Source organism: Labrus bergylta, chromosome 8 (genome assembly GCF_963930695.1).
Source record: "Labrus bergylta chromosome 8, fLabBer1.1, whole genome shotgun sequence".
NCBI lineage: Eukaryota > Metazoa > Chordata > Actinopteri > Labriformes > Labridae > Labrus > Labrus bergylta.
The window spans coordinates 14,852,395-14,996,573 of NC_089202.1; the positions used below are offsets into that span (position 1 = coordinate 14,852,395).

At 41.9% G+C, this 144,179-nt stretch overlaps 5 protein-coding genes and 1 long non-coding RNA gene across 9 annotated transcripts in view; 4 read left to right on the top strand and 2 right to left on the bottom strand.

Moving 5' to 3' along the window:
- Positions 1–223: 223 nt before the first annotated feature.
- Positions 224–4,759, bottom strand: LOC136179778 (uncharacterized). Its single transcript, XR_010666744.1, has 2 exons — positions 4,611–4,759; positions 224–1,454 (listed from the first exon to the last, which is right to left on the bottom strand). It is a non-coding gene; the product is annotated as an uncharacterized lncRNA (long non-coding RNA).
- A 191-nt stretch (positions 4,760–4,950) lies between these two features.
- On the top strand, positions 4,951–23,965 carry atp1a3b (ATPase Na+/K+ transporting subunit alpha 3b). Of its 2 annotated transcripts, none has more exons than XM_020649077.3 (23): positions 4,951–5,104; positions 5,242–5,335; positions 15,230–15,352; positions 15,979–16,038; positions 16,278–16,481; positions 16,608–16,721; positions 16,973–17,107; positions 17,248–17,365; positions 17,580–17,848; positions 18,477–18,675; positions 18,786–19,030; positions 19,137–19,329; positions 19,960–20,135; positions 20,256–20,392; positions 20,487–20,637; positions 21,164–21,332; positions 21,891–22,045; positions 22,169–22,292; positions 22,536–22,681; positions 22,776–22,906; positions 23,083–23,184; positions 23,297–23,388; positions 23,717–23,965. In XM_020649077.3, the coding sequence occupies exons 2-23, from the start codon at positions 5,330–5,332 to the stop codon at positions 23,743–23,745; spliced, it is 3,078 nt and encodes a 1,025-aa protein (XP_020504733.1). In that variant the 5' UTR covers positions 4,951–5,104; positions 5,242–5,329; the 3' UTR covers positions 23,746–23,965. The 2 variants fall into 2 exon arrangements, with proteins under 2 accessions (XP_020504733.1, XP_020504734.1); XM_020649078.3 differs by having other exon boundaries at positions 4,952–5,104; positions 15,269–15,352.
- Positions 23,966–25,140: 1,175 nt separating this feature from the next.
- Positions 25,141–31,460, bottom strand: rabac1 (Rab acceptor 1 (prenylated)). The gene is made up of 6 exons (XM_020649109.3): positions 31,310–31,460; positions 30,053–30,188; positions 29,376–29,588; positions 29,033–29,130; positions 28,402–28,503; positions 25,141–28,170 (listed from the first exon to the last, which is right to left on the bottom strand). Exons 2-6 carry the CDS (start codon positions 30,172–30,174, stop codon positions 28,082–28,084), a joined length of 624 nt encoding a protein of 207 aa, XP_020504765.1. The 5' UTR covers positions 30,175–30,188; positions 31,310–31,460; the 3' UTR covers positions 25,141–28,081.
- A 642-nt stretch (positions 31,461–32,102) lies between these two features.
- dedd1 (death effector domain-containing 1) lies at positions 32,103–42,698 on the top strand. Of its 2 annotated transcripts, XM_020649083.3 has the most exons (6): positions 32,103–32,215; positions 32,357–32,503; positions 32,889–33,388; positions 33,494–33,622; positions 33,897–34,046; positions 40,372–42,698. In XM_020649083.3, the coding sequence occupies exons 3-6, from the start codon at positions 32,923–32,925 to the stop codon at positions 40,776–40,778; spliced, it is 1,152 nt and encodes a 383-aa protein (XP_020504739.1). In that variant the 5' UTR covers positions 32,103–32,215; positions 32,357–32,503; positions 32,889–32,922; the 3' UTR covers positions 40,779–42,698. The 2 variants fall into 2 exon arrangements, with proteins under 2 accessions (XP_020504739.1, XP_020504738.1); XM_020649082.3 differs by lacking the exon at positions 32,103–32,215 and having other exon boundaries at positions 32,233–32,503.
- A 22,492-nt stretch (positions 42,699–65,190) lies between these two features.
- On the top strand, positions 65,191–114,024 carry pou2f2b (POU class 2 homeobox 2b). 2 transcript variants are annotated; one of them, XM_065957913.1, is made up of 16 exons: positions 65,191–69,321; positions 97,142–97,207; positions 97,536–97,570; positions 98,069–98,119; positions 99,014–99,133; positions 99,334–99,654; positions 99,997–100,102; positions 100,197–100,288; positions 100,404–100,553; positions 100,667–100,808; positions 100,926–101,074; positions 101,654–101,851; positions 102,014–102,207; positions 103,567–103,635; positions 103,959–104,032; positions 106,349–114,024. In XM_065957913.1, the coding sequence occupies exons 1-16, from the start codon at positions 69,222–69,224 to the stop codon at positions 106,672–106,674; spliced, it is 2,193 nt and encodes a 730-aa protein (XP_065813985.1). In that variant the 5' UTR covers positions 65,191–69,221; the 3' UTR covers positions 106,675–114,024. The 2 variants fall into 2 exon arrangements, with proteins under 2 accessions (XP_065813985.1, XP_020496279.1); XM_020640623.3 differs by lacking the exons at positions 65,191–69,321; positions 99,334–99,654 and adding an exon at positions 91,302–92,134.
- Positions 114,025–132,823: 18,799 nt separating this feature from the next.
- erfl3 (Ets2 repressor factor like 3) overlaps positions 132,824–144,179 on the top strand; it is a 47,271-nt gene continuing 35,915 nt past the window's right edge. Inside the window, exon 1 of the mRNA XM_065957782.1 lies at positions 132,824–133,082. Coding sequence (XP_065813854.1) covers positions 133,061–133,082 — 22 coding nt within the window. The 5' untranslated portion in view covers positions 132,824–133,060. The remainder of the gene's footprint in view (positions 133,083–144,179) is intronic.

A 144,179-nucleotide genomic window follows, 5' to 3' on the forward strand; every position in this document is an offset into this window, starting at 1 on the left:
CAAACTAACGTATCCACTTAGTCTAGTAAACAGTCTTTTATTAGTGATGAGTAAGCAAGCAAACTAATTTAGCGATGTTGCATAGATTCAGCATAGCTAGCTGTAGCTATATTTCTTGCTAGAAATGTGTTTGTGTTTGTGTGCAAGCTAACATTAGCTACAGTTTATTTGTTAATGATTAGTGTTGTATACTGTTGAAGGGGAATGGAAGAGAGGCAAGGCATTTGTCATGAAATCTTTTAATTTTACACGTAAACAAATCTGAACTTTAAAAGCATACATAACATGTTCCATGTCTGTAGGCTATGTTTAAATGTCTAATATTAACTACCCACAGGTGTTACAAAACCTGACCAAAGTGTCTCAGTGTACTTTTCAACACTGTAAAGTTTAATGAGGAAAACATATGGTGACATATAGCACATGAGATTAATGGCAGAGGTGTGCCAATTGCAAAATCTTCATAACTGCACCAGGTTATATGACCATCTCTCATTCTCATGCAGGCTAAAGTAAAATAAGCTTCACTCTCTTGGCTACATTTTCCCTAACTCATAGCTACAATTGTTGACTATTTCATTAGTCTATTGCATGCCAGCGTCTGTCTGCCTCTCTCTTTCTTGCTGCCTCTGGGAACAGTACTTGCAGCTGCAAAGGGATTTCATTCTAGTTTTATATCCATTCACTTTTTAATCACACACGCAACGCTGAGATTGTATCATTTATGTGTCCCAACATAACCAGCAAATATTACAGGCATATTAACCAAATCATTTTTCAACATCCTGCGCTTCCCCCATATGTATGGGAAGTGCTGATGTGAAACAAAAACTGATAGAGGTGCTTTTTAGGCAGGAGGAGCAAGTGTTAGGAAACAGTCTTTGTCCCCCAGCAGGTCAGTCATTCTTTGGAGTTATCTCTCAAAGAAAGAAATGAGTTAGGCTACTTTTCACTGTTTCTTTATTTCTTGTCAACGACCGTCTGCCTGTATTTTGACGACCTTTGCAAAGATTTTTTAGACAAACCTACTGACAGATTACTGTTTTACCTTTTGCTTTTGTTGCATTCCTTATCAATTCCTGATAACTCGCTCTGTCTTGCCCTCTGTCCCTCCTCTCTTTTCTCCTGTTTTTTTTTTATTTTTTTTATCACATGTCTGTCATTCCATGATAAATCAAACTTCATTGATTGTCCTGGGTCACTCCTTTCACACCAAATCCCAGAGGAATTTTCCTGCACCCATCCGGTTCTTTTCTCTTTTATCGCTGTCTCTTTTTCATTTGAGTTTTCTGTCTCTAAAACTCAATTCCATCCTCTTCTTTTACCCCATCTGCTTGTCCATCATCTGTCCTCGTGATCCCAGCTCTCTCCTCTTTTCAGTCTCTTCTCCACCTCTCTCTCTCTCTCTCTCCTCCCAACTGTCACTTCTTCTTTCCCTCTTTCTGCTCTGGACACTGTGAGTGGAACACGGATTATGTCAGACATTTTTAAATACCAAATTAGCTAGGATCACCTTCTCACACACACACACACACTTTAACATGCATGCAAGCCTACAAATACAAACGATACACCAACTCTGAGCTTAATTTGGACTGTTTATGCTAATATGGCCTGTTTACATACTCATATGTAAACACGTATTAGCATTATGTGATCCCAGTTTTGCAAATGATCAGTCGGGCTAATCTCCTTTTATTTTTGAACAAATTTTGCTATGCACAAAGCAAGGTCCACAAAGCAATGATTTCTTTGAAATTTGGAGTGGAATAGTTAGACTTTATACCACAGAGTCATGACTAACCCATTTGAAAACCTTTGCGATAAACAGGCATGGTGACAACAAGCCAGGCAGTATCACAAAACATCAATGCAAGGGCTTTTTGTTCCTGGATTGGACTGAATCCTGATAGCCTGGTTCCAAAGTCTTGTCAAAAGGCCTTTCTGGGTGAGAGGAGACTGTCCCAGCAGCATATTAATGCCCACAATTTTGGAACAAAATTGGAACACATACTTTTGATCATATCATGTTTGTTTATGTATAGATGCAATAAAAACACTGCACACACTTGCACTATAGTCTTGTTAACACATATTTTCACACATTTTTCCTACCTGTTCAAGCAGTGACACTAAACCTCATTATGTGCAATATTTGTCTACAGCTCTGGCACATACATTAAACCTATAAGTCATATTTTTCAAAATGACTGACTATGCAAATAAGCACACACCTTAACAAGGCACTGTATGGATGGCTACACATTCAGACAAACAATCAGCTTCATGTAAATGAGTATGACACAGCACTGAGCAAAACTCAAAGCTAGAATCAGTTAGAATAACAATAAGTACCACCTTTTTTTTCTGTCATCCCTCTCTCTTTCTCTTTCTCTCATTCTCCCTCTTGTTCTTTCCTCATCACATCCCCCTCACCCATCCCTCCATTTCTGACTCAGCAGAACAAGTCGGAGACAAGGTCATCTGACTGCTGTTGCTGTGGAGACCAGGAATTGGGGGGGGGGGGATATTTCTCTCCTTTCTTGTACTGCAAGGCAGTGAGGTGTGTGTGGTGGAGTAGGGGGGGATGGGGATGTAGGAAGGAGTAAAAAACATGAAGGTATGATAGAGGTTAAGAAAGGATAGTACTGGCAGCCATTTTGGTTGAAATGAGATTGAAAATAACTTTATTAGCAGCATCACGTTGACAAAGTCACCCTCGTGTGCAGCTCTATGGGCTTTAGGATCAGATTGCATCTAAAAATCCTTACTGTACTTTTTCTACGTGTCTTTGTACCTCAGGTATTCAAGGATTTTGTGAGGATACAGTATTCCTCATGTATCCAAGAAATGAGTAAATTTGTTTATAATGAGATAGAAAGAGTCATCTGAAGAAATCACATGGGATAAATATTGCAGATGTTTGTCCCTGCAATAAATCTCAAGAAAAAAGAAATGAAATGGAATTCTTGTGATTTGGCAGCCTTAAACTGACTATTGATTTGAACATGCACTTCTAAAGCCTCTCGAACTTTTTCTTTACAAATCAAAGGTTATTAAAAGTAAATGTGTTTCTGTTATTTTGTACAGAGCTAAAGCTTCATCTTATTCTTACGTTTGCATTTGGTTTACTATACTGAAGATAAAATCACTATGTTGTATCAGTAATTCTTTTAATTAATTTGGAAATAACATTTTTAAGAACCGATTATTAATAATAATAACAAAGGCTTTCAGTTTGATGACACATTCGTATTGTTTCAACACTATACTTAACATATTGTTTTATGTTACCACAGAGATTAACGCTGGTTGTTTACTATGCACTTAGAAATGTCCCTGCTTATACTATAAAAAATACATAAAAATGCACAATATACTGACTAATTATTTTGTTTTTTAGTCATTCATATCATCAAAGTTTTCAGACTGAATATTTGTTTTTCATAAGAATATAATGATAATTATAAAAACCAACTGCACTGGCTGCATGTTTGCATGAAGTTGTATCTGACTGTCTATTAGCCCAAAGCTAACCCCATCTGATGCCCAGGGGTCTCACAGTGTTGCGTGGTCACTGTTGGAGACCAGAGCAAGTAAGGCAGTGAGGCATGGCAGCAATCTGCTGCAGGGGCACCAGCTTTCCCTTGCAAATAAGGCACAGCTTTGCATGTATATATGTGTGCAAATGCAATTCAGTGACTGTACGTATATGTGTGCAAATGCAATTCAGTGACTGGACGTGTATGCTTTCCCTGCTGCACCATCCCTTTAGTGAACAGAGGCACAAAGGGAAAAAAGTGAGCAAAAAGGCCTTCGTAGGCAGCTCACTGCTCCAGATGGGCAAAGAATCCTCTCACTTCTGCGTGTCCTCTGCCTGTTACTTTTTCACATTTAGTGTCTTTGAATATTTTCGAATACACACTCTGTCCATTTTTAAGATTAACTCTTTAAGGATAGTCCCTGGTATAACTTCTTATCTCTCTTTTTGAGACATTTTCTGTCTCTTTTGTCAGACAGTCCAGTGTTTAAAGAATGCAGTCTGATTTGTTAGACTAGTTAAACTGTCTCAGTGTGTGGAGACATGCTGCAGCAGCCAATCCCACATGCCATCAGTAGAAAGGTTGTATTCTTTACCGCCACTGAGGTACACCCAGGTCAGTGTTTGACCTCTGCTACTGAATGCCACTCTACACATCTGCTGAAACAGCTGACTCTGCATTGTCAAAAAAAGTTCACCTGCTTATGCACTGGCAGTCAGGTTGCAATCTGCAGCTGACCAAAGTGCAAGAATGCACAACACCTGCACTGTAAAAGAAAAGCCCACTTTATGTTATTTAAGTGATTTTTTTTAACTCTCTCATTCACACACACACTCACACACACACATTCTACAGGCTATGGCTGTGTGGCTGTTTCCTGTCTGTCTGCAGCGCCCAGGCCCTCTACTAATCTGACATGAGGAGGTGCACAACATGCTCATGACAGACCGAGACGTTCAATGAGATATCCAGGGTGCTTATTACATGCAATAATGCACACAAATCCACTTTTGTACGTTACATACATCACATGATGAACAAACACAATCACGACATCTAGAATCCAACCTTGTGCGTCCATTTATATAAAATTTCAGCCTAGAAACGCGTTGCTGCTGGCTGCAAGCCTCGGAAATCTGCAGTAAAGCAGGAGGGGCAGAATAGGCCTGCTATTGGCCGTTTCGAAGACTAAGATAAATCCAATTGGTCAGCGATCTCAGCGACGATGAGACGCTCCGAGGTGTTATTGGCCAGTTTCGTGAGCGGTGGGCGGGTGTAGTCTTCCCCTCGGTTCGCTCATTTGCTTGAGGCGGCGCTTGTTCAACCGGCGGAGTGGTGCAGCTTCAGGAGTGGAGTACTGCGGCAGCTGGCAGAGCCGCGGAGGGAGATCAAGTGGTGAGAAGGTAGCAGTGTGGCTCGTTAGTATCACCGGTCTTTCACCGCAAGTATCAGAGAGCAAAGGACGGAAGCGCATCCCCGCGTGATGCTCCGCTTGAGACCGCAACATTTCATTTGAAAAGACGTCTCACGGAGAGGAAGATTGTAGCCTAATCTTTTTAAAGGTTTGAGAGACAGTTTATTCAATTCTTAGAAAAATCTTCTATCAAACGAAATGAGAACGTCCCTGACGTCTTTTTTCCCTTATTTTTCATTTAAAGAAACCTTGAAAAACTGAGTATATTCTCTTTCATTCTTAAAGGCAAAGGCATTTTGATATTACTCATCGTGAGGGGCTGACACCTCTCAAGCCGTGCATCACCTGAGAGGAGAAGAGTGACTGCGCCAACATGGGGGTAAGACTGACGATTCCAACTTTTTTTATTTTTTTTTATTTTTTTTAAACTGCGTTGTAGCCCACCTGAAGTGGCCTGAGGAGTAAAGCGGTAGCCTTTAGTGTTCCTCTTCTGGTGAGGAACGCTTGCAAAATGATCCATGATGTCATTTTTTTCCCCCTTGATGGAAATCCCGCTTGTCTGTGTGACATTGACTCTAATGCGGAACCGTGTTTTTATCCTGCTCCCCTAGACTGCGACAAATTGATGTAGCCACTAGCTCCTGTCTAATGCACCTATTGAAAACAGCGGCATTGCACGGCTCACTTTGATTTGACTTTAGTCCCGTTTTGACGTGAACAGAATATCATTGGCTCGTGTCCTTACAGCTCTGACTCACTCGGTCAATTTAATTGAATGTCGAGTTTGAATATGAATGGAAAGTGATGCTAAAATGTCAAGTAGAGGCGGTCTGTGTATTTTAGAGGTTGTCAGTGTGTCATATTCATTGCAGCTCTATGATAGGCCTTACTTTGACTATAACCTTGCCATCCATGGTATAGGCCTAATCGGGTTATTCTTACCGCGAGCTGTGGTGTGACGAGAGGAAGAGAGAGGGAGGGAGGGAGGGGGGGGAGAGAGGGGGGGGGCACATGTGTTAGAAATCTATTGTGACACCCCGTAATTTACCTGTCATTAAAAAAAAATTAAAAAAAAGATTTGTAATACATTTTAAGGCTTAATATTAGATGGTGATACTCTATGACTTTCCCAGTGGTAGATGAACATTGTGTGCTATGACCTCCTCTATGCCCTCGCTGCCCCCCTTCTCCCCCCCCCCCCCCCCCCCCCTGCTGTCCTCTCGTGCGTTAAACCCCGCTGGCACTGCCCTCTCTGCGGTCTGCCACCGCACAGGGGGGGAAAAAAAATCATCTGGCGTTGAACCGGAGAGATGCTGAACCCCTCCGCGTCCTTCAGTGGACGCTACAGCAGAGGAGAAGTCTCATTCTCAACACCCTCGACGACCCATGCGTCATAATGCGGTTACCGGGAATAAGCGCCTCACCAGCTTATTTCCCCTTTAATTTGTGACATAACAGGGACTCGATAATCGCTAACAGTGAACACATTTACACACAGTGCGGATTAAAGGAGCGATGCGTGCAGTGCATCGAGAGCACGACGACGTGTTTAAAATCTGTCAGTATGACTTCAGAGCGTCTCCATGTGCTGTCGCAGCATTAAAAGCATCAGATATGCTGTTTATTTGCTAAACACGTTAGTCATGCAAATGGATCAGAACGGAACCAGAACAGTCTAGTGGAAAAATACAGTGCCCCCCACACCCCCCCTCCCCCCACCCCCAGTGCAGATGTGATGTGTGAGCTATTGCGCAATTTCTTCCCCATCATCATCCTGCGGAATAGGGTTGTAATTTTGCATCTCCATCCGCGGACTCTGTGCTGAATTATGCGGTGGCGTGACGCTGCAGACAGGGCAGCATGCGGCGGTGCAGGCCGGTGTCATCGCAGTTACACCAGCTGATGTGGCCCACGCAGCATCCGACATTTCTCTCTGCCGGGACAGAGGACGAAAATGAAGGACGAAAATGAAGGATGAAAATGAAGGATTCAGAGGGGGTGAAGGAGCCCTGCGGTCCGTCACAGCTTTAGTGGGCACTGCGTCAAAAGTGATGGCAGTGCAAAGAATGCTTACGACGTACCGCTGCTGTGAGGAAGTTTGGGAATGCGGTGTGAGGGAGAGAGAGAGAGAGAGAGAGAGAGAGAGTAGAAGTGTTTTCGTCGTTTCGGAAAATGCCATATCTATTATGGGGTTGGATGTTATACAAGATGATATGATCGTCCCTGGCTAGCTGTGAAGGGTGTTTCCTATGACGATTCATCCGGTGAGCGCTAAGGGGTCACCCTGAAAGGAAAGAAGGACGATAGCTAGATGAAAGGGATGGGGTGATGGCTCTATCAGTGTACAGAGCCCTTTTTTTTTTTTTTTTTTTTTTTATATCACGCTTCGCCGGTCGACAACCCTTCTTCCTTTCCTGAGCTGTCGTTCTTCTGCGAATTTTGCACTGGCGCACTGTGCGATGGCACAACCAGCTGTCCTTTCCCAAGGCCGCAGGGTGCATCGCTAGCGACGTGCTTTCTGCGTCAAACTGGGGGCGGGGCCTGTGATGTGGAAATTCCCTGTAAAGTGCTGTGATAGGCCGGTACGATGATCTACGCAGAAAGAACTGAATTAGCAGGTAGCAGTGATGCACAAGAGCAACGATTGTGCAAGGGCCAGGGAAACTAAAAGAACATCTGGCACATGGAGTCTGGCACAGAGATAGTTAATTTGACAAAACACCTCTGATGAGATGTCTGAGATGTCTCACACACCTTCATGTTGTTCATTGTTCTTCTATCTTTATTTTCTGATGCTGATGAGGCTGTAGGAGGAACGTAAAGTGAGATGCTGATGAAGGGCTGCACATGGATCCACTGCTGGTTTTCACCTTCAGACACGTGACACAGATGGGGGAGGGGGCCACTGCTGAGAGAGCAAGCGGGACAGTGATAGAGAGGAGAAGGGCAGATAAGTAGTGACTGGTCTGCAGGTGTAGAGAGAGAAAGAGAGAGGGATTTAAAGAGAATGATGAGGCGTACGCTGGGGGAGGGCTGCGTGGTAGTATATCCTGTTACAGGATAATGACCTGAGGCTCATATTACCATGGGTCCTGTTTCCTCTCGCTGTGCCTAGTGGGATTGGTTATCAAGGGGAGAGGAGGCAGATGGGATAGGGAGAGGACAGGTGTGGTCGTGTGGGTGATATTTGAGGAATATTGACTGAATGGTGAGCCTGCTGGTGGGGCAAGGTGTGGTGTAGGTGGGTGGCTGTCCCAGGGAAGATGTGGGATAAAAGAGAATTGAAGGTGTAGTAGTAGCTCTGAGGGGTTTTCGGAAGGTGCTGCAGGCAGGGGGCAGGGGTGTGGTTCAGCTTCCTTGAATGCAGCATGACTAAGGAAAAGACCAGACCAGCTGTGTCATAGTATAAAGGATTTAAGAACAGTGTGTGCTTTAATTTTTGGCGAGCGTGTGCAGTGACAGTGAGGAAGTTAGAAGGTGTTTGTAAACGGTATTTCAGGAGTTTGGATGTGTGTGGCCTCTGCAGAGGCCCAGCCCTCACTTTGGTGCAGAGTGCTGCACATCCCTCCCCACTGCACCTGCTGCCTGATGCTGATAGGCTGCACTGAACCACAACTCATCGGTCCCACACTCTGCAGGAACCAATAGAAAAGCACGTTCTTTCAGGAACAGATCAACCACATGATCTTTCGGACCGCATAGCCTGCTGGGATGTGTTGGTCTTTAGGGCCTTTAGGGGTCATTTAAGGTCAATATGGTGACCCTTCGAAATTCTTCTCCATTGTTCCCGTTCAGGCCTCTTCAGGGTCTTGGATCAATAAATATCCACTGTAATGAAGAAAACGTCCTTAGTGCGAGCATTGATGAAGGAAAGAGTCCAGATGTCTCTAGAGTTAGCCTCCATGCTAATGTGAGGCTAAAGGAAAAGGTGGTTAGCTTAGTAGCAGCTTGTGTAATGCTAATAAAATGTAAAGGTCAGTGCTGTCTCCTTCATGAATTGATTGAATTGGATTACAGTAGACACAGTGATGGATTCTGAACAGTTTTCCAACATTCACATTTCAGTCTCCCATAATGAGAGTTTCAGAGGGGTTAGGTTGCCTGACTACAATGACATGACTAATTCAGGGTGTTGTCCTGGAGATGTGTGTATGTTTGTGAAGTGTGTGTTACTTTGTGTAGTGTGAGTGGGCCTGTGTGAATACACCAAAGAACAAATATAACAATGGGCAGCTACAATGGACAAGGACTTGTGAAAAGTAAAAACCCAGGCGTTGCTATAATTGAAGTGAAAGTAAAAACCGTTATACAAATTTTCAAACAGGTTTTACAAGCAAGAGTTACAGCAGATATATTTCTAACGGTAATAGTTGGCGATTTCCAATTTATTCCAACAATCTGAACAGAACAGATTCTTTTTGGGGTTCACAAAACAACACTAGTGCTTGAAAACCTGACATGTAAATGAATATTTGGTCTGGTTGAGTGTAAGCAGCTGTGTGAATAGATGTATGTGCTTGCCTGCGTGCACATCTGCACATCTCTGTGTGTCCAGCTGCCAGTGGAGGAGTCATAAGGTGCCCTCTCTCACGCCATGGCATGAAGCCATGTTGGCTACAAGTGCCAAAGAAGCCAAGATTTACAATGCTAATCTAGACCAGTACCACTCATGCAGACACACAGACACACACACATAGAAGGACACACAAAAGCTCACAGGGGTGGACATTGTAAAACAAATAACAAGCAGATGAACAGATTCACTCTTGTCTCTGTAGTGAACAGATGAAGTTGATGACAGGATGGACAGACTGGAGCAGAGTGGGTGTGTGGGGAGGGGGCGGGGGGGGGATGGGGGGGGGGGGGGGGGTGTTACTATTTGAGATTTCCTGTTTGGACCGTGTTTCTTGCTTTGATTTATTTATTTATTTTGGGAAGTGAACAAAACAGATTGAGAGCTGAAGAGAGTTAATCTCTCTCTGTCTCTTTGTGTTTGTGTGGTTAACAGATTAGTGCTCTTAAGCAGACAATCTTTTTACAGTACCGTGATCTATTTACGCACACACAATTCCAGCAGATCAAGCAGACAAAAAAAAAGTGAAGTTGGCATTAGTGCATTTGATTCTCCAGAGAGAGAACGGCATTAATAGAAGAGCAGAGAGACAAAGAGAGAAAGACACACAGTGGGCTAATCCAGTGAAGTAATCAGACTAGCTAATCCTAAAAGCTATGTCCCTTGGACCCCCAGGCCTGCCATCCTGCTGCAAGAAGCAGCAGATGGCCCAATGACCTTGCAAGGTCACACACACACACACACACACACACACACACACACACACACACACACACATACAGCTGTTTTAGTGTATGACAGTTACCAATAAATACACCATATTGCATAGTAATATATTTAAAAATAATTATATTATTCACAAATAAAAATGCCTAAAATGTTATATTACTGTTAAGTTTTGCAGTTTTCTTTGATTTCCTTGATGGAAAATGGAAAAGAAAAGACCATTTGTGTTCAATAGGCATTTTTCATAAACTGAACCAGTGAAATGATCTTCTGTACAGTAAGATACATAAAAGATGTATTTGTAATATGTTACAATTCACTGAGCAGACTAGCAGAGAATATGTCAGTCCAAAATGCAGCTCTTACATGGTCAGTGCAGAGGAGTCAATGGGATCCTTTCATCCAGTACAAAGAGGAAGTGTAGTCTCGTGTGTGGAAAAATACCATGGAAAATACTGTGGTGAGGGCAGAAGACAAAATAAGACCAGATTATTGTGTTGTAAGGAGGCATTTCTCCCATCGACAGACCACTTCCTGTTACAGTTCCTACACTAAGAGAGCACTAACAACAGCATTCTTGCTCTTTTCTGCTTCTGCCTGCCAGTTCCCCATGCGTGCCATGAAAGAGGAAGAAACCCCACCCACACACACACACATTTTTTTTCAAGTTTGATAGTACATAATTTACTCAACACTGAACATTTCAGGAAGATTTTAAAAAGCTCTTTCCTTCTAAGGGAACTATCCCTTCCCTCTTTCCTCTAACGGCCCCTTTTAAATTGTGTCTTTCATATTATTTCACAATCATAGGTCTCTCTCTGCCGCAATGGGTGTAGCCGCTGCACATACGGACTGTAGCCAACACAATGACTCACTGCTGTTCACATAGATACACACACACAGACACAAGCACACAAAAACACACACTCATTCCTTGAGTCAGGTGCCTGTCTGTGTTATACAGCAGTGAATACAGTGTTTAGTTACAGATGCATCAATTATTGCTTGCACTGACCACATCAGGGGATCCTCAAAGCACCAGAACACTGCTGTGCTTCGGCGGAAAGCCAATGGCCCTGCCGGTCACCATGGTTACTTGCCCTCGAAACACACTCACTCATCAGGAGAACAAAATGGGAGGTTAATTTCCGTTAGCAATAGTAAGCCTGCAGAGTAATTAATGAGCAAATCAAACGCACAACCAGACACATGAAGCATTTTTTCACTGAATCATTGATAAGGTAATGAGATTTTAATAAGCCAATATGGAGCTGGAGCCGATTAATTAAACTATGTAATCCATAGAGGAGAATCCGATGTTTCCATTTCCTGATGATGTCAGAGATGTGTCTCTCCATCAGTCTGTTGGTCCATCTGTGTGCTTGTGGGAGAGCGAGCGTCTGTAATTCCAGCCACAAGTCTCTGTTTCCTTCCTCAGAGCAGAGGGGGTTCATCACATTACCCTGAGCTGTGTGAGACAGCTGGACACACACACACACACACACACACACACACACACACACACACACACACACACACAAAGGCAGACAGGCGATTATTGATGCGTTCTGCAAATTAAAAGTAACTAAGATTGTATATTTTCACAAATACACTTGAATAATTAACGATCAAAATGGAGGTAACAGAGGCCCAAATACTTTTTAAAAAAGTACCAAAGCAACAGATTTAAATATACATTTTCAGCTAATATAATTGAACTTAGGTGCATTGAAAACATGTGTTATCTGGAAGCAGGGTATGTGTATGGGATGAGAAGGAGAGAATTAATGATTGAGTATCAAACACAGTCACACCATGCGACAGACACTTACTTGCACGCTTGACATACTGTAAACACAAACAAACCATCAAATCATCAACCTTTCTGTTTAGTCATGCTGATTACTACTACTACATCCTCAAACCTACACACACTTCAGGTCACACACACAGACAACCCAAAGTGAGACTATAATCTAGTAGCACATGACAACACATACTCAAGGTGACACACACCCCCACACCATAAGTGTGGTTGTGTAATGTAATAGAGTGGGGTCACTGTGGGTCAAACACTGACACAGAGCCAGCAGACAAAAACCGCTGGTCAATATCTAATTAGAAGTGTGGGAGAGAGGGTGACAACAGCTCTTTCTCTCTCTCCCACACTCTCTATTTCTATCTGTCCCTTTCTGCACCTAGCCCTCTCACTTTTTTATCTGTCCCTGCTTCTCACCTCCCACTGCTGTCTCTCTTTCCATGTGCCCAATCCTGTCTGTCATCCGCCCCCTTAACGTCCATCTCTGTGTGACTCCACTTTTCACCACATAGCCTATTATCGCTTTGTTTGGCACTGTTCTCTCTCTCCCTGCCAACAGCTACTATTGTCTGGGCATATGTGCGTGTCTGTGTTTGTTTGTGTGTGTGTGTGTGTGTGTGTGTTTGTTTTAAGATGAGATGGACCTGTGTGTGTCTAGATTTTCATTATTAAGTGAGCATATGCTCACAAGGACAGCTTTCCTCATTGTGGGAGAAAGAGAAACTAGCCATAACAACAACATTATACCAAATAATGCAGACCCACACACCTGCCTGTCTGTCATCTGTGAGATTGTGGCACCTTTTCGACACCTGATTAGGAGCTAAATCTGTAACTTTCCATCTCATTCAACACCTTTGATCTCTACAAGGAGCTATTGAGCCATCATTCACTTATTGAATCCCCCCTTAATAGTAAACAGAGACAATAAATACATGTATAAAAACGCCCTGTTCTAAATCTCTTTCTCTCTCTCTCACACAAACACACACACACACACACACACACACACACACACACACACACACACACACACACACACACACACACACACACACACACACACACACACACACACACACACACACACACACACACACACACACACATATATCCTGGGCCAGTCTCATAAGGGGATAAGCAGCAGTACTTTTCCACTGCATCAGTCTGCTTCATGCAGCCTCTGCCCCACCAGGCCTGCCTGGTCTTGCTGCGGCAGAAGATTTGCTCACCTGCTCTTTTGCTGCAGAACTCTCTCTGTGTGTATGTAGGCATGTGTGTTTGCAGTCCCTCCCTCTTAAACATGCTTGAGCGAAGGCTTTCATTGTTCAAATTCAGAAGTGGTCCTTGAGCCGCCCATACTCAACACTTAATTATGTGAGTGAGAGTTGCACATCCACATGTTCTTGAGGTTGCGGTTCATGAGGCCGTTTTTTTTTCCCCTTTTTATGACAACAAACCAGAAACACAGGTCTGTGTTATCACGTTAAAATCCAACAGGTACAGACAAGTGATTTCGCAACTGTTTTTCACAAGGGCAGCCGAAGTAGGACATGCAATAGGAAGTTGATCTGTGGTTGGTAGTCACATTTTGTCGCACTGCAGGTGTGTGTGTTTTGGGGTAGTTTGACTGAGTGACTTTGTCAACTGAGATACAGCGAGGACTACAGAACTCAAAAGCTTTGTTCAAAGTAAAATAACTTTGACAAATGATATTCAAGGACAGAACAGTTTGCATCTTTGAAGTTTATATCAGTATTTTAATTTGAGACTCCAAAATAGTTTTTGTCTTTTTTGTTTGTCTGAATTTATTACATGTGCCTTTTGCATTTATTAAAATGAAACTACATGGTTTCACCACTAGAGGGTGCTGTTTTGATTTAAAAAATGTTCAGCACCCAGTTGGATTTTGATATGCTTTGAGCAACAAACAGCCAGTACTTCTTATTTAATGAATCAATAAAATCCAAACCTTAGACCTCATTGTTGTCATTTGCATTCAGTTGATAGGTATTGACGTCTCTGTCTGATTCAGTGTAACTGATAGGCCTTACATATCAGCTGGACTCCGCCCCTCTGCATGAGTCATCATCGTCTATCTGATTGTATTGATCTGCCTCCATGTGCATTTTCCTTGATGACTTGGTTGTGTCAGTGTGAGGCACATCCCTCGGACCTTTGGCACCTACTGCGAGGGATTCTTGCCTCTTTATGCCACCTTTGACCTTTGATGAGGGACATTTGTATTGATGTGTCCCAGCGGTCACGCTGCTCTCCTTTGGGACAACAAGCTAGGGTTACACTTATAGAGCTAGAAAGACGAGAATGTGCAGCTCTGGGCGTTATTTATAGTCTACTCATGTCTAGTTAAACAACATAAGCCAATTTGTGAGAGGACAGTTGTAGTAAAAAGGGTACCAGGCTGAAAGGGAAGGATGATGGTTTGTGTTGTCATATGTGGAACATACTAGAATCTATTCAGAAAGTCTTTGATGAGTCTAAACTCTGTCGGTTACTTCAACCTCTTTTATGTCGTTACAAAATCCACTAAGCCAATAGTTAAACCTCTTGCACTTGGTGATGTTTGATGTTTCCATCAGACCGTTGTGGCAGGACTAATTTGATCAAGGAAGATCAGAGCAGGCAGCAGGGCATGCTTTAATGTTGTGCACTCTTAATATTGATGGAAAGACAAAGCTACAAGGGTAATGCATTTACCTTTTGAGTCTTTTATAGGTCTTTTGATGCTAGGTATTATATATCACCGCTTTTCCTCTATGATGGTCCTCATGAACTGAGAATACTTGATGTTATCAGTTGCTGAGAAATACAGGCTACCTCACAAGGCCACTTCACAAGGTTACAACAACATTTACAGTATAATAAAAGAGAGAACCCTCGAGGATAATTTACTAAAGCTGAGGCTTTATTTCTGTCACAGTTAGTGACTGGTAAATACTGTAAAAATGTCTGGCAAGATAGCCCTCTGAACAATGAAGGAATTAAGTATTTTCAGAGATGCAGTATATCTTTTGGTAATATAATTATAAATGTAAAGCCTAGAGAGCAGTAAGGATAATATACATGGGCGCTAAGGCTACTATCTCCTTAATTCTAGTCCAAGGCATGTATAAAACATATGTGTGTGTCTATAGTATGGGCGGTCAGACAGTTACCGCGTTGCCACCACACAGGACAAAGATGACCGATCCCCCAAGAAGAAGAAGGGGGCGGAGGGAAGAAAGGACATGGATGACCTGAAGAAGGAAGTGCCCATTGTAAGTAAAAGTCTTCTTTGATCTCTAAATACTTGTGGACCTGAATCTGGACATACATGGGTTTGAGGCCAATTCACTTTTGATTCCATCAGTAAAAACGGATCAATTTGACAAATTTATCTCAAGCACTATTCCAAAAGTTTTCTTTTGTTTCACCTTCCATGCGTTTAAGGATATATAAAGTTTTGCATTCAGCTTTTGGAAGAAAAAAAAACTTCCTAGAGCTTATAGCAAATAAAGTGAATTGACGCAGACTCTGTTGGAGAGAAAGGAATTCTTTCTCATACAGGCCACAAAATTGTATTTTTGCTGGTAAGAGTGGTGACTTGTTATCAAAAGGACATCACCTTGATCGAACATCCCAGCGCAAGAAACAGACACTTGGGTCGCCAAATCTGGCTGGCCTAATACTCATATCTCTCAGGTGAACTGCATGCATGGACTAAATTTCCAACTTTCATAAAGTTCTTTAAATGCTTTTATTCTCAAAACTCTTTTTCCATCACTCAGTTATTGTTATATAGTTTTGAACTATTTTCTTAAATGTTTTATGCATGCAAATAGTGGCAACTAAAAGACATATTTAATCATGCAGAGCACTGATTATTTCTTCACCTTTTTTTCAGACGGAACATAAGATGTCTATAGAGGAAGTATGCAGGAAATTCCAGACTGACATTGTCCAGGTGGGTGGATAATTTCTCTGCGTTCAGCTGTGGTCAGGGTCTGTTTCAGTAGTTGGCCACTAGATGGCATAAGAGTACTTTTTTTGGTTGTACAGATTCCGCTGATTCAACCCTGCCTGGTCTTTAAAAACAAAAATAGAAAAGAAATAGAAAAATAATTAAGAAAAAAATTGTGTCTTTGTTTGTATTCACAAGGTCAGCCTCACATTTCTCTTCTGACGTTTCTCTGTTTCCTACAGGGACTGACCAATGCCAAGGCTGCAGAGTTTCTGATCAGGGATGGTCCCAATTCTCTCACCCCTCCTCCCACTACCCCAGAGTGGGTCAAGTTCTGTCGCCAGCTGTTTGGTGGATTCTCAGTCCTGCTGTGGATTGGCGCCATCCTCTGCTTCCTGGCCTACGCCATCCAGGCAGCCACTGAGGACGATCCTGCAGGAGACAATGTAAGCCATCCTTACACTCATATACTCTCACATAATCACATCTGGCCCATTTACACTTTGGTAACACCTCTGACAAGAGAGGTATATAACAATGTCTAATATATGTTCTCTTCTCTGTCTCTCTAGTTGTACCTAGGTATTGTGCTCACAGCTGTCGTCGTCATTACCGGTTGCTTCTCATACTTTCAAGAGGCCAAGAGCTCCAAAATCATGGAGTCTTTTAAGAACATGGTGCCTCAGGTAAATACAGTTTTCCTGAAAGACACCTACTTGCAGAATTTGTGAAACTTTATTTTTAAACCCCTTTGAATAAGGACTCTGACAATATAGCCTTGAAAGCTAATACTTCTACCACTTACAATAGGTACACTACAAATGATAGATTACAAGTAGCCAGCTAGTGTCCCTTTACATCCTAATGTGTGTATTTGTCATCAATGAACACATTGCAGAGCTAAATGGTTCTAACCATCGCTGATATTTTCCTGCAGCAAGCGTTGGTGATCCGTGAGGGTGAGAAGGTACAGATCAATGCTGAAGAAGTTGTAGCTGGAGATCTGATTGAAGTGAAGGGAGGAGACAGGATCCCTGCTGACATCAGGGTGGTCTCTGCTCATGGCTGCAAGGTAATCACACACACACACACACACACACACACACACACACACACACACATATACACATACACACATACACATGTTTTGTATGCACACACATTCAAAGCCTTTAACCAAACATCGTGTTCATTTTTTTTGTTGCCTTTTAGGTCGATAACTCCTCCCTAACAGGCGAGTCAGAGCCTCAGAGCAGGTCACCTGACTGTACCCATGACAACCCCTTGGAGACCCGAAACGTTGCTTTCTTCTCCACCAACTGTGTAGAAGGTATGGTCACCATGGTAATAGTGTAACATGCTATTATTAACATCTGTGTCTGTGGTTGGATTTAAAGGATACAAACTGAGACAAAAGTTTCACTCAGACTAAAATGTAATTTAACTGAGAAATCTTGAAAAAATGTGTCTTGAGAACTTTTGACACAGGCGCACCTGTGAATATTTTGAACAACATTATATTTCTGGTCTTTTCTCCAAATCAGGCACCGCTCGTGGCCTTGTTATCTGCACCGGAGACCGCACAGTCATGGGTCGCATCGCTACTCTGACTTCTGGCCTGGAGACCGGCAAAACCCCCATCGCCAAGGAGATCGAGCATTTTATCCATATCATCACCGGTGTGGCCGTGTTTCTTGGTGTCACATTCTTCATCCTGGCCATCATCCTGGGTTACAGCTGGCTGGAGGCTGTCATCTTCCTCATTGGTATTATCGTGGCTAATGTGCCTGAGGGGCTGCTGGCCACTGTCACCGTAAGTACAATTCAATACTTTCTCCTAAATAAGCATACTACGGTGTCATGAATATCTATGTATTTATGTAACCAGTCACTGTTGCACATTTTAGTTTTTATGTTAAAATGCTTTAAGTTAATTTCTGTCTAAATTTTTTGTTTATTATTTTATTAAGAGTTTATCTTGTTTAAATGTATTCTAATAGTGTTTGTTTCTACATTTGATCAAATCTTGTTCAAAGTATCACTTCAGGGCTTGTTTGGTCTCATTCATTTTGTATATAATGTGAAAATAAAGATTTAATTGTCATGTAGGCTAACTCCATTCAGCATTAAAGTCCCCATGAAATGACAAAAAAAACATTTTCCAGATCTTAATCCAGCGTTCCTGTGAGAAAATGTTCATTTTTCTGCCAAATATATTTCAATAAAGCCTTATCTGAGTATTTCTACGTCAAATAACTCTGTTTCCTCTTCCTGTCAAAAGTTTCAAATGACTGATGACTCATCCTGCACTCAGGGGTGTTAATTAATTATTCGACCAATAAAAAAGCTTTGTAGAACCTGTGACTTGTGTTTCTTTATTGTCGATTCATCCAAACACAACGCTTACTAATCTTGCTGACATCATAAATGTTCTTCTGCAGGTATGTCTGACCCTGACTGCCAAGCGTATGGCTAAGAAGAACTGCCTGGTGAAGAACTTAGAGGCTGTGGAAACCCTGGGCTCAACCTCCACCATCTGCTCCGACAAGACAGGAACCCTGACCCAGAACAGGATGACCGTGGCCCATATGTGGTTTGACAACCAGATCCACGAGGCTGACACCACAGAGGACCAGTCTGGTGAGTGAGCGGAGAGGATGCAGGCAGTGCTGATGACATATTTTACCACTGCAAATGATTTCAGAAAATGACAAAGGTTAGTAATATATACATTTCTGTTCCTTCTGCAGGTGCTTCTTTCGACAAGAGCTCAGTGACCTGGCAGTCTCTGGCTCGCATCGCTGGTCTTTGTAACCGTGCTCAGTTCAAAGCAGGACAAGACCAACTGCCCATCCTGAAGCGAGACGTTGCTGGAGATGCCTCAGAGTCTGCCCTGCTTAAGTGTATCGAGCTGTCCTGCGGCTCAGTCAGAGCTATGAGGGACAGGAACAAGAAGGTGGCTGAGATTCCCTTTAACTCCACCAACAAATATCAGGTAAGAAACTTGGTGGATTACAGCTGTGTTCAAAAGATACACCCATAGATCCACACACACTAGTGACTGTATCCACTTGATTTTCACAACTGTTTTTCTCCTTTAGCTCTCAGTACATGAGACAGAGGATCCTAACGACAACCGTTACCTGCTGGTGATGAAGGGAGCACCTGAGAGGATCCTTGACAGATGCTCCACCATCATGATCCAGGGCAAGGAGCAGCCTATGGACGAGGAGTTGAAAGAAGCTTTCCAGAATGCATACATGGAGCTGGGAGGACTGGGAGAGAGAGTCTTGGGTAAGGATAGATGAAGAGAGGTTTAAGTTTACTTCGCCATGCACTGATACATTTATATGTCAGAACAATTACAACATTCATTCATTTCACTTTTTGAAAGCAGTACCTTTATTCATCCTTTATTCATTTCTAAATAGTCTTTTGGCCTTTATTATTCAACTGCCACTGTGAACATCATATATCTCCTAAAAGGTCTCTAACAACAGCTCTGCTATCACCTGCATTATGATGCATATTTCATAGTATCTAGTGGTTTTTTTTTTACAGTTTGCCTCATATAGGAGGTGAAGAATGTTCTTAAGTCTAAAACAAAGATCTTTCAGTAGGAGGATTTTACATCACTTTAATCAAAATGTACTGTATAAAACATAGTTTTCCTTGGATAATAACTATACATGAGTTGCATTAGCTAGAAAATCCCTTACTTACACTGCAGGTGACCATGGTTTCTTAATAACTATACACCGATTTGTTTTCCAACTTCATATATGCTTGATAGGTCAACTAGACACTATTTAAATGCGATTTGCGTTGAATGTTGGAGGTGAGATAGGAAGAGGGGTAAAAGATCTGAGTTGATGTTTAAACATCTCAAATCTTTCAGTAAATCACTCATTTATTCTCTTCCAGGTTTCTGCCATGTGATGATGCCAGAGGATCAGTACCCCAAGGGCTTTGCCTTTGACACAGATGATGTCAACTTCCAGACAGACAACCTTTGCTTTGTTGGCCTCATGTCCATGATTGACCCTCCCCGTGCTGCTGTGCCTGATGCTGTGGGTAAATGCAGATCTGCTGGTATTAAGGTGAGGGAGATTTATTTAAAGCCTACTCTTCATTGTCTGTATACCTTTTATTGTTTAATAATAAAGTTCTCCTTTCGTAATATCATTCACTAAATTCAGTTTTTTTGTTATTGCTGATAGGTCATTATGGTCACTGGAGATCACCCAATCACAGCCAAGGCCATTGCCAAGGGCGTGGGCATCATCTCCGAGGGCAACGAGACAGTGGAGGACATTGCTGCTCGCCTTAACATTCCTGTCAGCCAGGTCAACCCCAGGTGAAGAAGCTTCATTCCAAAACAAACACAAAAGTAGGACATGAACACTCACAAACAATGGTAACTAACGATTGAATTTATTCATTTTGTCCAGGGATGCCAAGGCGTGTGTGATCCACGGTACAGACCTGAAAGATCTGTCTCAAGATCAGATGGACGACATCCTGAGGAACCACACAGAGATCGTGTTTGCCAGGACCTCCCCACAACAGAAGCTCATCATTGTAGAGGGCTGCCAGCGACTGGTGAGAACATTTTCAGATGGTCTGAATGAAATGCCTCGTAAACTAAAAATCTCTCATCTTAGATGCCTTGAATAGAGGAAATGGTTATTCTGCTGGAAATTCTATATGGGACTGTGAGACTCTAAAGAGCTGTTTTACCTTTTGAACAGCAGATGGCGCTAGTTGTCTTCTGAAGGAGGATTCTCTGACTTGTAGAAAAAAAATGCATCTTTTCTCCAAGAGCTGCTTAGAGTGTTTTTTAAATACATTTTTTACATACAAATTCATTACAGGTTAACTCATTTATTTTAAAACTTGAATACTTATTAATGTCATTTAAATGTGACAGAAGGCCCCTTAAATCTGTTTCCCCAGATAGACATCTTATAAACATTGAGGCTGTTTATTTATCCTAGTTGTCATGGTTCTCATGATTATTCTTAAATGACACCAATACAGTGGATACATTCATTGTTGACTAAAGAATAGATGCTTTCTTCTGTGTATTTATGCTCGATAAATTCACCTCTTTCTTTTTCTCACCCAGGGTGCCATTGTAGCTGTGACAGGTGATGGTGTGAATGACTCACCTGCTCTGAAAAAGGCCGACATCGGTGTTGCCATGGGGATCTCCGGCTCAGATGTGTCCAAACAGGCTGCGGACATGATCTTGTTGGATGACAACTTCGCCTCTATTGTCACAGGAGTGGAAGAAGGTGAGAAGACCCAGGGGACAGGAGCAGAGGACAGAGAACATTTAACACAAATAACAGTTGATGATGAAAGAGTACAGAAGAAAATTTAGTCAGAGAAGTGTGGTGGAATTTCTGTAGTTATTTAGATTATAATGTACAGACGTCGTTAGGTTTATTCACTGTTCTCTAATGTCAGTCAGACCTGACAGAGAACACCAAGTTCAGCTTCGAGAGTGTCAACTGTTTTTCCTGATATCTGCAAGGGTGTTTGGTAGACTTATGTGATTGAGCAAGACACGAGAACAGAAGTGTGATGTTGAATCATGCCTCCTCATGAGTATTCTTCTTCTAAACTTTCATCAACGTAAGCCATCTGAGTCAACTGAGTCTGAGTCTGGAGTCAAGTCTTAATAATTTCCTCAACAAGGATCAAGAACAAACAATTAGGGCCTAGAAAGATTAACCTTAAGAAATATTCAGACACAAATAAAGAGCAAGGGACACAAATGTCTTCTTTAGAGAGACATACTCTTTGACACAAGAGACAGACGGTAGAACTGTCTGTTTTTCTCCCATCAGGTCGCTTGATCTTTGATAACCTGAAGAAGTCCATTGCCTACACCCTGACCAGCAACATCCCAGAGATCACCCCCTTCCTGTTTTTCATCATCGTCAACATCCCCCTGCCTCTTGGAACCATCACCATCCTCTGTATCGACCTGGGAACTGACATGGTGAGAGTCAATCAAACTCTTGCTGCCTTTTTTTTTTTTACGCCAAACACAGCTTCACACGCACAAACACTGAACTAGCTCCTGTCGACACAAGATGCAACATTTCCTCGCTCTTCCCCTCAGGTACCTGCTATCTCCCTGGCCTATGAAGCAGCTGAGAGCGACATCATGAAGCGTCAGCCCAGGAACCCATTCAGGGACAAGCTGGTGAATGAGAGGCTTATCAGCATTGCCTATGGACAAATCGGTAGGTGAAATGAAGATGTCATCCCCTGAGCCAGGCTATGAATTGTTTTTGTTCCGGATTGAAGTTTGATCTTGGTTGCCTGGAAGTAATTTTGCTGTAGGATTAACTTTATCCCCCTGGGAAGTTTCCCAAATAACTTCAGCAGAATTATGTTTGGACCAATGTGCAATGTTTTAGGGCCAACTACAGGAAGTGAGATTTAAACAAAAAATCTGTTTCTCTGTTGTTGTTTTTTTTCTCCAGGTATGATCCAGGCTCTTGGAGGCTTTTTCGCCTACTTTGTCATCTTGGCCGAAAATGGTTTCCTGCCCAGTATACTTGTGGGCATCAGGCTCAACTGGGACGACCGCTCAGTCAACGACCTGGAAGACAGCTATGGCCAGCAGTGGGTAAGTGTGTCGTTTTTTTGTTACCTTCTAAGTGTATTTCAGAATTGACTTTGTTCACTATGTAACTGTTTGTTCATCCTCTCCTGAACCTCAGACATACGAGCAGAGGAAGATAGTGGAGTTCACATGCCACACAGCCTTCTTTGTCAGTATTGTGGTTGTGCAGTGGGCTGATGTCATCATCTGCAAGACCCGGCGTAACTCTGTGTTCCAGCAGGGCATGAGGTGAGTCCAACATCTCTGCGGCGATACAACTGTACTAATCTATACACTATATACGGTACTATAATATCCTTTTGCTGGCAATCATTTGCAAAGTATAATTTTGAATGACTTACAAGTATTTTTATTTCTGCACTGTCAGTTCTCCCTTTCAATATTTCTTGTGTTTCTCAACCCAGGAACAAGATCTTGATCTTCGGCCTGTTTGAAGAGACAGCCCTGGCTGCCTTCCTGTCCTACTGCCCAGGCATGGACGTGGCACTCAGGATGTATCCTCTTAAGTGAGTGCTTCTACCACATGTATCATATTGAATCCCCATGATATTAAGACATGTGCTATAGCATATTTACATGACTATTTTAATCGTGTCTTTTTCTTGTTTTTGCCCACAGGCCTAGCTGGTGGTTCTGTGCGTTCCCATACAGTTTCCTCATCTTTGTTTATGATGAAGTCCGAAAACTTCTCCTTCGCAGGCACCCAGGAGGTTTGTATTTTTTTCCCCCAATTAGCAAATAATCATTAAGAAAATGTTTAAATGTTTTTAAAGATATGCAATATGTAGATTTTACATCTAGTTATAACACATTTATCAGTGAGTGTTAAAGGTGCTGGTAGTCAGATTTAGTTGTCTTTGGACCAGGCTAGCTCTTTCTCCTGTATTCAGTTTTTGTTACAAGCTAAACGTGCTGCTGCCTCAGCTTTATATCGTATTATTTTAACGTATGGTTATTATTTTGACTCATTTGGCAACTGTGACTTGTGAACTAACGGTGAACTTCCCTGTGTTGTTCTTTCTCTCATGTGCACTCCAGGTTGGGTGGAGAGGGAGACATATTATTGATCGATGGAGCATCTTTGCTCAACCCCCCTCCATCTTCCACTTATTTCTCCCCCCTGTCACTCCATCCCTGGCAAGACACACCTCCAGACGCCCGCCCCCTTAAAGACAAAAATGGCTTTGAAGCAATTTTCATCACAACTTCCCCAAAGATTAAAAACAGCAAAAGCACCTTTACAACTTTCTACATTGACCGCCCCCTTTCCCTCCCTGCCCCCCCCCATCTCCTATGATACTCCTTGCATGTGTTCTCTCACTGCTGTGTACATAAACCAATATATCTACCAAACGGCAGCTGCATATTGTGTATGTAGATTTGAATGAGCTAAGGATACAAAGAGAGTGTCTATGCTCTGCAAAAAAGGGCCATCCAGCTCCTTACCCTCCCTGGTACTCCCCTGCTCTCTTCCCCTCGTATTTCTCTATACCTTTGTTCCTCTCTTCTCCCCCTCATCCTCCTCTTCGCCAACCCTTTGCTTGTCCTCCAATCACACACAGAAACAAAGATCACACAGTGAGATCCCAACACCAACACCACTTCGACTGCCACCTCTTGCCTCTTGTCTCCTGTCTGTGGAGGACCAGTGGAGTGGTCATTTCCTGTCGTTCTCGCTGCGACCATTTTCTTTCTCTTATGTTCTCGACGGCCACAGTGTTGTTGTTTTTTAATATGTGGGGTACAGGGGGGGTTTCGATGATTTTACTTGTCTTTTTTATTTATAAGACGAGAGGGGGGGAATGTGAGAGCTGCTTTTCCCTCATTTAGGTCTGACAAAGCACACCCCATGGCGTCCTGTGCCCCCCTCTCTCCCCCTGTCTGCCTGTCTCTCACACACCTCCTCTCCCCGCCCTCCTGCCCCGTTTGTCTCTGTTTGTGTGCACTGTGTGAAACATTGTCCTTGTTAATAACTATTACAGTACACCCCCCAAATCCCCCTCCCCCAAGTTGGTAAATACAACTCAATCTTTCTGTGTGCTCTAGGAAATCTATATAATTCTATACTGAATTTAAATGAAACAATAAAAAAACACATGTTGGAAAAACAGCTCGACAGAGACATTCATAAAGAACTTCACCAATGTTTGTGAGAGAGGGAAAAAAAAAAGAAAAGTGTGTCTCTCTTTTTGTTTTTTTTTGTTTGGTTTCAGTTATTTAGCTGGTTTTTCGGGAGGCTCCTCTGATACTGTAACAGCAGAGCCGGTTTTTCGCTTGTGTTTTTACCTAAAGACACAAGAAACCAACCAAGGCTTTCAGGTTCCTGTCACTGCAGGTGTGCCGGTATGATGTGGTGTGGTGAGTGGTGATGATGAGTCCACGTGCCTGGGGGTCTATAACCGGATCAGGTCCAGCTCTGGCGCAGTCCAGGTCCTGGTCTGGCCCGGGTCTGTGTGCATGTATGTGTTGGAGACCAGTGAAGGGCCAGCGGTCTCTGGCTGGGTCCATCTCAGATGGCTGCAAGAGTCGAAATCCAAGAGAAAAAAAACACGACTAGTAGAACATGTGTGTCAAATAAATGAAACCAACACTAATAAAACATCTAGAACATTTAATACAACCTAGACCCGTCTGTGTGTCTTTCTATCTCTGTTTTTATCAATTCATTTATGACTCACTCTTTTTAATCAGACAACAGAATACTTTTCTATTTAATCTTTACATGCCTTAGTCTTTCTTTTTCTTCAATGCTCCTTCTTGGACATGATTAATATGCACTACCCACATGAATATTACATACACATAACATATATAAAATATAAGGACCCTGTGTCATTTCTTAAAATAAGCTGCAACAAATACTGCTCTTGCTAAGCCTGTTACATTTTAAATACTTTACACAATAGATGTTGATTCATTCCTATGATAAAATGTGAATATTAATTATGTGTTGAGCTATAAAAACATAAATAATGAGCTGTATACTATGTAGCCCTATCTCACCTCATGTATACAGCATACAGTGATCTTATATATCAGTCTATCATTTCAGCACTATGTTGGATACAACGTCCAACACTTTTTAATTTCACCTGTGAATATTATGCACATCGACATCTCTATGTAGGCTCCAAGTCACTCAGGTCAAAGTAAATTAAAGTTGAATCCAAAACCATTGATTAGCTGGGGCGTGTATATGTGAGGCTTATTTGTTCAACATAGCAGTGTGCACAATAGCGGAACACAAATTAGAAACATGGAGGATGGGATGCCACCTAGTGTTGAGTTTATTAGCACTCCTACCTGCAAACTGCATAATGTTTAACTGTTTTAGCGAGAGTTGGCAGGAAGGGAGAGTTGGCAGCGTCCCAGGTTGATGCACCAAACCACTCTGAACATGTCAGCCCTGTCTGACACAGACGTGGGGATCACTGTGAAAGATAGAGTCTAAGAAAAAGAGAACAAATGCCCATAAACTGAAGAGCCCAGGATGGCCGGGTGGTTGTGTTGCGCGCCCCATATACATAAGCTGCAGTCAAAGCGGCCCCTTTGCTGCATGTCGTTCCCCAGTCTCTCCTCCCAACAATTCTATAAACGTGGATCACAGGACTGTCCGTTCTGATGGTGGTGATGGCAGGAAACATATATATATATATATACACTTATAAAAATAAATTGTGCATCAATCATATGTTCAGTAAGTAGGAACTGATTTTCTGATTAAAGTTATTTTCCAAAAGAAACATTTCTTGAAATCAAGCAAGGTAGTATATCTTTAATCTTATGGGAGCAGACTGTAATTGTGTTGCCTCTCTGTGCCACAAGGGTCATCTATTTTATATGAACCTCTTATTGCCCACCTAGTACACAAATCAAGCATATTATAACTAAAGATACCGCTCTATAATGTGAGAGGTATAGATTTTATGCTCCAAAAGCTAACCTTGCCATTTCCTGTGAAAATTTAGGACAAGTCCCTTTCAGTCAAAAACTTTCTTTCAGTGCTCTAGTATCAACCAATGACAAATACAGTGTCTCCAACTCATACATACACACGCGCACCCACTTTCTGACACTCTCACACTGACCAACACACACGCTCTCACCCTCTCTAATTTCCCCTGTGTCTCTGCAGTGAGCTCACTGCAGTGAGACACCCCCCTCCCACCCACCACCCACCATCCACCATCCACCCACACCTCCCCCTTGCCACCCTCCGTATAATAGAATATCGATCGCTCGCCTTTGCCGCAGTGTGTCTGTGGACGAGTTTGTGTCTGACTGGGGCCCTCCAAGGTCATCGCCATGGCAACATGAGCATGGGGTCCTCTTACTGTGCTGTCACAGAGCAAGAGGTCACAGGGGTCACATGAAAAAGGGGGACAAAAGGGGGGACCACAGGGCGGACAAGAGGGGGTTGGTGAGTGCTGCAGTGTTTGGTGTGCTGGAGATAGAGAAGAAGAGCGACGAGGGCTGCAACTGTCCTATTCCACTGTGTATTCAGTCCGGAGCACAATAAAGGCAAAATCTAAGACTTAAAGTTGGGTACAACAAAAAAACAAACATATTAACATCAGCGGTTTATTGCACTTCCATGATGTCATTGAAATACAAAAACACCCAACTTACATCGATGTGTAAACAAATGAGTAAATGTTTCAAAAAAACCTTTAGAAAGTAAAGCTGATAAATATGCACACAGACAGTCAGCAAAGTACAGTACAATCCCCAATGCAATCCCCCATAATATACTGACCTTTTAAGATGTCCTTCCATCAAGCTAGCTATGTTAATGACCCCTCCTGAAGTACCAAAGGGTTTCCTTTGTCGATTCCCTTGAATTAAATCTTTTTTTTTTTTGTACATAATCATTATCAGAGATAAAAAAAAAATTAGCTTTAAATGGCACTTTTGCTTTGGAAAATCTTTTTTTTTTTTTTTTCAATTGTTAAGAATAGCAAACATTGCATTACCTATATAATTGTTGCATAACTTAAATATAAGTTTGCAATTGAGTCAGATGGTTTTAGACAAAGAGGCTAAAGAAATGTACAGCAGATAAAAGAGCACAGAGAGTCCTAAGCTGAGAGATATGACACAGTTTAAGAGTCTGCATGAAAATGTGCTTAAATACTCATTAACAATTCATTTGTGCAAATTGGAGGTGAACTGTATGAATAAGTTTGAAAAAGCTATACAGTCTGCAACAGCCACGACTTCAGAGGCAAGACAAGGTGCATTCTTAAAACACTAGGTAGGATACTAGGAATACAGGATGCACAGAAAGATAAGGAACAGATCTAGAAGCAGTTTTTTTCCTCAACCCCTCTGAGCTTACATTATTACAGGGTCAAAGTGATGACTGATAGTTGAGCAGCACCTGCTGAGAGTTCAGCCTGTTCTTCACACAGGTTCCATGAAGAGCTCTTCCATGTCAGATCCCTCCAGCTCACGGAAACCAGCATGAGTGCCAATCACAAACAGCGTTGCTCCTGAGAGGAGACGTGACAAATGAAAAAGGGGGAATGTGAGGAGAAAAACAAGAAGAGAGAAGGGGTTTGTAAACAGACGGTGTCCGTTTGCAGCTACAAATTCAGAATTTTACAGCAGGATGTGCTTTCAAAACCCACTTATCACAAATGACATGAAAAGTCTTTTTAAAAATATTCCTAAACGTCCTGAATATAAATGAATGAGGGAAAACATTAAATTGTCAGGCTTACCCAGGACCCAAAAGACGGCAGCACCAGCTCCGGCCAACCAGAACACAGGTAGAGAAAGAGCTCCAGCCAGACTCATCTGGTGAGGGACATTCAGCTCCTTGCCTGGTTTGTATGAAAATTACAGATTTATTTACACAGATAGGATCTTGTTCTCCCTTTTGCAGGTCTGGTTAAGTTGACTACTGAAAGATATAGAAAGGTGGAGGATAAACAGGATAAATGTACATGCTCAGCCTAGTCTATAATTTGTATAGGACACAATAATGGTGTGCATGGGTAAAGTTTCAACAGTTGCAAACTACAAATATTACCTGCAACACTTATCACTTCAGATGTTTTCTTGCATTAGCTTCTATGTTTGTATTTTGTTCTTTTGTCTGTGTAATGTGTGTATCCATATCCATGCTTGCACCAACCTATGAGTATGGTTGGAATAGTTGATCAAAATGAATCAAACAGTAAGAATTTCTAAGACAAGACCCATACCAACATTAAATATGCTTAGAGTATTAAATGCTTAATTTATGGGTTAGAAATATGGGTTCAGTATGACAGGTTATTATAAGGGTTCACTGTGTTTAGCAGGTACTGATTTGATGGATTGCAAAGCATAGCCGGCAGCTTTTCTCACCGAGGACGACCAGTTTGGACTCCTGGGACTTGAGGTGAATAATGTAGAAGGCACCAACGAACACAGCCAAGGCAATCAGTAACATGGGAGAGCTGATACTGAGGAGAAGAAACATCAAGAGTCCAATCAATCTTCAGGCTTAGTTATAATTGTAACACTTGTATGATGTATCTTTTTAGTCAATAATCAGTTTGTTCTGTTCCTCATTCTTTAATGTTTCCAGTGGCCAAACCCTTCCTGTGTGCATCACATACAGACTGTGTGAGTAAGAGCTAATCTGCAGGAAGAGCAGTCCAACTGAAAAATATACACATTCAAATGAGTTCCTCTCCGTTGGCCTTACATGCAGTAGAGGATGAGACCCATGAAGATGAAGGTATAGTTGCTGTTGTAAGTATCCACATTTTTCACCACTCTCTGGCACAACTCTCCGAAGTTGCGTGGTTTCGAGAACTTGCGTTGGTCTACAAAGCTGGACCAAGGTCGAATGGACGCTCTGCGCTTGTCCATCCACTCTTTGGCCATACTGACTGAGAAGCCTTTGGGGAGCCAAAGCCTGGACAAAAGAAATGAAGAACAGAAAACGTAAACAAGTGTTTGATAACAATAATAAATGAAGAATGCAAAAAGCCTTACATAGAGGATACCTAGTGTTAATGTTAGCTTTACACAGCACGTGATTATTATGTGCTTTATATTAGAGGATGGACTTCCTCTTATAAGCTGCATGCAAAGTAGACTAATAAATCCACAACAGCAGCAGAAGAGTAGGGTACAAGAAAGTACATTTGGGCGACATAGAGTCACCTTCCCACTTGTAGACTGCATTATTTTTTACGACTATGTAAAGAATTCAGTGCTTGTTACACGACAAACAAATAAAAAGTAGTGGGTAAAATAATAAGTCGTGGGTGGGTGGAGGTGGGGTCGTGTATGTGTATGTGTATGTTTTGTGAAGGTGTAAAGCGAGCAATAAAAAAAACTGTTAATAATTTTAAAAAGTTAAAATTAGACCCTTACTTTGCCAGGACCCCGGCTCCACCTGTTCCGGTTGGATGAGCATCCTCGGCGCTGAACAGATCTCCAGCCTTGCTGTCCATGTCTACAAGACAGTTCTCCCCCTTTGGAGCTCCAGATGGCATCTACAGACTTCCTGCTGCAGGGCAAAAGAAAACAGTTCAGACATAAAACATTTATAGCATTCTAACTGCAAATAGAAATGTGCGCGTGGATTTTCATTTTTTTGTCTACATAATGGGGGGAGGATGTATCAGCTGTCATCCGACAACAGACAGATTCATTTGATAAGTTAAATGCAGCCAAATAGTGCGTGTAATTAAAGTTTGTAAATAAAAGGAACAGAAAAACACACATTTTTATTATTATTTACGAAAAGGTAATAATGAAACTGTTTCAGACAGTGAGTGAAGGGAAACATCCAGGTCTATTTATACAAAGTTGAGTTTGTCTTTTGTAAAAGATTACAAACATTCTGCAGTCTCAGCGTAATAATGAAGGGCTGATTTATTAATTTGTAGCTAATACATATTGTTTATATTAATTGCCTGCAAAACAAAACAAAACAAAAAAACAATACAAATACATCACTTTTGGATGAGTTAAATTGTGATGACTAGTTGTTCGAAATGGAGATACTTCATAAATAATTTAACCGACAATTGCATAAATCATGAATGATTGATTGGAAATGCAATTTCAAGAGTTGTAAAGAAAAGAGGGCGACGTCTTTTCACTGGGAAATTCAAACATTTAAAACAAAACGAAGCTAGTGTCAGAGTGTGTTTTAACTATTTTGTATATAAAAACAGTAAAGATTTTCTTACATTCATATTCATACAGGCTGACAATACTGCATATGCATAGCACAGATGGAGCAGTACTAAAGTAATAGTTGTAGTGCCATAGAGGCGTAATTATGGTCGCTGCCACATCACCAAACAGGAAATTGAAGATTAGAGAAAATTATTTACGCAATCCAATATCATTTAGGGGTTCGTTTTTCAAGTAAGCTTACGTAAAATAGCGGTAGGAAATGTTGTATAGTTAAAAAAAAAAAAAAAAAAAGGGTTACTCATACAACTTTACTGGTTGTTAAGAGTGTAACTCAACTAGCTTCTCTGCTTACGTCCATGTTCACTAACAGGCTCAGGCAGACAGATCATTTAGAAACCCCAAAACTGCGCACGTCAATAAGAGGATGTTACAAACTGGTTGAAGTAATTTAATTGATCAGATATGTGTCGAAAATGTACTTACAGTTCAACTTTGATAGCCTCAGATCTTGTTGTTGCTGTTCTTGTTCACGGATGTGATATGGATTGCTTTTTTTAACTTCCTGTCCGGGTAGAAAACACAAAAACACCGCCACCCGATGACCGCACAGGGAAATGCCTTCTTTATTTCTTCGGTGGTGTTTGACAGCCAAAGACTTTGCATTACCGCCTACATCTGGATTTGTAGTAAAGCTACAGTTTATATGCTACTTCAACAATAAATGAAAAAAAAAAAATAATAATCCTCTCTGTTACATCCACAATGACCAGCATCCGCAACTTGCAGCCTTTCTTTCTGCCTCGGCAGCACAGTTTATACTCAAAGCAAATAAGGCGAAATGTTCATGTTGTGAACGCGACATTTTCCCTATTTGTTGGATGTTATAGTGTTTGTCTTCTCTCGAATATTTCTAGTGCTTTCCATCTCTTTTCTTGTAGTCTAACGCATCAAAAATCTCTTGGTAACAAACGTGTCCGAATCGTTTAATAATAATAATAATAATAATAATAATAATAATAATAATAATAATAATAATAATAATAATATGCTCTTTTGTCGGTATATCGTTGGTGAGAGTCTGCTCCCCAAAAATAGGTGAAATGTGTGGTGGAAAACGATTTGTAAATTAACCAAAATCGATACAAATGTGACTGAAACCATTCCAGTAAAATACAGACCGCAGATCAGTTGTCTGATTTACAGCTCGTCCTACTTTATTAACAGCTCGTTGAGAAAATCTGACCCTGGGTCGGTAGATACAGAACGTTGAGCTGGCGTCATCGGGCAGGCGGAGGGATGTGATTGGTCAGTTCCTCCTTGTTATTGTGCTGCTGTCCTGCATGGCACTGTGGGAGTTCCCATACCACCCTTCCGCAAACGACCTTCCAGGTACGTTTAAACGTTTATTGTACCTTGGAAACTGCAATGTCAAGGTTTAAAACAAGTTTGGTTTTACGACACAGTGGATATCACCTCTTTATATGTTTGGCTGATGTTGCGACGCTTCTTGTGTGTCCCCCCCCCTCACAGAAACGTCGTTACGTAACGTACTGAGGTGGTTATTTGCTCAACGAGAGGAAGTCTTTGTGGCTTTTCAAACGACGACAACACAAACTCACAGCTGACTTCTCTGCTTTGCATTTTACATTAAAGCGTCGAGCTGACAACCACTGCAAGGTAGGACTGCTGCAACCAAAGCCCTTTGAACACGGTACAATGAAGTTCACTTAAGAGAAAAGGTTTGACGCTGAAGTATAAAAAAAATGACATTGGCTAAAAGCACACACGGGCTACTGTCGGGTTATGCTAGTTCCTAGCTTGCAAGGAATGTAGTTTGCGGTCTTTCATGCAATTTTTAGAGTAAGCATTTCAAGTGAGCTCATAACCAAGCTAACAATTAACTATATGGAACTGTATTACAGTACCTACAATGGGTTAAGCTGAGATGAAACTTTAGTTACAATATAGTTGGTAACATTCAGGTATTTCTTATTATTACAGTGACAAAGTTTGAGCTTTACATTTCTGTTCAGTGTCATGTGTATAATCTGTTTTGAAACAGGTGGAGAGTGGCTTTAGGGAAACCAGTGGCTGCAATGCATTGTCCAGGATACCCACCAAGACACTCTCTGTACTGGGAAGAAGCAGAGTGTCTCAACTACTATGGGATGTTGTCTCTCCATGAGGTCTTTGAAATAGTTGGTTCTCAGCTGACAGAGACTGACATTGAAGTCTTGTCATTTCTTCTGAGTGAAACCTGTCATGCCTCACACCCGCTTGACCTAGCAGGCTGGACAGTTGAGCCCTGTGAGGGGGATCCAGAAGACTCGGGCGTAGCCCCAAGCCCCGAACTGCAAAAGGCCTGGAGGAGGTTAAATCCTAAGAACTCCAGGGGTCACATACAGGCCTCATTTAAGCCCAAGAGTGGCCTTGAGCTTTTGTTAGAGCTAGAGAAGCAGGGTCACCTCAGTGATGGCAACCTGGAGCCACTACTGCAACTCTTGAGAGTCCTCACTCGTCATGATCTGCTTCCTTTAGTGTCCCACAAGAAAAGAAGGACAGGTAAGGATGAACCATCGGGTGCTCATGAAGAGTTTTTGGAATTACGTATGGTGCTTTGGCCGAATTGTCAACCATAACCAACAATCTTGTCTTAATGATTTTCAGTATCTCCTGAACGAAGTGGACAGAGGTATGGAATTGAGAATAGGGAGTTGATGTGCATCTCTGGTGTACAACACAGCTGCAGACAGACAGACATTCCTCTTCCATCTTTCACACAGCAACTGAGAACCGGTATGTACAATTGAGTAGAGTATCTTTTTTTATTTTTTTATTTCACAACAGTCAAAACCATATTCCCTCTATCATTAATTATGAAACATTAAACAATAGTTTTACTTGATGAATGGCACCTTGCTACATGCTTTACACTTGGGGAATTATAGGTATATTTTTCATCAGCTATTATCAAAAACTACCAAACATCGAGCAATTAACAGATGTCCCAAAGATAAGAACAGAAATATCTGCAATTTCTCTCAAATAAATTCAATGCATATTCTTTCAGGCATCTACCCTCCCATGCCTGGAACACCTGCTAGGAGGAGGAGGAGGAAGAAGAGGGGAAATTGCTGGAGCCGCAGGCCTAAGAAAACCCACCGACAGGACCAACCACCACCTCTACCACCATCACCACCCCTACATAAGGTGTCTTGTGGTAAGTGAAGTCACAGCATTCTTTACTTTTCTGCCCTTTTAGTTTTTCATCTCTTGCCCTTCTATCTTCATTCAGCCCTTTTCATTTATGGAACATTTTCACATCTCTTACTTATCTGTATAATAGTTTTAATTTTGATATACTTATGGTATGTCCAATATGACCACGTGTCCTTTTTTGTCTCCATACCGGTAATTCTTCTTTGAGGCCCAGATGAGTCTATGAATATTTGGGAGGTTTAGGACTTAACTAATAAGCTCCTCACATTACCAAAAAATGTGAGACAAACATCTTGTCCTGACAAGATCCCCGACTAGATACCTCAATTGTCAGAGAAAGTAAATTTGAGGATAAATGAATCCAGAACTCAATTATTAGAAATACTGTAATCCAGATGACCCAAATAATTAATATCAGCTGGCAACCAGTGCATCAACACTATAGAAGGAATTTGCTCAGAAAATGTAAAAAAAAACCTGTTAAAACACTCAAACTGCACAAAATAAATATGAAGGAAATTATTGCTAGTTGTGCCAGTGCTATTATTACATATTGTCACTGAATGCGGTAATATTGGCCAATATTTTCAGCTTCCCAATTAATCGGTTGGGCTCTATTTTATTTATTTTTAATGCACGATAGACCAAATTTACTTGCTAGAGGTAATACAACTATGTTTTTTCAGAATGTCAACCCCCTTTCACTGTCTGTGCACTTGTTCTGATGTTCCATTTTTGTCTTAGTAATAATTTAAACATAAAGTTATTTACAACAATCAATTCAACTGTTGGACAAAAAATACTATGCCATCCTAAATTGGGTTTACTGGTATCTCCTTATCACTCATGGTGTTTCCATTGTCTCGCTATGTGAAGACATGCAATTGCTCCTTAACTGTCTTTCTTTAACATCAAACATGAGGGAGATTTTGTTGTCTTATCCATTTCTCTATGTGCTCTTTTTCACATTCTTTGCCCTTCATTTCACCTTAAGTCTACTCTAACCCACTGGACTAGGTTCAGCTGCTGCTGTGAATAAGAATCCAACTGGTAGGGAATTCACCTGTACTTGTTTTCTTTTTCTTTTCACTATGTACTGAAAGATGCTGGCCAGCCAACGCTAGATGCAGCTCCTGTTTGCTTTCTTGTCAATCTTGATACAGAGTTGTCACAATAGTCAACTTTCAAACCTTGCATATCTTTTTGAGCAATTGTTCAAAACTTTCTAACTCCACTAAAAGCTGCACTATGAAATCAATGCCCTGTTCAACATTTCAAATCTTGCCTGCCTGTTAATCAATCAAGGCTAGATGTTCTTTGCACAATAAGATTAAGATGAATCTAACATCAGTTGGCCTTTGTGTGACATTTGTTTTTTTCATTCATGCAGACCTTCTCACGCATTTCTTTTGAATGTCCCTAATTGCCTTCTGGTCAGAAATATGTACTTCAACAAACGAATGATAATTCAATTCTGAAATTAAAACAAAACAAACAAGACCTAACAACAAAGACAGCCCCTCTTAGCTGTTCAGGATGAGTGATGTGCCTGTTACTATAAACATGTTGCTGTCTTGACTGCACATTTGATTCCACCAGGTTGACTCAGGATTGTGACTCAGTTTGGATAACCTAAGACACAAAGGATCGTGGAGACACAGGGGGAGTCTGAGGAACAAAACAAATAAAGTGTGTCACCCCGCTCTGTCCATACATTCAGCCGTGTGTGTGATCAACTCAGGCATGCGCTCTCTCACAAGTCTGGGCCGATGCCTAAGGTAAAAGAGGCTCTCCCCTCCTGTTACAACAGCGGTTATTGCAGCCACTTTACTCTATGTTCGATGCTTGTGTATCACAATGTAGCTGACCCCTACCCTATTCCCTGATTTGCTCTTAAAAGACCTTCCTGTAATGTTGTGCACTGTGGATAGAGATATGTTATGTTTTTAGAGTCCTCCTTATTCTATTCTGGAATGGGTCGTTAGTTCTGTGAAACACTCGCACCGAGTCCTTAGTTTTCAGCTGATGTAAATGGCAGTCGTGTCAAAACAATAATCTCAAAGAGATCACTTTAATGAAAAGTAATGGAGATGAATGTTCAGAGAGTGTTTTTTTTAATTTTCACCTTAATTGAATCTGGATAATCAAAACTTCATTCAGACCAACTCTGTAGTTTAAAACGATGCAAATGCTGATTTGGCAAAGATACTCATCCTTTTTATAAGGAGTGGCCATAAGTTCGGTTTCAGAGAATCTAAAATGGCTGCCAACAGATGGCTATAAAAGAAGAGCCAGTGTAACCTTTACTCAAGCAGTTCTGAGGAAAATAACCCAACAGGGCTCTGATGATGGAAGCTCCTGCTGTATCTTATCTCTGTGCCCCGTATGAAACCTGGGCAGTTGTTTTGTCAAGAGAGGGGGCAGAGATAGATAGGGCAGTTCAGCCCAACGCTGGCCCCTAGCATTCAAACAGACCTCAAATACTCCTCTTGTCATGATTCATCTCAGATCATTTTCAGTGAAGTGTCACAATTGCATTCTGACACTGACAACTGCCCATAAGGCATCTGTGCCTTCAGACCAGCAGTTTCTTTTTACTTTCTAAATGGGGTGCTTGTGAAGGCCTTGCTTGGTTAAATGGTGGTACCTCAGTAATGTTAGGGTTGGAGCTTAAATAATGGGCTGGTGAAGGTGAGGGTAAGGGGATCGGTCAAGGTAAGAGAAGTCCCAAGCATCCCACTTAGACACTTCAATATAGTAGAACTTAAGTTAAGGCATATCAGGACTGATTACCTTGTCTGTACAAACGATTGCCCTGAATCAAACCGCATTACAACTTAGAGAAGTGAGTGCTGTGCCATGCCTGCTTGATGTTAAAAAACGACCAAGTCGACATATCCAACCCACTTGTGCTTGTCTCTTTCTCTCTTTCTCTCCTTTCTCTATGTTCGCAGTTCTAAACAGACCAACCTGTGTGTCAGGAAAACAGTATCCTTGCACACAATGAGAGGGAGAGAACGAACACTAAATGCTCAAACCACGCAAAATGGTAGAGAGAGGGATTTGAGTCTATGGGGAGGAGAGAGAGTTCTGTCCACTGACTCTCAATACTCCCCTAACTCTACACTCTCTTGGTCAGTCATTCAGCAGAAAAACGGATCGATAAAGAGTTGAAGCTCTCCGTGCCAAGTGACTCCTCGTAAATGGGTACTTAAACTTTTTTAAAAGGAGGGGGGGGAGGGTGAGATGAAGGAAGCCAAACGGGCTTGGTGTTCAAAGTGAGAAAATGAAAGCTGTGCTTCCTAATGTCCTGTCTAAGTGGATGTCTCTGTGTCTGATGAAGCGTGAAGTGCTCTGTAACCCTAACAAAATGACTATCATTGTGTTCCTCTGGTTTTAAATGGCCTCCTCCTCAGTGGCCCTATCTCTACCTCCATCCCTCTTAGTATGAAATAGGGAGGCAAAAATGAAGGCTATCCATAAATACAGTAATTGCATGAAGGGCAGGTGTTTATCATAGCCACAGCCATCATGCAGTGTAATGATCCAAAGGTCTGCTGTTAACGGTGGTTTGACTTAATATTTCACCAGTCCATACTGCACATTGTGTAACAGCAAAGTGATAGAGGGGCAGTTTCTGTTTTCCCTTTTAAAAATCGTTGCCCTGTTTAACACTTTGTGAAAATTATATTAATAAATGTTTTGGAGACATTCTTGCGCTGACATGGCGTTAAACCTCCAAGGATATTCTACAACAAAGTGTTTTTCAACCAGACACCTTGGAGATTTTTAAGTGTAATTGTTTTGCAACATTGAATCACAGTGGATGGTTATTGACACTGATCAAAGATAAACACTTTTTCTGCACACCTTAGTGAGTTCTTGTGCTGAAAAAACAAACCTGTAAGAGTTCTGTGGTGGGCTGCAGCACATTTTTCCCCTTGAGGGTTTCACTGCATTTTGCTACACTCAATTTACCCACTACCTTCTCATGCAATACAGGTCCTGCTGTAAAGAAGCACCCCTGTAGCATGGTGCTGCTTAAGCCCTTGGGTAATATCTCCCGACTTGGATTCAGTTTTCTTTGACCTTTTGGATGCCTTCCTAACTAGCTGTTGCTCCAATACTCAAAATACTTATCATTAACCAATCATAAAGAGTTTGTTTCAAATCGACAAACTACTGAACCATTTTTTACCATGAACAAAATTGCCTTTGTCATCAGTCCACTGGTAATCATTGTTATAAAACAATGACATAAATAATTAGGATTTGCACTTGCTCCCCTCTGAGGACAGTTATGATCTGTAGTATGGCAACGTTTTTTCTGACCATAGAGTACAGTATGAATCTTGACTCTATCTGTATTGTCAATGGGTTGAAAAAACAAAAGACATGCTTACTATATTTATTTATGAGACTTGTAGAGACATGGGTTGATTATTTGTCATAATCGAATGTCTAATTCATTTTAAATGTGTTTCATATGTGTGTGTAAATTATGGCCTTATAAAGAAAAAACATTGTTTTGATTTTGTGTAAACAACCCACGTTAAAAGTGAAAGCTAAAATATTTATGAGTGGATCTTATTTTTGTCCCTGCATATTTCAAAGGTCTCTCTGAGCTCATTGATTAATTGTCCCCTTTGATCCACTTCTGTGTTTCTATAGTAATCTAATTACAGCCTGATGAAGCCTGAATGCGAAGAACAATGTTGGGTCACTGCTCTCTTACAAATGTTAAAGACATGCAAAATCAATGTCCTAATCCAACATTTGCATTTCTATTGTTGGCATTTTCAAAACTTTATCCCCCTTGAGTCTAGCGCCACTCCCAATAGCCCCAAACAAAATCTGAATACAAAGAGGGTAAATGTGACCCTTGAGTTGGAAAACCTATCTGTGGAGTCATAGCTCTTGTAATGTATTTAAATTTGTTCCTTGATGTTTTCTTGTAATGATTCTGAGACTTTATGACTTTTTTAAGACTTTTTGATTCACCATTAATGAGCTCTACCCAATTAAATCTGGGTCTGAACCATATGGAAACATTTTCTGTTGTGTAATCATGCTTACCAGTTCTGCGAAATAATTCCAGTCAACCCTAGTATGAAAAAAACCATAATTTTACTGGAAAATGATTGTATAAATCATGTGTTGGCTTCATTTTTTTCCATATTAATATTTCCTGTTTTAAGTCCCTTTCTGAACATTGGAGTGCAAAAAAAAAAATCCCCATTTGTGTTGAGTCACTGAGTAGAATGTTCTAGTAAAATGTCACTAATAGTGAATACTGTTTACCTCTGCTAAAGGGGGTTTGAGTGGCAGAGATGAATTTTTGTTGCAGCAAAAGTCGTCAGCAGCTGTTTCCATTCGAAGCTCTGGAATTATGACATGGGGGACGATCTCAGCAGGGCTTTTGCTAAGTACAGTATGTATCCTCTGATCTTTCTCGCTGTGCTGTTGCATGACCGCCAATCCTGTTACTGTGGAATTCCAGCAGCTATCTATTGCCACCATAAAGCCCGTTGATTAGAATACATGTGCCGTTTTTAAACACAAGGCCGGAACGACAAGCCTCTCCACGACTACGTACTGCTATGTTGCTTTTATTACTGCCACCACAGTATTTGCTCACTTCTTATTTGCGTTCACAAAGTTAACCGTCAATGTTCATTTTAAACCTCTGGTATTACCTTGGAAGAAAAAGAACGATACTGCTTGATAACTCGTATTTCTCTTGATGCTCAAAAATAGCAATTTCAATCGGACTTAAGAGGTTGCAGCAGTTTTCTACACAGAAAATGCACACACAAAAATCTTTGTTTGTCCAACGCAAGTTCCCCACTTAATAACAGTGTCCCTGGTCTGCTGCAACATTGTATTTCCTCTTCTATCAAGAGAGGGGTCCAGAAGTATTTCACTGTCCTATTTCCAGACCAAGTACTCCATCTACTGGATCACATTTTCCTTTAAAGCTCTTCCCTCTTGAACTCCTTTTGAGAATTCCTTCTTAATATAATGCACTTGCTTAGATGAGCTAAATGAACAGTGTTTTAATGCCGTTGTCTTGTATTTTTTTCTTTTCCCCTTTCTTTTGACCTCATGAACCCCTCCCTTTCTGTCTGTTGCGTGGACCTCTCCAATTTACCTTTTCACTTCTTTCTAATTTTCTTTAACCTTTCCTCCTTTTCCTAATCCACTATTTCTTTCCCTTATCATTCACTCACTGCCCTATTCTTTCTTCCATTATGTTACACCTCACCCCACCCTTCACCGCCCCACCATTGCTTCCCCCCCCCCCCCCCCCCCCTACTTTTTATCAGATATCCGCCTTCGTGTCCGGGCTGAGTACCTGGAGCATGAGTCGGCCCTCCGTGATGGCGTCTCCTCCGACAAACAGCAGCCCCTGGAGCGGCAGTTTGAGTTATTCAGCCAAGCCAACTCGCTGCTTCGTGCGAGAGACCTGGGTTCTATCGTCTGCGACATCAAGTTCACAGAGCTGGACAACCTGGAAGCCTTCTGGGGGGACTACCTGAGCGGGAATCTGCTGGAGGCCCTGAAGGGAGTCTTTATCACCGACTCCCTGAGGATGGCAGCAGGCATGGAGGGTGTCCGGCTCCTGATCAGTGTGGACCAGGATGACTATGAGGAGGGCCGGAGGCTACTGAGAACAGGGAGAACGATGTCACCCTGTAATGGTGGGCGCACAGAGACTTACTGGGCTTTATAGGCTTATAAGACTCTCTGTGATTTTGTATTATATTAAATTAGAATAATGCAATAGTAGTCAATGCTATTCATTTTCATGGTTGCATGCAAATTTGGATTTTTTAAGCCACTTTTTGTATTCGCAATCCATACAATAACCACTAGGTGTCAGCACTTACCATATGTTCTTTGTGTTCATAACAGGCCTTACAATTTCAGAAATTGTCATTCCTTTGTTCTAACGTTACCAATATTTGTAATGTCAAAAAAAATTGTATGTATCAATGTGTTTTCCTTTTTGGATTCATGCACAGGTGCTACTTTCTAGGAGACCAGGATGAGACAGGATGTAGCAAGTTTTCTTCTTAGTCTCAGTGAGAACAAGAGCGAGCAAGCCTGTACCTAAAGATCAAGTGGTAAGCCTTTCATAACAATTTTAAACAAATAAGGTTTAAAGTGTTGGGCTTCCACAGATGATTGGCACATGTCCTCATAGACAAGGATGTGTTTTCAAAACATATACGTAAATAGACTTAATGGGCCAGGATAAGACTTGTCTCCTAATTAAGCATTAATCAAACTTTTGTCTAAAATTGTGCATAAACTGTTCCAACATGGCACTTAAAATTCTTACATACAAACAGACCATTACAGATGAGGATTAATGCTTCACAGCTGTACAGTTTCTTGGTTTTCATGTTGGACTTGAGGAATAATGCTAACTTGCACTGACTTTATTTCAACTCATTTAAAGGACAAAGTAAAATGCCAAAAAAGTTTCTGTTCTTTAAAAATGTTTGAGAGAATTGACCACAGATGGGAAAGTGGGCTGCTCTCTGAACAGATTGACCTTTGTGTCTAACTTTTGAGAGCCCAGTCCACCCATCAACACTTAGATAACATATGACGGGATTCTCTGCCCTGTGTACCACGATAACTCGACTCGTGATTGCCTTGGTCAGTGGATACTGAAGTTGCTAGTAGATGACAGCAATGATTAGGGCAAGGCCTCAGCAGACCATGGAAGATTCATCATCCAAAGGTTGTCAACAGAAACCAGGATAATGCAATGGTGGCTTGTGCCTGGGCTTCCAGCTAGTCCACAGCAAGTGCTTCTCTCAGCAAGTAAAGCACAGGACAGTGCGTCGGTCAATAGAAGTGATGTTGGAGAGATCAAAATCAAAAGTGCACATCCCAGCTCCACTCAGCCCTGCTATGTAGGCCCAGTAGAGTGGCTCACAGACAGCTGTCTACTCACCCTGCTGGAACTAATGCCTGGACTTCACTCATAGAAGAAGATCAATAAGGCCCCTCCTCTAAGTCCCTTCATACAGACACAACTTAAGCAGACAGACTCACTACTGTCTCAAGTGCAGAGCTCTGCCGGGCAATGCAGAGGGAGGGACAATGGGCATATTTTCATGTTTTCTTTTGTGTGGTTTTTTTGATAAGCAAATGTGTTGATGTTTACATTAAATTCTATTGTTTATAAAAGAAAAGCTAGAAATTCAGGGGAGCATTCTTGTGAAAATTATAATTTGTTTTTGTGGAAATCTTTATATATTGGACATTATTTCTGGTGAATAATAAAGGTTTAATGGCCTGAAGCTATTTCTGCCTATTGCTTTTTTTTTTTTTTTTTTTTAATCAATTTACAAAACAACCTTCATGAAACCTGTACCTGAACAATGATGGTTTGAGGATTGAGTTACTCAAACATCCAAAACAAGTTTTACTCAAGCACTGAAGTTCATACATCAAAAAATCAGTTATGTAAAAGACAACTTAATACATGCATGTGTTATTAGTTTTTGGATAAGAAAAAAAATCACTCTTAATGAATTGCATAAAAACATGATGTGTGGCAAAAGGTTCATGTAATAGTTTTCAGTCTGATTTGTCAGTAGGAGCTTTTGAAAATTAAAAACCTTCTCACACCTTGTACCACTGGACATTTTCTGAAACCTCAACATCTTATCTTGAATCTCTTTGTGTTACATTTTGTCATAGTGCTTGTTTGCGCCATTTTCTCTGTTATTCGAATTGTCATTTTCCCCAGTTCTCTACCCTCTGTTACCTGTATTAGTGGGAGTGTGCCCTCTCCCTGCCCCCGAATGGTCTGAAGAGGACCATCGAAAGCAGGTCACTGTGGATCAGATCCTTAATTATTTCTTCTTGCTCTAAGCTGTCCGCTTGATAAAACCCAAGAATGGTGTGTACCTCCAACATTTTTTCCAAACTATCCACCTGTATACTATACTTTGTTCCTTTCTTTCAGCAATTACAGTTGAAGTGACCACACTGCTGTTCTGTTAGATATCTTTAAAAGAAAACAGTTATATGACATTTTGCTGGCATTCTCATACAAATAACAGCTAAAACACTACCAGGATTGTGGTCCTAAGAATAATGTAGGAAAAGACTAATATGTGTGCATATACAGTGGATCTCCTCTGTCAAAATGCATTTTTAGGCTGCCTTGAAGTTATTGATTAGAGTTTAAGGGGCTTTTCATTTTCATTCACCAACTCTTCTGCCTGTCTCGCCCTAGGTTAGATTTGCCAGAATCCTTACAGCTCAAGTCAAGTTTTTCTAGATTTAGGACTGCGCAACACTTTCAGCTTTAAAATAGTGATTCTACATCTCACAATGGGATCAGAGTTTAAGTATTTAAATTAATAAGAAATGTCAGAAATTAGTCATTAGACTTGCATCTTTTTTTTTCACATTTCAGAAATGATGTGTGATATAAGTAACGATTGTTGATTAGTGAGTGGGGTCTTTAGCTTTATCACAGGGTCTCCTCGGACATAATTAACTCCTCTGATGTAGACCAACACAGCCCTCAAGCACATGAATAAATAAAGTAAATGTCGGCTAAAGGGCACTTTGAAGAGTCACCTCATTTCACTCTGAAGCATAAGCAAGCTCTCTGCACTGACACAGTGATCTATCCTTCCCGGTCCAAGCCCAAATATAGTACAGTGGTGTGTTATCTAGAGAATTTAATTTACAAATACCCATAAAAATATCTGCCCCCCCCCACACACACACACACACACACACGCACACTCTCACACTCACAATTGTATCCAAGATTAGCTGAGCTCCCCCCCAGGACCCACACATGATAAAATCCCAACAGAAAAGGCTTACACACACTTTTACTTACCAAGAGGCCTTGGTATAACCCTCCTCTCCACTGTGTTACATAATTAACCACTTTTAATGCACAAATCCATCCAGCTACCTGTAGGTTATTTTTAGTTTTCATTTAACCTTTCACTTAAAAACCCCACTAGTGCACATGCCTTTAACAGCAACTTCTTGCACCTCCTGCGGCCGTGCCTCTTAGCCTGACTTTTTCTAATGAGGTCACAGTGCCTTTATAGAACAGTTAAGGGTCCTAAAAAAGATGTGATATTTACATCCAAAGACACAGGGAAAAACACTAATTATTCATGGTTTATTTTTTCTTTTGATTGTCAGTGTTATTTTTAAACAAATGTTGTGCACACAAACTGCAGCCAAAAAATGCTTTGGAACAAAACTAAAATTATATTTGTTTTTTATTGACACTTCTGTATGACTAGTTCTGCTTGGATCTTTTTCACATCTCATTATCTTTGAATATTAGTGTACTGTTACTTCCATGGAACTTTAAGACATCTCCGTTGTAAGGTCAGGTATCAGCACTCTGACCATACTCCATCTTTAAAAATGCTGCCTATTGTTCAAATGAAGTTTCATTATTGACCTGGCAATCATGGAGAACATAAGCGGGACCAACCCTTGGGGGAAAACCTGATAGGGCCGTTTCTACCCTGTTCAGAGTATGCCTTGTTTGATGGTCAGCTAAAATGCCCAAGGCCTGCCTTGGGGAAAAGTGAGATTTTTGAAAGCCCAGTTCTCACCACACCCAGCCTTGAAGCAAGACCAGCGATGTGATGCCCACGGGGAGACCCAGGCACTCTACCTGAGAAGTCTGCAAAACTTTAGAGAATCAACTCACAGGATTCTGTTATGTTCCTTCTCTGAACAATGACTCCCTCTTGGATGACCCTGCCACTATGAGAGATTTGTTTGTCAAAGAAATTGGGACGCATATGTGGAGCACTCAGGAACATTAAGCTCACAAATATCCAGGGACAAGGCAGACACAGGCAGAGCGACATCAACCACCCTTCTTTCCGTCATTATCTTCTTTGAGGTTTCACCATACCAAGCATCACCATATTGGCTTGAACAACAGGAATGCCAGACCCCTGACCCTGCTCTTGAAACATCCAACATTTTTCAAAGCCTTGCCCTAGGTTTCTTTGCCAGAATCATCATTCATCTTGGTGTCTTCCTCCTTAAAGAAATTTGTCTCCAACAACACATCAGCAAAAAAACTTTCCACAATATCCCAAACAGCTGGTTGTTTCTTGGGAGCAATGTTTTTTATTTATTGCCAAGATTCGAGAGAGCTGATACAACAATCATACCAGCTAATTAACTTAGCTTGAAGAATAGACCGGAAGCAGAGGGAAGGCGCTAGCTTGGCTCTGTCTCAAGGTAACGCATGCCAGCAAATCTAACCCTGACAAATATTAAAACTATATATGTTGTTAATCAATGTCAAAAGTGAGGAGAGAAAAAACATTTTCTCCACAAGCAGTTCAAGTTGGGATTATTTCTTCCTTTCTTAATTTGAAGATGTTTGCTCTAGCTCAACAGGAGTACACACAAACAGACATTAAGTCGACATCAATACTCTAATCAAAATCACTGCAAGTAAGCAGATAAGCAAAATATCCAAATGCCAAACTATTGCTATTAAGAAAACCCTCTTTGTCCAGTATTGCAGTGATCAAGGTAGAACCAACCATGGCCTGAGGTTAGTTTGGGGTCTGGAAATACTGGATTACAGGCTGTTAGCTGTAGCAGCCCAGGGATTCTGCCATCTTCCCTTCCTTCCGCTGACCCTCAGAGCTCACATCCCATCACCACTTCCTCAGCAGCATTCAGCCAATAGGCCACCTTGATGCCTCACTGATCTGCATCCAGGTCAAGGTTTCCACAGACGGGGTCAAAGGTACCATTGCTATGGAGATGGAGAAGGGACAGGATGGTAGCAGTCTTGTGATGCAGTTGGCTGGGGACCTCACAACAAGAGTAATATCGTGGTAAGGGGCAAACCAAGACTGAGATAGCCTCAAATAATAAAACCATATTGTCTTTTTAATGAATCGATCAGTTTCAACATGTGTTTTCACTTTCTATCACCTGCAGGAGGGAATAACTTGGAGACAAATATATAAAGAGGCCCTTAGTTCTTGTAGACTACAGCACACTGAACATTTGGTGAGGTGACTGCTCGGTTTATTGCCTAAAACACTTCATAGAGACATCAGACGTGGGGTTGTGTACTATGGTTCACTTTTTCTTGGTGTGCAGAAGCTAATGTAATGCTGGATTGTTGGCCAGGACACTGGTCATCATCCTCCTGCAGACTTTATTCCACTGTCCGCAGGTGTTCCCCGCACCTCCTTGATTGGATGGAGACTCAAGTCATCCCGTGGTAGCTCAGGCCTAAATCAGTCTCCTATCAAAACGTGTCATCTAAAGCTGATAGACACTACAGCCTTCTGTGTGCCCACTGGGGCTGCCTTTATTATATGTATACCCTGCAGCATATGGTACATCTCTCTGATGGGGGGAATTCTACAGCTTTTATTGAGGAGAGAAAATTAGATTAGGTATTCTTCTCGAAGGCCTTCTTCCTTGGTTTACCTCTATAGTGTGCGTGGGTGTACAGCTAGTAGCCAGATGAATCACACTGTATTTCAAATAAAAAATGTTAAAAAGACTGAGCACATTTTTCCAAATACAAAAATGTTAGAAGAAATTGGGCCAGCTGCATTGTCAGGCCAGAAACAGATTTCTTAATATATTTGTTAAATTATATTTAATCGATGGCCAAGTGGTTAGTTGGCTGTCCTCGAAGCAGGAGGCCTCAGTTCAGTTCCTACTTTTCCTATCCTCTTCAAGAAATTCTGGGAGCCAATGATTTTTCATTCGCACAAAACCTGCTTTATGTTTCTTTAATTTAATTCAGAATGCTTAATTCAGAATCAAATTCAACATTTTAACGAAGGTGTGCGTTTTGTGTGTGTGCGTGAGCTGCAGGTCTCTCTGCTCCTCATGGTGAGTAGGAAGGGTTGTGTTCACTGCGGCCTGCAGGTGGCAGCATAAAGATGAACCCCCAATTTGAGGCCTTATATTCAAAACAGCAAAGTTTCTGATTGAGATCCACTCGTGTCATGTAAGGAGTCTGAACTTGACTTAACGTAAAGTAATCTGTAACACAGTATTATTTCTTAACTCTTTGCATAGAGCACTTAATGCTCTGTTTGTACACACTTAGTGCACTATTATGCAGGCATGCTTTGCAGCTGGAGCTAACTGGGGCCTTTCAACAGCTTGCACGTCAAAAGTGAATCAGCATGGAAACCACAACGGAAAACGGGCATGTTTGAGAGAAGTTGTTCTTGTGTTTTCTGCAGTAATATTTAATCATTTAAATGCCTCTGATAGCGGATGTGTATTAATGATCCCCTCTTTGCACTTCAAACGAGCATCTCCCCTCGCTTCCTCCTTCCTTCTCTCATGCACGCGCCTCTTTCTCCTCATCAGCAGCAGCACCACTACAGCCACCAGGTCGCCATGGAAACCGTTAAGAGACACACGTCGAGGTTGAGGGATGCAGAGAAAAAGAGGGACAACGAGGGACACCGAGAGAGAGAGAGAGAGAAAGGGGAGACATTAAAGGTTAGGGTGTAGCCATATGCCCCCTCCCAAAACCTATCTGCACCCCCCACACCCAGCCCACCCCACCCAGCCTCACCTCTAACCCCTCCACCCTTTCGTTTAATACTGAACCCCCAGCCCAGATCAACCGCCCCACACACTGGCCCCTCTTACATGCACCTCTGCCCGCCCCCCCCCGAACCCTCTCCCCCATCTTTTTGCTCTCCATCCCTCTCTTGTCCAGACAGGCTGCTCGCATGGCGGGGATGGAGACGTTCACCGATGGAAGCACTGGTAAATTTCATTTCCACTAAAACACACACGTAAAAAAGAAGATTCTAGGAGCTGCGTGAGGGTAACTCAGACTTTACTTCTTTTACTACATGTGTCGTTTCACCTTTCCTCTCAGCTGTACTCTACACTCCCCTTTTCTTTTCTTAAATCCCCGGCTTTCTATTCTGTGTCAGTTTAAAACGCGAGATTTTAGTCCACTTGCAAGAGAGCCCGACATTCCTCATGGCTGTGTGTGTCCTGAGTGGAGAGAGGGGCTCGAGAAATATCGGTCCTAATGTTTTTTTTTTTTTTGTGCGGGGATGGTCTTTTTTCTGTTTTATTGATTAGGTAGAAATTAATTCACGGGGCAAACCTCGTGTTCTGACACTCTCTCTCTCTTACTCTCTCTCTCTCTATTTCCCCCTCCTGTCCTCCCTTGCTCCTTTGCTCCGTGGACGAATAGCGTAGTGTCTTCTTGCCTGCTCTGCATCTTGTATTATCGCGGGAGTATTTGATTCCGAATATGCTCTGAGCTTCATGCATACACGGAAGCCACGCTACAGCTCTGCACCTGCAAACCTTTCTCTCGCCGTTTTCGAGTATTATGCACAGTAATTTCCTCTTAATAACGACGATAGTGACTGTGTGGTTGTTGCCATGTTGATGAATACAGTGTGCGTATTTTGAGCGTAATTCCGCTCACATTTTAATTGATGCACACCTGGAGCACGGAAGTTAATAGCTTGAAAGAGAACATATGTCAGAATAACGACAGCTTTAGCGATTTTCACTATTCAGTCTGTATTTTCCTTTTGACTCTACTTCATTCGCATTATCTTTGTTGTTTGATTCCTAATTTAAAAACAAAAGGCTGCAAATTTGGGAGCCCTTTACGCACAAGTGGGCGTACACTCAGGCCTTCGTGTTAATAGGCAACCTGTGTCTTAATCAGTGCATAATTCCGCCTGCAGCCCAGCAGTTTACGGCGATATTTAGCCGCTCTGTGATGGTTTTAATCAGCGGGGTCGATATTTACTTCGTCGGTGTCCCGATGCCCGCAGATAGCAACAACAACAACAACACCTCAGCACGGTGAGGGCTGATCCGCCGCCGAAGGGAAATCGATGGACAGACTGAGTTAATTATGTGAAAATCAATTAAAAGGAGGGGATCTATGGGCTTTATAAGGCCGAGCAGGGAGCTCGCACCGGCAGAGGAGGAAGAGAGAGCGGACAGTGAACACCTCCCAGCCGGGGCTCTCCTCCTCTGCCTGGCCGCTGAGCGCGCGCTGTCCTCCGGCTGCCTGCACGGTGCCAGGTCATCTTCTAGCATTAACAAACGTAATCTGTACATCGTCTGAACCTTGCAGCATTTTGCATCTTGCATAACATTTTACCTTTTAGAATGTCGCTTTAACATCTTAGAGACATCATTTGTTCGGTGTCATGATTTGATTTACACAATCTCACACTGCAGAGACACACACACACACACACACACACACACACACACACACACACACACACCTCAGAGGGAGGGGGTGTCTTGTATTCATTTCTGTGGTTTGGAATCAGATATGGCTTAGGAGCACGTTTCTGTCCATTTTTGATCACGAATTTTTACTCTCCACTCAATAACTCTGCCTTCAAAGTTCAAGTTTAGTGGATAATTGTTCATTAAGAAGCCCATGCATGGTCAAGGACAAACGTACCAATGATCTGTTTCTACTGATCAGGCTGTCACGAGTTCATGTGTCTCAGGGTTACATCTTTGCTTAAGAGAAAGAAAACCATAGCCAACTCATTTATTAAAAAATGAAGCTGAATGTGTAGTCAAGATTGTTCAAAGCATAACGTCAACTTGTCCTTGAGTTTGTACGCAAATTTAGACTGCATATGTGTCATTTAGAGTGCGTTTCGTCTGGTGCATGCGGATAAACCAAAGCAATGTCATCAGAAAATATACGAAACTGCGAGTCTGGACACTTATTTCTTATAGGCCTACTCATAATCATATTTAAAAGCGATGAAACACAGGAGGTGTGGACCACACTGCACATAACTTTAACCCCCCCCCCCCCCCCCCCGAGTCTGTGACAGACGACCAGGTAGCCTAGGCTACTAACGCTAATAGCTATTACTCCTAAGCCCTCAAGGGAAAGGTTTCTGTGTGTCTTTGAATAGTTTTTAATTCTACATAGTTTGATTTTACCATTAAAAAGGCAAATATTCATTCAAAGTCATTTCTTATGAATTTTCACAGTTGTTGCACTGATTGATGCTTTATTTCACTTTATTCGGGAACTGCCCAATATAATAATATTTTTGGAAATGAAATTAAGTTTGCACACGAGTTTGGCTGGCACTGTTTGATTTGTTGTTCTCTCATTGTGACTAGTGTCCTGTTATAAGAAGAAAAAGCTTGTGTGAATAAGGCTTGTATAATATTTGGTGTTTCACGTGTTGTAGCCTATCCTCCCGTTTTTCATCTTTCACTTTGTATATTCAGTATCTTTTAATATCAGTGGGCAAAGTGCCTATACTGATATTAAAATGATACTGATAATGATACTGTGTGTGTGTGTGTGTGTGTGTGTGTGTGTGTGTGTGTGTGTGTGTGTGTGTGTGTGTGTGTGTGTGTGGTGTGTGTGTTAAAAAAAACTCTTCTCCATATGTTCTGCGTGATTTAAAAGTAGGCCAACTATTCCGAATTTTATTGAGTGTTTTTTTTAATTAAATCAAATAAAACCAATAACCTAAACCTATATAACACTATTTAATTTGAATTGCGCTTAAGTAATAAGAAGAACTAAGAACACTGTTGCTTTGCATATAAAGTTCAATCTCCAAATTGTTCCGTTTTTGACCGTTTTATAGAAGCATTCTATGCAGGACTCACAGTTATTGATGAGCCTTAATCGAACATTTTTAACATTAGTTTCACCTTTATATGTGAATGTTTCAAGATTATGTAAACATTAATGCAGATGTAGCCTACCTTTGTGCATATCGACTTTAAAACATATCATATTCCGAGGTCAACACAAGTCCAACATGAGGTTCAGCTTTTCATGCAGATCTGTTTTGGTTAAAATGTATTTTTGTAGATTTATGCATATTATTCTAATAAAACAATTGTCTTATTTCTATTTTAAATCCTTGAACTCCGCGTTTCTGAGGGCCTACACTGAGGATAATCTAAAAACCTACAGTGAAGGGGTGTCCACGGTCCAACTTTTCGATTTAATTTCGTAGTTATTTAAAACCCTTTGCCGAAAAGTTCCGAAATATTTTGGAACTTCATTTTCCACATCTAAACAGCAGCCCCCTTAGTTCATTCGCACCTTTTTGATTTTGCTTATGGCGTCGAGGAATGTAGCCTATTACGAAATGTTGATCTGTTCTTTGCAGGAATTATTATGTAGAGTTTCGCCTTTCGTGCAAATACTAAACAACTGGAGCGCTGGATAATTCCTAAATATTTAGCTGTACCAAAATCGTTTATTTTATTTTTATTTTCGAGAAAAATGTTTTAAGCGTCCGGAGGAAGCATAAAGTGACATCTTAATTTAATGACATCCAAATGAAGATCGATTATTATCCTATATGGCAGATTTCTAAAGTTTATACAGTGAGGATGAAGTCTAATCAGATACGAAACATTATTAAAGTGTATTAATCAGTTTATAAGGCTGCACTTCTTTTGCATAACACTAAACGTTGATCACCCATTATTATAAAATGATCCTCTCGTAAATGAGCATGGATTTTAAAGCAGTGTCCAGGGAAAGCGATCAATAATATCGTGGGGTTCAGATTATCCAAATAGGATTGACTTGATGTGACAATGAAAGGCAGCATATGAGCTGGGCTTGTTTTTGCAGAACAAGCACATTGACAGCCCGTCCTGCACCTTATCAACTTGAAACAGACCCCACAACCGATACATTGAATTTTATGGTTTATGTTAAAGTTGCGGCCTGTCCGAGGACTCATCTCATAAACCGTTTATTGGCTCGGGTCTGTGTTAGAAAGCCTGATCTCTCAGGTAGGCTTTGGTGTAGGTTTTCTATACATTTCAGTTACTGGCCACTTCCAGCCGGTATCTAGCACCACAGGCCATCCAAAATTAATCCATTTTCTGCGCACGACTCCACTCCCAAATGGTGTGGCTGCTCTCCGCGGCCCGGTGCACAATGCGGTAATGACCCGCGGGTCAAAGGTCGCTTGGCCAGTTCCTCAATTAAGGCGGAAAGATTGCAGTTGCACGATGCGTCGTTTTTTGTGACAAGAAGGGGCCAGAAGTGGCCAGAAGGGGCCGGCATACACAGAATATATTGATACAGGATTTGCATGAAGAAAAAAATTCTTAGCCCGAAATACTATTTTTGAAAAGTGGACTGCTCAACATGTCTGAGATATTTAATCCACCAGGTGAAATTAATTTTGAAAATCAAGGTGAAAAATAATATTTTAAATTATATTGAGAATTAAAGATGCAGATTTAGCTCACTCCACATTTATTTTTATTTATAGGATATATTTCACATTTATGGAGAAACTTTGCTTTGAAAACATCAGAGAAAGAAAAAAAAAAGTCAAACACATTGTCACTGTGGTTGTTGTTGTCAATAATATACTTACATTGAGACCAGTTGGTCGCAAAAAAAGAAAAAGAAAATGCCCCTCTTTTAGTTGGTTGTGTTTTTCTGGTTGTGTGTGTGTGTGTGTGTGTGTGCTATCTAAGTTGCTTGTCCAGTGGAGGACGGCGTCTTTTTTCCCACAGTCATGTATCAATTGTGGTTATTGAATATAATCAAAAGGCTGTTCGCGATCATTGCTGCATCGATTAGCTGATAAACGGCTGTTGGATTAATCATCCGAAAAGATTGTGTGGTCGATGGCGTTGTCTTTCTTAACCCGACTGCTTAACCAGCACAGTGCGGCACAGGCTGGGGCTCCAACAGCACAGACAGGACTTCAATAAGTGACAAAAGAGAGGTGATAAATTGATCAAAAATGACCACAATGAAACAGGCCTCTCGTGAGGCCACACATGTCCATTATGTGAGTGTGTCTGCGGGTTTGTGGTTGGAATACATCAAGGGCCTCAGGGTCAAAGTTCAGCTTCATCCCAGACTGATGACCCTGCAGACTGACTGACCTTTATGGTCCAACAGCTGGGGGAGGAGGTGGCGTACCAGACCGGCCAGGGAGAGGAGAGAGGATGAGAAAGGGGAAAATTAGAGAAGGGGAAATTTAGGACAGAAGGGAAGAAAGTTTGAGTGAAGGGGACTCTAAAGAAGAAATCAGCAGGGGGACCGACAGAGGTGGTTACCGCGGTGGACCTTGAAGATATCCTTGTGGTTTTTTAGTTGACGTGTTCTGCTGCAGTCTCTCCTTGGTTTTGGCGCTTGGCTCTGGTTTGAAGCAGTGAATTAACACCTGACCCTGGCTTCTGACCCTACCCCCTTTCTCCTGCTACCCCCTCCCGATTAGCAATATGTGCTATCTAGCCTGGACACACACTGACACACATTTATATGGCAACACAGAATCAATCACACATGTACACACATAGCTACCTAATGTATAGAGAGTAAAAAAAGAACAATGCACCGTGCGCACAATGTCCACACAACCTTTGCTCATCCCATCGTCTGTCCACCATCTAATTCCCCCGAGTGAAGCCTCACTGTGTCACTGCTTGTCACCATAACGGTCAGTCCGTAACGACTACCTCCCCCACCACAATGACCAGGGAGGCAGAATCTCCCCCCACACACTGACCCTCATCCATTTTACCTGCAGGACGTAGTCCAGAGTCAGAATCACTGCCTCAGCTTTGTACCTGGGCAACCCCCGACCATGGCACCCTGCTGCATCTACACTTTTTCACCTTTGATTTCTTATCCCCCATATTATGAACACACAACATAATTGTGCATATGCAGAGTGGAGATTGCACTTACCAAATTATTTCCCTTAATGCTAGTTTGATATAAGGGAGCCCTGAGTCTGAAAAGGTTTCAGAATTTTACGAGAAAATAACTTTTTGAAGACAAAATAATTGTTGTATCCTCTAAGAAATAGTGGAACTGATGGGTTATAGTTGCATTGTTTCAAGCAGTGATGGTGGCTGTGTGTCTTTCATATAATGCAAGCTATGTGATCTTTGTTGAATTGACCTTTTTATAGGTATAAAGATAAAAATGCAGAAATAGAAAATCCCCAAAATGAGTCAGCTACACCATTATTATTCAAAAGAAAATGCACATTTTGAATAAACACCTGGTTCCTTTAATTTCCCTGTAATAGTAAACTGCACAATACATCACATAAAATCATCTAAAACAATCGGCCCCACTGCAACATCAGCTTTATTTATAAATCTGTTTTAAAGCACCAGCACTGCAAAAATAATTACTCTTAATAATTATGACTCACACTAATATTACTTTATCTTTCTTGTAATAATTCATCTTTTATAATTCAGTAAAGATTTGTATTGTCAAAAGAGAAAACAAATACCTATCCAAAAGTGTCAGACCCTCGGTTACTTCTAAATTTAGAAAATCAAACACACCTTTTTACACTGGAATCGAGCTGATGTCAGTTGGTGCCTTTTGTTGAAGATTTTACCAGAGAGTGTGAGATTTCTTTATTTGTTATAATTTCAACACGACTACATGAATTTTCATGACTGGGAACAGTGTTTTTTTTCCAACTTATAATTTAGTCAACCAAGTACTTCAGAGTTATTGTGTTGATAAAAGTCACCCGACTGACTCATGTAGTCATTCATCATTTGAGCTCTTTTTTTTCAAACAACATTAACAGAAACTTGGACATTCTTTACATTGCTGGTAATGCATGTCTGACACAGTGCACCCACACATTTTTCTAACATGCCCAGCAGGAATCAAACCCCTTATATTTGACACTGTTAGTGGCAAGCGCTCCCATTGAGCATCACAGGAGCACATTCCCTTCCCTCTCATCCCATCTCCCCCAGCCTCCTCCGGGCTATTGTGCCGGATTGATGGCAGCTCCGGCCGATAGGTGAGGGGGGTCTTGCTTTGGCTGGTCAGCAGAGTCTGTAGTTCCTCCCCTCTGCCTGTGAGTGTCAGCAGAGAGCAGCCGGTGTGTCTGGCTCGATTAGGTTTCCTACCTATCTTTCCACTGTGTCAGACAGAGGAGGAAGGCAGTAGAGAGGGGGAGAGCAGCGGGAAGTTGCCCAGAGGAGAGGGAGGACAACAGAGGAAGCAGGAAAAATACATCTTTTTATCCCTGCTCTTGCCGTCAAAAGCCCTGTACAGTTTCTCTTTCTCTGTGTCTTGCTCTCATGTTTTCTGCTCCTATATCCCGCCTGCTCACTTTGTCCTTCTCTCACCCAAACCCCTAATCCTCCTCCTTTTACCCCACACTCATTCCTTAATCCTAAATCTCTTCTTCCCTCTCTACCAGCCTTTTTTCAATTGTTCTCGCCGTACCTCTCTGTTACCGACCTCCTCCCTCTTCTCCTTCCTGTCTATCGCATCTGAACATGCCACCTCTCAGCATAACCCTTTTACACACTCCAGATGACTGTAGCACACCTTATTTTCTCCCCTTCATCTCATAGACTTTTTTTTTTCTGTTTCCCCCCTGTTGTTTTCTTTGTTATCATCCACACATCCTCTTTTTCCGCCACACCTCTGCCCATTCTTCCATTCATTACGTTGCCTGCTGTCCACTCTCCTTCCTGATGTAAATGTCAACATATTGAATAACTAAAAAATATATAAATCAGAGTTTTTTTCCAAAAATCATCTTCCCTGTAGGAACAATTACTCTGCAGGAGTCACGACGCACTTGCCTTAGATTTTTTTTTTTTTGTCCCGAGCGAGCTCAAACCCACACCAATTTTAGACATTGCGGCCATTTTGTTGGATGTGATCAATTTTCTGTGATTTGGCCTAGGTGATTTCCAGCCCGACAGTTCCTCTGTTGTGCGAGGGATTTGACAGTGTTGCCATGTGTAGCTCAGTGATTTCAGTTATTTTAAGGTTTGAATGTGCAGCCTAATCGTAGACTGAATTTTCGATTACCAATTATATAACAAAATGACTAAATGCAATGAGTTTTTTTCCTTTCAAGATGATGAATGAAAAGAAAGAAATTGCTAAAAATTGATGTTACAACCACAGTGAGAAACTACTTTCGCTTCCACTATTTTGTTGTGCGAGTTGGCTGTAATTTCACCACTGAGTTTAACCACACAGTGTTTCACAAATAGTGTTTCTGTGCCACCTCAGCACCGCTCATATTATTCAGATAACAAGCAAGCCTCTGTCATGTCCTACAAAATAGGATATGTTTTCTTAATCTGTCAATAGCTTCGGCCCTGAAAGACTTCATTTTGGCTGAGCAATGAAAGGCTCAAAAAACATCAATGTGGCTGAGCAGGATAAGAAGAAAGAGCCATATTCCAAGTCTGTATCACATTCCCTCCATATCCTCCTATTTGTATGGTTCAGATATTGGGTCTCAAGCGAGAAATCAGGATTGCGTTCTCCCAGAATGGCAGCAGATGTTTGTTGAAGTGGAATAGGAATGTTATACGGAACCAATGCATCCGGACTTGCCTGGACAACTCAACAATACCACTTCACACTTTCCCTCTCTCCTGCTCTTTTCCTCTATGTCTCTCTCCCTCTCAATACGTTTCTCGCTCTCCATCTCCATCATAACCAACAACAGTGTGGAGGAAGAGGTGTGGATTAGGCCTAAATGTAGAGTTGTGTTGGGAAAGCCATGACCGCCCGGGTCCACCATGGAAATTAAGTCCGTGAAGAGAAGAAAAACAAAATCCACTCCGCCTCATACGCCTCTCACTTCCATTCTCTTTGTGCATTTAACGTGAAAAAGGATTGGTGAAAGGATGTCAAGAGGCAGGAAAAAGGAGATAGGAAAAGACAGACAGTTATCCTTGCTTTGCCGCGCCTGTCACACTACAATGTGCATGGTTGATAACTAATTCCAAAAACATGCATGGGACGGGCTTTAGCTTTTCAAATAGCTTGTAAGTTTGAATGTGATTTAAAGGCTGTTTTTTATGCAGCTCTCTGTGGCTGATCAATGCTGTTCCTCTTGTCATGCTGTGAGAAGATCACATTGGTATACAGCAATTCAACCCCGGGAAAAGGACGCATTTTGCATTGGCTATGGATGAGGTTTGGTTTGCAGAGTGTGATGTATATGGATGGAGTTTGGAGCTTGTGTTGTAGTCCGTAACTGTTAGTGCAGAGAAGAGAGAGAGCAGCTTCAGCAGTGTCGACGGTGATTCCACCGATGTACACTAGCTGCTTTTACCTCCTGTCTTTTTCCCCCCTCACTCATCCTATTTCCAGCCTTTCATTTTTTACACAAGGGGAAAATGAGGAAGAACAAAAACCAACATATGAAAACTAAAACATGACAGAGGGGGGAGGGGAGGGGGGGAGGGAGGGGAGGAGGAACAGAGGAAGGAGAGGCAATCTCAGAAAACAAGAGGGCTTTCAAAAGTAAAGGATGAAAGCTAGTCAGGCTGTTATTTTTGAAAAATGATCCTTGTGTAGTGCTCCTCTTAAGAGCCAGGTACATATTATTTTATCTTCCTGAGGAGACATGGCGAGGTGTTTTGGCACAGAAAGAACTCTTCTTTTAAGTTGTGCAATTTATTGTCCTTAATGTGATTTTTGACAGGCATATTTCAAATCACTTATCTGCTTTTCTGTGGAATGTTTCTCAAATCATAAGTGTGAAATACATTACAGGCTACCCCATGAGATCCTGACATTTCAGCATTTGTTTTCTGTTTATTACCACACTATCTTGACAACCAGTTTTTTCAAAAGTAATCTCCTTTATTTGTCCAATTTTTACATCCATCTGAATGGCCAGAATCGCAGTATTACAAGCAAACACGGTCGTCTTCATCGATAACACACACTCGCTCTTTCTGTAACGGTTGCTGATGCTGGCTGGCCAGTGGCTGTATAGCCGGAATTAGAGTGAAGCTGGCGTCCGCACAGAGTCATTTTGAGTCCCCCCTTTGACCCTTAAAGCCAGGGATCCCACAGAAAAGATGAGCCACGTGATTTGATGTGATGTGATTTGATGTCGGACAGGAGAGCAGAGAGAGGCTGGGAAAAAAAATCTAAGTGGCCTCTGGCTGCGACTGAATCAGAGGACATTGTTGAAGGTGTTGGTCAGTCTAATTGTGGACTCTACTCCTCTGAGCGATGCTTTCTTATTCACATCTTTGAGAATGATACAGTAAAAAAAGGCAAATAATTACACTCTCACATGGTTTAAAGAATATTTGTAATTTTACATGAGCGATTTTGTAAGATTTCCTATACATTTTTTTTTCTTTTCAGCCTTCAGATATTTTCTCAGTGTGTCTGTGGGCATCCACATCTGAAGGAACTCGTCACTGCAGCATATTTTTATATAGGAATGTGCCTCTGTACGTATGTGTGTGTGTGTCTGTGTATGTGTTCAACACGTGTCTTCCCGTATCAATAGGTTAATAGCTGAGATGTCAGTTTCAGTGACTGGCTGATTAGTTGTGTGTTCACTAATCCACACTGGGGCGGGGAACTATTGGCTTTCCCATTGATTTTAGCGTGGTGAGCAGGCAGAAGATAGAGAGAGGGGAGATCTATTGATTGACCCCAAATTAGCCCCCCCCCACCCCCCCCCCCCCCCCCCCCCCCACCCACCACCCACCAACACATTCTGCTGTTCCCGCACTCAGCTCCTGCTTCCTCATTGGGTGCCGCGGTTGACAAACATTCAGTACGATTGGACGCTTAGGCAAGGAGAAAAATGTTGACTTCTCGATGCGGTGGATTCGGAAGCGTTGGTTGTTTGGGACTCGGCTGTCACTTGATTGGCTGGCTGTTGAGGATGAGTGCTACACTGTACTATATCTGACCATAGGGAGCAGCTGCTTTAGGTGTCTGTGATGAACCAAATAGCCCTGTCCATAAGGAGGGCATTACTTTTGTGTTTGTGATCACACTCGGTAACCGTAAGCTCTGTTTCTACCTTTTTTGGACCCCAAAATAATTCTATAAAAAGGGTCCTTCCATCAACATCCTTCAACGTATCCATCTCTCCATTGTTGTCCTTGATTACTGTCACTGCTGTATCATATTCTTCCTTTTTTACTCTTCTTTATCTTTATTCCTCTCTCCTTCTCTGCCTTTCTCTGCTCCACCCTCCAATCCTGCCTTCCTTGGGTCTAAGCTTTGAGCTTTCTCTCCTGAGCCCTTCCTTCCCATATATCACTCCATCTCATCCCTCTCTGTCTGCCTCTGATATTTCTCTTTAGGCCTCCTTCCCCTCCGCCACCACCCTCCCCTGTGTCTATGTAAGCAAGAGAGAGGAGGTTGTTAAACATTTTTCTTCCCTCTTAATTGTTTTGACTGGGCCGATTGGCATCCCGATTAGGCCCATTGATTTCCTGGCGCTAAGTGCATTGATTTTTAAATTTCTTATTGATCCCCGCTCTAAATCTCCAGCACACTCACTCACAGTCTCAGCGTTTCGCATGGGGCAGAGATGGAGAAAAGGATTGAGAGGAAGAGGGAGAAAAGGAAAGAGATTGGTGTTAGGTAAATACACTGACCGGTGACAGTGCAGTGAATTAACAGAGTGAGAGAGGAAGAAGAAGGAGAGCAGGAAGCGGGAAGGGAGAACAGAGTTATGAGCTGTGAAAACGCTTCCTAACACAGTTTAGACACATGGAGAAAAACAAAAGAGCAAACACTGATAGAAAAAAATCATTTCACCAGATCAACCATATTATCAGAACCTTTTATAAGATGTAAAGACAATCAATTATTTTGCAATTATAATAAGCATCAGGGGACATTTTGTGGCTGTGAGTTTCCAGCTCGGTAGTTGTTCTGAAGGAACATGTTCATCTGTGAAGAATGAGTCACTTTATGGGTGAACAGAGGTTTACGAGGGATAGACAGATATTGGAAATGTCAGAGATGGAATGGAGTGTTTTGTCTTTGCCTTGCTATTTCACATGGTCTGCAGAGCCTACTGGAGACGTGTGTGTGTTATTTCTGGCTTATGACTGTGTTAGGCTTTAGAGGCCCGCTGGACTCAGAATCTAACATGCCCACTGGTGTTTCTCTGAAGGTGGTGGACCTAATTGGCTGTATCCGAGTCTCTCTCTGTGTGTGTGTGTGTGTGTGTGTATGCCACCGTGCACACATGCACGCATGAATGCTCGTGGATGTGCATGTGATCTAAACTTTGTCTCCTTCTGTGTGTGCTCAAGAACATATATGTGTTTATAACTCTTTCTGTGCATTTGACCTTTTCCTGGCGTAAGTGTTGACGCTCAAATTCAGACATTCGGTTGATAGCATTTTCTTTTTAAAGCCACCACACTTGACCAAATTGTACTAACCTTTTCTAAAGTAATTTGCTGCGTTTCTGTCCCAGCATGCAGTTGAGTGCCTTGCACAACACAATATATGGACCATATGTAATGTTACTGTGTTGCAATTACAATTTTCTCTCCATAGATCCACTTAAGATAAGTGCTTTCAAGTAGCAAGCAAGGAAAAGCAACTATTGTCAGCAGCATGGAGAGGCAAAACTTCAATATCAGTGCTGTCGTCAGAGATAATGTGATGCTGTGTGCAGTGGCATTAAATGTAAGATGGTTTAAAAACTGCTCTTTAATGGCTGCATTATTATTGTGCTTGCAGGCAATAACAGTCATAATTATGATGTTACTGACAGCTAAAGCTAAGCTAAAGCTATTCATGTTTACATATTTCTGCCTGCAGATTTTATCCAGAGATAACATATTATTTCATAGCAGAGTGTGTGTTGCGTAGAAAATTACAGATAAAGTGTTTAAAATGCATACGCTGGACTGAGCTGCTGTTTGCTTGCAGTGATGAGGAGTGTGTTTGCTCTGGTGATAGCCTGGCCCTCGAATCACGTGCGCTCACATGCAGGCACACACACACACACACACACACACACACACACACACACACACACACACAGCACACTTTCACCCAAGCTGGTTGGAAAATGTGGATAGAGAGAAGACATGTTTTAACTTATATGAGATTACACATGTACAAACACACACATGCTTGCTCCTGCAGACAATAAGGCTCCAACATCCTGATGGTCACTATTACTGACCGCTTTTTCAGATTAGAAGTAGGAACTTGCAGACTCAGCACACACACACACACATGCACACGCTCGTGCAAAAACACATTTGACACATGGTCATATCCCTCTCAGCTCATGGACATATACCTATGTGATCAAGAGACTGGCACATTCGCACACGCGCACACACACACATACAACAGTACAGCAGCAATGCACCTACACTGTCCTTGGACTAACAGACACCTCTCACACACTCACAGAGACGGACCAACACTTTGTCCAATGCACACTGAAAACATAACCTTGACCCGTCGTACTCCCAGCCCGCAGTCTCATACATACTTCATCCATTCACTCTGAGGCTATCACACACACACGCACACACACGCATACGCATACGCACACAGACACACACACACACACACACACACACACACACACACACACACACACACGCACACACACACACACTGCACACTCATACACTTTTAAGCACATATTGATCAGATGGATGTCTTGAACACCATATCCATATTCATGTTAAAAATGATTTTTGTGGGATAAGAAGAAATAGAACCCTACACTAAAATAAATTATTGCAAACATTTCAGAAAAATACGTTTTTGAATAACATGTTTAGAAAGGATCATAAGAGCTGTTGTGCAGAATGGACCTTGTGTATTTTATAACAACATCTTAATAATATTAAGCGTATCAAACTTTTATTTCGTTAAAAAGAAAGATGAAATCATAATGGATTGGTAATATCTAATAAAATAAATGTCTGTAAATTGTGAGAAAAAAAAAGGTTTTATGATTTCTAGACAGGGATGATGATTTGAATCCTCTTGTTGAATAAATCTCAAACTACTGTAATCTAAATGTATATAAATCCTTAAAATTCTCACATGAACATTTTGAACCATGGGCTTTTTGTCTTTTTTTCTGGAAAATAACTCACTTAATTTGAATTAATCACTTTTTAATTTTCTGTTGATATACTTGCTTGATTAAACAACATGTATTTGCTGCCCTAATGAAACTTGATTTTTTCCTCATAAAACTGAAACCCTGGCTTACTTTCATCCTCATGTTTCTATGGAATTAGAGCAGATACAGGCCTACTCTGTGATGAATTTCACTGTCAAAGACAAATTCGAAATAAATCTCTCGCCATGGACTTCCAGCGTGTGTCGCACTCTGATAATTTCTACAATATCCTCTGCACCCCCAGGGGCAGATTTTTTCCCCTCGTCTATTTCTCTCTCCATCTTCCCCTGTTTGTTTCTATCCCTGTAAAATGCTGGTTGCTTTGCTGAAATACTGCAGTGCTTTATCTGCCCTTTTTTAGCCCCCCTCCCACACATCTTCCTCCCCTCTCTGTCTCTCTCTCCCCCTGGATGGGTTAGGAGTATACCCCCCCCCCCACACACACACACACACACAACCCTCTCCTTCTAGTTGTTGTTGTTGTTGAAGATGGTGTTTGTGAGGGGGTGAGGGTGGGTGGACGGGTGAGGCAGAGAGGGGAGGGGGCAGGGGGCTAGCAGAAGCAGCCGGGACCCAATGACGTGGGTGCGACATGTAACCGTGGCGCAGGAGAGGAAATCAATACATGAAAGGATGAGGAGCACTGGGGTGGATTACCGTCTGGGGCCCTGGCTACTGGAGGGATGGAGGGAGTTGGAGGGGGTGTAGATGAGGCCTGGGGGGTTAGAGAGTATGTGTATGTGTGTGTGTGTGTGTGTGTATGTGGAGGAGGAGGGGGGTGCGCGGGGCAAGAGGCCAGATTGTCCAGTCCCCTCTCTCCTGCATCCCCTCCCCTGACCAAGCGATGTTTGAATCTTGACCCCTCCCATCAACCCTCCGTTGGCTTCTAAACACTGCTCAGTGCCGGTAGGCTGCCATAGGTGAACCTTAGGCTCTACACACACACTCAAGCACACGGGCAGGTGTAGCGGACTCTATAACATTGAGTGAATACATGGATGGTTATGGCCACTGTGTGCTAGCACTGCTGATAACCCTACACTATCTGTATGGGGAATAATCGGCTGATATTACCAGTGTAAATTAAAGAGTGCCCGAGAGATTGTGTGTGTGTGTGTGTGTGTGTGTGTGTGTGTGTGTGTGTGTGTGTGTGTGTGTGTGTGTGTGTGTGTGTGTGTGTGTGTGTGTGTGTGTGTGTGTGTGTGTGTGTGTGTGTGTGTACACGTTTATGTGTCTGTGAGTAGAGTTTGCCAGCATGTAAGTCTTCAGCAGGGTGCGTCTGCAGCACTGCCACAACCCTGATAATAAATATCTATAATAAATATCATTATTATTGGGCCAATCTCCCCCAATAATAGAGCCTCTGTGAAAGATGGCACGAGGGACTGAGCTGGATATTGGCAATATATCAGCATTGATTATTGAGAGTGCTGACAGGGAGAGGGAGGCAAAGTTAATAAAAACTAATAAAAAAGACAAGGAATACAGCAGGAACAAGGGCTTTAGCTGGATCAGCTGCTTGTTCGCTAAAGGGAGCAGAGAGAGGCGAAGTTGGAGGGAGGCAGGGAGTGAAAGGAAGGAGCCAGTGGTGTAGTTGGTTTGTGGTTTGTGTGTGTGTCGTACATGTCCTGTTGTACTTGTGTGTTTCTGTGTGGGTTAGTTTGTATCTGAATTTAAGTTTTTATCACTTTTGGTTTACACATGGGACTTTTTTCTGTGGCTGTGTGAATAGGCATTGACATCTACATAGACACACACACACACACTTGCGATCTCTTTCACTTGACGCACACACACACACACCTGCAGCTAACTTTTGCTTCTCCTGCATGTGTGTTGCCTTGGATTGATTGAATCTGGGTTGGATCTGAACTCTGTGGTTGGGATCCAAAGCCTGCACAACCTTGCCATTGGCACTAACCAGGATGCACAAACATCTCACCCACACACACACACACACACCTACACATACAAACACACACACACACACACACACACACACACACACACACACACACACATTCTAACACAAACAATAGCAAAGATACCAACAAACAAACCTCATAAAAGCCCATGCATCATATCCATATTATCTTGACAAATCTATACATCATGTCAGAGCATGGCTTTATGTGAATATTGCATTCTGCTGTGTGTTATTGGTGTGTGTGTGTACAGAGAGGATATGAGAAGTGTGTGTTGCTGGGTCCAGATTGGGACGGGGCGACAGTGAGAGAGAGCGTTGTCCATTCTAATAGGTCCTTGTTAGGCCGCTGACAGAAGCAGTAACGCCACTGTTGGCTGCTATTGATTCCCGACCGACGCTGTTATTGATGAGTGAGAATTTAATTCAACCAGCTCGTTTGTCAACATGACATCACCATTTAACTACGACCATGACATGGGTGCGAACACCCGCGAATGAGCCGGGTCTGACACACAATAAAACGCACACACAGATAAAGGTACACAAGAAACAGTTTCATGGACACATACACACAAAGTTGTCCACACACACACACACACATGGGGTATTTGCTTTTCATGAAGTCTAAAGATTTATTTCTCAGAACCTGCAGTTTCCTTTTTCTTCTTCTGCATCATTTACGATAAAATAATATTATTTAATATTCAAAGACTGTGATTTCAACCAGTCAAATCAATCATTCAAACTGAATAACAGGCAATTACCAAGAGTGCAATAAACTAAATGACTAATGCATGGCCCTTGATATGACTAATGTATAGCCTAAGGATACTTCTGGCTCTTTCTGATTGGATAAATATTTCATGCCACATTCTAACCTACAGCACATGACATGGAAAACATGCTGTGGTGAAGAATTGAACAAATTGTTTTCAATGAATACATTTGTTTATAACTGTTGTGCGAGAGAGAGAAAAATAAGTCCCCAAACTAGCTTCTGAAAAAAAAAAAGAAATGTGAAATAATCAGATTTTGGATTAATTAAATGATTACATTAATATTGTCCTTTTCCCTTGGAAATGTAGTTATATAATATATATATGAATGATAATTAAAAAGCTGTTGATAATAACATGCATCTTGTCAAAATAAAAGCATAGAAAGACTGCAATGTTTACTAACTATTTAAATTAATCTAACATATGGTGCCATACAGTGGGTGGAAGAATTGGAATTAATAGGCAACATAAATGATCAATTTTTATTCGTCAATGAAAAGAAGTGGAAAAACACACACAGTTACAAGAAAATTCATAAATAGTACATTTTTTACTCTAGAAGTAGCTTGTACATTTCGTTGAAGATACACATTACAGTTGGGACATTTTAACAAAAATATAGATGATTTCAAGTAACAGTAAAAGTTAATTGCAAATCATTGGTGAATGCACAATGAAGAAATTGATAGGAAAACCTGATGTTTATTCTAATATCAAAGAAATGTACACATTTTGACATTTTTAAGGGAAGAAGGCATGTGAATAAGACTCAAATCATGTGTCATAATTAAGTTCAAATTTGGAAAGCGCAGTCCAGTAAAAATATGTTTCAAAGTTTCTGTGATGTTCCTGAGTATTTATTGAACAATAATTGTACAATACTTATTGTTGACCACTGGACTTCACTGTTATTATCTAGTATCAAAAATAATATCCTTCACAATATTTCTCTTGCTGAAGAAAATAGAGGGAAGGACCATTTTTGAAAAAGCATTTTTCACTACAGCAGGAAGAAGATGCAGCCTGGGAAACAATGGAACCTGCACTACACCTCTGTGTGGATTTAAGGCTTGATGGGGAGGGAGGGGGACAATCAGGACCATGCAGGCCCCCGATGAGAGTCCAGCAGGGGTTATTGGCTTGAACGGCCTCCCAGGGGAGCTCTCTCAATCCCAAGGGACCAAAAGGGACCCATAGGCCCGTAAAGAGAAACTGTAGACCGAGTCGCTGCAGGGGCCCTATAGGCACCAAGCAAGAGACACACTGAGGGGGGCGATTAGCTGAATTTAGGTGGTCGGTCCTGGACAACAGACAGACAGATGGACAGAATCAAAGATAAGTGAGATGGGTGATATCGGGTTTGTCTTTGTATTCTAGGAGTGTTTTTACAGTTGTAGAAAGAAAAGGGGTTTTGCCTATGTTAAAAGTTGTTGGGTCTACAATCTTTCATCTGAAATTTGTGAGCAGGTGTTTCGCTGTCTTATAACATGTGTGAATACCCAGTTGATAGTTTTCTGTTGTCTTAGCACTCGTGTCAGATGGAGGAAAAAGAAGAGTTTGGTCAGAAGAGTGCGTGGAGGACGAAGGGTTGGATGCTGTATAGGTGTTAGCATCCCTCCTCCAGCACCTACACCTCCTTGCCTCCCCATCCTCCTACCCTCTACCCCACCAACACCATCTTATTTTCCCCTCCTTCAATCTCACACACCCTCCCTCCATTCCTCTCTTCCACAGACGCGCACAACCACACTACATTCTACAAGAAATAATTGCTTTTGTCTGGAAGGAGTGTAGGGAGGAGGGAAAGGGGGCGCGCATGGCTCCCTCTGTGGAGAAAAGGGGGTCTTTGAAGGACAACTAGTCACTTCTGCCTTTCCCTTCTTTTTTTCCCTCTATCCTCCTTTACTTACCTCACCTCCCTTCCCTTTCTCTCTCTCTCTCTCTCTCTCTTCCTCTCTCCTTTTCCTCCCAACCTTACTCCTTTCTGTCCTCCTCTCCTCTTTTCCTTACTTCTCCTCTCTCTCCTATATCTCCTCTCTTCACTGTTCTCTCCATTGCTCCCTTCCCCTCCTCTCCTTCACTGGACCTGCGGATGTCATCTGTCATACGTGAAGCGGAGGGAGAAGGACAATAAAACCTGGATGTCCACTACAGAGGATGACACATTTTTCATAATTAAGAATATGCCAGTTTAGGGTCCAGCACACATTTATTGAGAAAATGGCTGATGTTTGTTTATGACTGAGAAAATCACAAGTCTGGTGATGATAGCAAAATCATTTATTTTATGAGCAATTTCCATTCAATCAGGCCTAATGAGTTGCAGCATTAAGTAAGCAGATATAAACAGCCTCTGGCCTGCCGGAGCACAGAGCTCACTCATTCCTATTGATTTGTCCGTATTGACTGCGATGTTTAAGGTATAGATTTTTCTATTTAAAAATCTATATCGACAATAATCTGGTGTGTAAGCGCGCGGCGTTGACTGATCCTGGCCTGTAATTGACAGCGTGTAACATAGCGGAGCCGGGGAGGGAGAGGGCAGGAGATGCATGCATGGGGAGGCCAGTATGCGTGGCCGGGGTGAAGTTAAACAAGATCCGGGAGCAGGAGAGGAGGGAAGGAGGGGATGAGGAGAGGGAGTTGGTGATCATCTCTTTTATGGTGGAGCCACCTTTAAAATTTATATTATTTTAAACTACAATGTAATTGTAAATGGTGTGCGTAATAATCCACTTCTCAATATTCACCTAGTTTGCACTGGTTCAAATAAAAATAAAAATCACCAAAATGCACTTTTAAGATTGAATAGCAGTCTGATATCTCACAGCAGTTGTCGTTCTTCTTCTCCTATAACTGAATAACCTAATGATGCACCCTGGTCCAGCTCACGGGGGCTTATTAAAAGCAGCAGTGATGAGATAACTTAATTGTGTGCAAGCTTGCTGTCCTGCTAGGTATTAGCGTTAAGCACCTATAGGTATCCATGGATCCTCTTGTCGGGTCTTCATCCCTTCCTAAGCAGGCCCTAGTAATGCACTGATCACCATTGGCATCATTATAGCAGGCATTATTAAGAGGGGGTGAAGAAAAAAAAAAAATCCAGAAATCAATACAGGATACCTTTTGCAGCGGTAGTGAAAACGAGGGAGATGGGGGGGGGGGGGGGGGGGGGGGGAAGGAGGGGTGGGAGGGAGGGGATGGAGGGGAGGGAGGTGCGGGGGTGGGGTGGTGATGTGTGAGTAGTAGCGGGTCCTCTCTCGCCTCAATGTTGCGGCCAGCCTAGTGGCAGATCGCTACAATCCTGGAGGGAGCCGGGTCGAATGAGCTATTGGGGTTCCCAAATAGTACCAGGGACAAACAGACAGACAAAAAAGACACACAGACGGATGGACGGAGATAGGCAAGTGTTCCGATAACACGGCAGACCACAACCGGATTCTCTACGCTTTCTATATCTCCGTTGTTTTGTGTATTATTTTTTTTATTTATTTAATCGCTGTATTTATTTATTTATTTATTTATTTATCGATTGATTGCGTTTTAATTACTGCCTTGTGACAGAGAGCGAAGGAGGAGGAGCGTCAGGGCCAAGCGCGCGCGTTGTGTTTCTGTGTGTTTTCGTGCAGCCCTTTTAACCCTCACTTGTTTATTTATTTTTGTTGACGATAGCCTTTAATGAAGCTGTCTTAAATGTGCTCGTGACGCGAGTCGCTGCTTGTGCGCGAGCGTATGAATGTCTTGTATGTAGCCTTCATGCAAAAGAGTAGAGGAGAAGGAGCGCGTGCAGCTAGAGACCAAATACAATAGATCAAACCAAATATTACTACAGAAATCCAAATAACACTTTATAACCCCGCAGGCCTTTTAACACTTGTCTGTTTTCTATATATCATAATTTTACTGAGTTATTTTCAATTGTAAAGCGAATACCAAAGCAAAGCTCGACCGGTGATGCTACAGGAGTAGGCTAGTGACTGTTTTCATGCCTTTTCACACCTTTAGGAAACATTAACGGTGAGGAGTGAGCAGATTTAATAAACTCCCGGGCCTCTATGTTTACCCAAGGAGAACGCTTTAGCAGTGCAAAGGTAACAGAGACGCAGGTGCATCAACGACAGGCGGACTTTTTTTTCTGAAAGTACTACAAAAGGCCTGCAATTGTAACACAAGTTTTCCTGTAGCCTGGAGAAGTGATCTCCTGTCTATCCGTCTGTGTGTTAGTCTGTACTGTAAGCTAACTGCTGCACTCAAGGGACCATATCCTAACATATGTTCTATGCACATTTACACCAAAACTAATGCCGGCCAACAGTCCACAAATGTAAATAAAAGTGCGCAGAGGGGCTACATGTGTACACATGTGAATGTTGTGAGCTCTCCATACCAAATATTCTCCAAAAGCTGTCTACTAGAGAAACGGACGACGAAACCGAAGCTTCAGAAGAGGACAGAGCTTATTACAGTTCCACTTCTGTCAGATTATTTGCATCTAAACAAGAAGCCGGAGGAAGATCATGTTTGTTCCCTTGCCGGTGCCGTTCGTGTTTCAGAGAACTGCCCCTGACCTCAACGCCTGGCGTCTCAAGTCCCCTCTGGCTCTCCGCTCCAACTCCGGTAAGACATTTTTTCTCCCTTCTTCCCTGCTACACATCCTCCATGTCGGTCAGCCATGCAGACCCTGCCCCGCCTTGCTCGATGCCGATGCACTTTCAACGCCGGAGAGCTGTCGGTGAACACACCCACTTACACACGCACACATACTTCTACGGCTCCGTTTGAAGGTTTAAACACAGTCCTTTACTCTAGTGGGCTTGATATTCACGTCAAAGAAGCGTTCCCGAAGCGGCTGGAGCGTCCACACGGATAGAAAATGAATGCGTAAAATGTCCCTTTTTTTGGTATCCATTATGTGGCACGATGCGCCACTCTTCCATCCGTCTCCTACTTAATTTCAACGACGCTTCTGCTCATTTCTCCCAAGTATTCTCTCCCATCTCCCCGTCTCCATCCTTCCCCTCTCCTCCACTGCCTGCGCCTGAGCCTCAGCCTCCGTCTCTCCCCAACTAGACTCTCGGCAGGCAGGGAATATTCATGCCAACTTATCGATCTTGCGGAGATCGATTCCTGGGCCGGTGGAGGCAGAGAGAGGGGGAGAGAGTAGGTGCACGTAGAAGTACGAACGTAGAAAGTAGAGGGAGAAAATACCGCTATTGTGTCGTTGTATTTTATACTGTTTTGTGTTTGTGCTTTATTCGTGCACATATTCTCTTAATGACTCGACTTGGAGCTGGCAGACAATCACTGACTCGCCGTGGTGGCTGCTTTTACTTGACTTGCATGCTTGTTGGGTCACAGAGCTCATATCTTCGTAAACACCATGGTGAAATAGACTTCCAATGACTACTTGTCTCTGTCCCAGTGCAGCTCGGCTTCTGCACGGTTGAAAGCGGAGGAGCAGAGGGAGTGTGGAGTCGGGGAGGAGGGGGGGGAGGGTGCTGGCTGGGGCGCCGTCTGTGTTTCATCTGCGCTGAAGCGGAATAAAAGGACGCATGGTGGGAGCAGCCAGGCTGGCTTCACTGTGTCACTGACTGTCGTTGCAAGAGAGCTCCAGCTCAGTCCAGCTTCGACTGTTTGTCAGACATGCAACAGCTGCTCAGCCTTTCCCCCCCCACTACATCTTTGGAGAGGGAAGGATGCGCGTGCTATAATGTCTTTTCTGCCCTCTGTGCTCACTGAAGGACTGCAGAATATAGGGGAGTGAGGAGAAATACCATATGGGTCAATGAGCTTTTATTTCCTTCATGTTTCACAGTCAGAGTTATTCACTAATGCATATACAAACAGCAACTTATAAGGCAGGGTGTAATGGTGCATAAATGTAGTTGGTGTGCACCTTAGCCGTGGATGGGCTCTTAAAGGGCCAGGTACTCCCCCTCAGTGCACAGCTCCCCTCTCATTTCCAGATCAAGTTCAAGCCCATTTAATTCCTGAGATGCCAAGCTTCACCCTTCTACTCCACATGCTCAGTCATCAGTGCACATCATGTGAAGGGACAGGTGATAGAATGGGAGAGAAATGGAGAATGGAGGGATGAGAGGGACCTGTTACCCACCCTATCTCTAGAGATATGCACACAGAAAAGAGAGGGCTTGGGGGGGAGGAGGAGTTTTCGCGCTCTGCTCGTTGAAAAATGGTGAATGTCAGAATGAGATAAAAAAAAAAAAAAAGTGGGAGAGAGAAGTGGATGAAAGTAAGAGCAGATGACAGAGTGAAAAACGAGGAGGGAAAGGAAAACCCAGTTTGAGCTTGAGAGGTGAGAGTAAACCAAGGATGAGCCATTATGTTGCAGCGTCCCGGGCCACGGCCAGCATCTGAATAAGCAGGCAAACTGATGGGATGTGTACACAGTCTGCGCAAGTCCTAAGATGGTGGGATAACTGATTGATAATGCTATGCTGATTTTATTCCCTGTTGATAACGTAGTACTAGGTGCTGTCCTTATCAAGCTCAGGGGGTTTGTCGCTTAAAGGGTGAGGGTCAGTTGAACATTGGAGGGCTGAAACAAGTTTGTACTCCGAGAAACAAAAAAGCCAGAGCCAACAAACCTCAGATGTGTCTTCAAAAACATGTTGTCTAGTTCAGGCCCTTAAGCTCTAATCTGTGCTTTTTAAAACCTTTACTTGCTAGGTTACACACAATACACACACTCATGGTTTTTGGGGAGTTGTAGGGCTTTTGACTTAATTTTCTCCTTTGACTGGTCGCAGATCCTTGACTCCGTCGAGTTTGAGCTCCATTCAGTGTCAGAGGTCACATCAGAAGTGTTTGACTCAGCCCCACCTGACCCTTCTCTGCCCCCTGTGTTTTCATTCTCTTTCATGTTACAACAGGCCTCGAGCACTCATGCACAACCCCTGTGGGGGCTCTTTCTCTCTCACACACACATACACTTGCACATCATCATGAAAAACACGGACCATCATATGGCATAAAACAAGCATGTTAGACCGTTTTCCACCTGGATAGGGAGCTACTCTAACTGATCCAGGTTTTGTTCTATTTTTAATGGCATTGTGTCTGTGAAGGTACAGGTCAGGGCCTTTGCTATGTCAACTATGGTTTGTGTGTGTGTTTGTGTGTGTGTGGTAAAGTGGTTTGTGAAGCCATCATCATTAACTGTTGTATGAAAGTTTAATGGGACATAGAGGAGAAACCACAGGTTTCCCACACAGCGCAGGTTTTGATATGATATGATGGGACATCAAGGAGACGAGACTGCTTTTCTTTTCTCCCTCTCTCTCCCTTTCTCTCTCTCTCACACAGATTCAGTTCCTCTCAGCTATGCACCTTGTGTCACACACCATTAGCCACCATCTCCTACTATACACCATCAGACTCTCTCGTGTACACACACACACACCTCAGATTTGAGACTTGCTTTATATCTGTCTCTGATTCTTAGACTAAGTGACATTAACTGAACTTTTTTGTAAACACCACTTTTCATGATAATATTGGCTTTACAAACTGTGTATTCGGTTCAAATATTTTCTGTCTTTCCATTAATCACAAAGTATACAGCACTCTGTCTGTGCGTACTGCGTACCTACGAGACATCTCTTCATGTGAACCTGGCGCTGGCACATGTCTTTGATGGATACATATTGTTAGACCATGCATGTGTTTAACCATTTGCAGAAAAAGATGGTGTGTGTGCGTCGTGTCTGTGCACAAGCATGAGCACATGTGCAAACTAGTGTGTGTGGGTATAGATCGGTTTGTGGAGGGGAGCGTGCAAGTCGCAGTGTTAACATGATTGCAAATGACAAAATGTCAACCTGGGTTTGTTAGCAACATAATGGGGAATCAATAGACACGAGAAAGATGTCAATACTACATGCTTTATTGCATTAAGCTACCTCTCTCCTTCTCTGTAGCCCTCTCTCTCTCTCTCCTCTTCTTTTCCCTTTTCCCTCCCACTCCCTCTCTCAATCACAATACAATTCTCTCTCTCTCTCTCCTGCCTCTCCTCTCCCCGTGGTTGTAGAATTAGATTGCAGTATATGAGGCAGCCACGGGGTTCTGAATGCAGCAGGCCAAAGGCATAATGCTTCAGTAGCTAATGGGTATGGCTATTTACGTATTAGACAACATAGATGCCCCTGACACAGCTTCACAAAGGGACGAGCCGCAGCAGTGACATTGTATGTTTAACTGAACTTTTAAGTAATGAGATTAACAGAATTTGTAGACTTCTTGTGGAAAATTGCTAAAGGAATTGTAGGATTTAAAAAAACAATGATATGGCAATAGAGCAGTCAGTTATTATTGAGTTATTCTATTTAAAATGACCACTGAGCATTTGGCATTATTCCTGTTAGATAGTTTTGGATTAAACCGCCCTGATCCAGTCTTTAAATGTGTTAAAACTCAATTTAATCCGATCAAGTCTTTACCTTTTTAGTGGATTTTCACAGGTGCGCATACAAGCCAGTATTTTGTATTTCTATATAGGGATAATGCATTTATGTGTGCGTTCTTGTGTTTATCAATGTGTGTGATGACTGAGACTAATGCTGATGAGGTCTCACAGCTCATTAGCAACAGTGAGTTTCTCCTGGGGGACAGGACACGCACACACATATATACAGCACATCATCATCAGCCATCAGCTTATTAATAATCACAACAGCACACCACATATACATACACACACAAACACCCTCTTCCCAAACAATGACCTTTACATGTGTGTTTTTAAATATGCACACTCCAACAAAGACACTTGCACAACATGCACAACAGAAAACAGCAAGAAAATCATGCAAATATATTCATCTGAAGAGCTTGATGAGTGGCATTCAGGCCTTTGGTTTTCTTGAGTATGTTTGCTACACAATTTGGCATTGATTTGGCATGCACAAAAACAAGGACTCTCACTCGTAGGAATAATTTTGTGCACTTGGTCGCTGTGTCCAGTGAAATACAGCCCAGCATTAGTCCTAATCAGGGGCCGGGTGAGCAGGCCACTTAATCAGACCTATCACCTGGAGAAAACACACACACACACAGAGGGATGGATGGAGTGTATGTGCATGTGTGGGTGTGTGTTCGCTGGCTGTTAATCAACACATCAGCAGGAATAAACACATACAAACCACCCGACTCCTTTCTGGGTATTGATTTATACATTTGTTTTTGTTTTTGTTTTTCTTATACTTTCCTCCTCTTTGAGCAACATACAGGAGTTGTACATACTGAGAACTCAAGCATACTTGACCTCTACATGGAGGACATCCTGTTGTGTGCGTGTGTTAAGTGTGTTTATGTGTGTGTGTGTATTTGTGTGTGTGTGTGTGTGTGTGTGTGTGTGTGTGTGTGTGTGTGTGTGTGTGTGTGTGTGTGTGTGTGTGTGTGTGTGTGTGTGTGTGTGTCTTGGCTCGGTCAGTGGTGGTCTGACTGTGATCAGTGTAAGAGTGGGCTTCTCAACATGCCACCAATCACTCACATCAGACTAGGCAGTCAAATCAAGCCTCTGAACTCCTGCTGAGCATATCGAACACTTGATTAACTGATTCGAGTTTTTTTCGCCCCGGCCTGCCTGATTTATTTTTCTAAAAAGTTCATACTCCCTGCATTCCTTCATGCATTTTTTCGTAACTGAACAAGCAGGGTCTGGACAGTCTATTTGCTGCGATGGCTGCCGTCTCGTAAACACACCAACAATGTGTTTTCTCCTGCCGCTGTCTTTTTGTGTTGTTGATTGCCGCAGGCTGTCACCTCTGGCACCCCGCTCATGTGCCAGTACATTTAGATAATAAAAAAGACCAATAAAATCCAGGGGTTTGATTGGGTGTCTCCCCTTAGCACCAGAAGAGCGGAGGACTAAATCAAGGGTCCTTCTCTCCATTTCATTTAGCTGATAAGATTTATGGTAATGAAGGGGTCCTATTAACCTCTGGGGTTCCACTGCTGTCCTTCACAGTGAGGCTGGATGAGAGTGCTCACCGATCGGGTGTGGAGGCGGAGGCAGCGAACATGTCGGCTATAAGCAATGTCAAATCATTGCAAATGCACCCACTGGAGTGCTTATACACACACACACACACACACACACACACACACACACACACACACACACACACACACACACACACACATACGTACATAACGGAAGCTCTCCAAAAGCAGCTCAGCCCTTTGAGAGAGTTGAATGCATGTTTAATCTCCCTCCTGTCTTTCTCTTCCTCTGCATTTTCCCCTTTCTTTATCCCCTCTATATCCTTCCTGCTTTCCATACCTTTCTCGGCAGGAGCGCTCTGTTCTGAAATTAATCTGTTGTACTTCACCACTTCCTCTCCTCCTCTCATTTTCTCGTGCAATCTCTCTTACTCTGCCATTATTTTCTAAATGCATAGTCCCACTTTTTCTTTTGGTTTTATAAGCAGAGCAAGGATATTAAAAATACGCCAGAGTTAACAAACTATCACATATGAATGCTTTTAACTTAAAAAAAACACATTGCAACAGCTTTTTTATTTCTGAATTTAAATTTCAATATTTAGATTGACCTCCATAATATAAAAAAAATATTCTGGCTTGGCTCTTTTTCAACCTGCATCTATCCATGCAACAATTTCCACTGTTTATATGTTAATACTATGGGGTAAAGAGAAGGGTGGGTGGGTGATAGAGGGAGGCGTAACCCCTCCTTCTTCTGTACAAGGGCTGCACCCCTCTGTCCCTTTGTCTGCTTGTAAAGGGGACAAGGGAGGAGGTGCGGCGCAGGGGGTGCTGAAGGAGTGACTAAGTGACCTCTCTCTCCCCTTTCTTTTGACGCTCCTATGTTCTGTCCATTTTGTCGTGCACGTCCCTCTCCCTCCCTCCTCTTTCATCCTCTTTCTTTCCCCCTTTTTTCAGCCTGGTTAAGTCACCATGGCTGTTGGCCTCACATATCCCATCCCCTCTCTCTCTCTCTCTCTCTCTCTCTCTCTCTCTCTCTCTCTCTCTCTCTCTCTCCCTGCATCTTTGGCAGCAGCAGTCTGGTTGCAAAGTGTCTGTAGGACACATTAAGGCCCATAAAAGCATAGTCTGCGGCCGCACTCTTAACCACCAGTCAGAGGTAGTGTACAAAAATGACTTTAAATGAGTCTGTGATTACCCGGGAACATGGAGAGACACTGAAGTGGCCAAGAGAGTGTGAGACAAGGCCGCAGCGTCGGAAAGAAGTGAAGGGAGAGGGGCTCTTGGATGTTTCATGAGTCTCTTAAGGAAAATTGAACAGAAACGAATATTTGTTTCTCCCACTGCTAAAAGCTGTAAAGGCTACCTGAGTGGAACAAGCGATGAAAAGTTGTAACCGAATGCCCCCCCCCCCCCCCCCCCTTCACCGTAGCCTGCTTGCCCCTCCTCTCTCCCTGTCTCCCCTCTTCCTAATTGGCCACATGCTGCCTTGAGTGACAAGTGTAATCATCAGTCAAATTATGATGGGGGGGAGAAAAGGTGGAGGCCAGGGGAGGTGGAGGAGTAAGAGAAGAACGGCAGAAGGTTGTGTGTGTGTGTGTGTGTGTGTGTGTGTGTGTGTGTGTGTGTGTGTGTGTGTGTTGGGGGGGGGTTTGAAAGGAAGTGCTTTGATCAGAGATAGAGAGGGGGTGAGCGGGCAAACAGACAGAGCTACATGGAAACCTGCTGTCCACACACCTGCTGCTTCATAGATGCATTAGCACCCTCAGACCTCACTGTACTGTAGGACGTTACATACACATTCAAACAACCCTTTATGATCACATATGTGTTTAACAAGGATTCCATTGGTCTCCAACATTTACTTCTTCATCTTTGGATCTCATTTTTCACTTTTTATTTCAGCCTGATATGCAGAAACCCTCCTCTGCTTTCATAACAATTGAAACTCAGACAAGAACAATGAAATCAGTGGGTGTGGCAGCACACTCTTTGATTCTCACTTGGGCACACCAGGCCAAGTGTGTGTTATATTTGGATGTACTTTGTTAGCGAGAGCAGATGTTAGCTCTCCGGCCAGCTAACGAGGTTTACAGTAATTAGGAGTGCTGATGAAGCGCTTTGATTCTCTGGCCCTCTCATTAGCGGCTATAGCTAGCTAGCGCTGCAGCAGGCGCTCCAGTCACATCCTATTAGGCGGCTCAATGTACACTCTGAATGAGGAGCTGGAGATTAAGTGGAGATGAAAACTGTCTGCGTACACACACAGATAAATGCACACACATGCGTGCACATGAATACACACACATCAATTTTGGCTGTTTTATAAAGCGAGCAAAATCCACATACTCTGTCTGTTATAATGAGGTCCGTTAAAGAAAACTACTCCTTTAGATCTAACTTAACTTGTTAAAAGATGCTAATTGGAGGCAGTTCTGCTGTGAAGTGTCTCTGCCTCAAACTTACACTTAGCAAAAGCCAAGCCAACTTTAAATAAATACGTTTATGTGAGAGTCCATATTCAAAAAGTAGGATATAAGATTTTTTTATTCATGAGTTTCCCTGTGTCTAATCCTCGAGGTTAACTATTCCCCGTGTATACTCTTCAAATTAAAGCAAATAAAAGGCAACCTTGAAAATACTCCATATTCCTTTTTTTTCTCTTCTGATACTCTCGCTATTTGTCAATACTCTCTACATGCTCCTCTCTGCTATCTCCTCTCTCGCTCTCTTTCTCTGTCTCTCGTTGTCTTTTGTGTGATGGAGTGATTATTGAGGACGTGGCTCCTGTGTTTAACGCTGGTTGATGAAGTCTGCCTTTGTCTGTCTGCGCTAACCTGTCGCAAACGGGACACCGTTTATAGCAAAATCAATACACAGAGTAGAAGAGGAGAGAGAGAGAGAGAGAGAGAGAGAGAGAGACAGGCCTGGCAAGGGAGTTAGAGAACAGAAAGATGAGGGAGGGGGTGGAGGTGCATTGAAAGATAGAGAGAAAGAGGGGAGCAAAAATGGAGCAGGAAGTCATTGGAAAGAGAAAGGAAGAGAAATAGAAGGACATTTAAATACTTGACTTTAGCACTAGTAAAATGTGCTGAATGGCTGGTGTCACGTGTGTGTGTGTATGTGTGTTCGTCTGTCTGTATTTATGTGTGTGTAAATCAGGGCATTTATATGTATACGTTTGTCTTGCCTGTGCATGGCCTTGACCGAGGGGCAGTTGTATCGCTTGTGATGTGTGTGCATGTGATTGTTTAAGTGCGTATACACAGCAGAATGGGACAGCCCCTATCTGTGTGTGACAATCTGTGTGTGTGTGTGTGTGTGTGTGTGTGTGTGTGTATTTGTGTGTCTGTGAGAGCTTCGTTTGCCTCCACTCCCCAGAGTCAGAGCCAGTGTGAGGAGCAGAGATGAGGGACAAGAAGAAGGACAGAGGAAGAGAGGATGGGGAGAAGGAAAGGTGTAGGGGAGTGAGGAAGAGGAGGAGGTGGGTGGGTGGGGGGCAGTTGTGTGAGAGAGGCACAGCTGGGAAATGAGAAATGCAAGCCCCCCCCCCCCCCCCCCCCCCCCCATACCACCACCTTACACTCACACATACGGCACTCACATACACACACACACACAGATACACACGATCCCCATCTCTTTATCCTCCCCTCAGGAAAGAAGGGGTGGAGGTGGAGGGGGGTAAAGGGAGAGGGAAGGGGGGGGGTGAGGGGGGATAGGAAGGGATGGAGAAGGGGACAGATAGGGGCATTAAAATTCATGGCCTTTTTTTTTATTTTCCCTGCTGAAAATCAATAGTGTTTACTATGAATGAGTGGAACAGTGGACAACAGTGGTGCCGGGGGGACAGAGAGAGACAGAGAGGAGGAGGAGGAAGAAGAAGAGGAGGAGGAGGAAGAAAAGAGAGAGAGAGGCAAAGAGGAGGAGGGGGGACTTTATTGCGATAGGCAGAAGCACCAGAGGCCAAGGTTAAAGACCAGCAGGGGCAGAGAGGCAGAGAGAGATAGGAGCACTAAGTAAATTCAGTTGTCTTCTAAAACAGACATACTGCCCTATAAATGCATATTTACTATTGGCTATTATAGGAATGTAATGCAATATAAATCATAATCTGCCCTGCTGTAATATCAACTGTTCCTCTGGCTTTACTCTCCCAACTTTCCATTCCTCATTTCTCGCTTCAGTCGACTCCACCTTCCCAAAACTGTGTGTGTGTATTAATTGGCAGCCGACAAAGACCACTGACATGGTCTCTCACAATCAAACAGCGTACACACACACACACACACACACATATAAACAAACAAACACAAACTCCAGACCAGTTCACAGCACACTGAGTTGTTCAGCGACCCTGACCCTGTTTTCTGCTGCTGAAAGCCTAGAAGTTCAGGATGGCTTACCAGTGCTTTGATTAAGCACTGCCTGTGTGTCTCACACCACTTGATCAAAAAAGAAAAACAGTGTGTTTTTATCTGGGGGTTTTTTGTAAGCTTTTACTGGATGTGGGCCTTACATGTTTCATAGCAATCAAAGCGTTTAAATCAGGTTTGTCATTTTTCTGCGGGCAACATTCTGTCTGACTCGAAAATGGATCATTTAAGGAGGCCAAACATGACTTCTACATCACAGAAAAGTTTAGTTTTTTCTCTCTTGCTGCTGTATTTCTTTGTTTCCTACATGTACTGTGTGGTATCAGATTGTCACCATGGAATCTGTGTCTTCAGGGTTTTTTTTGTGTTCAGCTCCATGTGCCAGCATGAAACTGAGCATGGCTATCTTGTGCATAGAAGCCCCTGTCATTGTGCACACACTGTGTGTGTGTGTGTGTGTGTGTGTGTGTGCGAGTGCAAGAGTGAGCTGTGCAGGGGGTGATATATATTCAGGCAGCTCATGCATTATGGAGAGTGTAGGTGAGAGCGTCTAAATGTGAACTGCTGGTATGTGGAGGGTTCAGGGCCAATCTCACCGAAGCCTTTTGTATTCGCATAGCATCTCCATTTCAAATCGGCCTGTCAAAAGACACCACCATGTTTTATTCAGCAACAGATATTGATCACATATTATGCATACATACCAAATCTATATTGCATGCCAAATCCAGGCCTTTGATATGTATATGGTTCCTGCTTTTGGAATATGCTGCATGCAGAACTGAGGTGTTTGTTATGTGCATAAACTTTGCAAAGCTTTGGTGATGCAAAATGTATTTTTGTTTCCCTGCAGCGGCTATTTTTGATGTGGTGAGAGTATGCAGTCATGTTGATCAGGCGTCAAAGTTAGGAGCTGGGAATGACTTGTTTACCAGTCAAAGGTAGGACAGAGGTAGGCAGAGTGCATCCATTCAGCTGCTTTGTGTGGACACTGCATCGTCTGCAGGGGACAGGGGAGAGTTTGCCGAGGTCAGAGTGGCACGCCGGTTCTTTCCTTTGAGCTCAGGCGTGTGTGTTCATTACTCCGACGCCTCTGAAGACCAAAGTGCGCATTGTGTGCTTCAACTTCAATTTCTCAATCCACTTACAGAGCTTCTATCTTCTTGCTCCAAATGACCTCCAAGCAGCCATATACATTAACAGCCTACATTTCACTACACCAGCGTCTCTTTGTCCATCAACATGTTTTTTCCATCAATAGTTCTCCATGTGTTAAACTGGAGACCCGAGGCCATCTCTGCCTCTCTATCAAGTGCCCATTTTTACCATCACGCTGCACCGATGCCGCACTAAATCTCCCTTCTCTAAATGACTGGAGTGGATGAGAGGTCACTGTATATATAGGGGAATGGGGGAGGAGGACAATGCAGGCTTCAGATGTGATGGAGCTGGCTTTTTCACCTCTTTATGAGCTGGGGAAGGTAAACGCTGGTTTGTTCAGGAATTTACTTGACTTTCTTCCTTCTGAGGATGAATTCAAACTCTCAGCTATCACTCTTGTGCCTCTTGAATTTGTTTTTCAACCATCTTGACCACCCCTCCATCTTTTAGTACTCTGTTCCCTTAGCGACCGTTTCCAAGGTGCCCAATCCCAAGGGCTGGAGGAGGGGTCCAGTGATGTCATACATGCATAACTCTACACCTGTAATTCATGTCTTGTCATTCCTTCCCATCCATATTTGTCATATTTTTCTTCCTGCTTCCTCCTCATATTTTTTGATCTACTATTTTTCGTCCGTTTCACCAAATCTGAAATGCTTTTGCACACTTTACCCCTCTCCTCCTCTATGGCTTTATTACACCTCAACAAAACTGCTCTACCAGCATCTTCCCGCCAAACTAAAATCCCCTCTTGCTCCAGAATCACTTTGTTATGTTCTAGTTTTTCATTCACACTTCTCATAATGTTAGTGTTTTATTTCAACAGTTCAGGAGCAGTGATGCTTCTCTGTTCACTAGCTGTTAAGAGACAGACAGTCGAGCCGCCCTCTGTCCTCAGTGTACATGGCTTTCTACATCTGCTCCATGTTTAAAAGGTCATTTGTCAAACCTGACATTTTCTGCCCTTACCAAAGGTTTCCTCAATATCCAGGCCGGCTCCCCCATTCAGAGTTGATGTTTTTTCATTTATTTATTTGCCTGGTATAAACCTTTTCTGACAATACGTTTCTCTTCAGTGTCAAAAGATATCAAAAGAGTGGGAGGCTGAATTCTATCATCTTCTAACGTTCAATAAAGTAAAGAAAGACAGATGTGGTCCCCTGTGTGTGTGTGTGTGTGTGTGTGTGTGTGTCTGTGTGTGTCTGTGTGTGTGTGTCTGTGTGTGTCTGTGTATTGCCTGGGTAATGATGCCAAGGATTCTATGAAATGTAAGTTGCAACAGGAAGTGGGTTGGGCACTTACACACTCACTCATAGGGTTCTGATTGGGGACTAGTGTGTGTGTGTGTGTGTGTGTGTGTGTGTGCGTGTGTGTTTGTGTGCGTGCGTGCCAGCAGGATGTTTTTACTCAGCACAGGTTGTCACTCTGCTGTTTCCCTGCATGTCCCTTTTGTTCCACCCCTATTCCACCATCTTGGTTTTTGTCCCAGACAGAAAGAGAACCCAGAGCAAGACCCCCTACCTGAACACCGCCTCCCTCCTGATAGTTTTCAAAGCTCCCCCTCAAACACACCCTCTGCCCCTCTCTCATCTCAGCTATTTCTTTCAGCACTCTCTGTCTCAAATTCAAAACAGCCTGACTAACATTACCATAATGGAGTCATGCCTGTAAGCAGTCTGCAAAAGAACAACTTCAGTGTATAACATCACAATGTAAGAAGAGAAAACAAACATTTGACTGCTCTAAACAGCAACATTAATAGATAATCAAAACATTTAAAAAGGTGATTAAAAATCAAAACAATCACATTTTATGTGTTGTGTTTTTTTGGGAATACATTTTTTTTATTCTAAAAAAAAGATGAAGTTTAAATTTGGTAAATACCTTGATTCTCATTTTCAGGCTGCAGCAGGAAGTGATGCTCTGTTTACCAAGTCATCAGGAACAGCACAGCACTTTTTCAGCATAGTTGCCATTGGGTTGTATTGTAGATCGAATAACAAAGTCCTGTTCCCCCAAAAAATGATTACTTACAAATTTGGATACTTATGTATCGAGAATAACTATAAGCAACTTATATCAGCAGTTCACAGTTAACACATCCACATCTTCTACTCCCCCCCCCCCCCCCGTCTGGTATGTCTGGGTTGCCAGGTTTGTCTCTGTTCCCCCAGTCTCAGTGGTCAGGATGTGGTCACTCAGTGTGTATTAACTCAATCCCTCTTTCAGTATCTGCTCAGCTGTGTGCTGTGGTGATGCAAGGACTCTGGTGGGCTTGTTGAATGAACTCTGTGGTTGTGCTGACAAATCAATGATAAAGAGTAATGACATCAACAAAGTAATGTATCTCCCTGTGCTTTCATTGACTCTCCCCTTTTTCTCCCTCAAACTCCCCTCTTAACGTTGATGCCACCTTGGGTTTGAACTTCACTTTGCACTATAAACTATGTTTCCATCTCTTTGTTTGTCATTATAAGTACCTTTTATCTCCGTGGTTTGTTTCTCTCTATTGGTCTGCCTATCGTCTAACTCCCTCTCTCTTACCCCCTCTCCCTTTCTCCCTCCCCCTCTCTCTCTATTGATCCAGTCATAGTTTTCTCAGTCTTCACAGTACTGGGCCGCTCTAATCAATACAGATAATTGTCTGCTCTCTCTCGATGCCAAACATAGTCTCCCCTTCTTCCCTCACCCTCCCTCCCTCCTTCCCTTTTTATCAATGAACCCCAGTCTTCCCTCACCCACCCCGCCCTCCACCCCCCTCCAGACGGGGATTCCCCCTCCCTTAATGACGGGAGATAACCTGCTTTCTTTACCGATTTTCTCCCACCCGCCTCCCCCCACGCACATCCCTGCCTCACCCGCTACCTCCCTTTCCTCCCTCGTTCATCGATTACCGTGAGAGTCAGGGCCTGGCCCGCCCGCCCTGGAGATGTAAACACACACAGCGCTCATGTTGTGGTTTAGTTGTCGTTCGACCCGCTTATTGTGCGTGGGCAGTTTGGTTAATCAGGTGGATCCAGTGGTTTTACCTGGTTTTAGACGCTTACTATGCGGACTGGGACCTGTGATCGTGCATAGGATGGCGGTGTACCTTCATCATCACCCAAATACACTCTCACTTTTGCTTGTGACAACAAGGCAGACTTTCTTGATCAGTTAAAAGCCCGAATCCGGATTCTACTTTATCGAGTTCGATCGTGAAAAGATGCTGACACAACCGTTTGTTTTTTTATGGCCCGGAATATGAGCCTTCAAAAACCCAGCAAAAGTATGGGTTGACTTCATTTTATTTTTATAGCACAAAATCAGAAATGTGTCTCTGTGGGCTTTAAGATCTGTTAGACTTTAGATCCTTAGGCACTAAGAATAAGTGCCCCAACAAACAAACCTTTTGACAGGAAAAAGAAAAACCTCCGGATGAGCACCCGAGGAGGGATCGTTCTTTCAGGATGGACAGAGGGCCAATAAGTGTTTTGTATACAGAGAAAACAAAACAAGTAGTATTAGAATACCAATATGGAGAAACAGAACAAAAATACAAAGTAAATAATGTGCCCAACATATCAAGTAAATATTAAGTCTAATAAAAACTGAAATGAAATGTAAAAGAGTAAAGTCTGTAGCGAACAAGCCTATGTCCACAGATGGACCCAGAGCAGCTTTGATATTCTGCTTCTACATATGAAATCTTGCGTGTTTAATAATGCATCCAGCCAACAAGGCAGGTTTCCAGGCCTGCAGGTTATTGTGCTGTGTGTTTGTGTGTGCAGGTGCATGTGCATGTGTTTTTCTATTCTTCTATGAATCAGACGTGTATCCAGCATCCAGCAGAAGTCTCTGATGTATACTCTATCGCTGAACTCAATCTGGAGCGGCACGTAAACCACACAGGCAATATCAACGACAATATATATACAGTATATGTATCCTATGTTTACACAAATATCTCATATCCACTCACATCTGCTGCTGCTGATAGCTGAGGAATTGCTGTGTTTCTGTTTGGTCTTTACCACAAGAGGAGTAAGTGAGATGGAGTTGGGAGAGGGAAGAAGCCTTTCCATCATGTCGCTCTAAAAAATAAGATGATTTCCTGCATTATGGGAAAACAGATGAAAGCGAGATCCAATCATTTGTATTTGAATCAGGAAGGGTGGATTAGACTCTTATGAATATGTTTGTGCATTGCTGAGTTATCTGAATGATTGTGTGTGTGTGTGTGTGTGTGTGTGTGTGTGTGTGTGTGTGTCTGTGTGTCTGTGTGTAAACTTGTTTTTGTTTAAGAGCATGTGTGCATGTGCACTTCTGAGACAAACAGAGAGTGAGTCTGGAGGCTATAGGCTCGGGTTAACACGTGTGTGATCAGACTAAGCAGGGCTTAAAAGGGCCAGCAGCAGGATGGAGAGGAGAAAAGGGTGGAGGTGAGGAAAGAGGGGGTATAGTGTCCTGGGGGGGTGGGTTTGTGGTCTGATGGGAGACAGCAGGGATCTTCCACTCCCCCTGGGAGTTGAACCTTCAACCCCCTAACCTTCCTCTAGCCCTCTGGTCATGGACTTGAACTCTGTAACCCCCTGATGGACAATCTGTTCTTCTCCCCAGTCTCGCTGCAGTGCTGTGCATGCCATTAACGGATAAATAGGATGTCTCTGTGTGTGTGTGTGTTTATGTGCGTGAATCTGGGATGTATGATTCAGGTGTTTGGTCAGTTGGCTTTGGCTTTGACGTCGGGTCTTGCCCCCTTTTTATTTAAGGTCAAACAGAAGAGGTGAAAAAGATGCCTGAAGTGTTGGGATTTTAAGTCTCTGATATCTCTCTATTTTTTTTAAAGCTGAGGTTTTTGAAGAGAATTCAATGCAAATCTCAGTCATTCACTGCTCTCCATGTGTCTTATGAGGACAGCAGCATTGAAGTTTATATATTATACTTGGATCATTCTTCACCTGTCTGTCATTAAAGTCATTCTCACCTCGGGTAAAATGGAGATACACCAGTGAGGAAGACATGACAGGGGACAGTTGGTGAGAGAAGGGAAAGGAGAAAAGAAGAGGAATGGGGTCTGATATATTCCTCTTGGCTGTTTTTACTCTCCTTTATTTCTCAATTTTTCCCTTGCTTGTGTTTGTGGGCTTTGCTTATTTGATCCCAGTTCCATTCAGAGCCTGGAAGAATCCAGACGCCTCCATCTCTCTTTCATTCAATCGCTCTTTCTCTCTGGCTTTCCTCGTGCTCTCCCTCTTCTAACCTTTGAGAATAAGAGCCTTGAATTTGAATTTCAGAGCAAGCTAGCCAGCAAGAGTCAGGTTTGGAAGGAGGAGGAGGAAGAGGTGGAGGAGGGGGTGTGCATTGAGAGCTGGGGGGTGGAGGGGGGGGGGGTTGTTGAAGCAGTGGTCGTTGAGAAAGGGCCTGCTCTGCGCGTCCCCCGACCTCCCCCCTCAAAGGGGCCCCGATCGATACAAACTCGGAGCAATAAAGCTTTCCCCCTGTCATCTCTGCAGAATACAAAGCAGAATAGAGAGAGGGAGAGAGAAAGAGAGGGGGAGAGAGAAAAAGAGAGAGAGGTGAAAAGCTGTTCCGCTAGCCAGACCAATTTCCTAACCCCCCTCCTCCTCCTTGCTCGCTTCACCACCACCTCCCCAACACACCATCACCATCACCACCACCTCTATCACCCCCTTTCCTTACCTCCTTCATTTTATCTATCGCTCTTTTACCTCTCTCCCCAAATGCACACCATATCCCCCTGACTGTATAGCTGAGTAGCTATCTCTCCATAATAAATACAGCATGAATAAAGTATACAATAGATTCCCTCTTTCCCAAACTATGGCAGAGAAAAGGCTACAAAAAGGCAGAAACGAGGGAAGAAAAGTGGCAGAAATGGTGGTAAAACAAAGAGGTTAAAACAACCAGGGAGTTTAGACTGGATGGAGAAACAAAAAGGAAGCATAGCTATATCTGGGGATAAAGTGTGAGTGTGTTTGGAGGTGAGGGGGGAGAAATAAGGGATATGGTAAAAAAAAAAAGGAGGGAGGGAAGGGGGAGAGGGATTGCACCCAAAGAAAGATGGATGTAGTGATACAGGTAGAGAGGAGGCGGAGGAATATTGATGAGGAGGGGGGAGGACTGGTGGTAGAGGAAGAGTCAAAATGTGTGAGGACCGGGGAGAGAGAGAGAGAGGGGTGAGGGGTCAAACAGCAATCCCTTAAATTGAGAGCCAATTACTGTAATTGTAATCTGGATTCAAGGCATAGAGACACGGCAGTGACAGACTCACTCAAGCAACACACTCTCTCTCTCTCACACGCACACACACACACACACACACACTCAAAACAGACAAAAGACAGCAGACAGCGTGTGTTGTGTATAAATCTCTACATGCTGTGAAACTGCAGATGTGCATGCATTTTATGTGTGCTTGTGCGTGCGTGTGTGTGTGTGTGTGAGAGAGTCCTTTTCTCCATTCTTCTCCTCTGAATGGTTGTGCAGGAGTCAGCCTGCCAATCAACTATTGTACTCTTGTCAATTTAATAATATTTCTGTGCGCTGACCTCCACACTTACAGCCATTGCTCTGTATGTGTGTACGTGTGTGTTTTGTGAGTGTGTTCCTATATATTTCTCTGTCTCTCCCTCTTTCACCTCAGCCTAACCCCCACCCCTCCCTCCCCCCTTCTATCTCCCTCCCCTGGTCCCTGTCTCTCATTCTCTCCTTTATTAGAAGAAGATAGTGCGAATCCTTCATCGCTCCTCCACTAATTCTCTCCGTTATTGTCCCTCCGTTAGGCCCTCCGTCTCTTCGCACTCCTTCACTTGTCCTCCTTTTCCTTTTTTACCATGATCTATATTTCTGGACCTATTTTTCTAAAGCTTTCTCTCGCTCTATCCCTCTCTTCTTCGTATCTTCTTTGCTCTGTTTTCTCTCTCAGACCTCATCCCTCCATCTGCATCTTCACTTCCGCTGTCTAATCCTCTTCTTTCAGGCTCCTTCAACTCCTCCTGCCTCATTTCAACACTGTTTATTTTTGCTTTTTCATCATCATAGGCTCATTTTGTCAACTCCATGTCCCCCTCTCATTTCTCACCCTCCCTGCATCCTTCCTTCCTTCCTTCCTCATCCCTCCCTCTCTCCCTCCCTCCACCCCACTCGTTCCCTGGGGAGGTCAGTAATAATGGTAGTGATGGAGTGAGAGAGGGAGGTGCGATTATTGTCTTGTCGGGAGTCAGAGGAATCGATCGGCCCAGAAATATGAGGCGCGAGAAAGAGCCGCTGTGTCAGATACAATAACCACCCGCTCCCGGGGGCTTACACACACACATTTAGAAACACACACACAACATACAGACACATCCACGTATTCGACAGCACCATACACATTTATTTGGTTCGACGCAAGTGCAGACACTAACACGCACGCACATTTGTAGCATCTTTCTTTTTCATTAACGCAATGCACACACATCCCTCTTCTTCTTCTTCTTCTTCTTCTTCTTCTTCTTCTTCTTCTTCTTCTTCTGTGGTGGAGGACTGTGGCAAGGCAGCCCAATCATCTACATGCTTTGATCTGAGACAGAGCGCAGAAGTAGATCTGTTCTGATCATTCTTCATGCACAGATAAAGGGCAAGGCGAGGAAAATCGCTCACACACCTTTCACTCCACGTAGCTATAAACAGACATAAACACACAAATACACGCGCACGGCGCACACACTGAGACCTTTCACTGCTGTTGCCTGGCAACGTGGCCGAGTGTCCAATCCGGAGTGGAGAACAGTGGCCGGTGATGTCACAGCTGCTGCTGACCAGCAGGTTTGAGAGAGAAAGAGAGCCAGAGAAAGAGAAAGAGAAAGAGGGGAAGTGAAAGTTTAAATTGGAGAAGAAAACGGGATAGGTTGTTAAAAAAGTGTGATGAAGATGAGGAGGTTTGAGGGAGATGAAGCAGATCAGCTGAGGAGCAAAGGCCAAGGTGAAAAAGATGACTTTTGGAAAGAAGAAGTAGAAAAAGATGAAGGTTTCTGTAGCTAAAGTAAAGGTTTTTTGCATTTTAATTAGTAGAATTGAGTCTTATTCTACACAACAGTTGGTGGAAGTAGACACCTCATGAAGTGGCCTTGACACTCCATGAGCGATGAAGGCCACCAGTCCCTCCCAGTAGACCCTCAGCTCTTGTGTCAGGTGAAGAGGAAGGAGAAGTGGAAGAAAAGGGAGTGATAGGAGCGAAAGAAAAAGATTTGAGTTTCAACCTTGGTAGCGCCGTGGGAGAGAGCGGTGTCTGTCTAGACAAGCTCGGCTCCCTATGGGCTGAGAGATGATATAGAGAGGAGGGAAACGGTGTGTGTGTGAGAGAGAAAGAGAGAGAGAGAGAGAGAGGGATGGAGGGGTGGAGGGCCGGAGGAAAAGGAGCGATTGAGTGGTATTAGGACAGGAGAGGAATAGGTGTTGTAAAGGTGTGGGTGGTTGTGTATATGTGTATGTGAGATTGTGCCGGTCCCATGGCAGCCAACAGTGTGAGTGTGTTTTAGCCCCTGCTGCTTCTCATACAAACCTCAACCTCTGTAGTCTGCACACTGCTAGACCTACTGTTTATAATCCTGAAACTCCTCATGGGGGCTACACCTGCACACACACACGCACACACATCTAAACACCAGGCTGGATTTGAAATCTTTCACCTTGCAGAATAGAGTCTTTCAGGACTGTGTCCAGCACTTGGTGGGTCCGTCACTGAGCTGCTCTCTGTCCCCTCTATAAGCAGAGGAATATGATGGATTACATGAATTAGAGCTGGTATGTGCTCCAGGCCCGAGGCTGCACTAGATATAGGAGGACCCAAGTCATAGAGGGAGGCTGAACTGGTTTGGAGACCCCACATTTGTCCCTGGGATGACCCATTCTCCTCCCACCGTCCTCACCCCCCAGCAGCTTTCAACCTTTTTCTTGTCTTTCTATTCTTCTCTTTCACCATCGTTCCTACCTTTTCCCTTTTGTGTTATTCCTGTTTTTTTTTTCTTTACTATTCCGCTTTTGCTCCCCGTTAGTAACCCCCCATCCTCTCTCCCTGCCTCTCCCTCTCCCTCTCTGACAGTGGAGTGATTGATGGCACTCTAGAGGCCCCTGCCCCCCCCCCCCCCCCCCCCCCCCCCCCCCCCCCCCTCCCTCGGGTCCCACTATCAGATTGTATGTGTGTGTGTATATATATATGTGCGTGTTGATGTGTTTCTTTATTATTGTACTAAAATATCTTCTGGTAGTGACCATAACAAACTCATAAATATATCTTGTATTTTCAAATAAATAACTAAAATAAAACCAAATTATTCATATTTTTTTATCAAGTTTATTTTTTTTTTCAACTAAAATATATTTTTGTATTGTATTTGCTGATATTTTTAATATAATTAAGACAATTTGCAGTAGGCCCAACATCATTAAAGTGTCAAGGCAAGAGTGGGGCTGGGTATGGTTTCCATAGTAACCAAGGCTCAGACCTCCTTTGGGCAGGAAGGCCCCCCATGACCATGAACTATACAATACATTATAAACACACACACAAACAGAGGACACTTAAATTTCCCCGCCATTTATTGGAGCTACCCAAACAAACGCACACACGCACACACAAAGACAGTCAAGTTGGTAGTTATGTGGGTAGATTGGAGTTTGAACAAAGGTCATGGCCAAAGCCAGGCTGCCCAGACGACCTCTGACACCAAGAAACGCCTCCTCTCCGACACGCAGTCTGTCACCGGCTTCGGCAGGCCTGGCCGATGGATTCACTCATCACACACACAAACACAAACACACTTTCTCGCTCACCGCTGATTACCTACAAGGTAGACAAACAAACGTGTCCGTTCATGTCCGGATGATGCCAAACATAATCAGAAAAAATAGTGTGAGCAATTTAATTAATGAAATTAAAGATTTTTCGTCAGACTGTTTGGTGTCCAGGATGCAGGTGTTTGACTGTGATATGTTATTTGATTAACACAAAAAAATAAAAAATAAACTATGAATTTGAGAAAAAATGTAACGCTTGTAGGGCTGTAAATAATTCCACTTTTAATTATCAATTTAGCTGCAGGTTATTTCTTGATTAATTGATTATTTCTTTTATCGTGATTTTTTCATTATTAATCAGAAATGTTATAAAACCGTAAAATGACTCATCAAGATTTCCCAGAGTCCTATATGGTACCTTAAATTCCTTGTTTCATCTCATCGTGTACGGCAAAACCCCCAAAACATTCAGTTTACCATTACAGTATATATGAGAAACCCTAATTGAATAATACAGTGGCAGGTTCATTTTCTGTATTCTAAAGATGGTTAATCATTAATTGACTAATTAGTCACTCAAGCTTTAAAGCCAGCTATCTAACAACAACAAACAAGCAGTTTAAGCCTCAAGAACGGTTCTGTCCATGTTTAAAAAAAAAAGTTTTTGCCTTTATTTTGTCTTCATGATATACTTATATTTATGTGTTTTGTATGTATTTAAGGACATGTAAAAAAAAATGTGTCTCTATATAACTTAATGCCCTTTCGGTGCAGTATATGCACTTCTCAGTGAGCGTCTCTGCAGCAGTACATTGGGCCGTTGTAAATCACCACATAAAGTATTTATAAGGTTAAACTTGGGAACTCTGCTGCCGTTAGCTTTTGAATTAGTGAACTCAGACCAAGGGAGAAGGACGGTGAGGGAGGGGGGTGATCAGGGGTCCACATTGGATCCGCTCTTGCAGACGGAGCCTGTTTGTTCATCAGGATTAGAGAATCAAGAGTGCCACCTTGTGGTAATGCACACCATCAGCAGCAGTCTGACACCCTCAGATGAACGCAGTATTTCTGCTGAAGCGTGCTTTTCTGGGTCCTCAATACTTAATTTCACTGATTTATCATATTCCTAGTATGTGGGTGGCACTGATAGCTCATGTTTATCTGTAATGTTCCACTTTCATGCCACATCTACGCAAAACATGAAGCAATTCTGTGGTGTATCAGTGTGTGGGGTGGTCAGTGGTACAGTGAGGGTTGTGACTGACTTTTTCTTTCCACTCTGTGTCAGAAAGGAGCTGTGGTTGACAAACTTAGCTGAGGATGTCTCACTTATTCTCTAATAGGTGCCGACCTCCCTCTACAGACCACCTTACACCCCCTGATGTGTCACTGACAACCCCTGCAGTCCTGCGTCCACATGAATATCACTGTACAGAGACACTCATGACTCATGGTAAATTAAAAAAAATAAAAAAAAATCTGAGAGAGGTTATTGAAATTGCTGAAATTTGAAGAAAAACTCTATAAAGTTTGTTTTGAAAAGTTTTAAAGGCACACTGGGTCACACATAGTGAAAGTGTATTGCCCAAATTAAGTTCAGAATGTCAAGCTTGCTGTTTTTTTTCTTGTGAGTGAGCGTATGTGAGTGCGTGTTTCCAGCATCGCCATCACTTTCCATCGGCACCCGTCATCCCCCTCTTTTTTACACCACGTTTATCTCTTCAATCTCCTCCCTCACCCACTCGCTAACCTCTTGTCCCCTCTCTTTCTTTCTTTCTTTCTTTCTTTTTTTTTAAATTTACTGTTATATTTTTTTCTCCTCTGTGTGCTGAGTTCCTACTGTTTTGAGGCTTACTTCCTGTTGTGTTGCAGGATGTGGGGGAAGAGGCGGGGCTTGGGGGTGTGTGCTGTCATGTGCACTTCTAAGAGAGAGAAGGAGAGAGAGAGAGAGAGAGAAAGGGAGGGAGAGAGAGAGTGATTCTCTCAACCATATGATTTAAAACACTCCTCCTTTTGGTGAGAGAGACAGAGAGGAGGGAGAGTGAGAGTTTTTCTTTACGTAGCGCACACACACACACTCTCACACACAGATATGACCAAGACAGCAGCGATAGCAGCAAAGGACTTCTCCAGTATGTGGTTGCCAGGTGAGTGACTGTCTGTGCAGCTCTCTCTCTCTCTCTCTCTCTCTCTCTCTCTCTCTCTCTATCGGCCTTCATTTACAGAGGCCAATTAAGCTGTGTGTGTGTGTGTGTGTGTGTGTGTGTGTGTGTGTGTGTGTGTGTGTGTGTGTGTGTGTGTGTGTGTGTGTGTGTGTGTGTGTGTGTGTGTGTGTGTGTGTGTGTGTGTGTGTAAGAGAGAGAACTCTGTGTCTGTTGATTAATGCCACTGGGTGCAACAAGCTCGTCTAATTAGAGAACATCAAAGAGCGGGAGATGGGACGAAGAGAAAGATGTGGAAGGATGGCAGGATGGATGGACGCCTGTCACAGGCAGAGGGAAAGGTCAGACACCTAGCCAGTCCATAGCCCCTTTGACTCTGTGTCTTTGTGTGTGTGTGTGTGTGTGTGTGTGTGTGTGTGTGTGTGTGTGTGTGTATGTTATTGTACTGAAACCTACTAGAAATATAAAAATCATTGCTGCAGCCCAAATACCTCGTAGGCCATTTTCCATATTGTGGTCATTTTTTACGTTTTCTTAGTCAAACTCGTCTTTTTTTTAATTTTTATTGTCCAGCACTGCAGCTGTGTTAAACTTGTGTTAGTTTATAAATATTTATCTTAAAATCGTTCTTTTCATAACAACTTTGAAACCAGTGTTAACTTTCTGTGTGTGTGTGTGTGTTCAGTGTGTCTGCGCTTTTATGAAGCACCCTATCTCTATAATAATATTTTATTAAAAAGATCAAAGGGTAAACACCTAAAATAATTGTCATCTCAGGAACGAAAAAAAAAAAGAATACTCAAACAAAGCAAAACAAAATGTGCCTCCTATGCCTCTATGTCCTAGTTGTGGTGGTCAGAGCATCGCTGACATTAGAGTCAGATAAAGTCTCAGAAGACTGACGAAGACTTTTAGAGAAAGTTCATCAGCTTCTTCAGACTCATCAATTACCAGAAATGTCTGAAATGTCAAATAGCTCATATTTTCATCTTTTGGACGTCATGATGTGATTTATAAAAAAACAACATTCATGGACAGTGTCTTACGCTGATTGTTTATCAAGGAAGTGATTCATTAGTTAAAAAAACTCTGAGTCAAATCTTAACCTGATGCGGTCCCTGCTGTGACCTCCCGTAACTCTGACCAGACTGACACATCCTCAGCACCACACTGCATCTAACAAAGAACACAACCTATTGATCACAATGTAAGTGAAACAATATTACTGTGATCATATAGAAGCTTATTGCCAACAAAGTCAAAATAAATCATTTTGATTGCTTAATTAATTCAAATGCATTTTATACAGTTATTCACACTTAATAAGAAATGATTACGTTTGATTTATTGGTTCAACAGTTTTGCTCATTTATGCCAGAATTAGTAGGAAAGTAAATGAAGAATATTAGGTTATGGTGTTGGCTAAACAGGAGATTTTTTCTGATTTCAATAAAAATTGTATATATAATTGTCTTGCCTTCTGCAATTACAGCTTTATTCATCTGCTCAAAGTGCATCAATTCAGAAAGGGAAATTTAATATTTTTTTGTACAGAAAATTTGCATTATTATGCATCCAATTTCTACTGAGAGGAAGATTTTGCCAAAAGGACATCTGTCTAATTTCCAGCAGCATTTTCATTCATTCCAAAGGTTTTCAAAAGGTTTATATTTGGCAATATAAAGAATTTACTAATTTTGTTATAAATAATTTGAGCAGAAACAAATGTATAGTCATAAAACTACAAACAGTGTCAGCAGTGCAGTCAACGAAATGTCATGATCAGCCTGCTGCTGTTATATCTCCAATTCCTGTTTTTCACTCACCCTCAAACAGATGTGTTAAAGCTGCTGAACTGCCCCCACCGTCCCCCCCCCACCCCCCCACCCCCCTTTTGCACTGCTTGGTCTTATTAAATCCGTACTTACTATACATGATGACTCCAGTTCCCAGACAACCTCCTTTGGTACTGGGCTTGTCCAGAATCAGGAAGTGGAGTTTGGGTTGTTGGAAGGGGGGAAGGGGGGAGTGGGGGGGGGGTAGTTGCAGCAAAGTTTCATCTCAGCCAAAATACCCAGAGGAGAATAACAGAAACAGTCCAGACTGAACACACACTCTGTTGTTTCATGTTCATTTCTGTTGCATCATTTATTCATGACACAGGATTATACAGCATTTCATTTGCTCTGTTTAAGATACTGTGTGTGTGTGTGTGTGTGTGTGTGTGTGTGTGTGTGTGTGTGTGTGTGTGTGTGTTTTAGCTCTTGTGTCCCACCAGGTCAGAGATAAACCCAAAGCTTTGTTGTAAGATTAGCATACCCTGTAACAGATTAATGATGGACACATCAGGCATAGTAATTCAACCTTGTACTCGTAAAGTCTGATTTTTTTACCCCAAGATGAAAAAGGAGACGCTGCTCAAAAGAATCTCCCTCCTTATTTCATACTAATTATTAATTCAAAATGTTAAGATGTTCATAACATGTTACTCTGCTCTTGAAACTAGTTGTGTGTTTGTGCATGGGTGGTGTGTTTAGAAGAGAGGCATGGTTTTGTAAGACAGAGTGAAAGAGAGGGAGAGAGCAGGCTAATATTAATAGCCACGCTGACAGTAAGTGTTGGGTTTAGCACTCTGCGTTCAACCCGGTACAAGGGGAAGTCGGGAGGGGAAGTGAGAAAAAGACACAGCATCTTGATATACTGTCCCACTACTGTATTACTGACCACATTATCCACCATGCTTCTGTCTGTAGGCCATTTTGAGCCATGAATCAATACACACCTTCGCCCGTGAGCGGCCGGTACTGTACAAGAGGCAGCGCTTAGGGAACATCACCTTGCAGCTGTTTTATGAGAGGGACAATCATTTTATATGGTAGATTTGGCTTTGCTGCTGAAAACTGAACATATAACACAAAATAGTCCAATTAAATATAAGATCAACTTTTAATAAATAAATACTGTATATCAATCTAGAAAGTTTTAAACATGTTAATCCTGAGCAGAAGACGTCACACATTTTAGTGCAGATTCAGTGAGTTTCACTGAAAATTATGCAACTGTGGACTGGCCTGTAACACGTAGCCATTTATAACGTTGGGAAAACCACAAATTGACTCTAATAATACAATGACCAGATATTTTGCATGCACACAGCCCTGACCAAATTAAACTTTTTGCAGAAGTCCGTTTATTTGAAGAAAATCCTGCGGTCATTTAGTGTGTGCGTGTGTGCGTGCGTGTGTGCGTGCGTGCGTGCGTGCGTGCGTGCGTGTGTGTTTGTGTGTGTGTGTGTGTGTGTGTGTGTGTGTGTGTGTGTGTGTGTGTGTGTGTGTGTGTGTGTGTGTGTGTGTGTGTGTGTGTGTGTGTGTGTATTCCCTGACTCCGTGTTATAATGTGAGCAGAGAGGAGCTTTTACAGCTACCTGTTAACTAACTGTTAACTGTTCAGCTAACCCCCTTTCCCTAAAATGCTGTATCTACCAAAGTCCACTGTTTTCCTAATTGTTCAACAAGAAAGACATGTTTCTGTGTCTATTATCTGAGAGATGATGACCTTCAGGTCATGGCAATCCGAAGTTAAGTCTCTAAAGGTTACTCGTTTTGAGTTAAAGATCTTGAAATCTTGTTTTTTTTCCCTCTCATTCAAAAAGCTTTTTAATTTCTTAACTGAGCTGAAGAGAACTGAAACGCCTTTGTGATGAGAGACACTTGTTGGATTAATCTTTGACTATATCTGTAAGGGGTTTTTTGTGCTTTATAAATGTTGCACTGAACTGATGCTTTGATATTTCGAAACATGCATCAGGGCAGAGGTGGTCAGTTGTTCATGCTCTTCATGTGTCACTGCTGCCCCCCAATGGTGAAAATAGTGCTCGACCGCTTTATGGTCGGCATTACAGAGAGTCAAAAAATGAAATCTTTGTTTTCTTCTTTAATATTACGAAAGACGGCAAAAAACTGACAGAACAATTGCAATGCATCGTGGCTGTTTGTTTAAATCTGCAATAAGAGGGAAAACATACTGAAACTACAGGACGAGGTTAAAGGCAACAGAGAAAGAGGAGGAGGGAGACTGAGAGTTTATTATGCAGGTGGCAGATATAATTAGTTGGTCGTTGGGCAGATTTGCATGTTTTCACAAAAGGGAAGTAGCTGTGTGTGTACGTGTATGTGTACATGTGTGTGTACGTGTGTGTGTGTGTGTGTGTGTGTGTGTGTGTGTGTGTGTGTGTGTTCTTGTAAAGGAGAGGGAAAAAAGAGAGAGAAAAAAGGTTACAAATTGTTGTTTTTCTGGTTTCGGGCAATCAAAAAATGACTTTTAGTGAGATGATTTTATTGATTAACAAATGATGCTTTGCACACACACACACACACACACACACACACACACACACACACACACACACACACACACACACACACACTCAAGTATAGAAACATGAACACAACCTCACACTTCATATTTTCTTCCCATTATCTCTAATCTTTTTGCCAAAATACCTAATTCTTTTTGGAATACACTGACTTACATGTCTTGCCTACCTCATAACTCTGCTGCAGCCGTACGCTGCATTATAGTATCAACCAGGAAGTGATGTGGCCTTGTAATGACACACGACAGGAGACATTTTTAGCACCGACTCTCTCCCACGTATATACATGAGTTAAATTTAGAACAAGCAAACACCTTTACTCAACCTACTCCTATGTAAACCGCTGGTTTGGAAAGTATGAATGAATGTGGGTTGGATTGAACTTGTGAATGATTCAGTCTTATTGTTTATTGTACAGTGTGTAGGCCCGGGCTGTGACCTGAAAACACTCTAACCATCCTCACCATCCTTTTTTCCCCTTTTGTCATCAAGATTCTAATCGACTTCTTTCCAAACATTTATTATTCTGCTTCGGGGCACACTTTCCTGATCGCACGACACAAATTTAAGAATGGACCTCGCTTGCTTATTTGTGTGTGTGTATGTTTCTGTTACAGATATCAGGATGTCAAAGCCAGGAGAGGTGGAGAAAGTGGGGGCGGACTCACCGTTGGAGGGCACAGGTAAGATGTGCTGCTGTTAGTGGAAGCAAATACAAATATCTCTACAGATGTACACTACTAAAAAGGAATTTAAGGATCACATATATTACATTTTTTATTACTAAATTATTAAATGTAATGGCAAGGATACAGTGAATGATTCTATTTATTTTTTACAATACTTGACTTCACAAAGTCCAATAGTAGATCAGCAGTGCACCATTTAAAAAATGTGTTCCTTTGTTTTGTTTGAGATGTATATATGATGTGTCAAAAGACTTTCTAAGCATGTCATTTCAGTCCTCTAAAACGTGATCGTTTCTCACTTTTTCCTTTACCTCCCACACAGATTCAGAGCGGAATGGACCTGAATCAAATCACCAGGTACATCTGACTCTTGTGATTATTAGCATGATCTTCCACTCACGTTCACCTACATGACTGATCCAATGAAAACAAACCATCGCTGATTTTCTTTAGAGCTAATTGTTTCGTTTGTCTTCAAGATTTATTTTCATTTATTTTTTATTTAATACTATAATATATATGGTGTAAAAAAAACCAGAGAAAAATATGTATCAAATTGTCTCTCAGAGAAAAAAGTCACATGTTGATATCTTCTTTTTTACTCTCAAAATATAAGAATATATAATTGTTAATGAAACCAAACAGAAAAGCAGAAAATCTTCACATTTAAGCAGTTTGAAGCTTATTTGCATATTTGCTTATAAAATCACAAATATGTTAAAAAATATACATATATATAATTTTGTGTTATGTATCAACCTTTTGCATTTAATAAACAGATTAATAAATAGAATGTAGTTAAGATTATTTTGGGTTTTAAATTCTCACTTGAAGTGTTTTATTCTCCTCCTGCAGGCTCAGTCAATGAAAGTCAATCCGTTTTCTCTTTCACCAAACCTGAGCAAGGTGAGTGTGTGTGTGTGTGTGTGTGTGTGTGTGTGTGTGTGTGTGTGTGTGTGTGTGTGTGTGTGTGTGTGTGTGTGTGTTTGTTTGTTCATGTGTGCCATGTTACTTAACTGCCTGTGCATGTCTCTGCGTATGTCTGGGCCAATGTTTGTGCATCTTTTGTGTTTTCACGTCACACAATAGCTTTATTGACAGTATAGCTGCCTCAGCTTTGTATTCACTGCTATGAATTCAATCGCTCTTTTGTCGTGCTCAACAACGTTGAGGTTCATAATGTGTCGACTCCCCACCCAGAATCCAATGTAAACATATACACAGAGGAGATGGAGTATGATGCACAAAGCACTTTTAGACAAAAAAAAAAAAGAAAGTATAATGCTACAACTCCCTCAAAAAGTGAGATCTTTCTCATTTGCATACCACCAAAGATATGCAAATCAGTTAGCTGGAAGAGTCCCCCTCATGCCAGTTCAATCATGCCGGATCTGGGGAGAAACGATCATCCCTTTGTGTAGGAAAAAGAGACACAAGTGGGCTTTCATTGCCTGAGACTAACTAGAGACACATATCTGATCAGCTTACATGTGAGATAATCAGAGATAACACCACAGATTACAATAATAAGGTAAGTCTGAGTAGGTACAACCTTCTAATTGGCTTTTTGAAGTTCTTTGAATAGCATTTTACTTTTTATCATTTTTAGATATTTACTTCTTTTTTCTCTATCACTGTCTGACTTTTTGGTGCATGAGAGCTTTTTACACTGGCTGCTAATTGTGTTGCTGAGGTCAAGTGTAAATTCTCTTTTCAGGAGAGGGAGGAGTATTTTTCTGAGGGATTTTATTGTTTTGCTCAACATATAATTCGGTATCTGTTTTTCTGTTTCCCCCACAGAATAAGATGGAGGAGTGTGGTGAGATGTCCCCGGCCCTCCCTCTCTCTCACGGACCGACCCCCTCACAAACGGCTCTGCAACATACACAGCTCATGCTGACCGGCTCCCAACTAGCAGGGGTAAGTCAGTTTTACAACAAATGCACATGGACACAAACTTTGCTTTTTGCTTTTACTCTGCTTGCTTCTCTGTTGCTGCTTATGAAAACTTTATTTCCTCCTTTATCTCCCCCTGTTCATTCCCTTCTTTTCTTTTCTTTTCTTTTCTTTTCTTTTCTCCTCTCCTCTCCTCTCCTCTCCTCTATTTTACTCTCTGCCAGTTGACAGCTCTGTTGCCAGCACAGCAGCAGTTGTTGCTGCAGCAGGCTCAGGCTCAGCTCCTCGCTGCAGCTGTGCAGCAGTCAAGTGCAGCCCATGCCGCTCACGCTGCCCACGCAGCCGCCCAGGCCAATCAGCAAGCTCAGGCAGCCGCAAATCAGCAAGCCCAGCAGCAGCAGCAGGCAGGACAAACAGGGCAGCAGGCCCAGCAGCAGTCCCAGGGACACGGGCAGAGCACACAGGACCAGACAGCCCAAAGTGTCCCTGTCCCTCCTCCTCCACCCCAGCTCACACTCTCTCAGCCAATCCAGCTCACCGCCCAGGTACTGCCTGCCAATCACAGCTACTTCCCGATGAGCGGCTTGATTGAGTAACCAGTATTAAACCATGGAACAATTCTTCTTGCATGTCTTTTGTGTGTTTCATGGTTCACAGTTTCCACCTTGAATGAACACATTTTCCCTTTTTCTCTGATGAATATACAAAAACAAAGTGGTTCCACCTACATTGGACATACATATTCTCTGTACTTCCAAATCAGCAACTCTCCTCCAGTGGAAAAAAAGTTGACCCACTTGTGCAATTTTGTGTCTCTCACACCTCTATCTATCGTTATGTTTGTTTTTATTGCATCTCTGATCTGTGATTTATTTCTTGTTGATCAGGACATCCAGCAGTTGCTGCAGCTTCAGCAGTTGGTGCTGGTGCCCGGCCACTCGCTCCCATCCCCTGCCCAGTTCCTCCTGCCACAGGCACAGCAGGGCCAGCAAGGTATTATTTTGCAAACATAAGACAGTGATTTTATGTTTAAATCCAAATTTTAAACTACAGTAATTTTGACCAAGTTTTTTCTTCCTCCCATCAGGACTCCTGTCGACACCAAATCTTCTTTCGCTACCTCAGCAAAACCAAGGGAGCCTGCTGTCTGCTCAGACCAGAATGGGACTCCAAGCACAGGTAGGAGGAAACTTTCAAGCTTTTAGTCAGTGGAAAAAAAGAACACACTCTCTATTTAAGTCAAAACAAACCTCACAGTCTCACTTTCAATCCTCTGATGTTGTCTCTGCTGAAGCGAGATAAAAGTTTGGATGTTAGCGGCGGTGGAGGCATGACCACGGTGCAGTCTGTGACCACTCACCCCGAGGAGCCCAGTGACCTGGAGGAGCTGGAACAGTTCGCTCGCACTTTTAAACAGAGACGCATCAAACTGGGCTTCACACAGGTAGGCAGAGACACCTGATGCGTTTGTGTGCATGTGCAGGTAACATTAGCACATGATGTTTTGGGTTTGGATTTGTGTCAAACTGTACCTCTTCCTTATTTTCTCTTCAACAGGGAGATGTTGGTCTGGCCATGGGGAAGTTGTACGGCAATGACTTCAGTCAGACCACAATCTCTCGCTTTGAAGCCCTCAACCTGAGCTTTAAGAACATGTGCAAACTGAAGCCACTGCTGGAGAAGTGGCTCAATGATGCAGGTGAGCGCTCTTCAGAAAATCCTCGCTACATTCAGATCATCATAGGAAAAGAAGAGATTTGGAGAGTATAACTGATCTTAATTGAATTCATATTGTATGTGTGTTTTTCTTCATCAGAGACTATGTCTATAGACAGCACCCTGCCTAGCCCCAGCTCCCTGACTTCTCCCTCTTTAGGCTTTGACGGGCTTCCTGGGCGACGCAGGAAGAAGAGAACCAGCATTGAGACGAATGTACGAGTGGCACTGGAACGTGCATTCATGACGGTAATAATCAAACAAATTATTTCTTTAAACATCAATCTACTCATCTGAGCTTTCAAAAGGATGAATATTACAAGCTCCAAAATAGATTCATTTTCTGGCCATATAACAATCATCTAAGATAAGATGGAATATTTGAATAATAACTGGTTCTAATATGCTAATATACATTTTAAGTATGTAAAAAGAACCATGTGTGTATTTGTGTAACAACTGCACAACTTATTGAGTTGTATTGAACTGAACTTTTTTAACATTTGACTCGATAGTAATACTTTACAAAATAAATTGTCGTACACTACATTACCTCAATTTGTTCATTCAAAAAGGAGTTATTAAATCCTACCTCTTTATTATTATTATTTAACAACTGAAAGTGCTCCGATGGCATGAGCTTTTAAATAATTGTTTTAATACTTCAGTCTTCTGCTGTCTTTTCCCTGCAGGGTTTTTAATGCCAGGTGTTTACTGTGTGTCAGTACAAATGATTCATGTCTTTGTGATTTGAATGTTTTACATCATGTTTGACACAAAGCACTGCATCTTAAGTCTGTTCCCCTGTTTCCTCCTCCTTTCCTGCAGAACCAGAAGCCTACCTCAGAGGAGATTCTGCTGATCGCAGAGCAGCTCACGATGGAGAAGGAGGTGATCCGGGTCTGGTTCTGCAACCGCAGGCAGAAAGAGAAACGCATCAATCCCTCCAGTGCCACTCCTCCCCTGCCCAGCCAGGGTCCCACTGCCTCAACGACGCACAAACAACCCTGCTACAGCCCTCACATGGTGAATATCCAACACTGACACTACTAACATGTGTTAGTTGAATGTTAATAAATGCATCACAGTGTGTTTCAATGTGTAAATAATAAACTGTTATTGAACTGCCTGTAGTTAAGAAACCTGAACATGTCTCTCTCTCTCTCTCTCTCTCTCTCTCTCTGCCAGATGTCCAGCCAGCTGTCGCAGGCCGTGACCAGTCTCAGCACAACAGTGACTACCATGTCCCCCGTCTGCCCCCTGACTTCCAGCCTCACCTCCACCCATCCCTCCCTTAGCTCTGCACCTTCCCCAGTGACTCCTCCTCCTCCTCCCCGCAGCCCAGCCACTCCCAGCCACAGCACACTCAACCTGAACACGGGGTAAAAATCCTTTACATTTTAGAGATATATTCTTTCAGTTTTCTACTTCCAGGATCTATTTTCAGGATATGTGTCTACTGTTGCCAAATGGGGCCAGTTTACTTAAAGAGAGCAATTGCCAGACGGTTAAAAATCTGGCAAGTCCTTGAGATCGCCTCATCTCACCTTTATCTGATGTTGAAATGTGGGATTGGGTTTGACAATATTTGTTTTAGAAACTGACAATCAAACAGTTAAGACCGCTTTATGCAACCAGGGATCAGGTGTTGTGAGGTAAGAGAGTTGGCAGGATTGAAGTTTTCCTCTCCAACAAAACACAAAACTATAAACGTCTTGCAGGAGAAGCTATCTGAAAATGTGAGCTGTTATCCCCACATTTAAACAATCTCCAGACCTCTCTACAACATCTCACTTCTCATCCTGCTTTTCAGTGCGGCCTTTCAGAACAACTGTAAACACTCAACGCTAGTCTTGAGATTAAACAACACATCATTAGAATTAAACACACATGGCCGGAGATATCTGCCTCAACACAACTTTTGTGGATGTGAATCAAATTAAATTTGAGGTGTGGATTATAGTTTTAAGAGCAACAACTTTCTCCAGAAATAAAACGTTTAGTTTGGATAAATTACAAAATACACAGTACAGTTTTCTAAGTACGGAGGAATTGCTTAATACAATTATAAATACTCCTTTTCTTAATTATTATTTCTTAAATAGTCTTATTAGAGTGTTTATATGGCTATTAGACATTTGAATGGTAATTTAAAACAGTTAATTATGTACTATAGAAATTATTCTAAATAGCAAACACCTAGTGGTTGTTGTAAAGATGGTCAGACATATTTTTCAGTGCTGTAATCCTCTCAGCCTGAATTCCATTAGTTTTAAATATATTGGCTGAGCTGTTCCAAAACCTAAATCAATGAAACAAAACCTGCAGCACCTGAATCTATACATTCATGTGATCAGGCGAACTGACCCTTTGTTTATAGCAGTTGTGACATTGTAACATTCATCTGAGTCTTATTATGAAAACCTCACTGTTTGTCTGTTTGACACCACAATTCTACAAACAATTAAACAAGCACAACACAAACGCTACAACCGCACATTTCCATGATTTACTCAGCATGAATACTGCTCTTTGCTCGGTTCACCTGCAGTTCGTAGTTAAATTCTTGATACTGTACACACACACACACACACACACACACACACACACACACACACAGTGATTGTTTCCCTCGTGCACACACTGATATCCTAACATGCCATTGGGCACCACTGCTCCCTGCTGTGCCCACTGCTTTTTAACCCTGTGTGTGTTTGTGTGTGTGGTTCTTGTGTTCACAGCTTATGGCGTATGGGTAAAAAGAACGGTGACGTGGCGAACTACATCACCGATTTTGCTGCAAACTTGAGGTGAATGCGACAGAGACACTTCCATCGACATACACAAACATGAATACACACTTATTCAGTACAGAATGATGTTTTCTTGTATGGAGGTGTTGTTTCTGAAATGTCTGATGTGTTCTGTGTTTTTCTACATTTCTATCCTCTTGTTTACACCTGTACAACAGACCACAGCTCTTTGCGTGCACGGGGCTGAATTCGCCCTCTGCTTGTCCTTGCTGCTAAACCTGCTTTTTTTTCTCTCACCTTTCTCTTCTGCCTGTCTGTGTTTGTGTATATGCTTGCACTTGTTTGGTGCTGCGTGTGTGTGTGTGTGTTTGACACAACAGGAACACTGTGATGGGAGTTAACACAGGGATGAGCCAAGCCCTCCTCGGTAACAATCCCCTGGCTACTATCCAAGGTGTGTGTGTGTGCGTGTGTGTGCGTGTGTGTGTGTGTGTGTGTGTGCGCGCGCGTGTGTGTGTGCGTGTGTGTGTGCGCGTGTGCGTGATTGAAAAGAGACACACTAAAATGGGTTTATTTTTGCAGAGGGGGAAAAAAAACACCAAATTCAGCATCAGCATCACAGATAGGGAGAGTTTAATTCTAGAGGTCATATCATAGTTACAGCGGTGCTTCATGATTCAATTTGTGGTGAAAACTTACAGCCACAGAATACATTAGAATGTCTAGGGAATAGTTTTTCTTTCACGCACACCGGGCATACATTTTCCTCCTCTAAAACACAAACTGTTGTCTAACTTAGCTACTATCTACCTACACACGTATACACACTTGAAATACATACTGTACACCACACATCTCCTCACACAACAGCACAGAGGGTACACAAAACATGTACAATGCTGTCAGAATGATCACCGAATAGTCCCCATCAGCGTCAGCAGAGCTAATTTTTAATCATACTCTGAAATGTGAGGAGTGAGGACGTGCAGAGAGATGTATGAAAAAGAAGAAGTACGAGTGATGAGTAATACAGTTCACGGTAGGTGAATCAAATCGCACGGGTAGACTGCAGGCTGGAGATATGGGTGGATAGACAGTGGAGGGTGATTGCTCATCACCAGTGTGAAGCAACTGACATAGATAGAATCAACAAAAAAAGGCCTTATTGCTCATCTGTTGCCATTGACATCCATTAATTCAACCCATCGTGTGTGTGTGTGTGTGTGTGTGTGTGTGTGTGTGTGTCTGTTAGTGATCTTGGTTACGTGAATGTGTGGGCTAAGTTTTGGTATGTGCGTCTGTGTTGCCTCTCTCATCTCTCATCGCTTCATGTCATCACTCATCTCATTTGTTGTTCAGTATCAGGAAAGCTCAGAGGCTGATGTTTTTTTTTGGGAGGATTTCGTTGATATTTCTATGAAAATGTGCGCAAGAAAAGTCCACGATGATACCAAAAAAATGATTTAAACGTCAACTTTAAATGTCTGCGTCAGAGGCAGAACAAGAGCTACATTTTTGACTCACCATTTCACACCACTTTGAGCTTCAATACACACCAACAAGAGAGCCATCTCTGTGGAGGCAAAAATAACAGCTTCTTCACCTAAAGTAGCCAGAACAGACCGTAACGCATTGCACCCACAAGACTTTGTGAGCTAAGAGTAAAAGAGATGCTCTGTGCTTTACCTTAAAAAATAAAAAGAAAGAATAGAAAAGAAAATGTGAATGTTGTAGCTCAAGGCAATAGAAAATATAATAACAAAATATGATATGGCTGCATTCTGTGTGTTTAAGAAATGCTGCATGAAGCACCATTCACAGCCAATCAACCTTGTTTCTATAACAACAGACATCTTGCTCTGCTGTAACCCACAAATTAGTCTAAGCTACAAATATCAGACAATTTTCAGTTACAACAGGTTTTTTTTATCTTTATTGGCATTTTCAAAATTGTGTTTGTCAAACAACTGTCTCCCCTGTAAACCTTCACTCAATGACTGACAGGTGCGTGCAGCACTTTTTTACTGAGTAACTAGACTCTGAGTGCAGTGTGGCCGCTCCCTCTGCTCTCTGTTTAAAAAAAGCTGCTGGCGGTTATTCCCCACCTCCCTCTGCTGAAAGCAACAAGTTCAGGCGCTTTGTCTTGCTGTGTTTTGTAGGAAATGATTAACTTGAGTGGTGGTAGATGAGGTAGCCTGAAGGGTTGTTAACGGACAGGAACCCAAAATGTATTAATATATTATTTGTTTGTTTATCAAGCACTTTTCAAAACTCCAACCTAGTGTTTTACAAAGGCAGCTAAATCAAACAGGTGGGTCATACAATTATAAGCACATCAAGGGGTTAAGGAATAAGAAATCTATTTTAAAACAAAAGAACTCTAAAAGACATCATTCTTTTAAAAGAGCATGAAATTGAATTTAAAAAAAAATCCTAACCAGGACAAATTTTGCAAATAAAATTTAAGACGGGTTTTAAAGAGATCTCTCACTCAGCAGACCTGATCTTCTCAGGCAGATTATTCTGTAGCTTCAGATCCATCATAGCAAACATTTTGAACCTCTGACGATAATTGACAACTACTCATAAGTGTTGTGTATCAACAGCTTAATAACAAAAGTTAACTTTACCATGATATAAGTGAATGAATGATTGCAAGGACAGAAAATAAATGAAGTAATAAAATAGATGAATAAGAAAATAATTTAAATTCTGAAATATTGTTAATGATTGTTGAGTAACTTTGTTCTCCTCTCTCTCCTGTCCTCAGCTCTAGCAGCCAGTGGTGGCCAGCTGCCTCTTTCTAGTCTTGAGGGGGCCAGTAAGGTGATGCTGGGGGCCTCTGGGGGCCAGGCAGGCCTCCACTCCTCCCTCTTCCTCAACCACCCAGCCCTACTCCACATGAGTCAGAACCCCGGCGCTGGACTGCTCAGCGCTGCAGTAGCCAAAGCCTCCCAGGCCTCCCCTTTCCCATCAGCCAGCAGCATCAGCCCCACCCCCTGCTCTCCCTCCCCCTGCTCAAGCCCCGCCTTTTCCTGCTCCTCCAGCGAAATGGCACACAGCCCGCCCTCTCTGGGCGGGGCCAAGATTGAGTGACCGCGCCAAGTGCCAATCAGAGAGGGGGAGGAAGGAGGAAACAGGAACCTCGCCTTTCACACCAAAGCTATCTCTTTCTCTCTCTTGCACCCTTCTTCCGTTAATTTTTTTCGCAATGTTCCTCTCTCTCTTTCTCTCCCAGTCTTTCGATGCCAAAAATACACAGAATGAAAGAGGAGAGAGGGAGGGAGGGAAGTGAAAGAGGGGAGAAGGGGGGAAAGGGGAAGATTGAAACCAAAAATCTTTATCTATCCAAACATATGGAGAGGAGGCAGCGTGGGACCTTTTAGTCAATAACACGTGAAATCGACATGGCATCTCTCCGCTCCTTCTCTCTGAAGGAAAACAAACCAATGACTCTTTAACCAAGAGGCTGAAGAGACGCATGTCGGAGTGCATAAACCAAAAATGACAAAAAGTTAACTTTACTATGTGACAAAGGAATGGCGGCAAGGACAAAAATAAATGGAGGACTGTGCATAAGTTTTCCTTCTTTTTATCATTTTGAAAAGCTGCGGGTCTGAAGGAAGAGGAGAAGGGACGATACGTTTAAACCAAAAATTTACCTGAGGAGGAGGCGGAGGAGGAATACACAAAAAAAAAAAACGACAACCATACCAAAATCCCATATACCAAAAACCAAAAATACGGAGAGAAAAGCTTTATTCAAAGGACGTGTAAATACTGAAGCTATCCAGGACCAGGACTCTTCTGCTACTGCTACTGCTACTCACACACACAAACTCACACACATAAACACACATCAGGAGCCAATCCATCCATCCTGCCATTGACTCATCCTGTCTGTCATGTGTCTCTTTTACGTTTCCATTTTAGATATTTTGGATAATTTTTGTAAACGATTGTGACTAATCGAGTGAAACGCTGGTGTTTGAATGATGCCAGTACTGCTGTATCTTCATGTGTTAGTCTCTTTACTACCTCTGGTTCTAAGAGCATAGATGAGCTTTACTCTGTCCTTTTTTTTTTTTTTCAGATGACCTTAACAGAGGCTTGTGAACCAGTATTTGTTTTTTTACACTTTAAGAAGTACAGATGGGATTTGTTTTTTTTTTTTACTATTTATTAGTATTATCTTAAAGTACAGCTCCTATTTATTGTTGCAGCTTTTCTAGTGCCATTACTATTTCCCTCATCATCAGTGCCATTATCATCATCATCATTATGCATTCATGGTTTCATCTTGCATTTTTTTCTGTCTGCAATGTGACTTTTCTGCAGGAACAGAGATGACGAAAGTGAAAAGATGCTCATCTCACCAAGTGCCGTAGATCCATAATAGAGCTGGCACACTGCGAGTCAATTTTGAAGGTGTGAATGAATTTATTAAGACGTAAACATGTGACACTTTGTGCTCTTAATCAGTTCAATCTTTCACTTTTAAAGATGTAACCTGTTATGGGTGACTCCGTGGCTAAATAAACACGCCCTGGAAAACTTTGCACACAGAGAACGGCGTTTGTTGAGAGCCGGCGACCATGTTAAAAGTATGAAATAGGGCCCTGATTGGAGATTGAAAGTAATAACCAATGCGACTGGAGGCTAAATAAGTCAATAAAGCCGAGTTTAGTCACAGCTGTTTCTCATGCCTGCCGACACCTGTCTGTCTAGACATGTTTACTGATATTTGTCTGTTTCCATCATAACTCCATCAATCACATTTCACTGCCATTTTCCACCTCAGACTGCCATTAATTCTCAAATGGAAACCAAAGCATTCTCAAGGCTGGCCTGAACTCTTCTTGCAGAGCTTCAGCCAAGACGTATGAACACAATAAAGACACAGGAGTAGGGGGGTGAGAACAGGACTTTACCACTGGAAACCCTCCCCCTTCTGATGTAATCCCCTCCACCTGACCCGTCCAAGTACCCACAGGGGGAAGCTTTATTAAGGAAACTGTTCCTTTACTCCGAAACCCCCAGAATGAGGGTGCACTTGGAGGGGACACGCTGTAGTGAGGGGCAGCAGGCGTCACACTTTTTTTTGTAAAAGGATACCAAAAATAAACGCAAACCAAAAACCCAAGGAATGACCGAAGCAAACCAAAAAGAACCCTTAACCAAATGTGGCTGGAGGGAGGAGGGGAGGAGGTCAAAGTGCATCCCTCTTTGTCTGTCTGTCTGTCTGTCTGTAAGCATTCGCCCCGCTCTGAAACTGTGTAGCAACGATGGACAGACAGGCAGATAGACAGGTGAGCAGGGGGGAAAAAAAGGACAGACAGTTCCTCCCCTCCTCTGCCTCTCTCCCTCTCCAGCTCAGCTCTCTCTCTGGTCCTGGATGGAGCTAAACGCAAATGACCTCACTGAACTGAAATCTTCTTTAAAGAAAAAAAAATCTGTTTTTATTTTTCTGTTGGTTGGTTCTGATTGTTTTGATCTCTGCCGTGTCTCTTGATGCTGTTTTATGTACTGTACTTTAGTGCTTATTAACTCATTTGGAATAACTTACTCGCTTACTTACTTACAAGAGCTCCTTATTTTTTTCCTAGTCGTGCTAGAGATTTTTATCAGGTGGTTGAGAAAAAAAAAACTGTGAAAATTTAGCTTCCAGATTTTTATTAGATAAAGAAACAGACTGTCTTGGCAGATCTAAAATAGAGACACAAAAAGCCAAAAGCAAAAAGTTGAATAGCAAACTTTAACGATGCCAAACCAAATACAAAACCAAACCAAACACAGTGGAGAGGAACAGGAAGTGCCCTCTCTACACGAGGGTTCCAGTCATTATGCCTGAGGTGAAGCGTGAGGGGTTTTTCTGTTTGTGTTTATAAGAAACCGAAATGGTTAAAAAAGAAAAAGGGTCTGCTGTGATGTCTTGTCATTAATCCTGACCCCAGCGACAAAGTAAACACTTCAGCTGCAGATGAATACGCTCAGCGCAGGCCTCAGGCACAGTCGACGGTTTGAGAGTCGGACATTAAACATATCCAAAGAATATTTGGTTTGATCCACGCCAGAAAAAAACAGTCGACACACACGCGAGAATCGAACCCCGAACCAAACTTTAGATGTGGGGTAGGGGGTTTTAAACCAGGAAGGTGAAACCTTCTCTCCACATGGACTCTTAGACGGAATGTATCTGTTAGTGCTTCTATAGATTTTGTAGAAAAAAAGATCTATGTTCTACTGCTTACTTATCGCTAATGTATTAAAATGAAAAAAAAAAACCTACAAAAAAGACAGAGAAAAAAAAAAGATCCTAAAAACATTGATGATAATAACTTGATTTTAGACCAAAAATTTAAACTATCTCTCTTTGGACTTTTTTTTATTTCACCTTCTGAAGATGATTTAGACTTTTGATTGTACTATTTATTCAGGGTAGCTTTGATTTGTTTGCGTGTCTTGCTATTTATTTGTTAATTTATTTGTAGAGGTGCTTTTTCATATTCTGGGATGTACTTTTTATGATTTTCTTTTTTTCCTTTTTTGCCCCTCGCTGACTTTCTTTCTTACTTCTTTAAACCAAATAATACAAGAAATGCAACCAGGGTTCCTGTAGGGACTTAACAAGAGAATATGGCTGATCTGATGTCGGCCATAATCAACTTCTCTTCCTCACTGAGATGAAGTTTCCTTTAATAGGAAGCGTAATCTCACAGTATGGAGTCAGCACTGTGTGGATCAACACCTTGTGAGTTATGGGGGCGGGGGGATTATATCTGTAAATGCTTTCCAGGGGGTCATGTCTTCATGGCTCCTGATATAAAGAGAAAAAGTTTACATTCTGATTCAACAGGAAAAGCATGAATTGAATTCATGTGTTGTAGAAAGAGGTGTTGGTTGAGACACAGTGCTGCTTCTGTCCTCTTTATTTTCTCCCCAGGAGAAAGTTGACAAAAATCTTTACAGCTACACAACCAAAAACACAGAAGAAGATCAACGGAGGCAACGCTCAAGTTTTTTTTTAACATGATGGACAAGATTAAGAGAGAAGAAGAGCTCCCAGCTGTAAATCAGCCTCTCAACTTCTCACTTCATCTCGCTCTCCTTTTTGTTTAGATTTGTTTTTAAAAAAATGTTTTTGTTTCAACTTTTCTCTGAGTTCCTTTGAAAAAAATTCTTCATCCACTGTAGGATGTAAAAGAGAGATAGTTCATCATATACCTCATAATCTTTGATGATAAACCAAATAGATGAATGCTTTAAAATGCGGGGTTACAGAGGGGATCAGGGTGCCGGGATGGTTTGTGTGGATGGTGTGTTTGTGAGGCTGGAAGCAGACACAGTGAGGCTTACCTAATAGAGATAACACAGATGTTTGGGATCGATCTGCAGAGTAACAGATCATTGAATAGATTGCAGAGGGAGACATTTAAGGTCAAAGGCCTGCACTGGTTCATGCGCCTGTCTACACACACGCACACGCACGCACACACACACCCTGTCCCCCTGGAAAACACCCCCCGCTGTCTGTGTTGAGCTTTGAACACAGCCCTCTCCTCAGATCTGACCCTCACTGCTCCCTCCCTGTCAAACACTGAGGACTGTGGGCTTAAAGCTGCTCTTTGGCACAGATCTAGGATCAGATCTGGTATAATTTCAAGCTTTAAAAAAAAAAGCTGTGTGTCTGAGAGCAACTTTATCAGCAAGGTCGCCGTGCCCTCTCTCGCCTTTAGGTCTCCTTTGCCTGATGAGCGGGCAAATAGACCACTTGATGTCCGAGTGTATCAGGGAGCGCTGTAGGGCAGGTACCTGGGGAACGGCTGAGACCGGGATAGCTGGGTGACGCATACACACACTCCTCACAACTCGTGTGTGTGAAGAGAGTCTAGAAGTTGGAGGGAGAAGAGTACATGTGAGTCCATCTTCTTGTTTTGCTTCGCTGCTGTGTTTCTGAAATGAAACTTTTTTTGGTTGACTTCAGGGTTTAAGGGACTGAGTGTGAAGCGCAGGTCTCTGTGGTGGGGATACCCCCTTAGTGAATGATACCAAAGTTAATGCCCTGCCACCAGATCCAGCATGATGTACACGCTCCCTGAAATCCTGACGTCCACCAAAGTGTTTCAGAAACTCTTTCTCCACGCCTTCACATATTCTCTACAAGCAACAAAAAATCTGAAAAAATTAGAAGATTTCTTTTTAGTAGAAACCTGTATCCATTTTGTTACTAAAGTTAAAAGAAAAGTTGATATCACACTCATGTCTTGGACATTAATATAAGTCTACCGCTAGTAGGTATGGAGGACTACTAATCAAGTAAAAATAAAAGCAGGACTCGGCCCACACTGATTTCCAGTCAATGCAAACAGGTTGGAAGTTTTCGAGCAAAGTTATACATAATCAAATAATCAAACAATAAAACCACAATTTTAAAGTGAGGGTTTTGTTCAGTGTGGAAAGGGGAATTTGAAACCTTTCTTAGTGAGCTTTACAGGTACTAGCAGGCAGAATTGTTGCCCGTAGAAGTTTAAAAACTCTTATTCAAACCAAACTCTACTATTCAGGATTAGTGGCTCATAGCTGTGGAGCTCTCCTCACTCTAAATCAGACTTATTATTGGAAAGTCATTGTCTTTTGCTGTAGGTGTAGATTCTTTCACTGAGCTTGGAACAAGATGGAAAAAAAACTGCTTTGAATATGAGTGAATCAAACAGTTTGATTCAGTAACATGATTCATACATTCCACCTCACTGACAGGGATCAAGGTCAGACCTGTCCCCCTGTTTCCAGTCTTAATGCGACGCGAGGAAAACCGTCGAAGTGCAGCTTGATTTTTACCATAAAGGAAGTAGTGTCAAGGTTTAACTATTTCTTGGCCGGAAATTGAATAAGTTTATTGCTGAAAATGTGCAACAACCAATCAGTGCTTGAAGTTGATTTGAACCATCTAGAAAAATGAGTCAGAAAGATAATCATTCTGGACACGACAGCATGAGAAATGTGATTGTTGTTGGAGAAGGAGAGACACGGCAAGCAAAGAAAACAACTGAACAAACCGCAACTTCTTCCTCCACCCACTCTCATCCACACAATCATGCTCTTCCTCTCCTTCTCTCATTCCTTCCTCTCTCTCTCTCTCTCTTTCTTCTACAATACAGCTTTAGTCCAAAGGTTTCTCCAGCAACACAGCAAAGCGAGTCAGATGTTAAAGAATAAAACCAAAGAGCTCTAACTTGACCTTCTCCTCAACCTTTCTTCAACTCCACTGAATCCTTCACCTCTCTCGCTCTCTCTCTCTCTCTCTCCATCCATCCATCCATCCTTTTCTTTCTGCTCTTCTTCTCCTCTTCGTCACCTAGCGAGCCGGTCTGTGAAGCACTAACCTCAGCTATCCAAAGGGGAATAATAATAATAATAATGATCATAATTAAGATGATGATGAAATGTATATTTTTAAGTATTTGTCATTGGAAAAATAATCTTAAGCTTCTCATAATTATGATGATGACAACGACAGCGACGACAACAACGATGATGATGATGATGATGATGATGATAATGATAATGAAGTTTCTCTTGGTATCTTTGTAGCTGTTCTGATCCTTCTTAAGTTCTCGTCCTTTCTGCTCGTGCTGCCAGAGTACCACTTTACTCCCATCATCAATCCCTCCCCCCTTTTTCATTTGTTCTACCTGATGTTTGGTCCTAACGTCTACCTGTCTGACCTTAGACCCTGAATGTTTGTGTCTATGCCTCTGTATGTGTGTGTGTGTGTGTGTGTGTGTGTGCGTGCGTGTGTGTTTGTGTGCGTGAGAGAGAGAAAGAGTGAGCAGTCAAACATTAAAACCAAGGGAAGATTTTCTCTGGTAGTTTTTTCTTGTTAGCTGTTAAATAGGGGAAGGAGGGGCTTCTCTCTCTTACAATTCCACCTGTTTGCGAGCCTGTGTGTGCGTGACAGCAGGGTGGGGTGGGTGTGGGTGTGGCATAATACACACAAAAAAAAGACAAAAAGATTCCTTGTTCTTCAGACAACAAGCCCCCACACATGACTGTCAACTGTAAAGTAATGTTTGCCAACTTCTTTCACATGTAGCTTTAATCCCCCCTGACACGACAAAAACCCTGCGTCCCATAGTGTGTGTGCGTGAGTGTGTTGGTGTGTGTACAGGTATGGTTGCATTGCCATTACCCCTCCCTTTGTGTCTTCCATCATGTGAGCAGTCCTCCCCTTCTGTCTCCCCCTCTCCCTCCCTCCCCTTCCTCTCTGTCTCCCCCCTCTCCTCCTCCCTTGTGGTAGCATTTAGCCTTTTAGTGTATTTATCTTGAAAACCAAAAAAAGAAGAAAAATAACTCTACTTGTTCATTGTACAGTGTTGTTCATTTTAAGTCATTTTTGTAACTGAAAGTGTTTCATTCATCCAAATAAAACAGGAGACAAAAACTGTACAGATGACCCCCTCCCGCCTCGTGTTTTGTTTGTCCGTTTTTTTTACAGTTAAGCTTTATACTAGACTTTTTTATTGAAGGCTTGAGCGTCAAATTGTTGTGCACTTCAACTTGTCATTCCATGTTTCAATCAGCAGAGGGTGGTGTTAGATTAAATATCAGAATCAGTCATCCTTTTTGGACTGCTGAGTTTGTTGCTTTTTTTCCCCTTTCAGAAATGGAAGACCAGGAGTGTCATGAACCGATCTAATTATCTGTTCTATATTATCTATTATTATTTCATAATTAAAAGTAAGTCACTAATGGTTTACTTTAATGTTTTATGAATCTGTTTTATGTTGATTGAATTTGATAATAGTAAAAAAAAAGATGAAATCATTTAAAGTTGTCAACATTACTCCATCAAATATAATGTAAAGTGAAAACATAACATGACAATTATCAAATACACCACTGACATATAAATCAAATGTAATTTAATGAAATCTTTCAAATCAATTTCTCAGTTTTAAAGACAAATTAACAACAACAATATTTTAATCTGGCATTTATGAGGGCAACTTACTTCTATGTTTTTTTACCGTTTCTCTTTTTCAGCTTTGATAGTTTATTTTTTCTACAGTTTTATGTCAGTACATTAATTCTTTACTTCTATACTCTGAATACTGATGGATCATTCATTTATTGGTAAGTACTTTTTTTTAATCCTAATTAAATGAATTATGATAAAACACTTTGTCATTTATTCTATTAGTTTATGGATTCATATTCATTTTGAAAATCGTGAATTGAATACTTTTTGATTTCATATAAACTAATTAAACGTTTACTTTGTTGTTGTTTTTCTAACGCTTTGTTTCCCCATACACTGATCTTCAATCACTTCCTACAAACTTAAAGCTAAAGAACAGTAACCGGGTCTGAGTTAATATATCAACAACTCATCTGAGTTTTCTTCACACAGAAAATCATAAACCAATCACAAATCTAAACAAAGAGGCTGTACCCACAGTGTAAGTACTATCTGCTTATATCACTGTGGTGGTTTTTGTGACTTCCTGTAGTACAAAATGTTTTGGAGATAAAATGATAAGCCCTTTAATGAATTTGTCAAGCAACAAAAAACTGAAAGGAGCTTTATTTTATTATCCATCTATCATTTAATTTGCTGACTGAGCAAAAATACAATTTTTATTGAGATTGATTTAATGATTTCTAATGCTGTATTGATCCAACAATTAGTCAAATAATCAGAAGAAATACCACCAGATGAAGCCAGAATAAAATGTATTGTTGATGGGGCTATAAATAAAAAATGTCATACACATGATGTGTGCAAACGTGTAAAAATGTCATACACAGGATTAATTCTACAATCTGTATTAGGTGAAACTCTTGCTTGTCTCACACACTGGATCAGGGTAATGATACTTTAGTGCGGCCACTCAATTTGCAGACTTTTTTAAATTATTCAAGTAGCATAAGGTCATTTGATGTTTAATTCATTAGAAAATAAACAACAAAATACCAATCTGATTGTCAAATGTTACTTTTTTATCGATTGTTGTCTGTTTGAAGGTTAACAATCAAAACATTATCGGTTTATTTTTACACTGCATGACAACAATTAACAAAATGTTACATTTATGGTTTTGAGATCATAATGCTTTGAATAAGTCAACAGACAACAGACCTCACAGTCAAGTCACTGTTGCATATTGACCTGAACTGGATCAATTTTAGCCCAGTGACCGCTGACAGTCTGAGTGAGAGTACGTCATGTGGGTGAGGGCGGCAGAGTGTCACCCTGTGTCCTCACACCCTGCTGATAAGTTCTCACCCTGCAGACCTGTTGCTGATGGAGGGGGGAGGGAGAGAGAGAGAGGAGCCACATCATCTTCCTCCCGCCATTCATTCTCACTCAGATGAGTCAGGGGACGTCTGCTTATAAACAAACAACAAGGCGTTCGTTTGGCCTTCTCCTTCCATCCACAAGTCTTTGTCTGACTGTTTCTTCCACTTTCTCCTCCTCTTCCTCCTCCAGCTCATCACCCTTCCTCTCATGTTAACTGCCTCTCCTTCAGTCTGTCTCCTCTGCCTCTCCGCTGCTCCCCTGCTGTGTGGCTCAGTAGGTGGATGATTAGGTAGGATGCTTGAGTGTGTAAGTGTGACAGCTTTCAGACACCCACCTCCGAGTTGAGTCACGGCCGGCGATGGTGAGCATGTGATCCTATCACCACGGTGACTCGGGTAGATCTGTGCTGCTGTGTTGTCGCAGCCATATGGAAAACTTGTTCTTTTGCACTATGAAGACATTGTACAAATACAGCTTTGTTTAAGGTTGAGCTAGTTTACTTCTTTTTTTTTTAATCACAAATACTGAATGCTGCTATTACTCTTTAAGTCCTTCAGCAAACATATTGTTTCATCTCAAGCAATCTAGACTACATGCCAGATGGAAATACTCTACTTTTTAGTTTCATATATTAATTTAACAACTGTTACTATCTAAGAGTATCTCAAATATTTCTAATTAACTCGACTTCAACCCAATGCAACCTCAACCAGTTGCATCAGCATGAATAATCCACTGATATTACTCACTTGTTTCTGCATAACAAGTACTTGACTGATACTTTTAAGTACAAGCTGTTGGGACTTGTGTACTTTTACTGAATGAAATATGTTGAGTGCAGGACTTTACCTGTTATGTTGTTTTTTTATTGTGATAATTCATTTCTATTTAAGAAAATCTCATTAGGGCTGTAGCCAGGATTTCTGAAATACTTGAGTCATTAATCCAATCCAGCCAATTTACCAACCACCTCACAACAAAGAATGAGAAGATCTGAGAAGAGATTTTTTCATATGTTAAGTGTAAGTTACTTATGAAGACCCCACAGGTTGAGTTTTAGCAACAATATTTGCTTCGCTTTCTTTGAAGACACCAGTGGTGATAAGCAACAGTTGTATGTTTTTTGTAGAGCAGGGTTGCAGCTCAAAACACAAGCATGGACGGGAAAGGAAGTCACACCACTTTACATCCTACATGAGTTAAAAAATGTTTGATCTGAGCTCCGTTTCTCTCTCTTGCATATCAACTACTGCGGAATGATAGACGAATCAATGAAAGTTTGCATAAAGAAGTCGCCACTTACACTCAGAGCATTTGACCTTGAGAAAATGTCAGGACAGTCTGCCTTTGTCTGATTTAACCTTTCACAATGATCCATATGTGATTTATTATGTAGGATTGGAGGGGGGGGTCTCAGGAATTCACAGTGCTCTGTTTAAAACATATTCAAGATGACTGACAAAGCATCATCAGTACAATGACAGTTTTTGCTTTTATATGACTGCTATGTGTAATTGAATGGGAAATATTAACAGTATCAACAGATGAGTGGTGAGGAACATGATGACAAGCAGAAAAGAGTTTGAAGAAGCTTCTTTCCGTGCATCAAGAACCCCCTAGGTTTCACACCTGTTGCATGATTATAATGTCATCATCTCTATCCATCCCCGGGGAATTTTCCTTAATATTTCCTGCTGCGTTCACACCTTGGCTTATTCTGACTTCTTTTTGAAATGTTACTAAGATGCTTGTAGAAAAAAAGTACAGATAAGGTCAGGGTGAAAAAATATCCGCTGTTTGCTTTCAGACGTGCAGCTCACACTCACAAGTTGTCTACATTTTTAGAAGTGCATGGAAGAAGTGTGTTACGCTAAAAATGCAAGTGCTTCCAACAAGAGGCCATAAGTTATCACCAGTATGTAGTCCCAATTAATGATAAAAACTGACTACACAGACAGTTATTTAAAAACAAGTAAAAAGTAAAAAAAAGTTTTTACTTGTTACTTTACAAGTGCTTTACGAGCATTCCTGAACTCTTGAAAATTGTAAATTCTTACTGAAGCTCAAATAATATTCAGCAACACAACACTTCTAAATAAAACTATGTTTAATTCATGTTGATGAAGCAGATTAATCATACACCACAAACATCATTTTAATTTTTCAATCCAAATTTAGACCGGCTCTTTACTTGAAGAAAAAGCTGTTGCTATGTGACAGCACTGAGTGGAAATGTCATGCTATCTCCAGATAGTTATTAAAGGAGGGAGCAGATTACTCGCTGTGGCCCCACTGAGCATCATAACTTTGTGCGTGCCATTGTTGTTTGACATCATCTCAGAAATGATGCCCGTTAAGGCAGTCTCTATGACACACTCTGGCATGAGGCGGGTAACAGGAGAGCAACATATCTGGTGATGTGAGGAGTCAGTTAACACAGTTGGAACTCTGATGAGTTGGAATAAACCCAGTTTAGGGTGGAATTGGCTTGAAAAGGAGTCACTGTGTCAAAGGTACAAGACGACAGGATGCCAGCTGTCAGGTTCAACACAATTAGTGTGTGTGAGTGTGTGTGTGCGCGCGTGTGTGTGTGTGTGTGTGCTGTAGGTTACTCTGCTGTGTGTTTTGTATGTTGTTTTAGAATCCTCTGTTGCCTCATCATGTTGACCTCCAGTGGAACTGACAGCTGGCAAACGTATTAATATGTGTACATATATAGCACTATTTCAGTAAACTATAAGCATTTTAAAGTTCTACATTAAAAATCTATGGTCAGTCATTTGCAGAGACTTGAAAACACAAGAATGTTAATTGCAGTTTCAGTATGAATAACAAGGGGTGCAGTTAATGAGGATTTCTCATTTCTTTAGTTTAATGATTATTCATATGCTAATAAACGAGAACATTGTGGGGGAAACACATCACATTAAGATGATGCATTTAAAATGCTTTTTGGATCCGACAAAAAATAAAAAATAAAAATGTTCATTGATAGAAAAGTGGGTCTGGAACCGGTCAGACATTTCTTCTTAATGAATAACTGAATGAAGAAGCGGTTCTTGTTTAAGTAAAGCAGGGTGTAATCTTAAGTAAAAAGTAGCTAACAGAGCAAAATAATGTTATAGCAGAACTTAAAGAACCAGTGGAAAAAAAAAAAGTTAAGTCAATGCTGAACTGCAGTTCCTCAAGTGTCCACTTGGGGCTGCCTCTAAATATCAAGTAATCCACATTAGGTTCCATGTTAAAATACTTGATTTTACCGCAGAAATGAACGCGTACAGCCTGGTTAACATGTTAGTGTCTAAAACGTTAAGATCACATTTGTTCTGATTATATTCAAGATAAGGGTTATGCATACATTTACATAAAATGGTTTGTCAGATTGCTTATGGCCCGCCTCAGCTCCACCTCTTTGCCAGTTATTAAATTGATCGAAAGTTAGGTGGAGATTTCCAATGTGGAGACTGCCGCCATAACTCTGCCCTCCAAGACGACTCTTCAGAACCCGAAGGGTGACATCATTGCGACTATGTCAATGTTTGGTAGTACAGTCTATGGAAAGAAAAGTGTCTTTGCCTTCTTCTTGTGGTTTAACTTGATGCAGTGATGTAGAAGTGAACTCCAGGACTCTCTGTGACATCACTGCTGACATCACTGCTGGACAGGGTCAGAGGCAAATTGGACTTGAAACTTTCCACTCCAGAAACTGCTTTTTCTAGCGTTATTTTACCCTTTGTGGTTAATTATTGTTACAGTGCAGCACCAATGAACATACTTACATACATAAGTCTGCTGACTTAAAAGTGAATAATAAGGACAATCCGTTTATTCAAAGTCCTTTTGTAAGATTATTCTGCACGCTCTTGTAAGAAATATGTAGGATCATTATTTCTTCTTTTTGTAGCAGCAGAAAAAAACATAACCTTGGCTCTTCCTACATCAACATAAAATTATTTGAAAAACATACAAAAACTCTGATTTCATTTATTTATTGAAAAGTTCCTTTGTATAGATTAAGGAGACATTTGACCTCTACTTTGCAGATATATTATTAAGCATTAATAGGCCTGGTTAAATATGATAGGGAGGAAAGTAGTCCAACAAGCCCCTTTTTTTTAAGGCTTTGGTTTACAGAACTCTCACAATATGCCGTCTGACTTTCTGTCATTTATTAACTTTAAAAAGTGATTACAATAAAAAATGTTAAGGATAAATCTAGAATAAAGGTAAAAATCAGCCTCAAAGAAATACTGAATGTTGCAGCGAGATTGTGAACATATTTTATGTTTCAGCATCACTGGTCTCTTTTCTTTTCTGTCGTTCCCTCTGCCGTCACCTTGTCAATAACAAAACAACAGAAACCTGAATAAACGCTGGCTGGAGACACTCTGCAGAAAATGAACATCAGAGCGCTTTGGGAGAGATAAAGACACAACTGTCATTCAGTACAAGTGCCTCCTCCTTTCCTTCATCACAACAGTTTTATGGGATCTAAATGTCACTCAGAAACAAACAAACAAACATGAAAACACACCGACAGTACACACAACAGGGACCCCCGTCCGCCCCTGAATGACACATCACCTCTCCATAACATGCACACCTCCACTCCCCACTTTCTTAAAAATGTTAGGACCTCTATTTTTCTTAAGTATCTTAAGGCTTCTTGGCAAAAACCACAAGTCAGGTTGATATCGGAGGTAAAAAAAAAAAATGGCATGAAAAAGTCTTACTCTGTCTCCAAAGGAAAACTACAAGGTGCAGAAAGCTCTTGAAAACTCCAGCAAGTGTGCCTTGAGATAAGGTAGACAGTCACAGGTTAATTTTTATGCTAAACAATGAAACCAGCAATAGTCATTTTCTCATATGCACTCCTGAAAGTCTAGAAATCAAACAGGTAATCCCTGAACTCTTCCTGAGTTGGAGACTTTTCCCGTCTGGTTGGGGGCGAGGGGGGACATATACAACACATATACAAACATTACAGATGTTAGCTCGAGGTGCAAGTTCACAGTCTGATAAAAGTGAAATAAATGTTGTCTTAAAAGAAGAAGGCTGCAGAGAATGAAGGCAGGTTTGTTATAGCGATCTTTTAGAGTACAGTCTGTCAAAGTGAGGGGACATAATGACGTGTGAATGGCAAATGAAGCAACAGAATCTGAAACTATGATGACAATTTTTGCCTTTATATGCTCCGTGTAGTTCGACCTATTCACGGTGTCGACGAGAGAGCAGATAAGAACACACTGACGAGAGAAAACATACTGAAGCAGTTTCACTACATGCATGGAGATCGCACCATTGCAGGATATAAACCTCATTATCCCCTCCTACTTGCTCACACTGAATTTTCCTGAATAATTTCTGCTGTGTTCTCACACAGGCCCAACCTGACCTCAGTCTGGGTGAATAATTCAGCAGCTTGCGTTCCCACATGCAACTCAACTTGAAAATTTCAGGTATTTGTGCATGTGTGAAAACACTGCTTGTGACAAGATTACAGAAAAGGATCTGAATCAGAAATCTCCAAATCTATTTTTTTATCATTCAGAATGTCCATTTGCAAGAACAACTACAGCTGCAGGACATTTTGAACACGAGCTAGTGATATTTTTTGATTCCCCTCATTTCTTATTGTTTTTATGTTAAAGCAAAGTAAAGTAGCTCTGACGCTGTGCAGTGTATCAACAGACGTTTACAACCAGGCTAGCTGCTCTGTGAAGCTGTTCACATTTACAGAGGTGCTTTGGGCCAAATGCTTATGTCAACATGCTAACATCATCACATTGACGATGCTTACTTACTAATGTTTAGGTAGTCAAATTTTTTTTCACCGTGTTAACAGTCTTAGTTTAGTGTGTTAGCATGCTAAATAAATGCTTACTAGAAGGCCATCAGAAGAGAGTGGACCTATGTACTGTATAGCGATATACTATATGTCTGGGTATATAGTGGTAGTTCAACTATCAATAGCTTATTTAAGCTGAAAATGGATCCGATTCTAAAAGGGTCCTTCTTGGTCCATGTTAAACCCTTTCACAAAGTTTCATGAAAATCAGGTCACAAGTTCTGCAAAAAAAACAACAACAAAACAAAAGAAAAGCAAAACACGAGAGTCATGTCAGCATAACAAAGTTGACATGAGTGACGTTTGATACACTTGAGTCTTTAAGTCAATCAGTATACCCCTAAGGTCACTAAAAAGAGGAGCGTCAATATTATTACAGCCTCATAAGAGTGAGTAACAATGTGGACAGTGCTTTTGTAAGTTTAGTTTTTTTCTAGGTCGCTTTCAAATCTTTCACTGACTTCTTCAGAGATTTAGTTATCGTGGTCCTCTTCCTCTAAAGAGAGCATTAGATTAAGTTTAAATACGCTGAAAAAGCAGGTGACCTTCCCTTTAACATTTTTGCTATCTATCGTTCTGTCTTTTTGTATGCTGTAGTGTTTTAAATGGACCTTGAGTCTGTATAAATAATCAAAAAATACTTCTTGGACATCCAACAGAAATGTTTCCATTCTTTTAAAATGTAAATAACTACTTATTGTCCATTCACTCCAATGAGTTGTACTTAAAATAAAATGCATAAACCACACAGTAAAGCCCAGTGGAAGGTTTAGATAATTCGCTGCAGAATGAAGCTATAGCACAACACACACTGAGGTGCACACAGGTCAGGACAAAATGAATCAGAGCCACTGTATAAGAGCAGCTCCCACACTGTGAATGAGCCCACTGCGCGGCACCTCCACAAAGGGACCTACAGTATAGCAACGCAAAAACAAAACCACACACACAAACACACATACGCAAACAGGCACGCACAGACAAGGAGAAATCCGACAAAGCAAAGGATGATGGTGATTATGACACATAGCTATGCCACCCACAGCGGTGCCTGTGCGAGGGCAGAGCACATCAAACTGAGCAAGTGTAACACATGCTCTGTGTCAGTCCTCCTCCCCTGCACTGGCATGTAATGTATGACACATAGCTGAACCACCTACAGGCCTGCTGTCTCCATGCCCAGCTGATGATGAGGATGAGGATGCTGATGATGATGGGGGGATTCGGGGTGCAGGCCAAGGAGAAGGAATCTACTGGGTTTTGTCAGATTGTCTTCTGGGAGAAAGAAAGGGCATTGTGTGTATGTTTTGGAACTGCACAGGAGGGTGTGAGGATCCCTTGTTTTTAATAAAGATTAGAGATGTTAGAAAAAGTTTTTACTAAATACCTAGAATTTAGTGGAACCAACATAATCTATATGGCACAAGATCTCTTCAGAGTGCAAAAACGAGCACATCACAAAACTCAGTGGGCAAAAAAAAAAAAAAACGAACGACACAGCCATTCACAAAAGATGTAAAAACATTCAAATGCAGCAAAGAGGAAACAGTAAAACAATGCAAAGCAATAAAAAACACTATACAAGAAAACAACAACACAACATAGGAAGAAATAAAGCAATAAAAGCAATAAAAATGAAATAAAAGCAATGATAAAAATGATAAATAAAAAAGATATATATCAATAAGAATCAGGAGGGCCCCATCTGAGGATCCAAGCCCTGCTCATCAAGTATCTGATACTGAGGACCCCTTCAGTTATGGTGCATGTTAAAAAAAAAACACAATATTAAGAAAAACTGACAACTGGCATTTGTGGGCCAAATTGGTAATGGTATTGGAATGATACAATGATGACTGGCATGTTGCTGATAACTGATATCACATTTAAGTAGTAGATACTGATACTGATACATGATATCTAAAAGAAGTGCTGCTTTTCAAAATTAAAAGTACTCTCAAATGTTACTGAATAGAGCGCATGAATGCACAAAATCGTTTCACCTCGAGCTAAATATGATGCACCAACCTCAGTCCCTCAAAACAAAGCTGGAGAAGTTTCCTATAAGGAACAAGTCAGGTACCAGGTACTAAATGCCTGTTTGAAGTGGACTGAGAAATCTGTATGGAAATGTAAATGTGCATGTTTTATCTGTGTGTTTTTTTAATTCATTATGAGAGGAAATCCTGTAAGTTTGTGTGATTTTGTGCTTTAAAGCTGCTCGGGTGTGTGTAAGGATTACTCATTTAAGTTAAAGTCTTAACACCTGTAAATGTCACCTGGAGAAAAATGAATGAAGTCATCAATGTGGCTGTGTTTCAAACTTAACACGGGAAGTCATTTTTTTAAACAACTCTCAGATGTTATGTAGCTGCAGGGGCATCTCTGCAGGGCTATTCTCCGAATGTGGTGAGCGTGTGGTGTTGAGTATGGTGGGGGTATGTCGGTGGCGGGTGGCCAGGCACCGCTGGGTGATCCAATCTGAAGAGGGGGAGAGTTACCCAGACTTAGCCCGGTGTGAGGATGACTAATTAGGGGGGTGGGGGGTATCTGTTACTGGATCTGACCTCTTCCGCACATACAGTACATGCCTCACACACACACAAACACACACACACACACACACATGCGACGGGGAGTAATCTAGTAACCTGAGCTATTTCTGGACTTGCTGTGACATGAATGACAGCAGGAAACAGAGTAAAGCCAATTAGTTCTATTTGTTTTGAACACTTTCCTTCTGCGTTCTCATCCTTTGCTTAAATGATGTTATTGTCACAATTAATCATAACAATTTTTCCACGAAGCACTCAAGGTTGCGATCACCTCTCTCCATCTGTTTCTGACTAACATAGCTTACCTTGAAACTGACAGAGAAACTTGCATGACATTTGCCACAGAGGAAACTATTTATTTAGGACTCTCGGACCTTCAGTCTGCAAATTCTCAAATGGATACAGAAAATGAGAGATCAACTGGTTTTGGTGGAACTATCGCCTTCATTTAGGCCAAAATTAGGCCACATTTAGGCCAAATCATGGACAATAACTCCAATCCTTGATAAGAGGAAACACAGATCTTCAGTTCTGATCCTGGGCTTAAAGCCTGAAACTGTTAGGCTATAAATAGCCATCACTCTTACTTTTAAAATGTTAGAAAACTTTAATATATATATATATATATATATATATATATATATATATAGAGTTCTCAAATTGCTTGGTTTAGTTGGATCAATGGCCAAGATTCAAATTATAGGAGCCATTTTTAATAAATCTGTCATTGAGCATATATTGAAGTATTGCATTACTTCATGGGGATTGCAAACTGCCTCTCATTAGTTTAGTTGACACAGAAGAGGAGGATAAGAGAAATGTTAAGTGAGTAAGTAATTCAAAGGCAAAAAACAGGAGAATCACAAAAAATGTCAATATTTACAAATCAAGGATATGAAAGAAAAAAAAAAGGAGATAGGATGGGAGGAAGAGCAGTCGGGTCACTGAGCGGGACAGAGCAGTACAGAGGGGAAGAGGAAGCTCTATTCTGTGCCAAAAGGAAGAGTTTGTTCCTCAGTGAGATACAGGAGACAGTGTCAACACACACGCTGGGCTCAATATAGCTACTGTCACAAGGCCAGGCATACCTCTCTCTCTCCTCTACAGCCTGACACTTGCACCTTCCTGAACAGCCCCCCTGCCTCACTCACGTTCTTCTGTCTCCCCCCGACTCATCTGAACAGGTTACATTCTTCCTTCTCCGTTCTCCCCCAGTCCATCAATGTCACGTCCCCAGAGCTAAATTAACTGATCTCCCTTCCTTTGCTCTTCCCCCCCCACCTTGCTCTCTGTATATATTACAAGCTTGACACCCTGCCAGACATTGGTTTAATATAACACACATTCTCTGTGCCTTCCACCCTGCTCTCACATTACCCTCTCTTTCCAGCTCCCACCACTGCGCTTTCATATGGGCACTGGCCTCTTGCTTCTTTCCATACTTTACCCACCGCAAAAGGAGCTTTTTGTTCTTGAATAGCTGCCTCATTGCCATGGTAATCCAACAGAAAGCGAGTGTGTTTTTTCTGTCTAGGGGCCTTGTGGATGAAAATAGTAAGTCATGATGGGTTTCTTTCAGTGGCCCTGAATTGGAGAAATCAGTCTCTGCAAATTTTGTAAATATCAAAGTTTATCACCATTGATCCTTTTCCCCACATATATCCTCTTCTACATTTCCAGGTAGATTTTTTTTTTTTTTTACCATCCCTGACTTCTCATTGATCCCCCTCTTCCTCCGTCTCACTTGTCCTCCAACGTCACCCACTCCCCCTTCCTTCCCTCCTCTACCACCTCGCCACTTGCTGTGGTAATCCCATTACTCATGTGTGAATACCAGCTGGGAAAGAGAGGGAGGGGAGGGGAAGGAGGATCTGGACAGAGGATAACTGTGTAGAGGCCACGGGTCTCAACTGGACGGTTGGACACTCGACACTTTTGTTTCAAACTCTGGAGAAGAGAGAAAAATACTGATGTCCGAACAAATGTAATTTGAAACATTTCAAATTGACACCCCATAATGATCCTATTGGGCATAAAAGGGAAGAAAAAGAGAGACAGATTATTGAATGGATGTCAAAACAAGATTGTCACTCAAGAATTTCTAAAGACATTGCTTATTTTTATATTTAGACCCCATTAAGACCCAATTTTGGGTACGTAAGGAGAAAAACAAAGCTGCAGGAACAGAGACAGGAATATCTGGCTGTGTCTCCTGACGGTTGGACTGGCAAGCTTGAAAATAAACAAGTTCTTTGGTGACAAAGAACCCATTGACTCTCGTCCTCTCTTTCTCTCTCTCTCTCTTTCTTTCTCTCTCTCTCTTCCTCTCTGTCTCTCTCTCTCTCTCTATTCCACTCCTTATTCTCTGCAGCTTTGGTCTCTTTTCCACTCTCTCACTCTGTCCTTCTTTGCTCTTGCCATTTCGTAGGGGTGAGGTAGGAGGGTGAGGATAGTGTGTGTGTGTGTGTGTGTGTGTGTGTGCCTGTGTGTGTGTGTGCGCCTGTGTGTGTGTGCGCATGTGTGTGTGGGTGAGGGTTTGCAGGGGGAAGGCATTAACCGCCACCCTGCTGCACTTGTTGTACCCTCAGCTGCCGGCTCTTCCTTTCATCCGGGGCCGCTCTCACCCTGCATGCTTTTAACGACTAGCGACCCATCTTCCCGTCTCCTTTCACCGTCACACAAGAAGTTAAACCTTTTTTCTTCTCAGTCAAGGTTCTCCATGTGAAGAATCAAAGCTGAATCAGAAACCGTCTGAAGTTGATTGTGTAAAATCACTTGCTGGAAATCAAGTAAAAGATTGCAGCACTTAAAAAGAAGGTGAAAAGAAAGCCAACAAGAAGGAAAAGAGTGTGTGCACATGCATATTTGCGCGCGCGTGTGTGTGTGTGTGTGTGTGTGTGTGTGTGTGAACGTGCGTTAGTGCTTTTGTGCATGTCAGTGGTATGAATCATCACATACCCTATGTACATATTACACCTCTGTTGGTTGTTTAACGCCCCGTCCAGGAATTATTATCCTGCCTGGCTTCCACTGTTTGCAGAAATCAGGTTCTGCATGAACATGTGTTTTTTTTGTGTGTGTGTGTGTGTGTGTGCCTGTGCGTGTATATTTCCTGCCTGTGGTGGCACAGGTAAGTGGGCTACCACACCCATTATCCACAGTAATGACCTGAGCCATCTGTAGTTTAGAGGCACAGGGCAGCAGAAACCAGTGTGTGTTTCTGTGCTGATTATGATGCAGGATATGTAGTTTTTTTTTAATCCACTGCACACTAACCTGCTACAGGATTTTCAGTCTCAACTCTCACTCATGTCGTCCACTCTCACTTGGGTTGGCACTATACCATAAGCACGCATGGGATAAATAGAAGTAAAGATGGGGGATGGGTAAGGGTCTCAATCTAAATGAAAGATATCTGGGGATGTTCACACCCTCACCCACCCAACTCTGAGCATTCACATAAACACTCCAGTGACAAACTCTCCGCTCTCCCTTTCATTCTCTCTGTCTTTCTCTGCTGAGCGTCTGTCTGTCACTCTGATTAGAGACGGACAGAGCCGCATAAAGCGCTGAGGGGATGAAAAAGGGCGGGATAGGAGATAGAGGGAGTTACAGATGATGTGGAACCAATAGGACAAGGCTCGTCTGTGAAACACCCTGTTTGTCAAACCCATCAACAAGATCACTTGCCAAAGTTCCAGCCAGGTCTGATTTAATGGCCAACATGTGATAATTTAACATAATAGATGTGAAGATTTGAACAGATGGGTAATTATCATTCTCTACCCTGATTTCCAAACACGTCTGAAATATCAATTTTAAAAAATATATAATTAATAGTGAGTGTGCTTACTCGTGCTCCAATTTTTAGGACAAATGTGTCATTTTTTACTTAAAGTGTCCTTATTATGGGGTTGAGAATTTTGGATTTAATTCAAAATGAGAAACTTTTATTTATATACAGTATATATCGTATATGTGTGGTATTTAACAGACCACTTGTTGGAGTGAGGTCGAATACACAGTGTTTTAGCTTTTAAGCCTCAAACCAATCTGTTAGGTCTGAAGCTAAAAAAAATAACCTATATCTAAATTCAATCCTGTTAGTAATATAACTTATTCGAATGACTGAGATGTTTCTACATTCCTGTAATCTTAAACCACTTGATTAATGAGGCCAGTGGTTCACAACCTCCCCCCCCCCATCCCCCACTGAAAAGCTGATGCCCCTCAGGACCCACACTAAAAAAAGGGCTACATTGCAGTCAAAAATGAACATAAATTGTAGTTTTTTTTTTTTGCTAAACTCCCAACAGGACTACACACACTTTCTCTTTCCAAAAGACCTTTGTATGAACTATCCATTAAGTGTTTTATCATGATGTTTGTGAATATCTGCAAATCTAATTTTGACACCCCAAGAGCTGACCTTGAGATCTTAGTTGCCCCCAAGGGGTCCAGAATCTCAGGTTGGAAATTCATGAATTAGGCTGAACAAGCACTCACAAACAGATGAAAATAACTCTTATGTTGCTGTCCAGCGCTTAAAAAATCAGATTTCAAGTTGGAATACTGTGATAAAACATGTAAACTCCTGCTTGGTATGAATTCACCCATGACTTGGCTCCAACACCACTAGTAGCCTCTACAAAAGGAGAACCAATACTAATTTATCATGAGGGGAACCATAAGAGGAGATTGCATTATTTTGTGCAGAAAAGATTAGCCATGAGCCTTCAGTCCGAGCTTCAAAGACAGGTATATTTTAAATCACATACGAAAACTAAACATAAGACATTTTCAGGCATACATTTTTAACGCATGTAATTGTTCATTGCACATTTCAATAAAAAAAGAAAAAAAAGAAAGCCAAACAATGTTGAAAATGGGAAATCTGATTCTTTTACTTTGATTCTGAGTGAAAGAATATGAATATACAAAGCAGCCGATAGAAATAAATTGAAGAAAATCTTTAACATATTCTATCCATGCATCCATCAACCTTAAGCTTACGATGAACTGAAGAGGCAAAGTGTGTGGTGACTGTGAGGGCAGGAAAGAGACGGAGGCATGGAGAGGTGGCAGAGGATGGACCAGGAGGAGAAAGAGAGGAGGTGTGAGCATACAGGGAAGAGGGTGGACAGACATATGGATGAATGGCTGTTGACAGATGATGGGATTGCAATGACTAGAGTAAAGAAAAAAAGTATAGAGGAAAAAGGGGGAGTAAAAAGAGGAGAGGTGGATGAACAGCCAGAATGAGAGAGGAAGACAAGGAGGAGGAGGAGCAGGAGGACGACGACATGGGTAGGAGAGACTGAGGGTATCGAGTGAGGCACTGTGTTTATCAGTGTTCAGAATGTACTGTGCCGTTCAATTGTCTGTAAATGTCATCTCCTGTGCTAAGAGAGTGCTCTTGCAAGTCAAACACACACACACACACACACACACACACACACACACACACACACACGCGCACACAAATGCATTTCAAAAGAGGAGAAACCATTTGTCCAACCTGCACTTGATCGCTTAATCACTCTCTGGTCCTCTCTTTGATTTCCTCTCTCTCGTCTTTTCATGTGTGTGAAGAGGACAGGGCGCTGTAGAGCTCCTCACCTACACCAGAAAAAGCCCCACATATGAAAATGGGAAAAATGATAATACATGTTATGTAATGGACGCATGTCAGGAAAGATGGCAACACATGAGAGACCGAAACAAAAAGAGGAATATAGTGAAATATAAGTGAAACTCTCTTGTTCTCAGCTTGTTGACTTATTGTCAATGTTCACCATTTTCCTGTGACTTCCCTCTCATACTTGGAACCTCATCAAAGCGTCGCGACTGCTGTGTTCTACATTGTTAGTATTTAAAATGTATCGATATTATCATTGTAGATTGATCAGTAAAAAAAAAGGACATATTTCATATTTCAAGTTCAATTTTTTGTGACACATAACTGCAATCAGAAATAAGTTAATGTTAGCATTCAGTGAGTTGTTATCTTATAATCCATTACGCTAAGCTAGAGTGGCTAAATGCTTACATCAGCATTTTATAGGAACACGTGGTGTAAAGTTCTAGCTCATAGTCATGTTAGGATGTAGATGAATGATATTAGCTGTTGTCTTTTTGGTAGCTGATGGTTTATCTTTAAAATATGGCTCGGTGTCTCTCAGGATTTTCACTATTTACTATTCTGTTGGGATTTAAGCAAAAAAAAAAAAACAACAACTACAATTTTTGACTGCAAGGACCTGAGCAGGTTGTAAGAGGAAAATGGCCGCCAAGTTAATATGTTGAATTGTTGGCCTCTCTGTGAGAAAATGCAAGGCGGCTCTAAAGAAGAAGTCAATACAGGATTACTGTTTCCTGAACGTGAAGGTTCATCGTGCACTATGGATGCTCCTTTTGGTCTAGTTTCTTATCAGTCAGAGCAGAATGGGTTTCCTGATTCTCTCAGAGAATGGCCAGCGAAGGGAGGAGAAATCCTGTTTGTAAATCAAACTGAGAGGACACTATGGCTGCCGGGGGACTTTGTTTACTTTGTTTTACTACCCCTGTCTTATCCTGTTGACAAGGCAGGTCAGGAGTGTGTATTTCTGATGTAACAACATGTTCAAGAAATGGACAAAAACACACAGAGCCTACATCCCCTGTGCCAGGTGCCAGTGTGCAAGAAGGCAAAAGAGGAGATACACATCATCTCCCATGTATGACGCCTCACCCACTCATATGCACTTATTGATAACATCTGACAACCTCAAACAAATGGCACGTGAGGAAGCGGAAGGTCAGTGTTTGAGGTGACAGGAAACAAGCCTGTGCATGACACCGCTACTCACAATCAAACAAGTCAGGCTGAACATAAAGTGAGAGAGTTACAGTATGACCGGATGTGTCTTTATGCTTTGACATGCTCAAAATGCACATTTACATGCATCATATGCACTCTGAGTGTTAGTAAATGTGTGTATGATACCAGGGTAAAGGGCAGAGACAGCTGGCTGCACCTTTAAATAAGAGGAAAAGGGTGTTATTTCTAGGCTACATGAGAGACATAACAGAACAGGATGCAGCTTCATGATTCCTATTAACATTTTGTTTTGTTTTGTTCAAATGTGAGAAAGTTTTTGGGCTCTTTCAAGGCTCACTTATTTTGCATTTAAAATCAATAAATGTGGCTGCTGTTGGGTGCAGTTTAGTATTGTTGTATTCTATAACTTCAAAACGACTTTTCTAGCTTGGACTTTCATACAATTATAATCAAAGGTAATTTCCTCCACTGTTTTATACATTTTTGATACCATTCCAATACTCAGCATTTTGGTAACAATTGTTAAGCAGAGAAATATATACAGTCAACAAGAGATAACATTTGTTCAGTTGATTTAATTAGGCTATAAATTAAGTGTATGTTTGTATTTAAGATTTACTTTATTGATCCCGCAAGGGGAAATTCTGTTTTTACACTCTGTAAGTCATGCAACACACACATAGGCTGACATATACACACATGCACAAACAGGATCCTATGGACATGCACTAATGGAGAGATGTCAGTGGCTTGTAGAATCTGCAAGATGGAAGAGAAGTTTCAAATCACATTTATTTGAAGCTGGTTGCCTACGTTTGTTATTCATCAAAACAGATCAATGTAGCCCAGTGTGTCATAAAAGGTTGCTGGATTGATCAAATACGCTCATAGAATGAGCTGTTTTTACTGTTAGTTAGGCCCTACATACTGACGCTTTTAATACTTAATTTGTCAATTTAATAAGTGTAATTATCTTGATATGAAAGCGGCTAATTAGAACTAATGACCCTGATTGACGTACATGGACACGGAGAGCCGGGCTGATCTCGCGCCTCTCGAATCGTAGGATGTGATGTCACCACGGCAGCGCGCTGTGACGGTCTCCCCGGCAACGCCGCGTGCTGCAGTGACGCCAGCCCCAGTCTCCGGCTCGTGGTGAGTGGGCGTGACTCGCCACGTTAGGCCCCCCCCCTCCTCCTCCCCCCCGCCTTCTCCTCCGTCAGTGTGGGCGGGCCCCGCTCAGAAGAGAGCGAGCGAAACACGACACCCCGAGGACAGCGAGAGGCACGGGGGGGAGGAGAGAGTCGCGCTGAATGGTGTGAGAGTGAGTGGAGGACTTAAAAAGTCTGTAAAGAAAAGAGAGCTTCCTCTGCGACGTTTTATTTCTGTCAAAGAAGTGACAAAGCTTTGCGGGTAGAGAGATGTCAAACAGCGACGAGGATGCGGTTGCGACGGAGTAAACAACCCCCGAACAGTTAGCAAAATAAGTTGTTAAAACAGAGTGAAAGGCTGTTTTCTTTGGCTGCATCGAGACGGGACGGGTTGGCAGTTTTCCGCCGCGACTTGAGAGCGGAATTCAGCGCCGCTTGTTACACAGAGGCGAGGAACCGACGGCGAAGTCTTGACCGCTCATATCGCCGGGAAAGGGAACCACTCGGTCGGTTGCTCGGTTGGCAGAGAGCCGGGGGGTGGTGGGTGGGTAGGGGGGGAGGAGGGAAGCGGAGCGCGGCGGCGGCAGCGGCAGCGCGAAGAAGGAGAGCCGCTGAAGTTGTAGCTCCAAAAAGTTTGCCGTGTATCTTTCACCTAGTGTTCCAGATCAGGAACCACAGGGGGGGGGGGGAGGAAGAGGCCGAGGGACTGCTGACTTTTCCTTTCCCTTTTCCACGAGCAACTTTGTGGGAGCCGTCCTGCTCTGTAAAACTTCAGCAAGCCAGCGAAAGAAGCTGAAAGAACAAAGAATGAAAACACCTGGAGAAAGTGGTAAGTTTCCGCGTGGCTCCTGCTCTGATTTTATTTTAAATCCACCATTGTCTTCTTGTTTACTTACAGTCCACATAAGCTTAGAGTGACTACATTGCTGATTAAAGAACGAGCCAGGTGGTAATCAACATCCGCTTCCATACCAGAAAACCTGTTGATTTGAGCAGTTCAGGGTCAATGCATGAGTGCGTGTACTGTTGCTTCAGTAGATGTGAGTCTAAAATCTGGTGCAGGTAAAGTACTGTACTCCTTCAAGAGGAAGTGGTTAAACTACTGTACAGTTGTTACGGCGACATCCTCTGTCACCCTGACAACCTGATTTCACCATGCAGCACCTTTTAGGAGAACACACTGAAATCATGGAAACACTGTGTGGGGTCATTTTTAATTGCTGAGTGAGAGAAAAGGGAGATATGGGGACGTGTTAATAAGTTAGCCGATGACTTCCCCTCTTGGTGGGGGTGTTGAGGTGATAGGATCTGGCTTAGGTGTACATGAAGCAAGCTGATATTAACACTGAGCATACAATTGTCAGGTACTTGACTTGTCAGCATAATGAAGTGGAGTGAGGGTGTGTGGGGTGGGGTGGGGGGGATTTCCAGTAGTCAGCTGATATCTCTGTGTGTCATTTTGTCTAATTCCTGAAATGCTTGCATAAGTTTGTTCTTGCTCCCTTCACTGGAAGTCATTTTTTTTTTTATCTTCAAAGGAGGAAGTGGAAGTGCGATCATTGGTTCTGGCTAAACACTTTCATAGTTGGTGATCTGCCTGACTTGACCCTTTTCTTTAATGAGACACCACAGGAGATCAGTTTGATTTAATTTGTTGATATGGTCGTGCAGAATTTGTGCAGCATGAAGATAACACATGAAAGTGAAGATTCCTGCTGAATATTTTCTTCTGTACAAATTCAAGTATACATATTTGAAACATTTTAACTTCAACAACTACCTAAGTAGTTACTGGTAGGCATTTGGCATAAATATGTGTGTGTGTGTGTGTGTGTGTGTGCAACTAACAAATTGTGTCGGACCCTTTTCCACTTGGGACATTCCCCTCCCCCACACTGTCCCCTCCTGACTCCCGCTGCACCCAGCCTCAGCCCCTCAGCCCTTCACATTCCTGCACACACACACCCTCTCCCTGCAGCAGTCCTGAGGAGGCTACCATGACATCACACCACATCCCACCACAAATAGCCTTTTATTATAAGGAACTCAGTGTTTGTGAGGCAGCAAATAGCTTAAGTCCTTCTGGGAAGGTACTTAAAAATTAATTGTACTCAGGTTATTGGATTGGTGTATGCAGTGCGTGTTGAAGTCGGTTGTGATCAAGGCAAAGCACATTGTTTGTTCTGTGTATAGTTGTGTGCTGCCATCCATGTGGTCTTTTTAATTTGGTACTATGGCAGCTTTGTAATATCTTTTGCAGTTTAGTTTTTTTTTTTTTTTTTTACAAGTGATTTAGACTGTGTAGAATAATGAAGCCCAAAAGTGAGACTTGGCAATGTTCCCTTCTTTGGCTCACAGTCTCAATACCCAAAGTTCTCTATCTTTAAAGATAGGGGGCAACAAACACTTCCTTTTTTAAAAGGAATAAGTTTTTGACCCATTTTAAACTACTCAGTTATTAGTGCTGGCAAAAAAATTGATACAGCATATTGTGATATTTTGTGTGGCCACAACATAAAATAACTAGTATCAATGTTATGTTATATATTAATCATGCTCTTATTATGACTACGAATGATTTTTTTTGGTACTAGAATGATAAATAAAGTGTTTTTATAATTTGTTAATGAAGGCAGAAGTTGTTTGAAACAAAAAGTGATATCATTATTTCATTTCTGTTTAGCTGTGTTTTACTTTCAGTTGCTTAAAAGGGTGATTCAGAGCATTGAATTGTTCAAACTAAACCACAATATTAGTTTTTGGAAAATGCTTAAACTTGTGGTAATAGATTATCAATACAAAATCTTATCAGCTGGGCTCTAATAACAATACTTTAGCCATTATTTACTCACCATTTCAGTATCATCTATTTGAAATGTTCAGAGAACTGATTACATAAAGCTACAATTCATCAAGTTACATGTCATACGTGCTAAGTGAATTGTAGAATTGTAGAACTGATTACATAAAGCTACAATTCATGAAGTTACATGTCCTTTATTAATATGAAATGTGATCACTTCCCACTTGATCATGTAATTGATTAATCCTTTTGGCTTTAGTGGGTAAACATAGCATCTCTGTCTCAAGAGCATTATCTTACATCACATCTGATCTCATAACGTCACTTTTAAATAGTTGAGTTATTGAAGTGGTTTATCATTGCTGCAGTCCTGATCTCTCGATCTCCTGCTGTTGCTGCGTCTGCAATCAGGACACAAGTTTTAACCCTTAACCTGTGTATATCCCATCATTTAGAGCAAACACTTTTCTTGAATGTGGAAGGATATAACAGTGCCAGGATAAGTGTAGGATAAAAAAATGCAATCATCCCTTCCCAGGATGTTTGCTGATGTAGGATTATGTCCCATACGGTAAGCTGCTGCCTCTGTTGAGCTTACCTCCTCTCCCCTCCATCAGCGGATGCTTCCCCTTGCACTCCTGTTTTCCACAGTCACTTCATTAGCCTGAATAGATAGATGATAGGATTTCTGCTGAGACAGAGAATTGATGTGATGAGACAGGAAATGGCAGGGCTATGCATCTGTTGTTAATATCAGTGTTGGTTTTGCAGAGTTTTAAATGATCCAGATTTATTTCTGTGTATGTCTAATCGCTGCTGTTTAACTAGTCTTTGCTTTGGAAAAGGGTTAGAGGCAAATGATTCTACAGGTTGCATTAGTCAGCAGCAGACAGGCAGTTGGGGGCTTGTCTGATCTTACACAGTCTCTGATATCTACCTTTTTGTTTACCTAAAAGGCTGTGCTAATGATCGATTAAACTAAGATAAGGGCGCACACACACCCTCCATAATAACATGTCTCTACACCACCGCCACACGCGCTTTGTAGTTTGCGTTTCACCCATTTTCCTTCATCCTTCCCCAATTTTTCATCCTTTTCTTCCAATCTTTCTCTGTCACTCTTTTCTCTCTCTGACGGGATAAGGACTGGTGTGTGTCTTTGTGTGGTGGAATTGCATAGTGGGACCCCTGGCTCTAGAGTGGCCTTTGTGTGTGTGTGTGTGTGGAGTGCGGGACAATGGTGGGAGTGGGGCAGGCCCTGGGGCTGATTGTGTGCAGACTTGTGGGGCCAGGGACCTCTCATTGTACTCATAATGGTGCAGAGTAGCTCATAGTTTGGTGGTGCTTTTGACAAGTGAAGAGACCGCACTTCTGCCTCCGTGTGAAATGTGTGTGTGTGTGAGAGAGAGAGAAGGAGAGAGAAAGAATGAGGTAAATTTGGCATCCTAGTTTATTTTTCATCAGTCACTCAACTACTTGGCTTAATGATTATTGTTTTGTGCCGCTGCTCTAGAGTGATTGATATGCATTAATTCCATACATAGTACAGTCCTGCCTCATGTTGGGACATAAGGATAACTTCTGAGCAAGGAGGGCACATGTTACCTTTTCCTTGTCTGTGTGCAGCATATGCTTTTCAATCTTAACACACAACCACTGTGATGATAAGCACAGTGATTAGCCTTATCTATGAAAACTCCCTTGCACTGCTGACCACAGCAAAACCACTACCTCCCATTATCCCAATTCTTTTTTACAGGCTGCTTTATGGGACAATCCCTGCTGTGATCAGGCTCAGCCGACATGCTTTAAGCTTGAAACAGATGAAGTTTCATAACACACTTATTATCTTCCATCAAAGAAGGCAGTCAAATTATTTTATGTGCCAAGAATCGAATAGTTTGAGGTATTCTCAGGAAATTTGCCAAGCTTTTTATTTTGCATACCTTAGTTTTGTCAACTCCTTGTCTCAAGGGTTCTTTATGAACATTTTGACATGGCTGTCTGTGACACTAAGTTGAAAAATTACTTCTGTGTAGAGGAGGCCTTCAGTTGTGGAAATGTCTGTATTTAGGCAGGAATGTGACCACAGAGAACAATGCGCTCAGCCAGTTGACACTAATGGACCTCCCCACCATTAGTCCTGTGTCGCCCTTGACCGAGGAGACCACAGAGACCACAGCCAACAACGCAGCACTCCCCTTGAAGGCCAGGTTCTTTCTAACCGCTGTTCCTCACCCCACCATGCTCGCCCCTGCCCCAGAGACCCTCACATTAACTTCAGATCCGTTCATCGACTCCTATAGATTGTGGTCCTCTCTGACCTGTTTGATCAGCTTTGTGATTGTGAGGTTCTGCACTAAAAGGCTCCATTTAAAATGCACTTTTTACGCTGACAACACAACAGCACAACTAAATGTGTCCTCAGGCCATGTGTGTTTGTCTGTGATGAGAGTTGAGCCTACTTTTACTGTGATGCCATTGGTTGCAGCCTACAGCATGACCGCATCGACCGTATTAGTTGTTGGTCAGGGATGGTAATGAGTCTGGATGGGATGGACCGTTGACAGATAACTGTAACACTTTAAGAACACATGTGTGAGTACATATATACACACACACACACACACACACACTTTTGCACACACTGCTGCCTTTTATTGGAATTCTTGGACCTCCCACATTCCTGCTTAGAAGGTTAATAGTTGCCGGCTGTGTTGCATTACACATGAGGGGAAAACACAACAGTTACTATCTCTGCAAGCCTTTTCTGCACACGCTCGGTGTGCAGAATAAACTCTGTGTGCTCAGTTTGTGACTTACTAAGTCATGTGTGGACATTCTATACAGACATTTTCCTAATCACTTTGAAGGAAAATATTAATTAAACAGGATTAAAATGATGCCCTTTTTAAGTAACCATCAGCCTCAAAATGCATAGATTGATCCCACACATTTACACACACACATGCGCGCGCACACACACATGCGCGCGCACACACACACACACACACACACACTCTCTCTGAGGGTCTCATTTCAAATGGGTATCAAAATTCATGTTGAGAATGCAGAAGGGTGTGTTGTTCTGTATGGATTGACTTGCTCTGTTCAGCAGCTGTTTGTGTTTGCGTGTGCATGTGCATTGTAATGTAATATGGGGAATTTACAGAGCTGCATTGTTGTAGATGTGACTCAGAGTGAAGGTGCAGAAAGGCATGTTATTGTTAAAGAAATTCAAGTGTGTATATGAAGGAGAGAGGGGTTTCTGGGTGGGCAGCTGTGTGAAGGTATTACTTGTGGGTGAATGTATAACAGATTTGGTGACGCCGGTGCCATTGATACTAATCTGAGTCTGACGACGCATACATACACACATAGATCAGGTAACTCTATTCCTCTGATCCTTCCAGATGAGAGGTTTTATTTTAGATCCTCACAACACAATGACCTGTCCTTTAGGTGAGTGCCTGGAGTGTCATCTCTCTGCTGGTTGAAGTGCATGCAGGGTGTAAACTGTCAAGACCATGACAACACTTAGTCAGTCATGAAGCTAACTCTCTATTTCAACCTATGTTATAAACGCAGCACAACTTGGCATGGCCTGTTGCGAAAAGACACACACACACACACACGGACATGCAGAATAGAATTGTACTCATCTATTGGTGGCTCTGAACTGCGGCTGTGTTTCCCAATAGTAGCCATGGCTCTGTGTCCTGTGTTGTAATGTATACTCTTAATCTTCTTAGATTAACCCCAATAATACTGGTCATGCTGAGGGCATCTTTACAATAGGTATCAGCACACAGTGTGGCTGCTAATATACATTCCAGGGTCACAGCAAAACTGGGAAGTAAAGTTAACTGAAAATTTGTCTCAACTTTCAAACGGCCTGTGTGTCTTTTAAAGGCACATTTAAACTTGGAAACAGGTGATCGTTGTTTCCTTATTCATGTGAAAACAGGACTTGCAACTTGTTCACGCTAATTTGAAATTTATGTGTGTTTGAGTTTGGGCTCTCCCGCTGTCCGAGGCTCTATAACACAGGGAGGTGCTGAGAGGAGCTCCTAACCCCTCTCTAACCCCTTAAGTCCAGTGCAGTCAGCAGACACTCCCTGCAGAAAGGCAGCAGTGTTTGAATAGTTCCTCTGGCTATTTTTATCTGGGAATCTGCCTCTGTGCTGGACCCAGGGAGCGGGGGGTTGAGGGCAAATATCTAATCTAATTTTGGATGATGGGAAATCACCAAAAGGACTTCTGTGCCACTTGCATAGTGTCGATATTTTGTGCGAGTGTCTGTGCTGGGTATTGAAATGCTGTCTGGCGCCAAGTTAAACTTTTCTAGCTTGTCACCCCCCCAGCTTCTCCTCTCTCTCCCTTCCTCCATTACTCCTTTTTCCCCCTTGCCAATCCCTTTCTCTCTCTCTCTCTCTCTCTCTCTCTCTCTCTCTCTCTATCTCTCTCTCTCTCTCTCTCTCTCTCTTTCCCAGCACTCCGGGTAAGGAATGCACAATCACGTTTTGGAGTTTTCTTTTCAACCAGTCTTTCCTCTTCCTCTCTGCTGGCTGTTTCTGTCTGGCAGCCTTAATCTTGTTTCTCTCCTTCCCTCCATGTTCAGACCTGTTCTGTATACGTCAAGGCTCATTTGAACTTTGAGCCAACTCATCACAGCCTGATGTAAGAGAGTGAGAAAGTTATGTGCCTTGGAAAGGCAAAGCTTAAGGTGGAAACGCCATGTCAGTGTTAGAAAGCGCACAAACTGTTGCACTGATTGATTTTATGTACTTAAATAACATACACTTCTGATCACAAGCATATGGCGCTAAATAAAAGATGGATTATTTGAAGGACAACATGAATTCTGTTGGGTAACACAAGTGGTAATAAGCTGTGTGTGTTAGTGAGGACAAATGACAAGTGGGAAGAGAACATCCTCTGCCTTTGTCAGCTGCAATTGCTCAGATGTCTTTCCTTCTTTGGATAACCCCACACATCAGAAATTATCTTACAATACTTCAATACAATACAATACTTACTACTTTCAACGTCCCTGATTGTACTGTAAGTATCACTGGCCTGTTTGGACTGGGTGATATGGACCAAAATTCACATCTCAATATTTTTCAGCTGCTGAATGGCAAAACATGATGTTTATCTGTATAATCATATATATATATATATATATATATATTCCGTAAAGAAATAACAAAAACAAAGTCAGTTCTAAGTCAAATCCTCATGGGCCCAATGCCAAATGTCGGTCTTTCATTAAAAGCTATAGCTGCACAATGTCAACATGTGTTTTACACCAAAAAAACCTCTGTGAAATAAATAATATCACACTGCTGTATATTTTGTAATGCAGGCGGTTTTTGAGTTTGAGAGAGAGAATGAGGTGGAGCAGTGTGAAGAGGGACAGACAATAAGAGGGGAAGTGGACGACTGTTGGCTGTATAGAAGAATCGAATAACCTTATTTTAACGCAACATAAACTCTATTGATATTTAACGATATTGTATTACCCTATATCTTGTTTGAATATATCGATATATATTAATAAAAACTCAATATATTGCCCAGCCCTAACATGCACATGTCCCTGCAGGGGAGTGAAACCATTTTAAGCATCGATTGACCCTCCCGTCCCACCGTCCTCTCCTCCCTCTCACTATCATTTCTGTGTCACCAATCCATGTGCTAATACCCTAGTGGCAGCTCCTCTTCCATTAGCCTACTCCTCCTCATCTTTCCTCCTCTCTCCCCTTTCTTTCCTGCTTCATGTCACCCTACCCCTGTCTCTTTTTTCACTGGACACCCTGATTTATCAGCCAGCATGACTGGATGAGCAGTTACATTAAGGTTGTCTGTTAGCATGGCTCAAAGGGTATAGAAGCATGTCAGTCACTGTCAGAAGTAAGTCATGTTGCTGAAAATATGAGGTAAGACTTGATCACAAGCTGGTATCAAGTGTAATCTGGCCTTAGTTCATGAAGAGATTTCAATTTGTGTATCTCACACACACACACACACACACTCAGTCAAGGGCTCCTTTCAAGTTGTGTGGTCCCCTGCAGAATAAAGTGTGGTGGATTGGACAAACATCCCTCTCTATTTTTGCCCACTGGCCAACGTCCTCTTAAATGTTGTTAAGACTTCCTTCCTCCAGGCTTTCTCCTAGCTCTCCAGGTGTGTGTATTTGTGTGTGTGCGTATGTGTGTGATTTTGTGTGTTTGGGCTGGCCTGAGAGAAACTGAATAATGCATTGAATCATTGGAAAGGTATTTATAGGAAAGCATAGCGATTAAACTTTAATGACAATGCCGACCATCAGTGCAGAGCGTTGTATAGCATATCCTCCTCCACTAACACACACATACAGGAACAGCTAGAAACACGCTTATCTCATCATATATTTCTTATGGAGTTTGTTTATAAGTGAGATCCCAAACCAAACCATGTGCTGTACCACTCTCCAGTCTTTAAGTGCCTTGACCTGAACATATCCACATATACACTTTGATTTATTTATCATTATTGTCGTCGTTCCAGTTATGGATTTGACCTGGGTTGTTTTGACTCATGGATGGGATTGTTTTTGAGGTCAGGTTTACTTATTTAATAGTTGTGTTGTGAGTTGTTTGATGAAGTTAGTTAGTTCTAGGTAAATGTAAGACAGGGAGTTTTAGATAAGAACCAGTCTGCACTCTATCATCCAATAACATGAGGGAAAAGTCTGACTTGAACATGGCTGGCCACTAAAAATACTATAGCATCTGTACATGGGGTGTGACCTAACTGGTAGCTAGGCCATGTGCACTGTTCTTAATGCAAAATGAGTAAGGGTTTGTTTCAAGTGCCCCTCAATTTTAGTCTTATAACTTTTATTCAACATTTATCATTATGTTATCATGTTTTTGTTTTGCAATTTGTGGATTAAATAAGGAGGTGGAATTTGAATCACAGTTTTTTATTTATTTTTAAATATTGCATTTAGATATTTCTAATATAAAGAAAAACTTAGCTTTGTGTGTCTGTTTTGTTTGCCTCTGCTGGCTATCTATGATTTAACAGTAACAGGACTGACAATCAATGTCAGAAAACGCATCAAATCTGCATGTCACAGTTCATGACATCAGAGTTAAGCAGCTTGCCCTGCCCCTTCTGTCTGTGTTTATGTTAGCTGTGTTTGTGTGTGCACCAGTGCCTCCATACAGTAGCCCTGCCCTCAGTCACATTAGTTTTATCCATGTCCATTTTTAGCATCAGATGTGGCCCAGTGAAATTATGTAACAACCAAGCAGTTGCTCGTGGGTGGGCGCACTCTCATATAGGCCTACTGTACATTTAGACACACAACACAGACACAGTGCTTGTTGTTTTAGTGGATTAAAGCTGTTGATGAATAGAACTGTGATTTTCATCCCCTGACCAGTCACAGTGTGCGACGGAAAAGGAAAGTAGTGGAGAATGGGTCAAGAGCAGCAGGGATTCACAAATAGAGGGAGAGAAGGATGATATATTAACCTTATGATGTAGCCAGAAAATGTGGGCAAAGTGCAGTTAGGGATGGACTTGATTGTTTTAAAACCCAGTATAGTTCAAATTCACTGATTAAAAGGTTACTTTTATTAGGGTATGGTAAAAGGCACTTCACATAAAATATACTACTCAGTAGCATCTGCAATCGCCTATTTAATATGTCATCGATCTTAAAGATGGGTGAATTGTTGATGTAGTCCAACAGATTTCATTTGCATATATTCTGTAACGTGGCATATCTGTTTTTTTTAGAACCAGAATGTGGTAACTGATTATACTTTGTATACATGTTACCTTGGAAACAAGTCCCCAGCAGAGCCTACTTTAACTGCAAAGAGATGTCAATCAAAAAAGTATTAACTGCAGGCTACGGAAAGAGGGTATAAAATTAATTATAAAGTGATGTAACTGTAATTTTAAGGAATTGTTTTTGCCCACTAATATTGGGTCTTTGTAGTCTCACACACGTTCATCAAACATAACACATTTCATACGCAGCTTTCCTTCGAGCTTGCCCCCAGCTAGCATCCTCACTGTTTGTGTGTGGGTGTTGTGTTAGTCGGGTTATTGTGTTCGTCTGGCCCAAGTATTAGCCGTGTTCTGTGCAGAGGTACTCTCTCTCTCCCTTAGGTTACCAAAGAGAGGAGGCAGAGTGCAGAGGTGTGTGTGTGGGAACGTGGGATCTGTGTGTGTGACTCATTGATGTCCGTGATGTGAATGTGTAAACTGGTTTTTCTGCGTAATAAACGGTTCTGCAAAAAGTCATACTTCTTTTTTTTCATCTTGCATTTAATCTGCATGTGGCTCTGTTTGGTCATATTTGCACAGTGAAAGTTATTTCATCATCACAGCAGCAATTATGACACAAAAACTATGTGAGCCTCCTGTTAACATGAATGATGACTTTTCATTTTCCACTACAGTTTTCCATGACTGTATATAAATATGCGTTATTTTACTGTTACGTTCCATAAACTCAATCTTGTGTGTACACAAGATTCAAATTCAAACAAATCAGGTAAATGCTACAGGTGGTTGAAAAAATTCAAATGTTTCTCACTCCAGCGTGTCTGTCCTAATTTAACTACAGTTTGCTACACACTAGAAGATTTGAACGTGGGAGACCACAGACCTAAGGACAGTTTCATCTGATTTTCAGCATCATAATCCTCTGTGTGCACACACACTAGAGGACTTGGCAAGACTGTGACACCACACACATGCCGTTGAAAGTAGGATTTTACAAATGCGAGATCATATCATATAGAAATGCGAGTGACTTCAGAAGAAAATCAAATACGTAGGATGATCGACCTGCAGTGAGTTCTGTTTTGGAGTGAAAAACAGAGAACAAGAAAAACAATACAGGGGAAATCCTGGCTGAGAATATGCACAATATTATACGATTAGCAGCACGAGCTGGAGGTGATTACTCATTATCCGGTTGATTACGCTTCCCTGTCTGCTCTCTCATTGGTTATTGTGGAATCTCAACGATTCAAGATAATGGAGGCTCTGACTCGATTGGAAACAGGAAAATTTAAATGATGTAATAATATTTACACCACACACACATGAGGA

What these genes read in the sequence shown, in the direction of transcription:
- dedd1 (XM_020649083.3), top strand. Translation starts at nt 32,923, where the DNA reads ATGCATTGTCCAGGATACCCACCAAGACACTCTCTGTACTGGGAAGAA. An exon ending in CCACAAGAAAAGAAGGACAG is followed by an intron (nt 33,389 to 33,493) that starts GTAAGGATGAAC and finishes AATGATTTTCAG; the next exon opens with TATCTCCTGAACGAAGTGGA. An exon ending in CCTACATAAGGTGTCTTGTG is followed by an intron (nt 34,047 to 40,371) that starts GTAAGTGAAGTC and finishes ACTTTTTATCAG; the next exon opens with ATATCCGCCTTCGTGTCCGG.
- rabac1 (XM_020649109.3), bottom strand. Translation starts at nt 30,174, where the DNA reads ATGCCATCTGGAGCTCCAAAGGGGGAGAACTGTCTTGTAGACATGGAC. An exon ending in GGTCTCATCCTCTACTGCAT is followed by an intron (nt 29,131 to 29,375) that starts GTAAGGCCAACG and finishes TCTTCTCCTCAG; the next exon opens with TATCAGCTCTCCCATGTTAC. An exon ending in TGCCGTCTTTTGGGTCCTGG is followed by an intron (nt 28,171 to 28,401) that starts GTAAGCCTGACA and finishes GTCTCCTCTCAG; the next exon opens with GAGCAACGCTGTTTGTGATT.
- pou2f2b (XM_065957913.1), top strand. Translation starts at nt 69,222, where the DNA reads ATGTTTGTTCCCTTGCCGGTGCCGTTCGTGTTTCAGAGAACTGCCCCT. An exon ending in GACCTGAATCAAATCACCAG is followed by an intron (nt 97,571 to 98,068) that starts GTACATCTGACT and finishes CTCCTCCTGCAG; the next exon opens with GCTCAGTCAATGAAAGTCAA. An exon ending in CCGGCTCCCAACTAGCAGGG is followed by an intron (nt 99,134 to 99,333) that starts GTAAGTCAGTTT and finishes ACTCTCTGCCAG; the next exon opens with TTGACAGCTCTGTTGCCAGC.
- atp1a3b (XM_020649077.3), top strand. An exon ending in ACAGCTATGGCCAGCAGTGG is followed by an intron (nt 22,682 to 22,775) that starts GTAAGTGTGTCG and finishes CCTGAACCTCAG; the next exon opens with ACATACGAGCAGAGGAAGAT. An exon ending in CTCAGGATGTATCCTCTTAA is followed by an intron (nt 23,185 to 23,296) that starts GTGAGTGCTTCT and finishes TTTTGCCCACAG; the next exon opens with GCCTAGCTGGTGGTTCTGTG.